Source organism: Eriocheir sinensis, chromosome 18 (genome assembly GCF_024679095.1).
Source record: "Eriocheir sinensis breed Jianghai 21 chromosome 18, ASM2467909v1, whole genome shotgun sequence".
Classification (NCBI taxonomy): domain Eukaryota; kingdom Metazoa; phylum Arthropoda; class Malacostraca; order Decapoda; family Varunidae; genus Eriocheir; species Eriocheir sinensis.
The window spans coordinates 7,290,906-7,400,064 of NC_066526.1; the positions used below are offsets into that span (position 1 = coordinate 7,290,906).

The window sequence follows — 109,159 nt, forward strand, 5'->3', positions numbered from 1 at the left end:
ACATATGTCATCATTTGCTTTTATAACTATAAATAAATTTGGGTGGGATAGATCCCGACAAGTAGTCGGCAAAAGACACAGTACCGTGTCGAAATTCACTTATGTATTCAGGATGGGATGTCTCATGATACCCGGATGGCCGACGACACCACATCGGCACACTAACAACTCAGCCATCATCAGATTTTTGGTCAAGTTTAGAGGGATGACTTTTACATGGATACTGCTTTTTATGGGGCTTTGATGGACCGACATACTTTACTAAGATACAATCCCAACAATCCCTGAATTTCATAATACGTACAGTGAAGTGAAGGTGCATTTACAATCTGAGTGCAGTGAAAGTCCAATTATTCAGACACAATCAAAATAGGCCAAAGTATCTTAAGAGGCTGACAAGAAACCTAAAAATTAAAAATACTAAATACAAATGATGTGCCAAATGTGCCCAGCAGCAGGAGGTTCAGGAGGTATTTGAATTTAGTGTGGGTGTTAAAAGCTGAACATTCATTTGATTTTCGGACAGTGTAGTGCCCTGTACCGCCAGAGAGATGGCTTCAACAGCTTTTACAAGTGACTCCTGAGCCCTTGTTCAAGGATGATGAGTAAAAGTGATGAAGAAACTGAAAAGTACAGTTGGTTTAAGGAAATTTGAACCATACAGTAATTATTTCTATTTCTGCTGTGGTAGACGGTCACTGTTCTTCCCCTAAATCTATTAACAGTGGTGTCCCACAGGGTTCTGTCCTATCTCCCACTCTCTTTCTGTTGTTCATTGATGATCTTTCCAAAACGAACTGTCCTATCCATTCCTACGCCGATGATTCCACTCTGCATTACTCAACTTCTTTTAATAGAAGACCCACCCTACAGGAACTTAACGACTCAAGGCTGGAGGCTGCAGAACGCTTAGCCTCAGACCTTACTATTATTTCCGATTGGGGCAAGAGGAACCTGGTGTCCTTCAATGCCTCAAAAACACAGTTTCTCCACCTATCCACCCGACACAATCTTCCAAACAACTATCCCCTATTCTTTGACAACACCCAGCTATCACCTTCCTCAACACTAAACATCCTCGGCCTATCCTTAACTCAAAATCTCAACTGGAAACTTCATATCTCATCTCTTACTAAATCAGCTTCCTCGAGGCTGGGCGTTCTGTACCGTCTCCGCCAGTTCTTCTCCCCCGCACAGTTGCTGTCCATATACAAGGGCCTTGTCTGCCCTCGTATGGAGTATGCATCTCATGTGTGGGGGGGGGCTCCACTCACACAGCTCTTCTAGACAGAGTGGAGGCTAAGGCTCTTCGTCTCATCAGCTCTCCTCCTCATACTGATAGTCTTCTACCTCTTGAATTCCGCTGCGATGTTGCCTCTCTATCTTCTATCGATATTTCCACGCTGACTGCTCTTCTGAACTTGCTAACTGCATGCCTCCCCCCCTCCCGCGGCCCCGCTGCACACGACTTTCTACTCATGCTCATCCCTATACTGTCCAAACCCCTTATGCAAGAGTTAACCAGCATCTTCACTCTTTCATCCCTCACGCTGGTAAACTCTGGAACAATCTTCCTTCATCTGTATTTCCTCCTGCCTACGACTTGAACTCTTTCAAGAGGAGGGTATCAGGACATCTCTCCTCCCGAATTTGACCTTGCTTTTGGACACCTCTTTTGTTTCTTTTTTAGGAGCAGCGAGTAGCGGGCTATTTTATTATTGTTTTCTTTTTTTGTGCCCTTGAGCTGCCTCCTTTGTTGTAAAAAAAAAAAAAAAATATATATATATATATATATATATATATATATATATATATATATATATATATATATATTATAAATGAGTGAAAGCTGAATAAATTAAGTGGAAATACAGTACTCAAGCAGCTTCGACTCGACTCCATGATTATTGAAGGAGCGTACCTTTCCAAATTTCAGATCTCATCTCTTGCTAGATCAGCTTCCTTGATATTAGGTGTTATACGTCATCTCCACCAGCTCCATTTCTCCTCTCAGGTGCTGTCGTTATCCATGTGCCTTGTCTGCCCTCATATGAAGTATGCATCTCACACAGCCCTTTTGGACAGAGAAGTCAAAGGCTCTTCGTTTCATCAATTCCCCTCCTCTTACTGACAGTCTTCTACCTCTCAAATTCCACCACAGTGTTGCCTCTCTTTCTGTCTTCTATCAATATTTTCATGCTAATTGCTCTTCTGAACTTACTAACTGCATGCCTCCCCCCACCTACCGTGACCCCGCTGCACACGACTTTCTACTCTTGCTCATCCCTATTCTATTCATATCCCTTATGCAAAAGTTAACCAGCATCTTCATTCTTTCATCCCTTCTGCTGGTAAACTCTGGAACAGCCTTCCTCTGCATTTCCTCCTGCCTATGGCTTGAACCCCTTCAAGAGGAGAGTATCAAGACACCTCTCCTTTTAAAATTGACCTCTCTTTTGGCCTCTCATTCATTTTTCTTTTACTGGAGCAAACCCCAGTGGGTCTTTTTGTTATTTTTTGCCTTTGGATGGGCTGCCTTCCTTAAAAAAAAAAAAATAAATAAATAAAATAAAATAAATATATATATATATATATATATATATATATATATATATATATATATATATATATATATATATATATATATATATATATATATATATATATATATATATATATATATATATATATATATATATATATATATATATATATATATATATATATATATATATATATATATATATATATATATATATATATATATATATATATATATATATATATATATATATATATATATATATAGGTTGGTGTTTCTGTGTGCCTTTATTACCTCTGGAACTACTCTCTTTACATGGATTTCATTTCCTAAAACTGCTGTTCAGCACTTATGTATCACTCATGAGTAACAAAACATGTCACCTCCTTTTTCCTGATTAACAAAATATGTTTCATGTTTTCAGGGGTTCCTCCCAATAATCCAAATAATTTGATAATCTGAATGACTTTTGGTCCGCTGCCATTTGCATTATTGGACTTATACTGTAGTGGTTTGGATGATCCAGACAAGTGAAAGCAAGAAAAAATTGTATGCACTTACAAAAATGCTTCCTATGTTATTATCTCACATGCTTCGCCATCATCTGTAAACGACGCTAGACTACCACAGCAGTTGTCATACCACCTGGGCTTCAGCAAATACATTCCTGCCTCTGGGGAAAGACAGTGCTCTGAGAACTAAGAACATATGCTCTATTGTCATAAATTGAATGCTTTCCATGCTGGAATACCAAGGTATGTTATAAAAAAATAATGATGAGGGATAACAACTTTTTCATAAATCATATTCCTTTACATATTCTTTTCAAACATTTTGCTTGTTCTTACTCATACAGGGTGGCAGTGACATTAGACAAAATGAATATTCTTCCTTAACCCTGAAACGACAGCCGTCGTTTATTTAATCAAACACGGCACGGTCCGTACAGTTACTGCCATTGTTTATTTTATCAGACTCTTTTGTGCCACTAATTTGAATGTTTACATCAAATTTGGCAGATTCTGTGACTTGCTGAGTTGTCTGCCAGCATATCTGACCCATGTGGATTTGAAATAAGATCATTAGTCCTCCTTGAGCAGCCCTGGAACTCTAAGATAAGAAAACACAGGGAAACACAGTGATGCATCAGGAGGAAAGGACAGGATAGAGAGTGAAGATTATTCTGAGTACAAGGATAACAGTGATGAAAGCATTGTGAGTAGTGACACAGTAGTGAGAGTGACTTAGATAGTGATGTTATTTCACTATCTGTACTGTACTTTAGGCCAGCAAGTGCTTCCAAGACAACAGTGCAGGGTAAGAAGGCTACGTGTAAGGCATGTGTTCCCTCGACTGAAACAGACAGCTCTGAGGAGGACTGAAGGTAAGTGAGCAGATGATGTCTAAATTATTTCAGTGTAAAGAACAGTTCATATTATTGACATTCAGACTAGCCACCACTGTGGCCAGCCTGTGTTGACACATTGTGCGTCCTTGGCGGGGGCCCTCCACACTGCCCGGAGCACTGTTTTGTGCCGGCAGCTCACACCCTGGCTACATTTCACATGCTCTAGCGTGACTGTTACACAAAGTATCACAATTTGGATTTCACTGCTGTGTTCAGTGAATTAAGACACTTCATACAATGTGAATAAACAACAAAAAAATAGCAGCTGTTTTTACCCGTATCCAAGGACCATTCCGTGAAAACAATACCCATCGTTTAAGGGTTAAGGAGTTCAAAATATCCCTTTATTGTAAGCAATAAATATTCCACACATAATAAACAAGCGAGACCTGGACACAATGAAAGTCAAACAAACAAGATTCAAGCAGTGGATATAATAAACTTGAGAGGCAGCTGGTGTGTCAACAGAGTGTATAGTACAAACATTCAGTAATTCTTTCAAACATCATACATCTTTTTCAGCTTGCCTGCAACAGCTGCACGTAAATTACTTGCGGGTACATACTTGGCCATGTAGAGAGTCATTTGCTCAAATTCCTTCTTCAGGGTGTTTGCATCAATATATGATTGATCAGCAAACCTCTCCTTTTTTGGTGTGGAGCATTTACCTGCTCTCCCATGTGCCTTTCCATCATTTTTTTTCTGTCTTATATGATCAGGGTTTTTCTTTTTTGCCTCCTCTGCAGTTTGAATACTGATGACACTTGTCTGCTTTTCTGAAAATGACTTACTCTCATTCTTATTTGCACACACTTTAGGAGCCTTACTTTCACTGCCTGGCTCTCTGTGCTTTTGGTTTTCCTCAATTTTCTCTCTATGAACAATGATTTTACTTACATACTTTTCTGATAATGACTCAGTCTTGCCCTTATTCACACACTCACTAGTGGCGTTGCCTGTCCCAGTGTGTTCACCATTTACCACCTTAAGATCACCACTGACCATTATCTCTTCCATTGCAGCACACATTCGGGCCAGGACGAGGGTGGGCAGCTCTGGGTTGCAACAAAAGGAAGGGATAATGCGACACCACCACCGAAAAATACCACCAAAGTTTAAGAATTTCTGCCGTAGAATCTGTTTTGGAGTTCTCGTTTCAAGATAGTTCTGGAAGACAAAGGAATCCATCAATATCCAGGCAATAAATGCCTTCGTGTCGTAGTGATTAGCATGCCTAGCTGGAAATCTGTGGGTCGATTAAGTTTCAGCTGGGGCATTTAATGAAGATCCCACTCAGCTGTTCATTCTCCCTTTTGGGCTAGTTAATAAATGGGTACCTGAGGTGATCTGGGAAAGATAAACTGTGATAATCCAAATATCACACTTGCCCTATGTCCCAAGAAAATTGGTTCTTACCTACCATAGGTTCAAGGGCCAAAGAGGTGGAGATGAGCACCGATATACCATGCACTTTGGAGTACAGGTAACTCTCGATTTACGCGAGTATTGTGTCCTTGAAGAGGTCGCGTAAATCAAAAACAATGTAAATCAAACAAGAGGTAGGTTTCTATCGAAAAATAAATATTCACTTCATTCAGTGGAGAGAGAGAGAGAGAGAGAGAGAGAGAGAGAGAATATCCATATCACCGAGATATCCACTCAGGCACTCAGTCTCAGCCTCACTCGTGTGAGGAAGAAATGAGGGACACCATGAGCGACTGGCTAGTATTGGTACTGGTACCGAGCAGTCTGGTACCGGTACCATACCGTATAGCTGGTACCGTTAGTACCGGTATGGTATTGGTACCGGTACCTGCCCACCCCTATTGTCGAGTAGCGTGGGTACTGTACTGAGCTCAGTTGTATGGCCGTGGCACCGTGTGAGTCCAGTTGCGTGAGACATCTGGTGGCCACTCCATAAAATATTGTGTATAAGTGAAAAAAAACGTGTAAATCAAACATTTATTTGGATTTTGGACCCCGTGTTATTTAAAAAACGCGTAAACCAAACTCATGTAAATCGAGTTACCTGTATATTCCCACTACTTTACTAATGTGTGTCTTCAATGACTACTGTTTATATTCATGTAGAAGTTGATCTCACGTAAAAGATGAACCCCCTTAGGCTATGATTATGGCTGAGAAAAGTATTAATAGAAGTAGTTGTAGTGGTGGTGGTAATAGTAGTAGTAGTAGTAGTAATAGTAGTAGTAGCAGTAATCCCATAGGAAAGAAATATCCATGTGGTAGTATCCCAGAAACTTGGCCTTAAAAAAATGAGAGGGAACAACATAAAGGAGTTTACGTCCTGAGAAGGAGAAAATCAGAAGCTTAAATTATATGATAAGGAAGGAGTAAAATCACAAAAAGTAGGAAATACACAAGTTCATGTCACAAAAAAAGAGAAAATAAGAAAATACAGAAGGAAAAGTTTAAGTCATGGGGAAGGAAGGAATACAGAAAACATCTCACCATAACAGCAGAAGAAAAAAATACAAAGAAGTGGTGGAGTGATGCAGGTGGAGAGGGCGTGGGTGTGTCTGGCTCCTCAGGCTGGAGTGGTGTGGGTGTGGGAGCGAGAGATTCACACACCAGATAAGCCACCACCTGGAACACTTCTAGCACTGCAAACACCTGCAAAGGATAACACACATACAAAAGTGCACACACGAAAATAAAATTTCAATAACACACAAGTTGGAAGGAATGCAAGGTGTGGCAACTAAATTATATATCAAGTTTAAGGGAGGCATTTCAAGCAATTTTGGTGAAAATATAATTTTCTGTGATATTGTGTTTTCGGACAACGTAAGGTGTGGGCGATGTCTAGGGGGACTATTTAAACCACGGCGAGAAGTGTAAAGCCCTTTAATTCCGTTAAATGCTCTACCATTTAAATGCCTGAGCTCCTCTTCGCGGTCACTATAACATAACACATTATTTTCATCACTGTTGCGTTACTAATGAAGATAGAATGATGCAGTAAAAAATATTAGGGTAAGACACTCTTTGGCTACTCATGCAGTGACGCCAAGCACGCAGTGACCTTGAAGCTTCAGTCGTACGCTGGCCTTTGCCAGGGTAGGTGCTGATGAATATTACTGCAAATAAAATGTGTTATTTCCCTTATTTGATGCATCATTGTTGTGTTACATCTCTTATTTTCTTACCAATAGATGCCTCCATCAGATAAAAAGTTGAAACAACACCGGAAGGCGAGGAGAGCAGCCTCCATCACTGCCTCCCCTTCTACATCTACATCTCCACCTACACAACCACCACTACCTTTACCACCAGCCACTTCTTCACCACCTCCTCCTTCTCCATTTACCTCTACATAATCACCACTACCTGTATCACCATCCACTTATCCACCACCATCTGATGAGCTACTTTCTGCAAGCTCCATTCCTGACTGGCATTTTGTTTGCCCGGTTTCATTGCCACCTGCACCACCTCCTACTGAGGGTAATCAAAATGTCATTTTGCCTGAATATGGCTTATGGAAACTATTTTCTAAGGCACAATGCAAGGTGTGTCTCACTGATTTCACCGTGGAGGTGGATAACCTGAGAATTGACTGTAAAGTAGAGGTGTCCTGTTCGTGCGAAAACCCAGAAACTTTTACACCACGCACTGCTATGTACGCTCCTGATGTACAAGAAAATGAAAAATTTTATGAGAATAACCTCTACCTTGTACTTCACACCCTCCTCAACAACCAAGGGTTTGCCGAATTTTTCTCTCTAAATGGGAGCTTCAAGAGACCATCCCTGAGCACACGTAGTTATGAGGATCACATGAAGTACATAATGAAGAAAATAGATATTTTCTATAAAAATAACATGAAGGAGGCTCATTAGGCTGTCAAACAACAGGAAGAGGAAAAGTGAAAGTAGTAAAGTCAGTAGGAAAAGAAAGAAAAGGATCACCACTGGTGATGGATATGAGCCTGGAGCTCACTGAATTTTGACACCACCTTGATGACTGAAATTAACAATTGTATATATGATTATGCCTATTTTTTGTGTTGTATTAAGTTAATTTAGTAAATAAAACTTAATTTGTAAGGATATGTTATCAATAAATGGCGGGAGGAGGAAATATAAAATGTTTGAATAAAAGGCCCTGTATCTCAAAACTAGTTTTTTGGGACTTCAAATCGATGTGGAAGGAATTTCATAACTCTGATTGCCAATCTGCTCATATTTTCTAATAGTACATAGTATAATCTACATTTGGATGCATGGATATGAATATATGTCTCAAGAGTTGGTCACAGACAAGGTTTAATAAAAAAAAAAAAAAAAAAAAATAAATATATATATATATATATATATATATATATATATATATATATATATATATATATATATATATATATATATATATATATATATATATATAACTATAATACAAACATATGTAGCAACTTCATGATGCATCCAAATGTAGATTAATACTCAATGTACACGATATATAAAGGAAAAAGATTTGTGAATGATGGTGTCTTCTACGTATTCACTTTAATAATGCCTAAAAATGCTTTTTTCGGGTAATCTTCGGGGTAAAAAATTAATATAAAAAAATATTCGATCATAGAGCAATAATATTCCTCAGGGATGAGTAGCATAATGAGACATATGCGCTGTGATATATTCGCTGAGATAATCCTATAAACAAAAAACCCTGCATCTCCTCCCCTAAGAGAATTGAAATATAATGAGACTGTGCAAACTGGAGCTACCTACATTACAAAAGAGGTCACTTGATCATGGCACTGACTCATTAAGGACCTGGAGCATGTAGACAGAAGACTTGCTGGTAAGGGATAGTGAAACAGCACGGAGACATGAGCACATATTGCAGAAAACAAGAAGCAGAAAGGATGTAAAAGAAAGTTTGATTTCCCAATGGAATCATTGACACTTGGAATAGTCTGGATGTGGATAACTAAGAGCATCCCTGAATTCAAAGAAAGTTAGATAAAAACAGATACGTATAGTAACAGGAAAACACAAGCTTAGCATAAATTCTGTATTCGTACTATAAGCAAACACACACACACACACACACACACACCACACTGTAGCTCAATCAGTTAGAGCTCTGCGCTGCCAAACTTCACGGCCTGACAAGCTGCGGTTCGAGCCGCGCTAGAGCCGGAATCTTTTCACTGACAAGGAGTGGTTTCAGTCACCCCTTGGGCAAGGGGGTGGGATGTGTAGTGTGTGAGGTCCTGGCAGTGCCCAAAGATTGACTATAACGGCGCCACTATAAACAATTGCCTGCACCATGACAGGCTTGGAACGACCTTACTCATGTCGAGAGGGTACTTGCTGGCGATTGTGAGTCCAACTCGTGATCAGGCCGTGGTGAATTACACACACACACATGCACACACTGCTTGAACCCCCTATGAAGTGAGCATGTATAAATCTAATACCATGAATTAAGTGTCAATATTGTCAAGTTATAAAGGAAAACATGGATTGTAACGTATTTCCCGCCATATAAGACGTACCTATAATTTATATATATATATATATATATATATATATATATATATATATATATATATATATATATATATATATATATATATATATATATATATATATATATATATCCCTGAATATGCAGTTTTACATTTGACCATTTTACTTACAGTTATTACTGTATCGTATGTTGCTTTGGTGAGTTACAGTGCTCTTACCCCAAGCAGCTGTGACATTGAAATGGTAAACAAAAGGTTTGGTTTGTAGATTCACTCACTGAGCAGCGTTCAGGTGATAACTTTCACCAAGCTACTGAGGGAACTAATCACCCGGGGATGCTACGTTTGATGGGCAAGCAATTGGCCATGATCTTGACTTTCAGGGACCGTATACCTACTTTCAATTAGAAATAAATGTTGACCGCAAAAGTTTTTCTCGGGAGATCCCCCTTGAACTCAAAAGTCAGTGGAAAACAAACTCTGAAACTGAGAAAACGTCATAAAAGATGTTTTATAGAAAATTTTCTGGCGCACCCTACTGTGAAATTTGTTTCTTTCTAGGTTGTCGCATTTGGCTGGAATTCCATGATTTCCCCAAAATTCCAATTTTTTCTGGTGCGATGTACAGGAAAATTTATTGAAGAAAAGTTGCTCATTTTATCACAATTGAGTCTGAAAAATATAGTTTATGATCTTTTACCCAGAAATTGCTGCCTACAGAGCCAAAGTTGCAATAAAACTAGAAATATTTTTTTGTAAATTTTTGTAGTTTTTTCATTCTGGTATGAATCTCATTGAATATTGAAGAAAATCATCCATATAACTCAATTGTGAAATCAGATTATGATTTAGACAGACCCTTTAGCTGGAATTCCATGATTACCAAAAAAATCCAGCTTTTGCTTCCTACTCCCCTGAACACTCCTGTGAACAAGATATTGGTTCATCTAGATCATCACATATATCAGTGGAGATGTCAAGACTACACAGCACGCACACAACGAACAGAAACTAAAGGAAGACCGCTGAAACAGGACGGCTGAGGGAACATAATCGCTCTGCAGACACCATGATGTGTAGGCAGGAAGTGTAGACTATTTTTAGCCCGGAGTGGTGGTAAGGGACAAAAGAGGTGCCAGTTAGTCACTCAGCATCGATAGAGACCTAGTTACATGCACCCTTCAAATTCCGGATAGCTTCTCGCTCTCCGGTGCTGGCATCATGCTCGTTGCCCACGTCTCATAGAACTATGATGCTAGCGGCATCAACGTCATTAAGGGGTTAATTTCTGTCAATCATATTATGTTTTAATATAGTTATTTTTACAATGTGAAACAAAAATGCGTTTACAATTAACACTTCAGTCATCCACGGATATCAGTTTTTTTGAACATGTATCACAGGAAACGTCAGCTGACCGGGCCACTGCACAGCAGAAATACCCCCAGACTAATCCGCCCAAGTCTGCCCCACGGTCGCCGAGCAGAGTCATGTCAGGCAGCATCCTTCTCCACCAAAATTGTTCCCGTGTAATAGCCGCTTTAACCATCACCACCAAGGTACCCAGAACACTGGTGACTGGCGCACTGCGGCATTGTTGTGTTTTGTGTTTACGTCGCGTCACACGTGGCGTGTCTTCTTCTTGTGACCTGTACAGTTTTATCGCTTCACATATCCTCCTCCTATCTTCTGCTTATTCACACTTTTTTCCTTTTTCATTGCATCACACTTTATTATATAAATCAATCAAAATTTGTACCTTTGGCCTATACCGCGCAAGGGTAACTTTTTTCTGAGTGAAAAAGGTGCACTTTATACCCCGCAAAAAACGATATACAGGGGGGTCGTCTAATATGCGAGAATATGGGCGGTTCAAAGCCTCGCATATCGCAAATTCGCATATTAGGAACCTTAAAAAGCATGTAAATAATGGTATATGGGCGGTCAGCCACATTTTTTTAACTTAGTTTCCAATGTAATAAACTGCTTTTTCGAGTTCCTTGGAGGCGCCATAATAACAACAACAGCAACAACAATAGCCCACAGGCTAGCTTGCACACAGCACAGACACAGCTTGTGAGAGCAATGGCTGCTTTAGACGTACTGATGAAGAGAACACGTGGAGCCGTCTCACAGAGTAGAGTTGCCAGATTGCGCCATTGTTTATTTCCCTTCCTTCGGGAAGTGAGTAACAGCAAGTTCATTATTTGGTAGGAAATGGATGTTAGCGAAGTCGGGAACATGAAATGAATGAAAAAAAAACTTTTCTCTTACTACCGAGTCAAGTCACTGCTCCCACGTGCTCCACCCCCCAAGGGGGGGAGGGAGGGAGGAAGGAGGTCGCATATGAGGTGGTTCGCATATCCCAAGTTCGCATATTAGGCGACCCCCCTGTATTTAATTCCGGGGACATCTGGGAACTATTGTGTCAAACGGAGGTGTTTTGGTTGTTAGTTTCATACCAGTAACAATAACTCCTAGGCCTACCAAAACCTAACCATCGGGGTATAAGATGCAGGGTGATTTTTCAATTTTTTTTATAAAAAGATGGTCTTATATGGCAGGAAAACGGTATATAGTGAACTATATAAACAACTGAGCAAAGCATTAATTATAATATTTATATTTATCAGATTTCATAAACTGTTACTTCATCACTTGGTAACTTACATTAAGTGGAGATCCAAGGGCATGATCAATTAAGAAGAAAGCGACTTTCCATTCACTCTCGCCACAGTGAGGAAGCAACTGTAAGGCAATGATAATGTGATATAATAATAACCTGTAAGCACTGTTATTTCCACAGTTGGTTAATTGAACAATTTATATATTTAAGGGCAGATCATTAAGCACAACAGGGTTACTAATGTAATTATGAAACACAAGTAATCTGTTTCAAATCTTATTCTTTACAAAAACTAACCACTTACAATTTATCAACTCTCCATTATCTCTAAAAGCTCTTCCCCTGTGAGATCCAGGTTCCCCCAGTTACCCATTTAATAAACAACCAAAAGTAAGATGCTGGTGAGCTGTGTGATGACTGCCCTAACTTACATTAAACTTGGGTTCACAGTTTTGAATCTAGGTGCAGTCAACACTACACCAGGGAGGTACAAGTAGTGATACGATGAGCACTGTGTTTGGCAGAGGTGCTGAGATAGGGCATAAATATATTCTACTTTGCTACATAAATGAGACACAGACCTGGAGGAGGCTAATGGTCCACTCTGTTTTTGACATTGTTTGGAGCCTTGTGAGCACTGGTGTAGGAATGCCTGAGGAGCCTTCTTGTAACATGCCAGGGGGCAGCTTCACCAGAGCTTGCAGCACCAGGTCAGGATGTCTGTCACCAGTGAACTTAGCCTCCAATACTCTTGACAAACACACGACACTCATTGGATGCAGGTTGTACCGGCCCATCATTTGTTTGAGTAGATTTATTTCTGAAAAAAAATAATAAAAAAATAATAATAATAATAATAAAAAATAATGCAGTTCAAGTTTCTACCTAAGCTCTGTGCTGTCCAATTTTCTTATGCAAGAATTAACCAGTATTCCAGAGGCAGTGGCTGAGTAGGTAGCCAAAGACAACCTATACACTGTTGAGATGTCCACAATCAATTAAATTTCAATAATTTTGGTCAAAAGGTGACCTGGGGAACATAATGGGCCAAGTGAAGAGTCATTTATCAAACATTATGTACTCTTCAAACATGAAACTCTCCAAGCTGCAAGGGAATGCACTGGAGAATGACCAATGTCAAGGAGAGATGCTGGATTGAGAATATTGAAAAGTCATGCTGTCAGGCTTAATGGGAATCAGGACCAATATAAGACTTCATTTGAAACTTTTATCATACTTCCATTAACTATACATCTGCTCTATTCACTCATCCACTACCCCATTCATAATCCAGTCTTTCCTGATTTCCTCTCTAAACCTGAATTTATCCAATTTGTAAGAAGTGGTGAAGGTAAAGGTAAAGCTGGGAGCATACGCTATAGCTGTGCATGGCAGCAGTGCTCATCTCCGTTCCATTGGCCCTTTCAGCCTGTGGTGGGAGAGAACTCATTATTACCCCGGGACACAGGGCCAGTGTAACATCTGGGTTACCACAGTTTTCCTTCCCCAGGTTTCCCCAGGTATCCATTTATTGACCAGCCCAAAAGGAAGGATGAACAGCTGGGTGGGCTACACGCCAGCTGCCAAGGCTGGGATTCGAACCTAGGCTCACAGATTCATAGTTAGGGATGCTAACCACTGCACCACGGAGGTGCTAGGTACTATATTATCCTTATTTCAGTTTAAGTACTTTATGAACATTACCCTGAGTGATTATTGGCCCCCATAACTCACTCAAATACTTCAGTCAGGTTACCTTGCAGTCTTGCCTTTCTAAAATAATAAAAGCAATCAAATACTACTTCCTCATAACTTAAAGAACTGTTTTCATGTGTCTTTCTATGTAAGTAAATATTGTACCTTTTTCAAATTTCTTGTTGCTGTTCATGAGGGCATCAACAATCCCCACGAGGATGGTGGAGGCCAGGGACCTGAGGGTAAGAAGCACATTGGCTCCCTGGCCCTCGAGACACACAGTGGCATCCAACACATGGGTGAGTGCAAGTGCCAGACTCACAACTGTTGGCCCAGACAGCAAGACAGCATCAACATCTTGAGTCATCACCTCCTGGTATCATAATACAAAAATGACAAGTACTATATCAATGATGAACTTGGTACCAAAACACAAAAATGGTTCCTCATTTTGTTAATGTCAATCTCATGCAAACATAAAACACCCCAAGGCTGTGATATATTCAGTTAAAAATTTGAGACACTTAAGAAGTAGCATTATAGTCCGTTTCATTTCATCTGTCCACCAACAAAGCGGGAATTTTGATGGATGTGGCACCTGCGCATTTCTAGTTCGTGAATACATGAAAATCAATTTTTGTGATTGATATTCATGCTATGTTTATGTATAAAAACAAACAAACAAACAAACAAACAAACAAACTCATCATCATCATCATTTCATCAACGCCTGCTCCTAGGAGCTCCCACCAGGGGATGGCCACGGCAGAAGAGTTTCCAACTTTCTCTATCCAGACACTCCCTCCTTGCCTGCTCAAAGTTTCTCAAAGATCTTTCCCCCCTCTCCCTAACGTACTCTTGCACCCTATCCCTCCATTTCACTGGAGGTCGTCCTCTAGCATTCCCTCCCTCTATCTCACTCACATACACCCTTCTGGTCATCTTACTCTCCTCCATTCGCTCCATGTGGCCAAACCACTTTAAGGTCTGTCGCTTCACTTCTTCCACCACTCCACACTTCTTCCCTTCACCCCTGTGACACATTCCAAAATGCTCGTACACACTTTCATTACTCATTCCATCCATTCTACTCACACCACAAGCACTCCTCAAATAACTCATTTTCACTGCCTGCACTCTAGACCTCTGACTTTCATTCCAGGCCCACGTTTCACTTGCATATGTGAGGGTTGGTACTATTATTGTATTTCTCAAATCCTTCTTTACCTCCATGCTCACACTTCTGTCATTCATGATTCGTCCCAAAGACCCTACCACCCTTCTTCCTTGCAATGCCCTTTCTCTTATATCTCCCTCCATACCACCATGCTTACACATAACTGATCCAAGGTACTTAAACTCATTGACCTCCTCCATTTTTTCACCATTCAAAATTATTTTGCATTCTTTTTCACATTCAATTCCCACTCTATATGGGCATACAAAATCTACAACCTCACTTCTACTTCGCTCACAAACCATCACTTTACTTTTGTTGACATTTACTTTCAGCTTTCTCCTATTACAGACACTATCAAAAACATTGACCAAATTTTGTAGGTCACTTTCATTTTCTGCAATGAGCACCGTGTCATCAGCAAACAGTATCGAATTCAGTACCCATTTCCTTCCCTCATCGAACAGTCTTACTCCAACTTCTCCAACTTTGCCCTTAATTTCTCTAAAAACACCATCCATATAAATATTGAATAACCATGGTGACATGATGCACCCTTATCTTAAGCCCACTTTTATCTCAAAATGTTCACTTGTTTCTCCAGTAATTTTGACACATGCAGATGCATCCTCATAGAAAGACTTTATTGCACTAAGCAGTTTTCCTCCCACACCATAAATCTTTAAAACATCCCACAATGCAATCCAATCGACTCTGTCATAAGCTTTTTCTAAATCCATGAAGGCAGCGTACAGTTTCTTTCCTTTTGCTAATATTTTTTCTACTACCATCCTGAAGGCAAATATCTGATCCACACATCCCCTACCCTTCTTGAAGTCTCCTTGTTCTTCACTGATGTTCTCTTCTTTAAGTCTTTGCACCCTCTCTATTATGACTTTTCCATATACCTTTCCGGGTATACTAAGGAGACTTACACCTCTATAGCTCCCACATTCCTCTCTCCTGCCCTTCCCCTTGTAAACTGGGACAATGATGGCTTTCGTCCAGTCTGCTGGCAGCCCCCCCCCCCTCCCATGCTACTTCACATATCTTGACCATCCATTTAACAACTACATCTCCACACTTCAACATTTCTGCTGTGATTCCATCAATTCCTGCTGCCTTTCCATTTTTTAATCTTTTTATTGCCTGATTTACTTCTTCATATGTTATACTTCTTTCTTTATATACTCCTCCTCTACCTCAACTCAAAACTGCTGCTGTTACAGCTGCTGGACGTCCACCCTCAAAATTCATTAAGTTTTTGAAATATTCTCTCCATCTCTCTTTCACAGCTTCCCCGTCTTTTAACATCTTTCCATTCTCATCCAAAACTTCATTTATTTTACTTGAGGAGATATTTTCTGCATTTCTTTCGTTTTTTACTTCTTTCCAGTATGATTTCCTGTTCCCTTTATATTTTTCACTTAGTCTTTTTCCAAAGTCTTCATCAACTCTCTTCTTACTTTCTTTTATTGCTTGTTTTAATTTAATTTTGCATTCTCTATATTTCTTTTTCCTTTCCCTTTTTACTTGTTCAGCCACATTTCTTTCTTGAGTTTTCTTAAAAAGTTCCCTTTTCTCTTTTACTATCCTCCTTATCTCTTCTGTCCACCATGAATTTCCTTTTCTTTTTCCATCTCTCACCACTTTCATCCCTAACACTTTTTTTTTGTAGTTACCATTATTTCTTTAAATGTTCCAAAACCTTTTTCAATATTTGTATTATCTTTTACACTTTCCCATTTTTCACTTAAGGCCTCTGCCATTTCACGGTTATACTCATCTTTTATTTCTTTTTCCTGTAACTTTTCTATCTTCAGTATTTCCTTTTTTACTTCACCTTTCTTTTCAAACACCCACTTTTCTTTCAGCTTTAACTTTGCCAGCACTGCAAGATGGTCAGATCCATCGAACATTCCTCTTACTACCTTCGCGTCACAAATTTCTCCTCTAAGCCTTTCATCTACTGCCACATAATCAATCAATCCTTTTTGCTCATTATCTTCTCCCCTCCTCCATGTGTATCGGTGGATATTCTTGTGCTGAAAGGTGTTCGCTAGGAACATTCCCCTCTCAGCACAGACATCCACCAGGCAGTCTCCATTTTCATTCTTCCCAGGTATCCCCCATTTTCCCACCACATCCATCACACATTCATCACCCACTTTAGCATTCATATCTCCCATCATAATAAGTTTCCTTTCTTTCTCAAAACTCTTCAGACATGCATTCACTTCCTCCCAAAAAGCTTCCCTTTCTCTCAGTCCTTTTTTACTTTTCACATTTACTGGTGCATAAATACACACCCATGCATACTTTTCTAAACCTACTTTTCCTTTCACCCACACAATTCTTGATCCCTTCCAACCATAATCAGTCACACCATTCTACACTCTTTCAGACATCACAATAGCACATCCTTCCTTACTCCTGCCTCTATACTTCTCATCTATCCCTGTTCATACAACCCCCCCAGGCACACCCTCCCACGCACCCTCTCTACCATCACTCACACCAGTTTCTCGAATATGTGTTTCACTCACTCCCAACACATCCACTCTACCATTTAAAAAATTTCAATCATCACTCTCCTCTTTTCCTCACCACCTATACCATTTACATTAATAGACACCAGTCTCATACATTCCTTTCTCTTCTGCCACCCTCTGGCCATCGCTCCTGCCTCTAAAAACTCGACAAAAGTATTAGAGGCCACCAATGGGTGGCCAGTCCAATGTAGTGTTATGGAGACTTGCTCCTTGTCAAGGCTAAAAGGATTAAAACAAAGCAGCTGATGGTCACTGCCCTCCTCCCCGTTGGTTCTACCCCGCAGGGTATACTAACGGTGCGCACCACGTGAAGGTGAGGATGGGGTAGGCTACCTTCCCAGTCAGAGGGTAGCCGTATTGCTCCTTTCCCAATACCCTAAACAAGGGAGCTCTACGCATAGGCAGCAAAACGCACCTCGGATGAACCTCATTGGTTACGATACTGCCACAAACAAACTCAGTCCTTATAAATCCTAAACATGCCAATCTGCACCGATAATCTACCATACAAGCACACGAAAATACAAGCTTGTATCAAACAGCATAGTCAGATCATACTTTAATGATCTATGGCCTTTCAAGTGCATGTAATTCATCTCATTTCAGGTGCATTAGAAGACATTTGGCTCTGCAAGTGCAAATAAAGGATATTGTAATAACTTACTACATGTAAATTAGGATTAATATTCAAAATAACATGAAATAGTAAATAACAACTATTGAATGTGATACAACAAGGCTATTTCGAATATTACCCGTATTATTTACAAGCAACAGATTATCAAAATTTCTTATGTATGACACTTGCAGAGCCAGATGTCATTTCATGTATCTGGAATGAGATGAATTATAAGTATTTGAAACACTGATCTCTAATATTATAGAAATCAGTGACTTGAAAGGCCATAGATCATTTGAGTATAGTCTGAATATTCTGTTTGATACAAGCTTGCCTTTTCATGTGCTTGTATGGAAGGTTATGGATGCAAATCGGTATGGTTGCAGTTTATATAAGAGGGTTTGAGGGTTCTTTGTAAACATGAACATTCAAATAAAGAACCAAAAATAAAAAGTTGATCTTCACACAATCACAAATTAACAATATGCAGGTGCCACATCTACGTTCGTGAGTGGACAGACGGAATGAAACAGACTATGGTAGTAGTAATTGTCCCCTTAGAAAATTGGCATCAAAATAAGTCACTCCCCTTAATATGACCTTAAAAAAGTAAATTGCCAATACACTGTAAAGCTTATGTATAGGTGTTCTGAAGAGTGTGTGGCCTTACACAATACCTTCAGAATTTCAAGAGGCAGGATCAATTTATCAAGGTTCCTACAGCCTTCTATCACCAGGAACGGCTTCACCATCATTTGCATGACTTCTTGTGTATCTAACACTCCTTCCTCACTCAGCAAATGCTTCACTAGGGAAATAAACTCTTGCTCTTCTCGGTCACAGAGCCCAGAGGTTTGCCACTTCATCAGAGTGGTCACCAACAGTGTGTTGCCTGCAAAGGTAACAGATAAATAATAATCACTTTAAAAGCTTTAATAAAATACTGTACATTCACTTTATATCAAAAGACCAACAACAAAAGAATTAGAAAAGGGTAGTGAAATAAATTTACTAAATATATTCATGAAGAAATCAACCAGCAGAGGCTGACATGTTTGATTGAAAAACCTAGTGAGAATAGTAGTAGTAGTAATACCAAACCCCTTGAAAGGCAATATCCCCTAAACTTTGCCAAAAAAGAATCGTTCAAAAATTCAACTTTTACAACCGTATACCAAACATTATTTGAAGTATACTGACAGGGAACTGGAAGGTGGCAAGGAATAATGGTTGTGAGATCATGTGGAGCAACAGTAAAGAAAAACTGCATCCTCTTGTTACTTGAAGGCTGCTGTCTGACCTCAAGCCTTCTGATGTGAAACAACCCAGTGTGTGTGTGTGTGTATATATAGAATACTGTATATAGTATATTATGGTACAGGAGGCAGTTCAAGTGCAAAATGAAAATACAAAAAATGCCTACAAAACACACCTTTATATATATATATATATATATATATATACTATATATATATATATATATATATATATATATATATATATATATATATATATATATATATATATATATATATAAAAAAGGAAACAGAAGAAATATAGTCGCTGGTCATATTTAGTTTGGGATATATGTATCTTGAAATTTCACCCTCGAAAAAGTAAGTCATAAAAAGGGGGAAATAAAGGAAATTTGTTCCAGAATCTACTAAAGAGATAAAATAACTATAATTATAGGGAGTGGTGGCTGAGTGCTTAGCATGACGGCGCTGCGTCCAGGACGATGCAGGTTCGTGCCCCGTCCGGGGCAACAAGCTGTGATTTTTCAGTCACCGCCGAGAGGCCAAAGACTACCCACATGCTGTCCAGAAGACCACCTATCAACCTAGACTTTAGATTCTCTCTCTAAAAGAGAGGGTCATTGATGAGCTCTGGGGAGCAGCATGAGGCAAGCAAGAGTGCCGAGTGGCCTAAGACTACCCACATGCTGTCCAGAAGACCACCCATCAACCTGGACTCTAAAAGAAACTGTCCAGTGAATCAAGAATGATTTCCGAGGGGCAGCATGAGCCGAGCATAACTGGCGCCAGTATAAAAAATTGCCTGGCCCCTGAAGATAGCCTAACTGAAGATAGGCGGGGATGTAAAAAATAAATAAATAAAAAAAATAAGTGAACTGAAACCACCCCGCGTTTTGCCTGTGCCACAATGGGTTGGGGCTGACCAACAGGCCCCACCAAGACAGCCTACCAGTGCCATAGAAAAAAAAAAAAAAAAATAAATAAAAAAAAAAAAAAAGGTGAAAACTTTTGCATAAGGAAGTCAGACAGAACAAGGATGAGCTTGAGTAAAAATCTTCATGCAGTGAGGCCGTGGGAAGGGTGAGGGCATGCAGTTGATAAGTTCAGAAGAGCAGCCAGCAAGAGCATGGTGATAAATAATAGCGAAGGAAGCAACACTGTGGCAGACTTTAACCTCATTGACCCGTGGTTATGCTTATAGGTGTAGTATGGGATGCCCCCGCAGAGGAGATCTGAATATTGAAACTAATAAAGCTTTCATATTTCTATAAAGATCTCATTCATGAATATTGTATTGTATATCATTTGAAAACTGATCTGTGATAAAATTCAGTCAAGGCAGGTAATCCCTTTGATAATAAGCCAATAACGTGATAAGTCATTTGACTTTAGGATTCATTTCCTTGTTCAAGGCTCCACAACTCCCCGAGACACACAGGTATCCCTGTGCGTGTGTGGTCAAGGTAGCGGAAAAAAAGGTCGGGTGTGGGACAGATTCATAAATAAAAAACAGGTAGGAGAACTACACTTCATCAGGGTAAAGGGAAGCATGCGTTTATCCCCAAACAGTCCGCTGCTGCCAGACCCATGAGAGAGAGAGAGAGAGAGAGAGAGAGAGAGAGAGAGAGAGAGAGAGAGAGAGAGAGAGAGAGAGAGAGAGAGAGAGAGAGAGAGAGAGAGAGAGAGAGAGAGAGAGAGAGAGAGAGAGAGAGAGAGAGAGAGAGAGAGAGAGAGAGAGAGAGAGAGAGAGAGAGAGAGAGAGAGAGGAGAGAGAGAGAGAGAGAGAGAGAGAGAGAGAGAGAGAGAGAGAGAGAGAGAGAGAGAGAGAGAGAGAGAGAGAAGAACATTGGAACATAAGAACGCAGGAGTCTACAAGAGGCCGGTAGGCCTGTACGAGGCAGCTCCTTTGACCCTAAGCTCCCGTGTATCTAACCCCACCTAATATCGCTGTCCATGAATTTATCTAGTCTATTTTTGAATGTGACAATTGTATTGGCACTCACCACATGACTGCTAAGCCTATTCCACTCATCCACCACCCTGTTAGTAAACCAATTTTTGCCTATGTCCCTGTTGAATCTGAATTTATCCAGTTTAAACCCATTACTTCGTGTCCTGCCCGGTTCTCTTACCAACAAAACCTTATGAATGTCTCCCTTATTAAAGCCCTTCATCCATTTATAAACCTTGATCGTGTCTCCACGCACCCTTCGCCTTTCTAGAGAATGCAAGTTTAACTGTTTGAGTCTTTCCTCGTATGGCAAGTTTCTCAACCCCTGAATCATCTTAGTCATCCTCCTCTGCACCGATTCTAACATTTTGATATCCATTCTATAGTAAGGTGGCCAGAACTGAACCGCATAGTCAAGATGAGGTCTAACTAATGCTAAATATAGTTTGAGGAAGACTTCGGGGCTTCTGTTGCTTACGCTCCTTGAAATAAATCCTGGTACCCTATTAGCTCAATTTCTAGCTTGAATGCATTGTGCCCTTGGACGGAGATCAGAACTCACTAAGACCCCTAAATCCCTCTCACACCCAGACCTGCTTATGAGTGTCATTTAAGCAATAGTTATGTGAGGGGTTGTTCCTACCTACACTCAGAATATTGCACTTCCCTACACTGAACTCCATCTGCCATTTATCCGCCCAGTCATACAATCTGTTGAGTTCACCTTGGAGAATACTAGCGTCCCGATCCGACTCAATTACTCTACCGATCTTGGTATCATCTGCAAATTTACTAACATCACTACTAATTCCTGTATCCAAGTCATTGATATAAATAATAAACAAAAGTGGACCTAATACCGAACCTTGTGGGACCCCACTCGTAACACATCCCCAGTCAGATCTTTTACCATTGATTTGCACTCTTTGCTTCCTATTGCTAAGCCACGCCTTGACCCTGTTCAAAACTTTACCCTCTACTCCGTGAGCCTGTAATTTAAGCAACAGTCGTTGGTGAGGAACTTTGTCAAATGCTTTACTAAAATCAAGATAGATTACATCATAATTTTCATCTCTGTCAACTGCCTCAAATACTTTACTGTAGAAGGACAAGAGATTGGTGAGGCATGACCTACCTTTTGTGAACCCATGCTGCGAGTCGTGAATTAAGCTATGTTTCTCTAAATGCTCCCGAATGTTCCTGGCTATTATGGACTCCAGCATCTTGCCTATAACCGATGTTAAGCTAATTGGGCGATAGTTTGAAGCAACTGACCTGTCCCCCTTTTTAAAAATCGGCATCACATTAGCTACTTTCCATAGGCTCGGCACATAGCCAGTATTTACCGACATCTTAAAGATGTCGGTTAGTGGGTCACTGAGTACATCACCTAATTCCTTTAATACCCTCGGAAATATCCCGTCAGGACCAGGCGACTTGTTCTTCTTGAGCTTATCTATCTCATCCTGAACTACTTGCCTGGTAATGATTATATCCCTCAATTTGTCGCCATCCCCGCCCTCTAACTAGCTAACCTGCTAACTAGTGTGTTAGCAAATGTCAGGGGACTCCAAATAAACATAGGAGACGTCACCCACAGCCACATGCTCCCACGTAACCCTGACAATATCGCCACTGTAGAAACATTTCTCAATGCTAGTTCCAGAAAATTACGGCCAAATACAAGAGTACGTACACCAGATGGTACCAGCGAGACAGGACCCGCGGAACCTTTGGTAGTGTTGCCGTATGCTTCCGCAGGATGCTCCAGTTCAAAGCTGTTGATGTCATCATGCCAGATCACCTGGAGCTGATGTTCTTCATGCTGTGGATGCGTGGAAGCGATGCCATCTTGCTGTGTGTGTGCTACCAACCTCAGTGGCAAGGTAGGGAGCAACTTCTCTTCCTACATGCCAACCTAGATGCGCTCATACAACAATACTCCTGTAAACGAGTACAGTCATACCTCGGTTTATGAATTTAATTCGTTCCGGAATTTTGCTCGCACGCCAAAACACTCATAAACCAAAACAAATTTCCCCATTGAAATTAATGTAAATCTCATTAATGCATCCCATATCTCAAAAAAATATTTATATAAAAATCATTTTACATGTTATTTTATCCAGAATTAAAGTAATTTTACTATCTAATAGCAATAATAAATAATATAAGACACAAATCAATGTGTTACGGTTGTTACGGAGACTTCCGCAACTGCTAATTACGCTCAAGGTGTAGTCTCCACACCAGGGTTTAGAAGCTGCAGTTTCCCTATTTCCGAGGCACCGGAACTACATTAGACCACCAACGTGAAGCTCACCCGACATATCGTCTGAGATGGAGGGTGAACGGGAGTCAGTCACGTCCAGGAGGGAATACAAGCCGCCGAGGCTCACACCCCGTTCCTGTTGCAAGTATAGTATCCGCCGTTCCTGTTTTCTTCTTTGCAGCACCATCCCTTTTAAACACCTTTCTCAGGGACATGGTTAAAGTACAAAGAACGCACACTGTAGTGCTGAAAACACTAAGATCGCACACCAAAGCACAAATGCAATCAGACATGAGTGCACAGATATTATCTCTATGAGTTTACAATGCAGACTGAGACGAGGGTTGCCAACATGCCACCCTTTCCCTAAAATACGGCAAGCCATTTGTTCCGTATTTGGCTGTCTGAATGGTTAAGCAGATAAAATTCAGCATTTTAAAACTGCAGTGAGTGCATTTTTTGGTGAACCACAAAACCAGCCCATAAAATTATGTTTGTCAAGTGTCGTCCTGAAATATGTGTAAAATATGCGTCGTAGCATCCCTTCCCCCTTCCTCCTGCCTTCACCAGCAGTGGCTGTCAGTCATGGCAGGCCAGAGAAATTCTAGGGTTGCCACCCGTTCCATAAAATATGGATTCGTTCTGCATTAGAGAATGGGAGATGTTGCTCCGATGGCCTCCATATAGACCGTGTCCCCACCCTTGAGGTGGAAAAAAAAAAAAAAAAAAAAAAAAACTTGTACGTACAAACAGGATGTTCGTATACCAAGTCACCGCTCATAAACCAAGGAATGTTTTGTGATTTTTTTTGCTCGTAAATGAAAACACTCGTTAACTAAGGCATTCATAAACCGAGGTTTGACTAATTATTATTGGCGACGTGAACCAACATCTTGTCGCCAGAACGTTCGATGCGCTGCTGTCTGACTACGGGCTTACAAACCACATAGAGTTTCCCACACACACGTTAGAATCCTCCCTTGACCCCGCCCTAACTGATCTTCCCACGAGTGTCGTCACCTGCCGTCCAACAGGCTCACTCGGCTCCTCGGACCACTTCGCCGTCCTCACGACTGTCAAGTTAGCAGTCGATCGGGACGCGCGGGTCAGCCACACCAACTGGCTCTGGCGACAGGCAGACTGGGATGGGCTCAAGACAGAGCTAGCCACCATTGACTGGACAGGCCTGCTCAGGGGAAGCATTGACAAACAAGTCAAAATTTTCAACGACCTCCTGTTATCCTGCCAGAGGAAATTTGTTTGTTGCCAGTCCTACAAATCCAAGCCAAGAGATCAGCCTTGTTTTGGCTTTCACTGCAGAAATGCAGCTGAAGAGAAGAGTATGGCCTGGCAACGGTACAAATTACACCCTTCACAATGCACACAAGGCAGCTTGTAAAAGTATAAAGCGGGTACAAAAGGAGGCAATCCGTCGATGGAAGAGCACTCTAAAAGACAAGCTGTCCGGCCAGAATGTTGGCAGTAAGGAGTGGTGGAGCAGCGTTAAGCAGCAGCAGGGCTTTGTCTCCGACGACACCATCCCGCCACTCACGGCATTGGACAGAGGACTCGCGATGTGGAACAGTGACAAGGCTCAGCTGTTAGCTGCTCACTTCTCCAGCAAAATGCAGGTGCCTGACCCACACCACACTCCACCAAGGATCCCAGCCAGGATGAGGGCAACTCTTGAATTACTCCCAATACAACAGGCAAAGGTGGAGAAGCAGCTCCTCCGGGTGGATACTAAGAAGGCCCTCGGGCCTGACAACATCAGTCTCCACATGTTGAGGTGTGCAGCAGAGCTATCTGCACCACTCACTCTGTTGTGTAGGAGGTGCCTCTCCTCAAGGGTCTTACCCATCCACAAGAAGAACAGCAGGGCTGATCCCACCAACTACCAGCCAATTTCCCTTCTGTCTGTGGTGGGCAAATTATTTGTCCATCATTGCCTCGAAGATTACTTCCTTCCTGAAGCCCACCACCTTCTGAGCCCAAAACAGTTTGGGTTTAGGGAAGGGAGATCTGCTGCTGACCTCCTGCTCCTGCAGTCATCTGCGTGGAACAAGGTGCTGGATGGTGGTAGTGACGTATACGTCATCGCCCTGGACATCGCCGGAGCCTTTGACAGGGTGAGGCACCGGGGCATTGTGACCAAGCTCAGGAGCCTGAGGGTGTGTGGCAGCCTACTGCAGCTGCTGCAGAGCTACTTCTGTGAGAGAACCTCCAGCACAGTAGAGAGTGGTCACACCTCCAACCAACACCCTGTTGGGGCTGGTGTGCCTCAGGGTAGTGTCCTCAGTCCTGTGCTGTGGAATGTCTACTTCAATGACATCCTGCAGCTCATCCCTGAGGCACACGCCTATGCAGACGACTACACCCTAACCTTCATCTACAACAGGACCGACAGCCAGGCGACCAGTAACAGGATCAACTGGGTGCTAGAAACCATTGTCTCCTGGGGAAGGCGCTGGCAGGTCACCCTCATCCTGGATAAAACGCAGCTCCTCCACATATCCAGGAGACGAGAGTCAGCCAACACGCCTCACCCACAGCCTGCCATCTTCCTTGAGGGCAAAAGACTGACTCCCCAAGACTCCATCAACATCCTGGGTGTGGAGTTCGACGCGGGCCTCACCTTCACCAACTGTACAAGGAAGGTCGCCAGGGACGCAGCATACAAGTTGGGGTGCATCAGGCGTGTAAGGGACGTGCTGGATGCCAGAGGGGGGTCAACGCTATACAAAGCCCAGGTCCGCTCAGTCATGGAGTATGCACCCCTCACATAGTCCTCCTGCCCTCCATCATACCTGACCAACCTGGACAGGGTTCAGGCTAGAGCTGAAAGGATGGTGCGGAACAGGACCCAGGACCTTGAACCGGACACCTTCCAGCCACTGCAGCACAAATGGGATGTGGCGGGCCTTTGCGTTATGCACAAGGCCCCCAAAATGCACAGCCCACATCTCTCCACACTGCGTCTCCCCGGACCAGCGCCTTCAACGCGTGCAACACTTAGTACTGAGCACCAGTACACGGTGACTGTACCGTTCGTTGAACTGAGCATTGTCTACACTCTTTTCTGCCACGGTACAGTCGCCTATGGAACCAGCTGGTGCTCAACACAGACCTACACTAGTCCACCTCACTCCATATACTTTCAAGTGTAGAATAAATGAGTGGCTCTCCCGACAGCAGTAACAAGCCATAAGAAATATGTACAGTGCCATAGATAGCCATAGTTGCTGTGACTAGGGCTTCGGCATTATAGTGTTGAGGTGTTTGAATAAATAAGAGAGAGAGAGAGAGAGAGAGAGAGAGAGAGAGAGAGAGAGAGAGAGAGAGAGAGAGAGAGAGAGAGAGAGAGAGAGAGAGAGAGAGAGAGAGAGAGAGAGAGAGAGAGAGAGAGAGAGATTTTTTTTCTCATATCTGCACCTTCTAGCAGGACATATAGATACATAATCCAGATGGCACACTGGAGCTGGAAATAAGCCATTATAGGTAACCGGATTGAAGAGGTTAAGAAAACGAAGACAGATGATGAGAAAGGCGTTCCAAGACTCACCTGAGGACAGCACAGCATGACACACCTGTGGAATGTCTGCCAGTGCCTTCACCATGACTGGCACCAGACCTGTCATGGTAACCGCCTGCTGCACCGCCTCCTCCACCACACTTCGTCCAGACTGCAGGCACAGCCAAACGTGTCTTCCTGAAGGCTGGGTGACACGATGACATACTAAGTGGCTCAAACATTATAAAAATCTACCATAAACAGAAAGATTAAAACATTTCACTTAATATAATTTGAAGGAATAAAGTGTGTAGTGACCAGAGTGAGATCTTAACATTAACATAAACCCATGATATAGACTTCTCTTGTAATATAGTACTAATCATGAGTATTTTGAATATATATTAATGGATACAAGATGGATAGATTTTCAATATACGTATACTCATGCTATATAGCTGCTGCAGACAAATACAATACCTGAGCAGAACTCTCATCAGCCAGCTGGTTAAGCACAGCTGTCAACTGGTTTCTAAATGAAGGTGTTTTCAGAGTTTCGCTCAGTCCGGCTGACAAGCTGCACTCAATGACGGGATTGAGGTGCTCTGGACTGAGGTCTGTAGCCAAGTCCAAGACAACCTGTGAACATGCATGACTTTAGACTTCTAGTTTTACAGTGTAAGGGGCAGGACAAGGGAAAAATAACAAAAATGCATGCAGCACACTGCTGCTGCCACAAAAAGAAGACAGGAAGTGTTGAAAGAATTATCAACTTTGGTGAACAAGGTGTCTTGATATCTCTCTCTTGAAACAGTTTAAGAAAGGAGGAAATACAGAAAGGAATCTGAAAGCCATTCTTCTCTAGAGGATGAAGTTTACTAAAACAAGCTTTACAAATGAATTTTAAAGTTAATGTGGCAGCAGTGGGCAAGCTTCCAGTAAGTGCAAGACAACCAACAGACACCTGTCTGTTTCTATACTGTTCATATACTCTCAGGTGCATTAAAATGAAAGCCATTCTCCTCTCTAGAATGAAACATACTTGACAAAATTTATGACTGAAATAGAAGTTACCAATTAAGTCCATTTGTCTGTACACTACAGGTTCAGAAGTCCCTGTGCAGAGTACAATTTCATGAAAGGACAAAATTATAAGCTGAGAAATACCAGTCTGAATTCTGGCATGCAGGAAATTAGTGAAAAATAAATAAATTAATTAATTATTACCTAATAGACTAAATTCTGAATAGGCTTGCTTCTATTTGAGCTAAGAAACCATTCGTGCAATATGAAAACAGTGGTTAAACTTACATTTTTTAACTCAGTATTGAAGGCCTTGTCTGCTTTTACCCACTCAATGCAGCGTTCCAAGAGCTGAAGTTTTATTTGGGTGTTGAGTGCAGCTGTGTGCTCCCTCAGGCAGCTGCAGGCATCATCACTGGTGAAGACTCCATCATTCTGAACCAAAATACCCAACAGCTTCTCTTGTCTATCATCCTTAAGATTTATTTCCTCTAGAAGTTGTTCAAGACTTAAATCTTGGTCTGGGTCATGGTCAGGATCTGCTGCCACTTGATGAAAGAATTGAAGCAGCTCTTGGCATGCACTAGTGTCCAGCTCCTCCTTCAACTGTGGATGGGCCTCAAGGACCTTCAGCACATCAGAGGCCACGTTGCAGATCACCAGCTGGATGCTCTTGCTCCGTCCTTTTCCAAACTGATTTGAATTTGCATGGACTTCAATTGTTTGTGGCAGCATTTGTTCGCTCCATTCCATCCACATATGGACAACCACATCCTTGTTGTTCTTCTGACACAACATGAAAATTGACTTTATGGTTTCCCTTATGTCCAAGATGGAAGTTTCTTTGTTGCTCATGTCTTTTTCCCACAACTCAGTCCACATTTTGACACATGAAAATGTTCTTGGTGTCCACATACTACCAACATGAGCACTCAACAGCAAATATAGACACTCAAACATGTACATGCATAAGTATCCACTAAACTTTATCATTGCTGGGGTGTCATCAGAAACATGTTTCAGTGAAAGAAATTTTACTAATAACTCAAGGCACTCCTTGTAACTCATTGAGCTTTGATGACTTGTGTGGCAGTGTTGACTTGTGAACAAAATTGCCTTCAGCAACTCTACAGTGATGGCCAGAGTCACAGGGGTAACTTCATTAGTCTTGTGAAAATACTCTCTGCTTAGTGTTTGAACTACGTGTGCTGGGAGCCATGACAGCAGGGGAGACAAGAGAAAGATCTTTTGTGTACGAACCACTGTGAAGAAAATGGAGTCTGAAAATACTGGTAAGGATGAAGTGAGTGACTGAAACTCTGCACAGTTTTTAACATTTGGAAGCTCACGAATGTCAGGCAAACACAACAATAGGAGCACTGCTGCCTTCACTTGAAAGTCTTGTAATTCTTCTGCCAAATGACTTGCTGACACACTGAGAGCTTTCTTCTCTCTCTTGATTCGCAAGAAGCAACTGCTAATGTTCTTGAGGAGTTTTTCTTTGTTCACTTCACCAGAATCTGCAACAGAAGATCACTCTGTCAAAAGGCAACACAATATAGTCATACCAACTACAGTCATCCCTCAATTTCCAGAGTAGCCTAAAAAGTAAGAAGGGTGGCTGTTCCAATCCCTCAAACTACCGTCCTATGGCTTTACTTTCTTGTCGATCAAAAGCTTTTGAATCAATCCTTAACCATCAGTTTCTTAAGCATCTATCCACTTCTGGCCTTCTTTCTGATCGCCAGTATATGTTCCATGAGGGGCGTTCTACTGATCTTCTTGCTTTCCTAACTCACTCTTGGTCATCCTCTCTAAGCCGTTACGGTGAAACTTTTGCTGTTGCGTTAGACATATCAAAACCCTTTGACAGGGTCTGGCACAACTCTGCTTTCCAAACTATCCTCCTACAGTTTCTATCCTTCTCTCTGTACCTTTATCTCCAGTTTCCTCTCTGACTGATCTATCACTGCTGTATTGGATGGTCACTGTTCTTCTCCTAAACCTATCGACAGTGCTGTCCCTCAGGGTTCTGTCCAATCTCCCACTCTCTTTCTGTTGTTCATTGATGATCTTCTTTCCAAAACGAACTATCTTATCCATTCTTATGCCGATGACTCAACTTCTTTTGATAGAAGGCCAACTCAACAGGAACTAGACGATTCCAGGCAGGAGGCTGTAGAACGCTTAACCTCAGACCTTACTGTCATTTTCGATTGGGGCAAGAACAACCTTGTGTCCTTCAACGCCTCAAAAACTCAATTTCTTCATCTATCAACTTGACACAATCTTTCAAACACCTATCCCCTATTCTTCGACAACACTCAGCTGTCACCTTCTCCTACATTAAACATCCTCGGTCCATCCTTAACCCTTTAGCACACCGTAAGTTTCCAATAAGTTTCTGTTCTACTCATCATACATTTCTCAGGCCTGACCGGCCTTTTTTTGCCGCCGCGATACTCTACATTCCCGGACGTATTTTACCCTCACAGATATATCGTACCCAAATTTGGGTAGGCAGTGGCTGAAGTGATAGCGTACTGGACCCACATTCGCCGCGTGATGGACGACGCAGGTTCGAATCCTCACGCTACCACTCGGATTTTTCAGTCACCGCCGAGTGGCTTAAAACTACCCACATGCTGTCCTGAAGACCACCCATCAACCCGGACTCTAGAGGAAGCCGTCCAAGCGAATCAAGAACGAGTTCCGGAGGGCAGCATGAGCCAGTGCAAGATGGCGCCACTATAAACACTCGCCTGCGCCAGAACGGGCTGGGCCGACCATCAGGCCCCACCTGGAAGAAGCCTTGGGCCGGCGCAATAGGCAACAACGTAAAAAAAAAAAAAAAAAAAAAAAAAAAAAAAACTGGTATCAATGGCTTCATAAAGACTTGTACTAAAATATGCGCAAATAAAAATAGAGGAAAATATATTTATAAACAATACAAACTTGTTTCAAGTCTCCGTATAGAGTATTGTAGACAATAAATCCTATGTACCAACTCTCCCACTCGCTAGCTCGAAATTTTGTGGGCCAACTTTTTTAGACGAATATATGTTTCGAGGCGGAATTTAATGAGGATTCTTATGGTATCCTCAAAATCCTCATATGTCTATTATTTCCCGAGTTACACCGAGAAAACTGTATTTTTTCCTCTCCCGTCAGAGTAGGCTAACGAATAAAAATTGCTCAAAGCTCCTCATCTACGCTCCTTAGAAAGGTTGCCATATGTTACCATTAAGAAACTTATCCCAACAAATGACGCTCCCAAATTTGATGAGCTTTCACCGAAAACTTAATTTTTAATAATTTTTTTAAAGTTTTATGACGCATTTCGCGTCATCGTGCGCCAGGACCTTTTACCCTACGCGTTATCGTGCGCGAGAGGGTTAACACAAAATCTCAACTGGAAACTCCATATCTCCTCTCTCACTAAGTCAGCTTCCTCGAGGTTGGCTGTTCTGTGACGTCTCTGCCAGTTTTTCTCCCCCACACAAATGCTGTCCATAATTCTCTCCTTACCTCCCCCTCTTCCTTCGCCTCCCTGCCCCCCCTCCTCTTCCTCTTCTCTCCCTACCTACCCCTCTTCCTCCACCTCCACCTCCACCTCCTCCTCTATCTCTTCAGCAGCTACAGCCACTGCCCTTCCCCCTACCTACCCTCTTCCCTGTCCAGCATAGTCCTGCCCTGTTGCCCCCCTCCCTCCCTCTCTCCGCCCTTTCCTACTGTTTCACCTTCCCTTCCCTCTCCTGGCGCAGTTTTTATGAGGAAGGTTTTAGTTGTGGGAGACAGTCAAATCAGGCTCATTAACCCGTAAACTGTGCCAGACATCTCAAGATGTTATGAGTTAGACTGCGCCAGACATCTTAAGATGACACATGTTCCAAGGTGAATATTTATATTTCCCGCGATGCCAAAGTATATTCCAATGAACCTCGTGTGGCAACATCATCCCTCTTTTGTACCATGTAGTCACCATCGTCATATTAGTTGCTCTTTAGCAGCCATGGAGAGTAGAATTATGTCATCTACTGATGCCAACCAGTCTCATATAGCTCCTGCGGTCGTGACTGAGGGGGAGGCATGGGAGGGGGTAAAAAGAAACTATTGGTAAAGAGAAAGATTGTAGTAGACAAATTTGAAAGAGACAGTGATTCAGATTGCATTCAACCATCAGATTCAGCTGGTCTGAGGAAGCGTGGCAAGCGTGAGCATGCTTCTGGCGCTCAAGGTCACAGACACGCTGCCTCTCCAACAGTGCGGAAAGTTACTAGCTAGCCTAGTCACTCACTGACACCATCATCACTGTCCGTGGGGTGCCGGCCATGTGTGGTGTTTTGCCAAGGAGGGGGGTAGGTGAGGGATGGCTCTCCAGGGCCTTAGCAGTAAACAGCAGGCTGGCGGCTCACTGCAAGCGTAACGGTTGGCTTTTCATTGATAAGTGGGACCTCTTCTACGATAAAGGCACCTTGTATGCCAAGGATGGTGTGCACCTGTCACTCCAGGAGGTTGAGGTTCTCACTGACTCCCTCGAATGATCATTCAGTACCCTACAGGATTTTTTAGGATAGGTGAGGGGGGAGGGCCTAATGTCCGTGACTGTGCATTGCAGATTGTGACTAGGGAGCTCGGGATAAATTGAAAGGGTGCAACAAGGAATGGTCTAACAGCTTATTACACCAACAGTAGGAGTCTCAGGAGCAAGATAGATCTACTGAGGGGGAAAGCATGTGAAGAGAAATCCGACATTATAGCAATCATGGAAACACGGGTGGCTACTGAAGAAAAAAAAAAAAAAAAAAAAAAAAAAAAAACATGACGGAATTGGAAATAGATGGTTATCAGATGTTTCACAAAGATGGAAGGGGGAGAACGGGAGGAGGGGTAGCAATTTATGGTAAAGACTCACTCAAATGTTCCGCTAACAATTCTGTTCAAACAAATGGCAACTCAGAATCAGTTTGGGTGGACGTCCACAAAGGGGAAGACAAACTTACTCTAGGGGTTCTTTACAGGCCACCCAACCTTGGCAGGCAGGACACGGATATATTACTACAAGAGGTTGGCAGGGCGAGCAGGAGCAAAAATGTCTGCATAATGGGGGACTTTAACTATAGGAATATAGACTGGGAAGGCATGGTGGGTGATCTAGAATCTGAGGATTTTCTGAAAGTAATACAAGGTAATTTTCTCAAGCAGACAGTAACTGAGCCCACCAGAGGTAACAACATTTTAGACTTAGTCTTAACTAACACCGAGAATATGATCAGTGAGCTAGACGTTGGGGAAGAACTAGGTGGAAGTGATCACAAGGAGATTAGGTTTAACTTAGACTGGGCGGTGACTCATGAACTCAACCCTGTGTTGGTGCCAGACTTTAGAAGGGCTGATTACGAGGGGCTCAGAAGACACCTTGAGGAGGTAAATTGGGGAACCTTAGGGCTGGATGAGGGCCAGATCTCAGGGATGGAACCTGAAGGGCAGGGGAACCATGTAGAAATGATCTACAATAATTTAGTTACAGTAATAGCAGAGGGTCAGAGAAAGCATATCCCTTATCAAGCACGTAGAAAGGAAAATAACGACCATAAATGGATGACCCACAGACTCAAGCATGAGATTGGCTTGAAGAGAGGAATTTATAGGAAAATAAAGAATGGGGAAACCCACCTCAGGGGTAGGTATATTGAACTAGCCAGATCGGTGAAGTAAAACACCCGCCTAGCAAAAAGGAATTATGAGATTAGGGTAGCCAACGAGGCCAAAAGTGATCCCAAGGGCTTCTTTAAATTGTACAGAACGAAAACAAGCGAAAGAATTGGGCCGTTGAAAACAAACACAGGTGAGCTCGTCGAGAATGGAGAAGATATGAGTCAAATGTTGAACGACTATTTCCTCTCAGTTTTCACACAGGAAAATCTAACAGCCATTCCGGAGAGAGTTCAGGTATGTGAGGGTGAAGACAACGACAAGTTGAGGGATGTGATCATCACTAGGCAGGTAGTCCAGGATGAGATTTATAGGTTGGAGAAAAACAAATAGCCGGGCCCAGATGAAATATTCCCACAAGTTCTGAAAGGATGCAAGGAGGTCCTCAGTGGCCCGCTTACTGATATCTTTAAGATGTCGGTAAATTTGGGGTATGTGCCCAATCAATGTAAAGTAGCTAATGTGATGCCGATTTTCAAAAAGGGAGACAAGTCAGCCACCTCAAATTATCGCCCAATTAGCTTAACATCAGTTGTAGGCAAGATGTTGGAGTCAATTATAGCCAGGAGCATTCGGGACCATCTAGAGAAGCATAGTTTAATTCATGACTCACAGCATGGGTTCACGAAGGGTAGGTCTTGCCTTACTAACCTGTTGTCCTTCTACACTAAAGTAATCGAAGTGGTTAACAGATGAAAACTATGACATACTATATCAAGATATCAGTAAAGCGTTCGACAAAGTCCCTCATCACCGGCTATTACTAAAACTACAGGCTCACGGTGTAGATGGGAAAGTTTTGAACTGGATTAGGGCTTGGCTTAGTGGTAGGAAGCAGAGAGTGCAAACCAATGGTAAAAAATCTGAATGGGACCGTGTTACGAGTGGAGTCCCGCATGGGCCGGTGCTGGGTCCACTGCTTTTTATCATTTACATCAATGATTTGGACACAGGAATTAGTAGTGATGCCAGTAAGTTCGCAGATGATACCAAGATCAGTAGAGTAATCCAATCAGACAGGGACGTTAGCGTTCCCCAGGATGAGCTTGACAGACTATATGATTGGGCGGGGAAGTGGCAGATGGAATTCAATGTTGGGAAGTGTAGTGTTCTGATTGTAGGTAGGAATAACCCCTCACACAATTACTCCTTAAATAACACTCCTCTAAGCAGGTCTGGGTGTGAGAGAGACTTAGGAGTCTTAGTGAGCGCTGACCTCCGTCCTAGGGCTCAATGCATTCAAGCTAAAAATCGAGCGAACAGAGTATTGGGTTTCATTTCAAGGAGCATAAGCAATAGGAGCGCTGAAGTCATCCTCAAACTTTACTTATCACTAGTTAGACCTCATCTCGATTATGAAGTTCAGTTCTGGTCCCCCTACTATAGAATGGATATCAAGATGTTAGAATCTGTAAAGAGAAGGATGACAAAGATGATTCAAGGGGTGAGAAACTTGCCTTATGAGGATAGACTGAAGCATTTAAATCTGCACTCTCTAGAAAGGCGAAGGTTGCGAGGAGACCTGATCGAAGTTTGTAAATGGATGAAGGGCTTTAATAAAGGGGATGTCAATAGGGTTTTGGTTGTTAAAGAACCAGGTAAGACACGTAGCAATGGATTTAAGTTAGATAAATTCAGATTCAACAAAGATATAGGCAAGAATTGGTTTAAGTTACCAATAGTGATGGGTGAATGGAATAGCCTCGGCAGTCATGTTGTGGATGCCAATACCAAAGATGCATTCAAGAAGAGATTGGATAAATTCATGGATAGTGAGGTAAGGTGGGGTTAGGATTACAGGAGCTGCTTTGTATAGGCCAACTGGCCTCCTGCAGACTCCTTGTTTTTATATTCTTAAGACACCTCTCCACCCGAAACTGACTTCTCTTTTGGCCACTCTTTACTTTTGTCTGTTGTGGGAGCGGGCTTTTTTATCTACACTCTTTTTGTTGCCCTTGAGCCATCTCCTTTGTTGTAAAAAAAAAAGTTTCTACAACAGCTTTGTATTATTTGCAGTGAATAAAGTAGAACATATGCAGACATATGAATTTTACAAACCTTTAATAATGTATATATATAAAACAGGGGTGTGCAGTAGAATATAAAAAATTGCAACTCCAACTCCAGGAAATTTTAAGATTGCGACTGCAAGTCTGACTCCACCGCCCCCTCAAAATACATTACCATGAAAAAATTTAAATTAAATAAATATTTTCACAGACTTTCAACAAACTTCTTGCTTGAAATGTTCTCCCACAAGATCTCCCACATAAGCTAATTTCTCTCACTAATTTGTGGGAATTTTTCACAACGTTGCAACACAATTATGAAGCCAATTTGGACGGGGCCTGAGCCCCTTCACAGTGCTGCTGCATCACCCCAAATACATCACTCTCTCCCTCATAAGTCAACTATGTACTAGTATTTGAAATTGCGTATCATATATACTGCATATATTAACACGTTACCCACATTAAGGCAAGAAGAGTGTTTTGCCTTGTCACGGCACTCTTCACAAAGCTCTCCCGCCAATCACGTTGGAGCCATCAAAGAGAAAAGAGATACATAGCTTCTCTAAGCCCTAATGGCAACTATGCCTTCATAAAAGTGGTGCTGCACTGGTGGCCCAACACGTGGTACCATGATATTTTCTTTTTGTACTGTGTGTTGGGCCACCTGTGCAGCACTGACACAGTGTACCACCAGATCACCTTGCCGTTCTCGAATATTTTACTTTTCTGTTGCATCTTGAGCCACCTGTATACCACTGAGTTTACAGTAAATAAATGACATGAAACACAATATATTACATCTTACTTTTGCAATTATGCATGAAAATACCTCTATACTTATTTATTTTTATGCCTCTACAGATAATGAATGTCTCAACTTTCTACAGCAGTCAGGCCTCTAATTTTGGCTAATTTCTGGGGGGGTGCTAGAGGGCAGCATAGGTTTATGAGGTGTGTGGGGGAAGGTGGCAAGAGAAGCGAGCATATGCAGTTTTGGAATTTTTATTTTATTTTAAATAAGCACTTTTAGGGGCATTTTGAGGCTGACATTGAAAGCACTGGGGAAGGGACTATAGCCCCCCTTGCCCCCCCCAAAAAAATTACGGCCCTGACAATCATGCTGGAGAAGAAAGCTCTGATGAGGATTTTGTTCCGTTCAGTGAGAAGAATGCAAGCAGAAATAAAGTGATGGGTCTGAGTCAGTCGATGAATCACTGCAAAGCACCCTCACAGGGATGGGGGCTGTTTCTTATAAACAGCATTCCTATACCTTTAGTGGTAGAGAAGAGCTGGCTGTTTTGCCTCAAATAAACTCAGTTACAGGCCAACCACATCCCATTGATATGTATTAATTATTTATAACTGATGATCTTTTAGACATTATTTATCACTGACAAATATATTTGCAGAGAAGCACAATGCATCATAAAAAGCTTACAATTAGCTAGACCTTTCTTTTTCTGTCAGGATATTTATTCAATTAAAAGTGAGCATTATTTAACCACAGTATTGTTATTTTTAGTTTTATCATTATTTAGAGTTTCCTTACCATCAAAATAAGTGTGAAATTGTTTAAAGAAAGAGCAAATTGTTCCAATTTCTTCCAATATAAAAATGTAAATTCATAGAAGTTGAATTATGATAAATTTCCTTATGTTTATTATATTAATGAAAGTGGTTTTCTATTTCCAAGCTCTATTTCTACACAACAAGATGTTTATTTTCCATTTCAAATCATTTTTTTCCATGTAAATGAAAAATATTCATCAGGCTTGGAAGTTCATTATAATGGTACAAAATAAACAAGAATTGACTACATTATGTTTCATTATGCTTTTATTTCATAGGATAGGGGGTGGCTGAGTGGTTAGAGTGCGGGTCCCCCATTCATCATGCCATGGACAACGTCAATTCGAATCCTCACGCTACCACCTGGTATTTTTTTTTTTTTTACATCTTCGCCTGTGGCACTGGTAGGCTTGTTTTTGGAGGGGCCTGATGGTATGGCATAGCCCGTTGTGGCACAGGCCAGTGTTTATAGTGGCGCCATCTTGCATTAGCTCATGCTGCCCTCCCGGAGCTCATCTTTAATCCTAGAATCTAGAGTCCAGGTTAATAGGTGGTCTTCTGGATAGCATGTGGGTAGTTTTAAGCCACTCGGTGGCGACTGAAAAATCTCAGCTTGGTGGTACCGGGCGGGGATTGACCTCGCGACGTCCTGAACGCGACACCGTCAAGCTATCCACTCAGTCACCGCCTAAGACTACCCACATGCTGTTCTGCAGACCACCCATCAACCTGGACTCTAGCAGAAACCATCCAAGTGAATCAAAAATGAGTTCCGGGGAGCAGCATGAGCCAAGCATAAATGGCGCCACTATAAAAATTGCCTGAACCATGACGGGCTTGGGCCGACCACCAGGCCCCTGAAGAAAGCCTACCAGTATTACAGACAGCAATGTAAAAAATAATAATAATAATAATAATAAAAAAATGTTTCCTACAAAAATTATCAAAAGTGACAGAATGCTCAGCCAACTTTTATACAGGTGAAACATGACAATGAATGCATACTTTTGTTGAATCATTGTGCCACCAAAGTACCAACTCCCGAGGGAGGAAAGTAATCAATGGTACACATGTGGCCCAAGACTCAGGTAACGTGTTAAATAAGATTTGGCAGCGCTATGGCCAGGGAACACCCCCAAGCAGGACTCGCCCAAACCAACTCCAGAGCTGAGTCAGACTATAGCAGGGCACCCAAGTACTTTATTTATTATTATTATTTTTTTTACAACAGACAGCTCAAGGGCACAAAAAAGGGAAACAATGATAAAAAGCCTGCTACTCGCCGCTCCTAAAAAGAATCCAAAGAGGTGGACAATAGAGGTCAATTTCGGGAGGAGAGGTGTCCAGATACCCTCCTCTTGAAAGAGTTCAAGTCGTAGGCAGAAGGAAATACAGATGAAGAAAGATTGTTCCAGAGTTTACAAGCGTGAGGGATGAAAGAGTGAAGATGCTGGTTAACTCTTGCATAAGGGGTTTGGACAGTATAGGGATGAGCATGAGTAGAAAGTCGCGTGCAGCGGGGCCGCGGGGGGGGGAAGGCATGCAGTTAGTAGTTCAGAAGAGCAGTCAGCATGAAAATATCAATAGAAGATAGAAAGAGAGGCAACATGGCGGTGGAAATTAAGAGGTAGAAGACTATCAGTAAGAGTAGGTGAGCTGATGAGACGAAGAGCCTTAAACTCCACTCTGTCCAAGAGAGCTGTGTGAGTGGAGGCCCCCCCCCCCCCCCATGCCGAATAAATTTAACTAACCTACCTAACATGGGGCTTCGACCTCCTCAACCCTTAATGGGGGGGGGGGGGGGGGGGGTTGCCCCTTTCAACCCCTTAACAGGGGAACTTCATCCCCTTCAACCCTCCAAGCGGGGAGACTTCGCCCCCCTCGACCCCCCTTCTATTTTCCGGAAGTCATTTCTTGCTGTACTGCATTCAGGGACCAAAAAAGAACCCGTTTTGGGTAAAGATTTGTATTAGGTCTGTGCCAGTATCTCATAATCTACTTAATGAAACATCACTTTCTCTTCATATATCTTTTCTACAAACCTTCAACAGTCATGGAAACGCTTTGAAAATCCAATTCAAGGACTTTTTTTTTACTCTTGAAAACAGGGGATAATGTTTACGAAAGTGCGTCGCCTCCTCTGGTGCTGGCCACAGCGGACCTGCAGCTGCCGCAGCTGTATAATAGCTCGCAGAGGGCTTAGGGTCGGGGAGCATATTTAAACTACTCCAACCGAACTTTACGATCTACTACCGGGGGGGCTGCGCCCCCCTCGACTCCCTGGACCCCCCCCCCACATGTATATGTCACTTATTTCAGCGAGGAGGTATTTCTTGAAACACCAGCTGCAGTGTTGCCGCGGCCAGCACCAGAGGAGGCGACGTTTTCGTAAACATTATCCCATGTTTTCAAGAGTAAAAAAAAAGTCCTTGAATTGGATTTTCAAAGCGTTTCCATAACTGTTGAAGGTTTTTAGAAAAAATATATGAAGAGATACTGATGTTTCATAAGGTAGGTAATGAGATACTGGCACGGACCTAAAACGAATCTTAACCCCCGTTTTGTAAGTATAAACTTCGCAGGAGGTGGCTACCCTCTCGTCAATATTATTCCCTATTACCACTATTACGGTACACGCAGAGTCCTAAGGATGTCTGACAACCATGACTATTACACCTATTACAACCTAATACAACTATTAGGGTATGAACGGAGTCTTAAGAATGTCTGGCCACCATGACTATATTACAACCAATAATACTCCACACACACTTACCATTGGCGGCTTTGAGCGCACTGATGAGCCACAGAAGGCGCTCGTCCACCTCCATTGTCAGCAGTGTGTGGCGACGACGATGACTGCCATGTGACGTGCACCGAGAGGTGATTATCGAGGCGCCTCTCCGCTGTGGTGACACTTGACGTTTGGCCGCCCCGCCACGTGGGTTTGTTTACCTCGGGGTTTACATAGATTTACACATATAGCTAGGTTTATACCAAGGAAACTTATATATACTTCTTGGTTTACACAGACAGGTTTACACATATAGGTTTACACAGATAGGGGTATTATTCTAGTGTTTTCCCATACTCACCCCTCGCAACCAAAATTGGCCAGGGGGCCATTAATTGAGACTGCGGGGAATGCGGTGGTAAACTTGAAATGCGTCGCAAATGCAGAGTTTAGTTCAACAGAAATAACGTTATTAATTGAACCAGCTGATTGGATCAACGATATCTGGAATCAATATAAAGCGGCCCTGTGTATGGATACCGTAGAAAGCGTCAATTATTCACCAAATGTGCTAGACTTGCATCTACTCATGTATGTAGGACATTATCTTCTTCTTCCTCTTCTTTTTCTGGAATGTTTTAAGGAACTACTGTCTGTTCTGCATGTTCGTCTCTTTTCACAGCAGCTACCGTTACAAAGGCCTGAGAAAATTTCCAAGCAACTTGTGATATCAAGATCAAGTTTGGGGTCAGGCCAAAAACTGTGTCGCTCCATGATGGAGGCCCCCGGACCAGGCCCGCGCCAGGCCCCCGCGGAGTACCAGTACGTGCACCGCCGCGCCGGGCACGTCATGGTGGCCTACGACAAGCGGCTGTTCGTGTGGGGCGGCTACATGGTGGGTGGGGAGCCTGCCACCAGCGGCCCGTCTCCATTAGTCTTGTTTCTTCCTTTCCTCCTCAGTCCTATTTCTCCTACCCCTTGGATCTGGATCTGGATTAATAATGCGCAAGGCACCTTTCAGGTGCATAACACGCATATTTGTGTTGGCTGTTAGGAGTGTTAGTGTGATATGATTGGTTGTATAGTCTATCCACCTCGAGTTGAACCTAGAAGCCCCGGTAAATGTCCAGAGAGTTGCCCATCTCATTGCGGTACTTCTCACCCTAACCATGGGTTAGATCTCATAATTCTATGCATTTTGAACCCCATATATGTGCCTCGCAAATTGATTGAATCGCTGCTAGCGATTTTTGAAAAGTTAGTGAGTTTTTTGTGGCCGCCTTGGGGTGTCACGGGGGGGACTGGGATATGATATTACGCCTCCATATTGTACTTAAGGGACGAAATACATGTCCCTTAACCATAATATGAAGGCAGAAAAACTTAAAAGTAAACAAAAAGTGGTAAAGGTAGTGAAAAGGCATATTATACATACGCACGATGTGTTTTGATGGTGGCCATATTGGGAAGTGAGCAGTGTTGCCAACGATCCGGTTAGCGATGGTACGCTTAGTTAGCCATTAGCCCACGCATGTGAGACCAGGTCCACCACGCGTGGTTATTTATTTATTTTTAGAACATGCACCTTTCCCTAATACTATACCCGGCCCAAACCTTCACAAAAGCCTTTGGGTAAAGGTGCGTGTTCTAAAAAAAAAATAACCACGCGTGGTGGACCTGGTCTCACATGTGTGGGCTAATGGCTAACTAAGCGTACCATCGCTAACCTAGCGTACCACTGCTAACCGGATCGTTGGCAACGCTGCTCACATCGCAATGGCGTCGCCATGTAAACACAGCACGCGTATGTATAATATGCCTTTCACTACCTTTACCACTTTTTCATTACTTTTAAGTTTTTCCGCCTTCATATTATGGTTAAGGGACATGTATTTCGTCCCTTTAGTACAATATGGAGGCGTAATATCGTATTTTGGAGGTGCGGAGTGAATTTCAATAATTACCAAAACAATAACTTTTCAAAAATCGCTAGCAGCGATTCTATCAATATGCGAGGCATATATATGGGGTTCAAAATGCATAGAATTATGAGATCTAACCCATGGTTAGAGTGAGAAGTACCGCAGTGAGATGGGCAACTCTCTGGACATTTACCGAAGCCCCTCCCCACAGGCGATGTAGGAAGGGCATAGCCGCTCTCTTGTTAGTGATTGGTTGATGGTGATGGGGGCAAAACTTAAGAATAACCACTCCAAACCAATATTCGTAGTAATTTAGCACGTGAAAGAATTATTATTATAATGCATTTTCGTATACGTTTTACCTTGGGGAGGGGCCAGGGGGGCAAGCCTCTTTAATTATAGAGTTAGGTGGCTTGGATTTTCTAAGTCCATTGTTATTGTTTAACAACCGCCTCTATACACAGACTGAGCCTCATACCTGCCTTTCAGTGCACCCTACAAACTAGTTCCTAAGTCAGTGCCCGCAGGTCGTAAAGTTCGGTTGGAGTAGTTTAAATATATTTGACATGTGGTGTGGCCCGTCAAAACTTACGCGCCGCGGGACGGATTGGGAGGGCAACGGTGGGGGAGGTCCAGGGGGGGCTTCGCCCCTCCTGGTTAGAATGGGGGGTCGAGGGGGGTGAAGCCCTCCCGCTAGCAGGTCGTAAAGTTCGGTTGGAGTAGTTTAAATATATTTGACATGCGGAGTGGCCTGTCAAAACGTACGCGCCGCGGAACGGATTGGGAGGGCGGCGGTGGGGGAGGGGAGGGGGGGGGGCAGTATGCTCACCATCTGATGACATGCCTGACACTCGTCTACAGATTGAATGCTAGGTCATATTGGAATAGACTGCAAGAGTATGCGTTAGGGACTTTCCTTACTTTCGAGACTAGGAAATTTTTCCTGATTTAGGGATTTTTCTCGGGAAATTTTGGAAGGCCATTTTTCAGTGATATGGGCTCCCTCCCCCAATACCCCGGTTCCCCACAGGTCCCCAGGCTTGTCTTGGGGGGTAGGGAGGGCTGGGGTGGTGGAGGGGGTGGAGTGGTATTTCTTAAGATTTACCGAAATAACTTTCCAGGCAATGAATAACAAGTGCGTGTGTGTGTGTGTGTGTGTGTGTGTGTGTGTGTGTGCATGTGTGTGTCCGCGTGTGATGGGTTAGGTCAGGAGAGCAGGACAGATGTCAGCACCCAGCCAAGCCCCGGAGAATGGAATTAGCGAGAGAGGTAAAGGGTGCGACGGTACAGCCACTCAATAGTCCTAAAAGAAGGTCGGATTTTGACAGATACTTAATAATAATATTGATAATAACAACAAAAATAATTATCATAATAATGATGACTTTATACGGGGAAAGTGAGGAAGGTGTGACAGTAACAGCGCCATTTTCTTTACTCGCTAATCCCGAGGTTCGAGGGAGAGCCTGCGGCCTTGACCTCCGTGCTGTTGTATATCTACATACCCCCACCCTCGTCACCAAACGAACTTCGACGTAGTGCACTGAACCTCCCACTTCCCTAGCCAGCCAATCTCACATATTTAGGTGGAGTCAGTAGGAGGATAGCGGGCGGAGCTTCTGGGGTCAACTGGAAGCAAATGGACTATAGTAGAGTGTAGGCCACTTGGCTTCCTAAGGTCTTATGTTCTTATTTATGGATGTGTGTTACGAGTATGTTGACTGTGTGTGTTGTGTAAGTATGTGTGTGGATCAATGTCAATGTGAGTGTTTGTGATCTTGTACATAAGTGTAAGTCTACGTATGTGCTTGTCTGTGCATGTAAAGAGGTTCCATGTTTATCTGTTGTTTGATCCGTGTTATGATTTTTTTTTTTACAACAAAGGAGACAGCTCAAGGGCACACAAAAAAGGAAACAATAATAAAAAAAAAAAAGCCTGCTACTCACTGCTCCTAAAAAAAGAATCAAAAGAGGTGGCCGAAAGATAGGTCGATTTCGGGAAGAGAGGTGTCCTGATACCCTCCTCTTGCATAAGGGGTTTGGACAGTATAGGGATGAGCATGAGTAGAAAGTCGTGTGCAGCGGGGCTGCGGGAGGGGGGGAGGCATGCAGTTAGCAAGTTCAGAAGAGCAGTCAGCGTGAAAATAGTGATTGAAGATAGAAAGAGAGGCAACATTGCGACGGAATTTGAGAGGTAGAAGACTATCAGTAGGAGGAGGAGAGTTGATGAGACAAAGAGCCTTAGACTCCACTCAGTCCAGAAGAGCTGTGTGAGTGGAGCCCCCCACACGTGAGATGCATACTCCATACGAGGGCGGACAAGGCCCCTGTATATGCATAGCAACTGTGCGGGGGAGAAGAACTGGCGGAGACGATAAAGAACGCCCAACCTCGAGGAAGCTGATTTAGCGAGAGAGGAGATATAAAGTTTCCAGTTGAGATTTTGAGTTAAGGATAGACAGAGGATATTTAGTGTTGAAGAAGGTGACAGCTGAGTGTTGTCGAAGAATAGGGGATAGGTGTTTGGAAGATTGTGTTTAGTTGATAGGTGGAGAAATTGAGTTTTTGAGGCATTGAAGGACACAAGGTTCCTTCTGCCCCAATCGGAAATGATAGCAAGGTCTGAGGTTAAGCGTTCTGCAGCATCCAGTCTGGAGTCGTGTACTTCCTGTTGAGATGGCCTTCTATTGAAAGAAGTTGCATAATGCAGAGTGGAGTCGTCGGCGTATGAGTGGACAGGACAGTTTGTTATGGAAAGATCATTGATGAATAACAGGAAGAGAGTGGGTGATAGGTCAGACCCTGTAGAACACCACTGTTGATAGGTTTAGGGGAAGAACAGTGACCGTCTACCACCGCAAAGATAGAACGGCCGGAAAGGAAACTGGAGATAAAGGAACAGAGAGGGGGATAGAATCCAAAAGAGCGCAGTTTAGAAAGCAAAGACTTGTGCCAGACTCTATCGAAGGCTTTCTATATGTTTAGCGCAACTGAGAAAGTTTCACTGAAACAGCTAAGAGAGGATGACCAAGAGTCAGTTAAGAGAGCAAGAAGATCGCCAGTAGAACGCCCCTTGCAGAACCCATACTGGCGTTCAGATAGAAGGTTAGAAGTGGAAAAGTGCTTTTGAATCTTCCGGTTAAGGATTGATTCAAAAGCTTTAGATAGATAGGAAAGTAAAGCTATAGGGCAGTAGTTTGAGGGATTGGAACGGTCACCCTTCTTAGGCAAAGGCTTTACAAAGGCATACTTCCAGCAGGAAGGAAAGGTAGATGTTGATAGGCAGAGACGAAAGAGTTTGACCAGGCAGGGTGTCAGCACGGAAGCACAGTTTTAACATGTTAGGTTAGGTTAGGCTAGAGTTAGGTTAGGTTAGTGGTTGTTAGGTTCGTTAGGTTGGGTTAAGGTCCCTCTCTAAGCAAATAAAAGAATCATCTATCACACATCATCAACCATCCAATATATATATATATATCATATATGTTTATGCATGGCAGAATGAAATTTGGCCCATCGCCTGGGGTAATTAAAGCAATTTGGCCGATACGTCTGCTACCGGGTTAAGGACAATAGGAGGCATTCCATCAGGTCCATAAGCCTTCTGAGAGTTGAGGCCAGAGAGGGCATAGAAAACATCATTATGAAGAATCTTAATAACAGGCATAATGGAGTCAGAGGGGGTATGAGTAGGAGGAATATGCCCAGAATCGTCCAAGGTGGAGTTCTTACAGAAAGCTTGAGTGAAGAGTTCAGCCTTAGAGATAGATGAGACGGCAGTGCTACCGTCAGGGTTAAGGAGAGAAGGAAAAGAGGAAAAAGTGAAATTGGTGGAGATATTTTTGGCTAGGTGCCAGAAGTCACAGGTAGAATTAGAAAAAGCAAGGTGTTGACATTTTCTATTGATGAAAGAGGTTTTTCTTAAGTCGGAAAATAGATTTGGCACGATTCTGGGCTGAAATTTAAAGTTCATGGTTAGTAGGAGCGCGAAGGCTCTGGAACCTTTTGTTAGCTGCCTGTCTATCTTTAATAGCACGAGAACAAGCATGATTAAACCAAGGCTTTTTAGCATGAGGAGTAGAGAAAGAACGTGAAATGTATGCCTCCATTCCAGAGACAATCACCTCTGTGATGCGCTGAGCACACACAGAGGGGTCTCTCTCCAGGAAACAGTAATCATTCCACGGGAAATCGGAAAAGTACATCCTCAGGTCGTCCCACCGAGCTGAGGCAAAATGCCAGAAGCATCGCCTCCTCAGTAGGTCCAGAGGATGAACAGGAGCGATAGGACAGGATACAGAAACAAGGTTGTGATTGGAGGAGCCCAACGGAGAGAACAGTTTGACAGAGTAAGCAGAAGGATTAGAGGTAAGGAAGAGGTCTAGAATGCTGGGCCTGTCTCCAAGACGGTCGGGAATACGTGTAGGGTGCTGAACCAACTGCTCTAGGTCGTTGAGGAGAGCAAAGTTGTAGGCTTGTTCACCAGGCTGGTCAGTGACAGAGGATGAAAGCCAATGCTGATGGTGAACATTGAAATCTCCCAAGATAGAGATTTCAGCGAAGGGAGAGTGAGTCAAGATGTGCTCCACTTTAGAGTTCAAATAGTCAAAGAATTTTACATAGTTAGTAGAGTTAGGTGAGAAATAAACAGCACAGATGTATTTAGTAATAGAATGACAATGAAGTCTTTGCCAGATGGCAGAAAATTCAGAAGAGTCAAGGTCGTGGGCACGAGAGCAAGTGATGTCGTTGCGCATGTAGACGCAACATCCATCTTTGGATTGAAATTTAGGATAGAGATAGTAGGAGGGAACAGAGTAGAGATTGCTGTCAGTAGCCTCAGAAACCTGTGTTTTGGTGAGGAAGAGAAATTGAGGTTTAGAGGAGGAGAGATGGTGTTCCACAGAATGGAAATTAGAACTAAGACCGCAAAAGTTGCAGAAATTGACAAGGAGGAGGTTTGAGGAGTTATCAGGACACCTCTCAAGTTGGCAGCCAGAAGGGGAGTCCTCCCTGGGGGAATTTAGGGTCCCCCCCCCCCCAGGCAGGGACTCTGAGGCAATGTTATTGTGCGCCATTTTGAGTTTTGGGAAAAAGTGTGTATGTTGTATGAATGTAGTGTGGTATAGAAAGAGAGAGGATCTGTCTTTAGAGAGCATGCTGAACTACTCTCTGGTGTTGATGAGACACAAGGGAAACGGTTAGTAAGGACATGGGAAGGGTCTTTGGAGGGCTTCAGCACCCTCCTCGCTTCTCATATATCCTCACTGGGAGTAGCTCATGCCCGTTCGGTAGGTGTCTTCCTACCTACTCCTACCACCAGGGGGCACAGCCCCCCTGGTTAGCAGGAGGTCGAGAGGTTAGGTTATGTAAAGTTCGGTTAGAGTAGTTTAAATGTGCTCCCCCACCAAAAAAAAAAAAAAAAATTCCGGTGCATCATACATTTGGGGGGGGGGTCCAGAGGTGGCGCAGACCCCTGTTAGTTGTTAGGTTATAAAGCTAGGGACTTTCCTTACTTTCGAGACTTGGGAATTTTCCTTAATTTCGGGATTTTTCCAGGGAAATTTTGGAAGCCCATTTTTCAGTGATTTTGCCTTCCCCCCCAAAAAACTCCGGTGGCCCACAGGTCCCCAGGCTTGTGTTGGGGGGTAGGGGAGCTGAAGTGGTGGAGGGGGTGGAGCTGCTATTCCTAAGATTTACCTTGATTTGTTTTAACCTATCAATGTTTCTGTGTGTGTAAGGATCCCACACCGTGGAGCAGTATTCTAGTGTTGGTCTCACAAGCGTGTCATACGCTATATATGTGTTTAATGTCAGGTGTGCAGTTAGTTAACTTTGACATCTCATTTCCTGCCTTCTGTTCAGCTGTTGTACTGTTACCGGAAGTACTACTACTTAATTCAGCAAATATCTACTTAGAATAAATACAAGGTATCACCTGGCCCCGACAACATTTCCTGTCTTCATTCTTAAATCCTTTGCCCCCATCCTTGCCCCCATTTTCCAGGCCTTCACCCAATCCTTATCATCCACCTCATCACCTTCTGATTGGCTTTTGGCAAACATCAATCCTTTGTTCAAGACAGGTGACCCAGCCAATTATTGCCCCATCTCACTAACATCCATTCCATGTAAAATTTTCAAACACATAGGTAATACATAAACACATAATGAACCACCTTGCCACAAACAACATCCTTACTGACTCACAACACGGCTTTTGACCTGAGCGCTGATGTGAATCGCAACTCATTACTACTTTTCATGACATTACGAGGCTACTTGACCGATGTGACATCAAACAAGTTGACACTATTGTTCTAGATTTTGCCAAAGCCTTTGACAAAGTCCCGCACAATAGACCGACATTATAATTGAAATACTAGGTATTTCAAGACCTATTCTTCACTGGATCACTGCATTTTTTACTAACAGGACTCAACATATTCTTCTTGACAGCTCTTCATCTGACACTGTCCCTGTTTCTTAAGGTATCCCACAAGGCACCGTTCTAGACCCTTTTCTTTTCCTCTTGTACATTAACGATCTTCCACTCTCAACACCTAACTTCTCCAATAGACTCTTTGCCGATGATAGTCTACTATTTAGAGCAGTAAAGACCAATGACGACTGCATGCTACTACAAAAAGACCTGGACGTCCTCCAGCGGTAGAAGCGCACCTGGCATGCACTTCCTCCCTGACAAATGCAAACTTTTAAGATTCACCAGAGCACACAACCCCATCTATCACACATACACTCTCCACAATACTGATCCTGATTCTGTACACACACACAAATACCTCGGTGTCCACCTCTCTACTAACTTGAAACTCAGCACTCACATGGGCTATATCAGTGCCACAGCCAGCAGAACGCTGGGGTTCCTGAGAATGAATCTACAGAATTTTACACCTGAAATAAAACACATTGCGTATAACACATTTGCGAGACCAAAGCTATAATATTGTTCACGGTGTGGGATCCATACACACGCACACAGAAACATCGATAGGTTAGAGCAAATCAACACCAAGGCGGCTAGGTTCATTACAAACAACTACACTCGAGCACAATGCAAACAGTCAACGTACTCATAACACACACATCCATAAATACCAAACATATCACACTAACACTGACGCATACAAGCACTCATACTTTCCACGTACCATATGCGACTGGAACAGCCACCCTTAACAGACTTTAAACTGTGGTACAATAGACTCATTCAGAAAACAAATACATACTCACTTGTCACCCCAACACAGCAACACTAACAATTACATTTGATTCACTTCCCTCCCCTGCACACTTGGCTTCCCCGTCCCCCCAACAACCAACTCAAAATATGCATGTTATGCACCTGCACAGGTGCCCTGCTCATTATTATCCAGATCCAGCAGGTTTTTGGCCCAACCAACTATTCCTACCATGTATGATGTATCCTTGTCACACTGTCAGGAATGGACAGGCCAGGCAGGCGAGTAATATCAGTCATGGCGCAGCAGCAGGCACACAGATAACTACTTGCATTTCAATAATTTTATTATGAAAAGGAAAGACACTACCAAGAGAAAACAAAGCAAAGCTTCATTCCATCCCTGTCTGCAAGTTTTTATAAAGAATAATTTTCTATAAGTTTGAGTTTAGAAATCAAATCAGCCCAACATAACACCTTGGGCATGTGATATTTTGAGGTAAATGCAGAAAGTAAGGTATTACTCCTGTCTGGAACCAACCTCACTTAGGTGGTCGACACATTTTTGTTGATAGATCTCAATGTGCTCTTCAAAATTCCTTCAGGGGTGTGGAGTCGGAGTTAAAATTTTCCGACTCCGACTCCGGGAAGTTTTAAAGTTGTGACTCCGACTCCAGCCCCCATGCCCCTCCCCCTCTATTGCAATTTTTTTTAATTTTTTTTAATTTTTTTAAGTGCTACCTGTAGTGCCGGTAGACTCTCTTGAGGTCCTTTTTTACATGTATTTACATCCAAATTACATGTACTCTATATAGACAACACCTAAATAATGTAAAAGAAAAAAACTTCACAACTACAATACACGATAAATGATTATGTTAAGGAGTCGGAGACTGGGGTATTTTTACCGACTCCGACTCTGGCCAAAAGTAGCCGACTCCACCAACTCCAACTCTGACTCCACACCCCTGCATTCCTTAGTACTGTTTGTCATAACCTACTCATTTCCACAATATTTTTTGTTCACTAAAATGTAGAGGGGGTTGATAACTTGATAGGGTTGAAGCCCCCCATAGTAGGTGGGGGGTCAAGGGGTGTGAAGTCCTCCCACCCTCCCTGTTAGGAGATATTTTTTATAAAATCAATTTTGATACTTAATTGCAACCCATTTTGTTGTGCGTAGTGGCAATGTGTCACAGTGGTAAATGGCGAGATCTGGCAACTTAGAGCAAAACATGGTTTTGAAGCGTCAGGCAGTGGTAGGATCAAGGGGGGCCTTCAGGCAATTTATGGCTGAAACTTATCGTTTTTCTAAAAACATGCTTAAGAGAAAGTGGTGGCCTAGAGGAATACTCTGACATGATTATAATGATCTGATCATTAAAAACTTCTTAAAATACCAATTTAAAGACCCCCTGCACGCGAATTTAAAGACGTTTCCTTTGCACCCCGCTTACAACTTTCTTACTTACTACAATAGCGAAATAATGAAAATAATCTTGAGATAAGTGCCTTGAAGCGATGAAACACTAACTGATACTTCACAGTGAGTAGGAGTCTCAAGCAGCTCTCTGCCCTGGGGGAGAGTCTTCCTGGTGCTGGGTGAAGCAGGTGGAAGCCAAGGAGGAGGAGCTTGCACCACACAGCGAGAAGCAGCTCTACCTTGCCAAGCTACCACAGAAGCTTGACCTCAAGTTTGCTTATCAAGACCTGGCAAACCCTGACCTCCTTCACAAGTGCCTCAGTGGGAGGACCCAGTATCCTAATGAAAGCCTCCTTGTCAAGGTTTGGAGGAAAGTCTTGAAAGACAAGTTTGCAGGGTTGCACAGAACCATCCTTGTGACTCAAACCACAGTCCTGGAGCACAATTTTGAGCACTGCAACTCTTCCTTCCTCTGCTACCTGGGTTTTCCCAACTCACCACACCTCCTTGATGCAGGCAGCCACACCTAAAGTGACTTGATAAAATGGAAAGACTAGAGTAACCTCTAGCTGCTGAAATAGTAACATGAAGCTATGCAGATAAGTGGCAACCTACTGACTTTAGGTTTATCCAATTTTTACTCTGTGTATCAAAACAACACATGTCAAAAGGATTCTGATTCATTTCCTACTCTCAAAATTGTGAAAAATGACCTCCTGTCGAAAAACTACAAGCTGACCTCAACGAAATAACCAACCTTCTTGCAGCCTACTGGACAAGATTCATTTTCATCCCTATGCTGCCAAACAAAAGTTAACCGATATCATAATTAATTTCACATTCCCTTCACTGCTAAACTCCAGAACAATCTTACTTCTACTTCAGTAATTTCTCCTTCGACCCAACATTGATTGCTCTTTTGGCATCTTCCTTATTTTTGTTAAGGAGCATAGCATTGCTGGCTTTTGTTATTCTATATTGGCATAGGTCAGCCTCCTTTATGTAAAAAGATAATGAGGCTTGGGTTTATAATGCTTGATATTACCAGACCCATCCATACATTCAAGAGTCCTAATTATGTCTTATTTCACTCCCCAGGAACTGCCACATGCACAGCCCTACACTTTGATGACTACCAGTAAATCATCATACCACAGTGCCATTGACGTCTGGATGTTTGACCCTCTTCTCGATAAATGGTACAATTCAGTAATTAGCACTTCTTACTATGAACCTGTGAGTATGGGTTCTATCCTGCCCCAGAGCAGTCAGCGTGCAGCTTACCCAGCTGTTCATCCTCCCTCTCGGGCTGGTCAATAAATGGGTACCTGGGGAAACCTTGTGAAGGTAAACTGTGGTGACCCAGATGTCACACCTGCTCTGTGTCTTGGGGTAATGAGTTCTTACTCTCCACAGGAGGCTCAAGGGCCAGTGTGCTTGAGATAAGCACCGAGGCCACATGCAGCCATAGCGTATGCCCCAAACTTTACCTTTAATGCCTTGTATTTTTTGAACAGCAGTTTTAATGACTGGCACCAATACATACTGTAGCTATATACTCTTGTAAATGTCAGTCTTGTGTAAAAGTTGGCTCCTAAGGCTATGATATCTTAATATAGAAATATAATTAAGTCTCCAGAAAAGTGGCATCCATGTAAAAGTCAGCCCCTACACTTGACATAAAAATATATTGTTAAAAATTGACTTGTACATACTTGTATGTACAGTTACCATCTCCAGTTTAACATGGTAATTATTGGTACAATTTCATCACCATGCAACATTTTTTTCTCTGTCTCCCAAGGACCAGAAAGATGAGTAGAGGTGACATTCCCCAGCAACTCTCAGGCTCCTGTGCAGCTGTCCACGACCAGCACATGTATCTGTTTGGAGGTCAGTAGAACACTTTCATGCAATGTCTGATGGTCATGTAACAATTGGTCGCTCGTAAAAGTTGATTCCTCCCCAACAGAAAGAGTAGCAGCAGTAGTAGTAATTACCCCTAAGGAAAAGAAGTATCCCTGAAAAAGTTAACTCTCGAAGGCTGCCTTTGAATTAGAAATAAATTTAATGGCATAGAAAAGTATTAGCAGTAGTTGTCACTCCCTAAAAAAGTAGTATCCATGTGAAAATTGACCCAATAAACTAGGCTTATATATATATATATATATATATATATATATATATATATATATATATATATATATATATATATATATATATATATATATATATATATATATATATATATATATATATATATATATATATATATTTTTTTTACACGAGTCTAGACCTTGACACTTACAAAGTCCCTTTTCCAGGTTGGGCTAACATTGCGACTGATGATTTAGAAAATAATCTCAACTTCTTGTGGCGGCTCCACCTACCTTCGCTGACGTGGACGCGGCTCTTCCCTAAAGGTGCTCCGCCTTTTCCATGTGACAAGGCTGCATGCTGGGTCCACAATAATAGGTACTGTAAATAAACTGCCATATTTCCAATTTTTATAAGTACTTTTTCCATGAAAACACTTTAAAATCAACATTTGCCATAGTCCATGATGTTTAAAGTTTAGCTACTCCTTGAAGAGATTATTGGTCCTAGACTAATATTAAATACCCAAGTCTGATGCAAAAGTCCCTAGATGACTCCAAAATGAAATATACATAAAGTGTGTGTATACATAAGACAGGAAACTGTCACTACTTGACATTTTGTTCTTTCGACATTCAACCTCCACTGTCTCGACATTCAAACCACATGCTAGACTTCTACCTGGCTGCCAGCTGGTGGTTCAAACTGACTGGCTATGTATCTTATAATATTGAAGTTGACTGTTTTGAAGAAAAAATGATGATTGAGAAATAAATCATTGCATTTTTTCCCTGTTGTTTAGTTTTGAGGTTCTGTTATTTATCAATTTGTAACTTTGTTCATGATTAATATCATGAAAAACTGATGATTTCCTCAAACAGGTTTTTTGTTTTTGGAGGCTTTGGTCCTGCAGGAAACTTGAAAGAAATGCATGACACTGGAGTCAACTTTGTATGCGACGAAGTATATTCTAGTGGCTGGATTGATCAGCTCGTATACTATCACATAGGTAGGTCCTGTCAGTATCATAGTAAATCAGTGAAAGAACAGACAAACCTCATCATGCTTGTTCACTTATTTGTAAGCAGTTTTTTCATGGCAAAAAATCAACAACTTACATCCAGCTTGGATTTGGGGGGACTGGGAGCTTGGAATGTAACTCCTTCACATTGCTATGATTTGTATATTGGCTAACTCTTGTTATTCATGAAATCATTATCTCTAAGTGTTTGAAGGAATGTAAGCTGTACAAAATGTACAAGAATTGTCTGTAACTATACTACACTGTAGAAGATTTACAATCCTCTGGTTATTTTTTATTTATATTGCAGGGATATGATTTTTAGGAAAAAAATGGGATTGCCATAAAACTAATCATAGTGAATATTATAATAAAATAACCATATTACAATAAAAAATGCATGCCTTTGTGTTCTGTAATACTACAGCAACACAATCTTCAGGAAAAAAAAAAGAGTTTGATCTTAAACTAAGCATAGTGAAGCACTGTATAATTTTGTGTAAAGGTTAATCTGGTATACAAGTGCTCTCAAGGCTGTAGTATGCTTAACTGAGGAATAAATTTAAGCCCCTATAGGAGTAGTATACAGGTAAAATTTTATTCCATCACCTGAGCATCAAAAACAGTTTAAGAAATTCAACTTTTGCATGAATATATAGGTGATAAAAAAGCAGTTGTCATAACCCAAGCAACTTTGCAATCTTTCACTTTTTGATTAATTTTCAGGTAAAAATGAATGGGTTTGGCCCAAGACCAAAGGACCCAAACCATCTCCTCGAGCAGCTCACGCTGCAGATGTGTGTGGGGACAATGTGTACATATTTGGTGGTAGGTTTAAGGAAACAAGAATGAATGAATTACACTGCCTAGACCTTGTGGACTGGACTTGGAGTGGAAAGTAAGTCAAGTTGTTGTTTACCCTTTTTTTTGGGGAGGGGGGGGGGGGGGGGTGCACACATGTTTAATGATATGTTACAGTGAACAACTGAGTTTTGTCTTCACATTAACCCATACAGCCCCATGGACGTCTGAGAGACGTCCACTTTCTTTTGCACAAGGGACCGTGAACGTCTCTCAGACGTCGGCATTCTTTTCCTCATAGCTCACAAGATATTTTTCAAATCGAATTGATTATGTGGTTTGGGTGAGTTTAATAAATTTGGCACATGATGCACTAGTTGGCAACTCACCTCTGACTCTCATGTAACTTTTAGGCAGTGTGGGACAAAGCCTAATCACGTCTGTCACTGGTCAGTTACGACACTCTATACGCAGCATTATATCCACTGCAGAAACAGTGGATATACTAATAGATGAAGATAATCTCTCCGACAACTTAGATCTTTCGTCTGGTGAGAAATGTGAGCCATGGGAGGAAGATTATGAAGAACATGAGGAACCAATTCTTCCATCTTGTGTGGCAAGGCACCATTCAGATTTCCGCCCACACTATCCTGCTAATGTTGAGTCCAGTTGTAGGAGGAAGAGGAGAATCTTCATATGCATGCTCCTGCTTTTCTTTTATTTCCACCAGGAAGGAAAATAAAAAAGAGGTCTAGTGGAAGTGATGAAAGGGCCTCCTTATCCTGACCACCATCACCACCACAACAATCACAGCAACTAACTAACATAATTTGCATTAGCCATTAGTTGTGTGATGAGAGTAAGGAAGAGCAGAGGGTTTGTATGCCGTGATAAAGGTTACCAAATTGTCTCCATGGCCACTAGACATTTGCAACCCTCTAGGCTCGATACCAAAGTAAATACAAATGATAAGTTCAAGATGTCATCTACTCTGACATTCATAATCTCCACAACTTATATTATTTACAGTATTTCATGTGCTGTGGTGGCAGTGGTGATTGAGTAGAAGTATAACAACAATCCACTTTGAGTACAACACGGCATCATTGCTTGGCTTCACAGCACGGGCATTTCAAAAACTCATGCAGCAAAACTCGCAGGCCGTCCTTCCATCAATATGACCCATATTTTGAATGCTGTGACCAGTTAGATTATGTTTTTTCTAATAGTATTAGGTACATAGAATATTAATCTATACAAAACCGAAAATACCAAAACCAGCTGGTCCTGGGTGAACACAAACATAATTTAGTCTGGTGCTCTACAGGCTAAGATTTTGGTGTTTTAGCTCTAGTGATGATCCTGTTAACCCACTGAGCCCCACCAATAGTACTTAATGCGGTAACACCCAGACTCGCCAATATTTTCGATAATTATTTTTTCTCGGAATTCTATTGGAATCACGAAGTTATAATACCTGAAGCATATAAAATTGCTCACCATAGCCAAAGAGCACGCAGAACATACCCATACATAGGTGCGACGTTGCCAGGCGTCCGTCAGCATGAAACGTCAGACAGTCATTTACTCATACATTACTTGGGTGTTCAATATTTATATGGATGGTGTTATTAGAGAAATTAAGGGCAAAGTTGGGGAAGTTGGAGTAAAAATGTTCGCTGAGGGAAGGAAGTGGGTACTGAATGTTATAGTAGGATATCAATGTATTACAATTATTTTCCAACCTGTAAAAGTCTTAATCAACACACCTACGCCCCCCGACAAGTCCGTTACATTTGTGCCTCAAACCAACTGAATTCGATACTGTTTGCTGATGACACGGTGCTCATTGCAGAAAATGAAAGTGACTTACAAAATTTGGTCAGTGTTTTTGATAGTGTCTGTAAAAGGAGAAAGCTGAAAGTAAATGTCAACAAAAGTAAAGTGATGGTTTGTGAACGAAGTAGAAGTGAGGTTGTAGATTTTGTATGCCCATATAGAGTGGGAATTGAATGTGAAAAAGAATGCAAAATAATTTTGAATGGTGAAGAAATGGAGGAGGTCAATGAGTTTAAGTACCTTGGATCTGTTATGTGTAAGCATGGTGGTATGGAGGGAGATATAAGAGAAAGGGCATTGCAAGGAAGAAGGGTGGTAGGGTCTTTGGGACGAATCATGAATGGCAGAAGTGTGAGCATGGAGGTAAAGAGGGATTTGAGAAATACAATAATAGTACCAACCCTCACATATGCAAGTGAAACGTGGGCCTGGAATGAAAGTCAGAGGTATAGAGCGTAGGCAGTGAAAATGAGTTATTTGAGGAGTGCTTGTGGTGTGAGTAGAATGGATGGAATGAGTAATGAAAGTGTGTACGAGTGTTTTGAAATGTGTCATGGGGGTGAAGGGAAGAAGTGTGGAGTGGTGGAAGAAGCAAAGCGACAGACTTTAAAGTGGTTTGGCCAAGTGGAGCGAATGGAGGAGAGTAAGATGACCAGAAGGGTGTATGTGAGTGAGATAGAGGGAGGGAATGCTAGAGGACGACCTCCAGTGAAATGGAGGGATAGGGTGCAAGAGTACGTTAGGGAGATGGGGGAAAGATCTTTAACCCATAAACTGCGCAATTAAGATTTGGGAATAGCTCCTGGGTGTGCAATAAATGGCAAAACAATAACCTGTCGGAAAACAATTTTTAGTATTACAACACCCAAGAGAGACATGTTGAGCACCAAATAGTACAAAAAAAAAAAAATAATAATTCTCCTAATGTGGCAATGATGGCGGGATAAAGGTTGCGGATATGAGGCGACCTTGGGAGCGCTGGTAGTGACGGGGTAGATAGGACGGTGGCAGAGGGAAGATGACACACGGCACAGTCACGTCTGAACATTATCTTGCCATTAATTATTCATTCCAGTTACAACAAACAAAATATATCACAGGAAACATCACTTAGTCAGTTTCGATAATCAACCTCTTGCGCATCATTATCAAGAGGCCAGTCATTAGTCACACCAGCAATATTCTTGTCAAAGTTATGAATATCTGGCACAAAATCTGATCCATCAGACCAGACGAATGGAGTACACGTTGTCTCGCGTCTCTGAGGCTCCTGTTCTCCCTCTGCCTCCCCCTCCTCTCCCACACCAGCTGACACCCCTCCCTCACTCAGTTCATTAGCTGAGTCTTCTCTTATACCCCCACTGTCGTTTTCCTCATCTTTCTGCCACTCTGAATCATCGGACAGTGATGATGGTGTCAGTGAGTGACTAGGCTAGCTAGTAACTTTCCGCACTGTTGGAGAGGCAGCGTGTCTGTGACCTTGAGCGCCAGAAGCATGCTCACGCTTGCCACGCTTCCTCAGACCAGCTGAATCTGATGGTTGAATGCAATCTGAATCACTGTCTCTTTCAAATTTGTCTACTACAATCTTTCTCTTTACCAATAGTTTCTTTTTACCCCCTCCCATGCCTCCCCCTCAGTCACGACCGCAGGAGCTATATGAGACTGGTTGGCATCAGTAGATGATATAATTCTACTCTCCATGGCTGCTAAAGAGCAACTAATATGACGATGGTGACTACATGGTACAAAAGAGGGATGATGTTGCCACACAAGGTTCATTGGAATATACTTTGGCATCGCGGGAAATATAAATATTCACCTTGGAACATGTGTCATCTTAAGATGTCTGGTGCAGTCTAACTCATAGCATCTTGAGATGTCTGGCGCAGTTTACGGGTTAAGGACGCATGCCAGGAAAAAATCAAAAAAATATTAAAAATATTGAAAATGATGAAAAAATTCTGGGACACACTATTACCCTTGGTCTCTCATTTCACCAAGTTTGAACATCGTAGCACGAAATTTATTTACTGTATGGGCCATTTAAAACTTAAATGTCACACCGCTGGGCGTTTGTTTAAGTCATGTGCGAGCCACGCAAGTGGACTTTAAATCCTCTTATATCTATTTTTTGCTATTATTTTGCTATTTATCTAGAAATATTGGGATGTTTATGTTCTCGTTGGAAACTCAAGCCTCTAGCCTTGCTCTGAGGTGCTCGTCAAGGTGAGCCAGCCTGGCCTGACCACGTGATGTGTTATTGTAAACATACACACAGCTGGTCGTTGCGGTGCCATCATTTTCAAGAGTTTTTCCTTCTTCTAGTGGACATTAGGCATATTCAAGATGCCTAAAGTGCCTAAGAAGAGCAGGAGATACAAGGAGAAGCCAGAAAAGAACAAGCTTTTGGCTGCAAGGTGGAAAAAGACAAATTTCCCTGCCCATAGCTGACCAGCCACCTCCCTCGCCCACCACCTCTCCGCCGCTTCTAGCTCTCCCACCACCTCCTATGACTACTCCATCCCCTACCACACCTGTTGCCTTACCACATGTGTCTAGTGCAACAAAATGCAAGTGTTTGTTTGGTGACATAGTGAGTGAACAGTGTGAAGACATAAATTACACTCTAGTTGACAGGATGTACATAGAAAAAGTTTTGGAAAACGTATGCTGCAAGTATTGTTATAATACAATGAGTGCAACAATGGACAGCACCAAACTGGATACCTCCATCACTACCAAGTATACAACATGTGATTCACGAGTCACCATGGCCAAAAATGTTAAAACTGATGATAAAAAAACTCAATGACTAGTGTCAACCTTGTGTATAGCCTCATGTGTGAGGGTGTAGGATATAGGGCCATGGAGAGGATATGTGCAGCACTGAGACTCCCAGTGATGAGTGAAGGGGAATTTGGAAGATACAAGAATCATGAGGTTTTATAAAACCAGAAAAGGCCTAACTTATTATTTTATATTCATCAAATAGCTAAAAAAATATTCATATTTAACTTGGCACATCAAAATGCACACAAAATAACCCCAATGAGCAATATTGAGTCTGTAATTATGTGCTCATGACCAAAAGAAAAAAGAAGCCACAGTTTCACATTTACATAGTCATGCTTGATAGCCCATGCATTCACTATTTATTGACCAATGGCAGTGGTTCTGGTCTTAATTTGATCCTCATTACTTACTCTTCAAAATGAAAGTAATAAATTTTGTCATGGTTCTACCTGGTTCGTGCATACCTATGCCTAATCTTTAGGAAGCGTTTTCTCAAAAGTGATTTTTAAAGAAAAACTGTATTTTGAATGCTGTTTTCTCTGTTAATAATGATCAGTTTTTACTGAAATTTTTTGGGGGGCACATAACATCCTAAACCGAATAATGGTTGGAAGACTTTGTCCTATCTTTAATGTAAGCTTGCAAAATATTTCCTGAAACTCAACTTTCCATATCAGAAAGTTAAAAAATATGTCAGAGAGAACAAGTGCTTGTCAAAAATCAGCTAATCAATTTAGAATTAATTCCTCCAAGCATATTGTAGGGACAAGACCACAGAACATGTCCTAGAAAGGTGAAGTCAAATTACATGATAGGTACTGAGAAGATAGGCTTCAAAATATTGCAATTTTTAACATATTTTTAGTATAATACTTTTAATAGTCATCCTTTTTCAATGTAGAAAGCTGAATTTTGGTCAGGAGTATTATATTAATTATTATGCCATTAAGTGGACACAATTCAAGACAATCGGATGATTTTGATTGCACCACTGAGAGTAAATCCTGGCTGAAGTCCTTAAGAAACTTTGAGCAGGCAAGGAGGGAGTGTCTGGATAAAGTTGAAAACTTCTGCAATGGCCATCCCCTGGTAGGGGCTCCCAGGAGCAGGCGTTGATGAAATGATGATGATGATGATTACATAAGAATTGTATGATTCACATAGGAGTCACAACACAATGCCCTTATGATGTTTCTGAGTACAGCCACAGTTCTCATAGTTACATAAAACTTCTTTCTGTGAAGCTTTGGCACAACGGCTGAGCCGTGTGTTGGTTGTCATGGTGATGGGGCAGCCTTGGTATGCTTCCACCACCCAGCTGCGATACTTAGTGTTTGTACCAGCTCCCAAAACGTGAAAAAGGTCATCATCATCATCTGAGGTTAGATGAGGTGGTGATGGTGGTGGAGATGGAGGGTGTGAGCGTGCACTCACGCTGAAACCATGTTGGGACATGAGTAAGATTGGAGGCTCCATTTCCTCCAAATCCTCTGCTGCAGGAACATATTCTTCTCCAGAGAAGTCATCAGAGGCACTGTCGATGTAATCGCCAGACTCTAACACCATTTCTAAAGCCTCGGCTAGGGAGAGAATGACCTATCTCTGGTGGGGGCGTAGAATGCGGCTAGATATCTCTGCTCACTTCCTGCACAAAGCATGGTCTGAACATATTCTACTGCAAGTTACATGGGAGGGGTGGGAGGTAAGTTCCTAAGTAGTGTATACTAGCCTCGCATCCTGACTTAAACGTGAGTGAATATTAAAACCCTATGACCATTATGTTGGGAGATATAGGGTCGAAAACTGGTGACAGCTGAGAGCCGTCAGTGGGGCTGAGCATTACACATGTATGTGATGGCTCAGAGCTGTCAGTGGGACTGTATGGGTTAATGAACCAGATTTTTATATTTTTTATATTCAGTAAATCAAACTAATGACCATTCTTCTTGAAGAGCAAAGTGTACAGTGAGTGTATCCTGCCAGTTCTAACATAGGGCTCAGAAACTTTGTGACTCCAAAATAGACAAATTTTGATATCGTGTTAGTTGTTAAAACTTTATTTTTAAGAAAATTAAACAACATATTTAATATCTTATTTAATAATATTTATCTCTGTAAACATTATCATTTGCTTTTATTTGAGGCAATGCCTTCTACTTGTTGATACTTTTGGATATAACGCCTTATTGTTTTCACCATTTAGTTGAGTAAATAAACAGTTTACTGTGCATAGCTAAATAGTATTTCTGAGGGTGATCTACCAACCATTGATAATTCTCTCAACAGTCTGACAGATCTCAGCGTTCAGGAGGTTCCTGATGGGCGGTCGTGGCACACGTTCAAGTTTGTGTCTGACAATAAAGCTGTTGTTTATGGAGGCTTCAACTCAAGACAGCAAGTTCTAAGTAAGTTTTTTGTATGTAATTTCCATATATACTTGTGTAAAAGTCATTTTCAAGTTGATTTCCTGAAGGCTATGATATGATTGACTTGGGAATAAACTGGACCCCCTTGAAAGTAGGATTTATGATAACTGAACTTCATAAACCTGAGCTTGAAGAAAATTCTTCAAAAGAAAAAAAACTCCATCATTAGCTATATACAGAAGTGTTATCACAGACTGATGACAGCAGTAAGAAAGTAGAAAACTTATACACTATATATGCCATCTTTTATTTTTTTGACTCCATTATCTGCCATAGTAAAGCCTGAGGCCTGCTGTTAGCTTTTAGGGCCCTGCAATATCCCCCTAGAACTTGATACTGCAGCCTTAGCAACATATAAAATTAGTAATCCATCACCACTGAATTAGTAAGCTATCATCAACAGCAGCACAGGGTGTGTGTCAAAGTCTCAGGCAGTGCTGGCACGGGGCAGGGCTAGGCAGTTCTTTACTGTCACCTCACTAACATTATGAGTTGATCTTGAATGTGTGACTGAAGTTTGGCTCATGCACACCCAACAACAGAATAACATGCATAAAACACAAGATGTTAGGTTGTTGTAACTGTATTTTCTCTATACAAGTGAGGAGATGCAATCATGGGGCAAGGTATGGCTGTGTTTACTTACAGTTCCCTTCGCACCTCCAGACTAATCAATGTCTAAAAAAGACAATAGCATGCAGTGTAAAAACTAACCCCTTGGGCAGCTTAGGTGAAGGAAGTGATCTGCCATCACCAAAGACCCCATTTGAGTTTTGCCTTCAGGTGTGTACACTACCTGGCAACAATTGTCAAGAGCTAACAGTCAAACTCATAAACATTCATTTTGGTGTGAACACTCACTTATTAAGAATTGTGAGTACATATCCATTATGCAGAGGACACATGGGTGTGAATATTTCACGTAGGGAGTGGCTCTAATAACTACTGTATATACTCATGTGGGTCACTCATGTAAAAATTGACCCTGCAATAAATTAAAATTTATGCCACCCAAAGTGATATTTATGTAAGTCATCCTCATGAAGTGACCTAAAGAAAACAAAAAAAAATTGACCACTGACACGAGTCTATATACAGTAACTTTGTTTAGTTGTTTGTATGAACTATTATAACACCCTTAGTTGTTTGTATGGCTGTGAACTATTATAACACCCTTAGTTGTTTGTATGGCTGTGAACTATTATAACACCCTTAGTTGTTTGTATGGCTGTGAACTATTATAACACCCTTACGCAGAGGACATCTGGGTTCTGGATGTCTCGAGTAGGAAGTGGTGCCCCTCCCTGAACTCCCACGCAGGCCGAAGACTTTGGCACACAGCAGCAGTGGCCCACCCGGGGGAAGTCACATTTTATGGAGGAATAAAAAATAACCTCTTGGATCACACAAGGCCGAAGGTATGTTGCTGGTTCATCCATGTATATCAAGTAGGCAGCTTTAACTAAACTTGTATTTGTTTTACTTGTTAAAGTCTTGATTTTTTAATGCCCAGGTTTAGAGGGTCTTCTACTTTTCAATGAATTTATTATTTATTACTGTTACTACTGCTGCTGCTTCTTCTACTACTACTACTACTACTACTACTACTTCCATTACCACTACTACTTCTACCACTACTACAGAGGGGTATGCTAAAATGAATGTATTTAATCCTAGAGAATTATTCATCATAGCATTCTGTTGTTTTAGCAAATATTGAAATACCTGCATTGGGTAATCTGTTCCAAGCCCTCAACCAAGACCAAGGTTACCACCCAACACTATAAAGATTGGTTTAATTAGTGCTCCCACATCTTGTTTCTTATTTTATTAACTACTCCTCTGTTGTCATGTTTTCTACTCTCCTTGAAACCTCTTGGAAAACCTTAGGAAACAAGTGTGAAAATAACAATGAAATGTGCAAACCTACAAGCCCCTTAGTTCACCACAGCTAAAATCCTAAAGTGGTGTTCAGGCTCTTTTTAAGCTAAATTTAAAGGATTGACTTTTCACGGGTAGTAATTTTCTAGAGGGTTAAATTTATTCCTCAAAGGAGCGTATCATAGCCTTGTGGGTCCACTCATACTGGAGATCAACTTTAACAAGAGTACGTACAGTATACTTACATATTAAGCTCACAGAAAGCTTCATCCTAATTTCCAGCATTATTGTACAGATGATTGCTGGCTGTTGGAGATAAAGGGAGGGGGGAGCAGGGCCATGCCATGGGTGAGCTGGGAGGAGGTGGCTCTTGCCTATGACCATGGTCTGCCTCGCTGCTGGCATGCTGCGGCAGTGGTGCCACCTGGGGAGCTGTATCTGCTGTCAGGCCTCACTCAGCCTTACTACATCACTATGGCCATACTCATAGTAATGCCATTATTGTTTATGTCTCAAATACACACTGTTTGCATTTTACACAAATTTAATTTTTGTGAATTTGTAACAATGCATATCATCCATAACCTAACTATCACTATTAACCCTATCACTCCGGCGACGCTGACGTCGGCGTCCGACGGGTGTCCGGCGGCGTCACCATATGGAAAGAGTTAGTCCTCTTCTAAACCTCTTAATCCTCTTTCATTTCCTCTTAACCCTCTCGTGCACGATGATGCGTTTAGCGTCATCAAAGGGTAAAAGGTCCTGGCGCATGATGATGCGAAACGAGTCATAAAAGTTAAAAAAATTGATTAAAAATTAAGTTTTCGGTGAAAGTGCGTCAAATTTGGGAGCTTCATTTGTTGGGATAAGTTTCTTAATGGTAATATATGGCAACCTTTCTAAGGAGTGTAGATGAAGAGCTTTGAGTGATTTTTATTTGTTAGCCTACTCTGACGGGAGAGGAAAAAAATACAGTTTTCTTGGTGTAACTTGGGAACTAATAGGCGTATGAAGATTTTGAGGATACCATAATAATCCTCACTAAATTCCACTTCGAAACATATATTCAGCTAAAAAAGTTGGCCCACAAAATTTCGAGCTAGCGAGTGGGGAAGAGTTGGTACTTTGGATTTATTGTCTACAATACTCTATACAGAGACTTGAAACAAGTTTGTATTGTTTATATATATATTTTCCTCTCTTTTTAGCTGCGCATGTTCTAGTACAAGTCTTTATGAAGCCATTGATATCAAATTTATTGTGGTACGATATATCAGTGAGGGTAAAATACGTCCGGGAATATAGAGTATCGCTGTGGCAAAAAAAGGCCGGTCGGGCCTGAGTAATGCATGATGAGTGGAACAGAAACTTATTGGAAACTTACGGTGTGCGAGAGGGTTAACCCTCTTCTAAACCTCTTACGGCCGTATTCTCAGTGAATCTCTTCCCCCTTCACGCGAGGAAACGAGGCTTCGTGGACCAAACGGTATTCTCAGTGATGAGGAGTGTCTTTGATGCAGCCGGAAAAAAATGAACTAATTTCCTCTCTTGACGAAGAGGAGGTGAAGGCCCGCTCTTCGCTAATATCTTCGCACATTTAATGCTTTATTACAACATTTTTCCATGTTGCTGTATTATTAATTGAGTATAAGAACAATTTAAGTTTTCTAGGCCTTATATAAAAATTAATACAATGCGAGAAACAATATTTTTCTGTTTATTCAAGACTTCACGGTTCCTATGATAATTTAAGCCAACACTGGAACACACCTCTCAACCAGCACGCCCCGCCCTTTAGTCTCAACTATTCACAACAGTTATCTTTTTTGAGCGTTTGTAGGGCGGGCACTTCGAACCATAAGCATGCATTAAGATTGCTGGGATGAATTTTAAAGTGACGGACTAACAGGCTTTCTCCGGGCGCTTGTTTCACAAGTCTGTATGAATATGTGGTGGTATTTGGTACTCCGTGCTGGGCTTAACACAGCCAATCTCCAAACTCGTGACGTCACCTGTGGGTGGAGCTTAGCAAAGCTCAGCAATATAGATGCTACCATTTTCCACCCACTGATAGGAGCTCTAAAGCTAGTTAAAATATATTTACAAGTGAGAAATAACGAAGGGAAAAAGAGATGTCTCATGGAACAGGAGGAAAATAAAGAAAATAAAAGCAGTTTATTCTAACGAGGTCTCCTAAGCTCCGCCCACAGGTAACGGGATGATATGAAAGTGAAGCAAACATAGCCACAGGTACCAACCAATTAAATGCATCAATGTAAAATTTCTGCTATATATAATGTATGTCACTGTATCAAGCACTGTTTACATAAATATTAGTCACACTATATAATCCATTATATAAATGTACCTAAATTGCATTAAGGTTTCGGTTTTCAACGTTTGTTTGATTTGCAGTAGTACCAACACTACACGGAAAGATTGTTTCGAAGGTTAGGAACTGGGCATACCCTTCAACGGAAACACACTCTCTAAGAGGCAGCTTGACGAAGAGGAAGAGCTTCACTGAGAATATGGCGTTAACCCCTTCACTACAGCCGAGCAAACGGCGCCCGCCCGTATCCGGGCTGGCCTTGTATCAAATTTCAAACGTCGCTTCAGATTATAACAAGTTTTCAGCCATAATCTCAACATAATCATCATCTATTATATATATAAAAACATGAAAAATTAAATGGTGCACATAGAGAAACAAATTATTTAATAATTTTGAGATGTAAACAAATTATTTGATAATTTTGAGATGTAAGCATAAATATACAAAGTAATTTGCAAGAGATTAGCATCTCTCTCTGTCTCTCTCTCTCTCTCTCTCTCTCTCTCTCTCTCTCTCTCTCTCTCTCTCTCTCTCTCTCTCTCTCTCTCTCTCTCTCTCTCTCTCTCTCTCACACACACCCACACACACACACACACATAGATTAGATGGTTAGAAAGGAAGGGAAGGGTCGAGGAACAGCAAGTTGAAACTTGATGAGGTGCCTCCCCCCCCCATCTCTCTCTCTCTCTCTCTCTCTCTCTCTCTCTCTCTCTCTCTCTCTCTCTCTCTCTCTCTCTCTCTCTCTCTCTCTCTCTCTCACACACACACACACACACACACACACACACACACAGAGAGAGAGAGAGAGAGAGAGAGAGAGAGAAAGAGAAAGCACGCATCTCTCTCTCTCTCTCTCTCTCTCTCTCTCTCTCTCTCTCTCTCTCTCACACACACACACACACACACACACACACACACACACTGGAGGAAGGAGATATAAGGAAAGAAGGAAGGAAGGAAGGAAGAATGAAAGAGAACAGAGACAGAGAGGGGAGAGGCAGGGAGGGGAGGCTGCGTCCTTGAGCCGAGGGGGTGGTGAGATAAGCACTCACTACCCAGCCACTTGACAACTCAAAGGCTCAAAGGAAGAGGAACTCAACAACTCCACACATCCCAAATGAACACCACTGAGTGCCAGGATTCGAACCTGGGCCTTCTGACTAGAAGTCCAGGCAGCATACTGACCAGACCACCGATGGGCTAAAAGGTTACCGCGCCAGAGGCCACTTCTGTGGCCATTAACTGACGCCCCAGCCTCGCACTGTGGACATGAAGGTGAAGGTAACCCTGCCCACACCCGTGACCTTCACCTTCACCTGTGTTAATACAGTTTCTCTAACTCCACACATACACATATATCAATTCTTTCTCATTATTTTTGTTATTTTCTGTTAGAATTGATTGTTACTGTCAAGTACAAATGCATGTAAGACACACTTATGTCATTACACTATAATAACATTGAAAGTCAAATAAGACACCGTACAGGCAACTCTCAATTTACGCGAGTTTGCTTTACGCGTTTTTGAAATAACGCGGGGTCCAAAATCCAAATAAATGTTTCATTTACACGTTTTTTCACTTATATGCGACATTTTATGGAGTGGCCACCATATGTCTCACGCAACTGAACTCACACAGCGCCGCGGCCACACAGCTGAGCTCAGTTCTTCCCGCGCGCCACTTGAACAACAATACAGAACCCACGCTGCCACGCTACTCAACAATAGGGGTGGGCAGGTACCGGTACTAACGGTACCAGACTGCTCAGTACTGGTACCAATACTAGCCAGTCACTCATGGTGTCCCTCATTTCTTCCTCACACGAGTGAGGCTGAGACTGAGTGCCTGAGTGGATATCTTGGTGACATGGATACTCTCTCTCTCTCTCTCTCTCTCTCTCTCTCTCTCTCTCTCTCTCTCTCTCTCTCTCTCTCTCTCTCTCTCCACTGAATGAAGTGAATATTTATTTTTTGATAGATACCTTCCTCTTGTTTGATTTTCAATGTTTTTGATTTACGTGACCTTCCAGGACACAATACTCGCGTAAATCGAGAGTTACCTGTATCATATACAGAGTCTCTAGGTAGAGTCAGAACAGAATACGGGATCACTCAGCACCAACTAAAACTAAATGTAATAAAGACGCGGCGCCAACATAGGTGTCACTGTTAGGACGCCGATGTCGCCGTCGCCGTATATTGCACTGGGCGCTTCAGGACGCCGCCGTCGCCGTCGCCGTATATTGCACTGGGCACTTCAGGACGCCGACATCGGCGTCGCTGTTTAGAAAGGGTTAAAAGGAAATGGAAAAGGATTAAGAGGAATTTAGAGGAGGGTTGAGAGGTTTAGAAGAGGATTAATCCTCTTCCATTTCCTCTTGACCCTTTCCATACTGTGACGCCGACGTCTGCGTCATGGATGGAAAGGGTTAACATAGATTAGTCTCCACTGTTTTAGTGACACGGTGCTGCTATTTCACCATGACATGTGGCACGCACACTTTGCTGCCAGTAGCAGCAAATTTAAAAGTTAATGAAACAGAAATAAACTATTACAAAGGCAAACCTTTTTATCTGTCAGCATTATCATGTATGGGGCATAATGTGCTCCCACAAAGCTGGCTTAAATATTTATTTATGATGCCTTTTGTCACCCCACTTGAAACACATCAACATTTCAAGCTTTTGCCTTGAAGGTTATTGGCTTACCCTTACTGAGTTCACTCTCCTTTGCTAAATATTAACTTTCCATGGTGCATGCACTGTTTACTTTAAGAATAGTAGAATAACAAGCATGATTTAACCCCTTTGTTGCCGGATCTGAAATGTTGTACTTGCATACAACATGACAATGTCTGCTGTGGAACCGATATTGTAAATGCGTACATGATTATAATAGGGTGTATGGAGCCTTTCTGAAAGTTGGTTCAGTATGTATTGGTGAGCACTCATATTGTAGCTTATGTTATCCGTGCAGTGGCGTCGTGCCACCCTTAATTCACTGTACGAAGGCATGAATATATTCTAAATACTTATATTCGTTTCATATGGCTATTATAACTCGTATATTATTTTTCTATATACATGCTTTCATCTATATCATATAAAATATAATTTGTAGAAAATTATTGCTGCTGGCACTTTAGCCATGTGTCCTTGAATGTCAGTGCTGCCACCCAGGAAGACAGCAAGTATAGAGGTATGCAGGAAGAAAGCTTGGCAGGATGATGTGCACAGACTGGTATCAGTACTTGCTACTGAGACCAGGAAGAGACTGCAAAAACGGTGCAGTAAGTCACAGCGAGGGCAAAGTGAAGTGGTCGAGGAAATATTTACCCTCATGCCCTGGTGCACCTGGTTTGTGTTTTGAGGAACACTTCCAGGCCTAGCACACCCAGTAGTACCCTAGTGTGCACTGGTGCACCTGCCTCAGAATGTACCTCCCATGGATTTACACCGCACAAATAAATAAAACTTTTTTTTTATTGTAAAATGTTTAGGTTTCTTTTCTTACTATTACCTTTACACGTATAATGAACATTAAATAAAGTATTTGATTATGTAAACAAAATGGCTTCAAATGTTGTTATTTCATATCAGTCTCATCTTCTGGCCAATATGCATTTTGTGAAATACAAAACCGTAATATATACCGAAAAGTAATGATGTAATCATGAATTATAAACCCCCTTATTTTCAAATGGGGCGGGTAGTGAAAGTCGGTTCGGCGGGAAGGGGTTAGTGCAGTGATGAGGGGGAGTGTTGGTAATGAAGGGGTTAAGGGGTTACCTCTGCAAAATTGGAGGTAAACCATTAATATGCATTGTAGCCAAGTGATTTTACTTTATTGAAAGATTGCAAGTATGTACTGTTAAAAGAGGTCATTCTGAAGATTTACTGCCAGTTATCTGAAAAAAAAAAAAAAAAAATTGATTAAAACCTATAAAATAAATGGTCTTACTAATAACATAACTCATTAACAATTCAACTTAGAAAACTTTTCTTTAGGTTTCTATGTAAAAGTTGAGTTGTTCTAACTCTGTGACAGTCTACTTTTGAAGGAATCTTCTTTAAACAGGTTAGTATTATGCTAATAAAAACACTAACTTTTTTTGGTAACAAAACAATTTTTATTAAATTGTCGTGTTAATTTTTCAAAAAAGTGCTCACTCACAGTTGTAGACAATTTATCTAGGAACAGAATGCAAAAAAGAGTATGAAAATCCATCAATAAATAAAAAAGATATGTGAGCTAGAACGTACATACCTGTGTTTTGAGAAAACGGTGTCTGAAGTTTGACGACATTCAGCGGCGCGCACTCAGTGACGTTTGTTGCGAATCTTCCTTTTGATTGGTTTCTTCATTTGGTTATCAGCTCTTTGCAGGTACTTCATAGTCCCTTCTGTTAGAGGTATCCCAAGGTCTCTGTGTATACATTGCTTTCCACATACCCGGCATTGTAATTTGATACTGCCTGTGCCACAGCAAAGTCCACCATAGGTTTGGTTGCACGTTTACTCTTTGGGCACAGCATCCAAATTCTCTGATGAAGGGATTCGTTGGGATTTTGGGTTTTGCCTCTGATGCATCTCATCATCATTTCATTGGTTGTGAGCCTGTCATACACTCCCTTCATTAGCTCAAACAGATGAGGTTCAAGCGTGAAATGAATTTTCATGGTTGAGTGACTTGGTGGTGACTGTCCTTTTGCCTTTGCCTTTTGATAGAAGCACCATGAGTCTTCTGATTTTGGGCAGAGATGATGTTTTGGCTCTTCTTCTGTAGATGTGCAATGATATAGAGAAGACAATATATCATCACGCATCTGTGCAGGATTGGTATTCGCCTGACATCTCACATTGATGCCAAAATAATACGATAGTCTGGTGATGATAGTGTTGGTGAGCTTTGATCGTCCTCCCAAACTCAGTTTCCTTCTCTTCTTTCCCTCCTCTTGCACAACAGTAGTTTCCTTCAGTTTTCTTAGAGAAGTGCCAAGTCTCTTAGCAACGTGGTTCACGCATTCCTCTTTCTTTACTTGATGCTTCTCACTGTAAGGACCTGCCCCCTCATTTAGGTCAGTGATGGCTTTGTAAGTGGCACTGTCACCATCAGATGCAAGACTCATGTATCTCATATTGTAAGATAGTGATCTCTCAAAAAGACGAGTTGCAGCCACAACCTCCATCAAACCTGAAGACCCTTCGTGGTTGATGTGGCAGTCAGGTGAATGTTTCTTCTTCCATGCATCATGTTCTTGACTTGAGATAGCTTCTTCTTGTTATTCTGGATTGCACACTTGCTGCAATACTTGCTCATCACTTCAAAGTCAACAATCAATCCAGTTTCCAATTCAATCACCGCTCCAACACCAAACTGCGACATAAACCCTCTTTTATGCCATGTGCCATCGTACGAGACAGAAACGTCCAGAATTCCATTATCGTCAGGTGTTTTCATTAGCACATCCTTGTAGTGGGTAAAAACTGCTTTTCTACTTTGTTTTAGGAGTTTAGAAACATTGTGGCATGCCTGGGAACACAGAAGTTGTGTGTATCCAAAGTATACAGTTTGCGTTATGTGGCGGAGACTCAACATGCCACATAATTTCTCAAAACCACTAGGAGAAAGCTGAAAGTAAATGTTAACAAAAGTAAAGTGATGGTTTGTGAGCGATGTAGAAGTGAGGTTGTAGATTTTGTATGCCCATATAGAGTGGGAATTGAATGTGAAAAAGAATGCAAAATAATTTTGAATGGTGAAGAAATGGAGGAGGTCAATGAGTTTAAGTACCTTGGATCAGTTATGTGTAAGCATGGTGGTATGGAGGGAGAGACAAGAGAAAGGGCATTGCAAGGAAGGAGGGTGGTAGGGTCTTTGGGACGAATCATGAATGACAGAAGTGTGAGCATGGAAGTAAAGAGGGATTTGAGAAATACAATAATAGTACCAACCCTCACATATGCAAGTGAAACGTGGGCCTGGAATGAAAGTCAGAGGTCTAGAGTGCAGGCAGTGGAAATGAGTTATTTGAGGAGTGCTTGTGGTGTGAGTAGAATGGATGGAATGAGTAATGAAAGTGTGTATGAGCATTTTGGAATGTGTCACAGGGGTGAAGGGAAGAAGTGTGGAGTGGTGGAAGAAGTGAAGCGACAGACCTTAAAGTGGTTTGGCCACATTGAGCGAATGGAGGAGAGTGAGATAGAGGGAGGGAATGCTAGAGGACGACCTCCAGTGAAATGGAGGGATAGGGCGCAAAAGTACGTTAAGGAGAGGGGGGGGAAAGATCTTTGAGAAACTTTGAGCAGGCAAGGAGGGAGTGTCTGGATAGAGAAAGTTGGAAGCTCTTCTGCCGTGGCCATCCCCTGGTGGGAGCTCCTAGGAGCAGGCGTCAATGAAATGATGATGATGATGACCACTATATCTCCATCCAAGCAGCATCACTGCATACACAATCATTGATGTCACAACGAAAATACCTTTCTTTGCACTTTTACTCTCCTTACTTGTATTCAAAGCCACATAACTACACTTCTTACACTGCACCACTACACCGTCATCGACTTGATGCGTTGTAAATTTGCATGTCAAGCACTTGTAACACTGAGGACAGCTGACATTCCTTGCAAGTTCTGTCCACCAGCTCTTCTTTGCTAACATATATTCTTCATCACATGCTTCTTACTCTGCACCCAAGGCCATTATCTTCTGTCTCTTCTGTGCGCTTGAAGACTTGACAGGTGATCTGGTGCGCTCCTGCGTGGGTGGTGTAGAACTTGTCGCTGGGCCAGCAGCTGAGGTGGCCGTTTCTTCCTCTGTTTGATGGGATGCCATGCTTCTCTTTTCTTGTAAGACTTTTCTTGCCTTTTCAAGGTATTTCTTCTTCATCAAAACCTTCTTCTTTACTCCACCCATCTTGTAAATGTAGAAGTTGTGGAGGAAATGATGGCAACACTGGTAACTTGAGATGTCAAAGTCAGCTGACCACGCGCCACCACCTCCCCTCGGGACAGAAGGCGGGACGCCACTGACTCACACACTCGCCTCATCCCAACATGCTTCTACCTCTCCCCAAGGGTTGCCAGATATAGAATGTTGATTTACATGAAAAAATAAATGAAAACATATGGAAACTTTGAATGTTATACATCCATGGGTGAGTTTTTTTAGTGCTTTAGACATAGGTATACATAAAAAGCAAAAAAGTGAACTTAAAGTAGACATAGAGCCATGAAACTTACACACAGTGTTGCCGAATGATGGGTGATCATTTTCCAGTAATAATCTCAACTTGCAAAAAATCATCAATTTTCGCGATTTTTGGGTGTGTTACTAGCAGCCTGTTATTTTAGTGTCTCATTCAGTGAGACGTGCAACTTTCTGCTTTTCCTGTTTCATTTAAGGTAGTCTTAAGTGTTTCAGTTTCTTTGATAATATTCAATACACATTAGTGTAAGTTATCAGTTAACTGTTGATTTATTCCTGATGTTCTCCTGAGATCAGTTTGTCATGTTGACGTTGGTGCATAGGCCTCAAGTATTCTAAATTTGTCAGTAGTTCAACCTGATGATGATTATTGTTATTATTTCATTGATGCTGAAGAATTCTAAGTTTCCAACTAGATTCTTGTTAATTTGATAGATTTGATGTGATTTATTGCCCTCAGTATAATACAGAATTTGTTACAATATAATTTTATTTACATTTATCACAATGGCTTAGTCTGCAGAGCTATAATTGCTCATTAACCCTTGGGCTTCGGCAATGGGAAAGCCGAGAAGTGGCCGAGAAACGACAAAATTACACTGCATTTTGAGACAAAGAGCATGAAACATACATCAGAGTACTCCTCTCATAACCATAAAGCCGTTAAAAATATTTACTTTTACTGAAACTCCATACTTTTTGGGTGGTGTTTGCCACAAAATAAACAGTCTTATGACGCGTGGCATCTAGCCAAGTCGCTTGTTGTCTACTATAGAGAATTTGACAAGTGAGTACTGTATGGATAGCTAATTGAGTATGCCATGACCTTACAGCACCATCTATGACAAAAAAAGCCCACCTCAAGATCACTCACCCACCACAATGACCTTGGGCATTCATGGTGGGTTGCACTATGCCACCACTGCCTACAATTAGCTCAAATTAGGTGTTTTATGGCGAGCCCTTTTTAGGGTTCACTGTACCACAGCCAGAACTCATGAAAGCCCTAAAAAGGGTCTGTTGACATTCTCGGGTTAACAGACATCAGTGGAATCTTGGTTCACAAACGCCTCTCATCACGAACAAATCAGTTTACGAACTAATTTTTCCGAACAAAAAACGTCTCGGATGACGAACGGTGTCTCGAGCTATGAACACACAAGCTGGCAACATTGTGGGGCGATAAGCCGGGAGTATTGGCATGATGCGGGAGCAGTGTTACCAGATTAACTATGTACCGGCTAGATTTTAGACGAATTTAGTTGAATCTAGCCAGAAAATATTGCTTTTTAGCCTATAGCTGGAAAAGGCAGCTGGAAGCCCACAATATTTAGCCAATTTGTAGCTGATTGGCAATAAAACATGGGGAGGAGGTGGCTGAGTGGTTAGTGTGCCAGTGTGGTATCGAGTCTCGTCCCCTTGATTTAGTCCGTCCGCTTTGTTTACATACACACAGGGTTGGATGAACTTCGGCACAGTACCATGTCTATTGTCGATTGCTTGTCATACAAGGGGTGTAGGTTGTCTCATTTATCACATTTACCAACATACAAAGGGTGTAGGCACAGAGTTATATACCTAGAGCGCGCGCTCCCGTGTTGTGGGGTTGGTGGCGGGTGAGGCAAGCTACCCAGGCGCGGCAGCCATCTTGGGGAGCCCACGTTCCCTCACTCGGTGGTGGTGGTGATGGTGGTGGTGGTGGTGATAATGGTGGTGGTGATGGTGGTGGTGGTGATGGTGATGATGATGATGGTGGTGGTGGTGATAGTGGTGGTGATGGTGGTGGGGTTGGTGGTGATGATGGTGGTGATGGTGGTGGTGGTGGTGGTGGTGGTGATGATGGTGGTGGGGTTGGTGGTGATGATGGTGGTGATGGTGGTGGTGGTGGTGGTGGTGGTGATGATGGTGGTGGGGTTGGTGGTGGTGGTGATGATGGTGGTGATGGTGGTGGTGGTGATGGTGGTGGTGATGGAGGAGGTGGTGATGATCGATGATGATGTAGGTGGTACGTGATAGTGGTGGTGGTGGTGGTGGTACGTGATAGTGGTGGTGGTAGTGGTGGTACGTGATAGTGGTGGTGGTGGTGGTGGTACGTGATAGTGGTGGTGGTGGTGGTGGTACGTGATAGTGGTGGTGGTGGTGGTATGTGATAGTGGTGGTGGTGGTGGTTGTTCTTGGTGGTGGTGGTGGTGGTGGTACGTGATAGTGGTGGTGGTGGTGGTGGTACGTGATAGTGGTGGTGGTGGTGGTGGTGGTACGTGATAGTGGTGGCGGTGGTGGTGGTACGTGATAGTGGTGGTGGTGATGATCGATGATGATGGCGGTGATACGTGATAGTGGTGGTGGTGGTGGTGCTGGTGGTACGTGATAGTGGTGGTGGTGGTGGTGGTGGTCGGTGATCGTGGTCGTGGTGGTGGTGGGTGTTCGTGATGGTGGTGGTGGTGGTGATAGTGGTGGTGGTGGTGGTGGTGGTGGTACGTGATAGTGGTGGTGGTGGTGGTGGTGGTACGTGATAGTGGTGGTGGTGGTGGTGGTACGTGATAGTGGTGGTGGTGGTGGTGGTGGTACGTGATAGTGGTGGTGGTGGTGGTGGTGGTTGATTGTGGTGGTGGTGGTAGTTGTTAGTGGTGGTGGTGGTGTTGGTGGTCCGTGTTCGTGGTGGTGGTGGTGGTGGTGGTGCGTGATGGTGGTGGTGGTGGTGGTGGTGCGTGATAGTGGTGGTTGTGGTGGTGGTGCTGGTGGTACGTGATGGTGGTGGTGGTGCTGGTGGTGCGTGATAGTGGTGATGGTGGTGGTGGTGGTGGTGCGTGATAGTGGTGGTGATGGTGGTGGTGCTGGTGGTGCGTGATGGTGGTGGTGGTGGTGGTGGTACGTGATATTGGTGTTGGTGGTGGTGGTGGTGGTTCGTGATAGTGGTGTTGGTGGTGGTGGTGGTTGTAGTTGATGGTGGTGGTGTGGGTGGTGATGGAGGTGGTGATGATCGATGATGATGGCGGTGATACGTGATAGTGGTGGTGGTGGTGCTGGTGGTACGTGATAGTGGTGGTGGTGGTGGTGGTACGTGATAGTGGTGGTTGTGGTGGTGGTGCTGGTGGTACGTGATGGTGGTGGTGGTGCTGGTGGTACGTGATAGTGGTGATGGTGGTGGTGGTGGTGGTACGTGATAGTGGTGGTGATGGTGGTGATAGAGGTGGTGGTGATGATCGATGATGATGGTGGTGGTGGTGCTGGTGGTACGTGATAGTGGTGGTGATGGTGGTGATGGAGGTGGTGGTGATGATCGATGATGATGGTGGTGATACGTGATAGTGGTGGTGGTGGTGCTGGTGGTACGTGATAGTGGTGGTGGTGGTGGTGGTGGTCTTGGTGATCATGGTTTTCATAAACAGAGAGAGAGAGAGAGAGAGAGAGAGTATAAAACCTGAGTTATGTCATATGTCACGTCAGTCTCTCTCTCTCTCTCTCTCTCCGAAACATTTATCGACACCACAAATATTGATTTAAGTTCCGAATACAACATAGATGGCTACAGACTCTTCAACAAAGATCGTGTAAACCGTAGAGGCGGTGGCGTCGCCCTTTATGTCAAAAGCTATTTGCAACCCACTGACAAAACACCGGGAAACAGTAACGTTGAACATTTGTGCGTGCGAGTAAACATTGCAAAAGTCAACTTAAATATATCTGTCACCTACAGACCTCCCGGGCAATCACTCGATTACGACCTTGAAATGTACAGCGTCTTAAGGCAGTCACTTAATAACAGCGACTCACTGATATTAGGAGACTTTAACCTCCCCCATATCGACTGGGCGACACTGTCAGGTACAGAAGGCGAGTCACATAGAATGATCGAATTTCTAGAAGAAAATTATCTAAGCCAAATGGTTTCTGAGCCAACTCGACAAAATAATATACTCGACCTTGTTATAACGACCCAAGATAACCTAATCAGTAGTGTCACGGTAGGAGAACACCTCGGTTCTTGTGATCATAAATTAGTGCGCGTCGACATTAAAGCTCAATCATCAGTGACTGAAAATAAAGTAAAGGTGCCCAATTTCAAAAGAGCTAACTTCGTAGAAATCCGACAAAAACTAACAGAAATACAACTATCAGATGACGGCAACGTAGAGGAAGCCTGGCTAAGCCTTAAAAATCACTTACTCACTCAGCAGAACACATTCGTCCCCTTGTGCGAGAAGCGAATTAACACTAATAAAAGCCCACCGTGGTTTAATAACGAAATTAAACAATCAGTCAATGAGAGAAAATTGTTTTACAGGTTAAAGAAAGAACAAAGCACGCCCGAAAACATTAGACTTTATAATGATGCCAGGCGAGTAAAAAGACTAGTAGGTCAGGCAAAGCGTAGATATGAAGAAAATATTGCAGCCAACTGTAAAAATAATCCGAAATCTTTCTTCAGTTACATAAACAACAGAAAGGCGATCAAAAGTGGTATTGGACCTTTAACAAACAGCGACGGTGCACTAGTGACTGACAGCCAACACATTGCAAACCTCTTAAACAATTACTTTTCCTCGGTGTTTAATACTTACAGTCTTCCTCTCGCTACCACCAACACCAGTACTATTGTAAATCTCGAGCATGCATTGCCTAATTTTGAAATAACAACCGATGAAGTCCTTAAAGCTCTCCATTCACTTAAAACAAATAAAAGTCCTGGACCTGACAAAGTATATCCAACTCTGCTGAAAGAAACAAAAAGCGAAATACTCCTCCCCTCACAACCGTATTCAATATGTCCTTGCGACAAGGCATCGTCCCTTCAGATTGGAAAAAGGCTAACGTGACACCGATTTTCAAGAAAGGAGACAAAAAGTACCAGTTAATTACAGGCCCATTAGTCTAACTTCTGTTGTAGGTAAGCTACTTGAGGGCATAATTAGAGACAAAATTGTGAATTACCTTGAAAGCCACTCATTGATTGGGGACTCACAACATGGCTTCCAAAACAAAAGATCCTGCCTATCAAACCTATTAACCTTTTATAACGACCTCTTCACTGTTTATGACGTAACCAAATCACTGGACGTAGTCTATCTTGATTTCCAGAAAGCGTTTGATAAAGTCCCGCATCATAAATTACTTTACAAATTAAAGCAAATAGGTATTGACGGTCAAGTAAACCAATGGATCGCGAATTGGTTGAGCAACAGACAACAAAGAGTAGTGATTGACGGATTTAACTCAGAGTGGGCGCCTGTCACTAGTGGCGTCCCTCCGGGCTCGGTCCTTGGCCCAGTGCTCTTCATTATTTACATCAACGACGTGGATGTTGGACTCAATAACCGCAATAGTAAATTTGCAGACGACACAAAGATTGGCAACTCGGTTCTCACTGACGAAGACAGGCAAAGCCTCCAAGAGGATTTGCACAAAATTTCAGCTTGGTCGGATAGATGGGAGATGCCCTTTAACGTAGACAAGTGCCAGGTCCTTCAAGTTGGAACGAGGAATAAGAAGTTCAATACGAAATGCGGCGTTAAACTCAAAAGCGTTCAATGCGTCAAAGACTTGGGGGTCAAAATCGCGTCAAACCTCAAATTCTCACAGCAATGCATCGATGCAGCAAATAAAGCGAACAGAATGTTGGGCTTCATTAAAAGAAACTTTGTATTCAAGAATAAAGATGTAATACTCCGCTCTACAACAGTTTAGTCAGACCCCACTTGGAATATGCGGTACAGTTTGGTCTCCCCACCATGCAAAGGATGTTGCTAAATTAGAAGGTGTTCAGCGTCAGCAACGAAAATGATCCCTTCCTTGCGCAACAAATCCTACGAAGAAAGGCTTTCTACCCTTAACATGTTCTCTCTTGAGAAACGTCGCCTCCGAGGAAAACTGATCGAATGTTTTAAAATACTTAATGGTTTCACGAATGTAGACAGATCAACATTGTTTATGATCGATGACACTTTGCGCACGAGGAACAATGGCGTAAAACTCAGATGTAGACAAGTAAATTCAGACTGCACCAAATTTTTCTTCACCAACGTTGTAGTGCGAGAATGGAATAAGCTTCCACCGTCAGTGGTCCAGTGTAACACGATTGACTCCTTCAAAAATAAGCTCGACCGTCACTTCCTTCAACTTAATATCAACTAGAGTAGAAATGCAACGTTTTGGAGTCTTCTGATTAATGTAAAATCACTTAGGTTTAAGGACAGACCACCAAGTCTCGACCATGGGGTCTGTGTGGTCTGATTTTCTATGTAAATCTATGTAAATCTCTCTCTCTCTCTCTCTCTCTCTCTCTCTCTCTCTCTCTCTCTCTCTCTCTCTCTCTCTCTCTCTCTCTCTCTCTCTCTCTCTCTCTCTCTCTCTCTCTCTCTCTCTCTCTCTCTCTCTCTCTCTCTCTCTATAGCACCACCACCACCACCATCATCACCACCACCACCAACAACAACAACATCACCACCACCACCATCACCACCTACCACTTACCTCCACTTTGAAGTTGCCGGCTGAAGCACAGAGTTGGCTGGACTGGGCTCCCAAAGATGGCGGCCGAGGTACTTCCGGTTGCCGCACCTGAGTGTCTGGCTCGCGCGCTCTAGGTATATAACTCTGTGGGTGTAGGTTATCTCATTTATCACATTTACCTGCATACAAGAGGTGCAGGAACAAACTTTCATATTTCAAGCATTTTTCAAATTCAAAACATGCCATAATTTATTTTTATATAAGAAAAAAGGTCTTGGGTGGGACAATGTAGGTAACTGTGATAAGTAAAACTGCACCCCTTGTATGTTAGTAAATGTGATAGATGAGATGACCTGCACCTCTTGTATGACAAGCAGTCGACAATAGACATGGTGCTGTGCCGAAATTCATTCACCCCTGCGTGTATTTAAACAATATATATATATATATATATATATATATATATATATATATATATATATATATATATATATATATATATATATATGTATATGTATATATATATACACAGTGCTGAAAAAAATGTTACATTTTGAGCAAAAAAAATGTTACACGAATCAACGTAACATTTTTACTCACGTTCCGCCATAAGAGAAGTGGGCGGAGCTTGTGCTGGCGTAGTGCTTGGTACCCCTTACTCCTTCCCACCCCACGCCTCGCTCCTCAGTGAGCTCCTGAGCTCGACGAAAGAGGGGCAATGTGTGCCGCTCGGCGCACCATTTTCTACCGACCCCACCTTTCCCGCCCTGTATCTCCACTTCTACCAGTCACAATGGCAAAAAGTCACCTGTCTTTGGTGCAGAAGAGTCGGGCCCTGACTCTATTAGAACAAGGAATGTGTGTGATACGCGTGGCGGCTGAGCTGCAGGTCGCAAGAATGACGATTTACCGCCTCAAGAGAGCAAGTAGCGCACTGCCCCTGGGTACCACTCCACGACGGAAGAAGGGCTCTGGCCGGCCAAGGAAGACTTCGCCACGCACAGACCAACTTCTGAAGAGAGAAGTGATGTCAAACCCTAGTATAACGGCGTTAGAACTAAAAGAAAACCATTCAGAGCTGCTCAAGAAGGTCACAGTCAGAACGATACAGCATCGACTTCAGAAAGACTTGAAATTGCCAACACGTCGAGCCGCCAAGAAACCTCTTCTGACTGAGAACATGAAAAAGAAAAGGCTGCAGTTTTGCAAGAAATATCAACACTGGACATCAGAGGAGTGGAAGAAGGTCATGTTCAGTGATGAGAGTGCGTTCCGGCTCATCAGGGTACTTCAAGATCGTCAGACGCCCGAGAGATGCCTCCGCCACGACCCGAAGTACACAGTCAAAACCGTGAAACATCCCGACAGCGTGATGGTGTGGGGTGCCTTCAGCGGGAATAAGGGCAGAGGTGGCTTATTCTTCCTACCCAAGAACGTCACTATGAAGTCAGACAACTACATCGATGTTCTGCGTGACCACATGGTGAAGTTCTGGGAGATACACGACTGCAACTTTTTTATGCACGACGGCGCACCAGCACACAGATCAAAAGCGGTGAAGAAATTCCTCGAGGACAACCATATTAACGTTCTGGAGTGGCCTGGTAACTCCCCTGATCTCAATCCAATCGAAAATGCATGGAACAAAGTGAAGAACACCCTGCAGAAGGAACGACCCAGCAGCATACCAGACCTGAAGGAGGCCCTGAAGAAGCAGTGGATTTCGATGGACTTGGAGTATTTCGCCACTCTCGCCACTTCCATGCCCAGGAGGATCGAGAGGGTCATCAAGATGAAAGGAAATATGACAAAATACTAAAATGTAAACAATTTTGTATAAATATTGTAATCATGCAAAGGTGAATAAAACCCATTTAGCTTGTATTTTTGTGTTTACGTAACCAAAAAATCATGATGTAACATTTTTTTTTGCGGCGACTGTATATATATATATATATGAGGGCAACTACCAACTTAGCAGGTGAACGACCGGGGCACTCCTGCCGCCCGCCTACATCTTGCCATTCGAAGCTGTTCAACTACCGAGGCGCAGCGAACCAGCAAACGCGCAAAGGCGACTTAACAAGCCAACCCTTCCGATTAGCAGTTGACCCAATCCTGGCGAGGTTGCCACATGTCAAGGTTCCTGTTTTGGGGTTTTCTACTTTATTGAAAGTAAACTGGTGTCTAACCATTTATCTTGTTGTTTGTTATCCCTTCCGATTACAGCACCCAATACTGGAACCTTGACATGTGGCGACCTCGCCAGGATTGGGTCAACTGCTAATCGGAAGGGTTGGCTTGTTAAGTCGCCTTGCGCGCCACTTGCTGTCTGCGGCCCAGAAGTGAGTGTTTAATCCTTCACTGTTCTTTTGGGCTGTTGTATGCCCACGGTGGGAATTGCTGGTGCTGCCATAGCACTTTTTCAGCCCTTGTGCTGCCCCTAACATCCAATCACTCGTTTGAGTATTGGGTGGGCTTCTACGCCCCTTAGTACCCTTTTTGCAGGTTTTTTTGCTAATTTTTCTTCCTTGTTTCCTTTCATCACGTTCATCACGTTTGTTTTGGTTTCTTGTTGCATTTATTGTTTTTCTTTATTGGGTTGTTTACTTGTGTCATTGTCTGTTGGGTTTATACTTTTTTCTGTGTTGTCCATATTAAGCATGTCCTGTTTCGAGGTGTTTAAGGCTCAGGCTGTAGCCTTGGGGCTGGAGGGTGAGGATCTCGGCCACTACGTTTTCCAGCAGCAAGCCATCGAGAGGGACGAGCGAGCTGCTGAGAGAGAAGCAAAGCGCCTCCTGGCTGAGAGGGAGAAAGAAGAGCGGGCTGCAGAGAGAGAAGAAAAGCATCTCCTTGCCGAGAGAGAGTTCTAACTGGCAAAGATGCAAGTGGAAAAAGAAATAGAACTCGTCCGTGTCGTTGCCCAGGGGAAAACGGCTTCTCCTTCCTGCGAGAACGTGAGAGGACCAAAATTACCCACCTACCAAGAGGGAGAGGACATAAACAACTACCTCGTCTGCTTTGAAAGGGTGGCTGAACTTCTGCGGATTGACAAGGAAAGCTACGCTGCGAGGTTGGGTTGTCTCCTCACGGGTAAGGCCACTGAATTGTATACTTCATTGTCAGCTGAAATAACTGAAGATTACGCTCTTTTGAAGAAAACTCTCCTCACGGGGTTTAGTAAAACGGCGGACAATTACTGTCAAGACTTCCGTCACGCAAGGATAAGAGTTGGGGAAAACTACCAGCAGTTCTCCATCCACTTGACTCGGTTGTTCTAGGCATGGTTGGAAGCCTCCGACGTCCCCTGCACTTATGAAGAGCTCCGGGAGTTTATGCTCCTGGATCAGTTTCTCACTAATCTTACCCCATATTTGAGGATCTTCATCAAGGAGCGCCGGCCGAAACATCTTCCCAACGAAGTGAGACTTGCCAACGACTGGTCGTCTGCCCGCAACGCCTACCCGAAAGCTTCCTCTCCTAGTTCCCGAGACTCTTCTAAGGCTGGTTCGGCCACAAAATCTTCAGAGTCCTCTCCGGGAGCCTCTGCCAAGACCTTTGCCAAGCCCAGTACAGCAACCCTGAGGTGTCACCAATGTGGGGAGGAAGGCCATCTACGTCCGCGCTGCCCGAAGAATCCCCGCGCCTTCAAAGATGTCGAACCTGCTAAACCATCATATCAGGTAGGCTTTTGCCATAGTGACAAAAGTGTCCCGAAGTTTTCTGTTTCGGGCACTATCAACGGGTCTTGGAGCTCGAACATCATCAGGGATACTGGCTGTTCCTGTGTGATCGTCTCTGAAGACTTACTACCTGATATAGATGTTGAGAGTTGTCCAAAGGTCTCCCTTGCTGACTACCTAGGACGAGTGGACAAATTTCCCGTGGTGAGGTGCCACTTAAGCTGTCCCTACTTCACCGGTTGGACTGAGGTGGTACGAGCTCCTATTAAGTTTGTTGGGGCCCTCATCGGAAACGTCCCTTGGGTAAGGGATCCCCATGACCCTGACTCTTCTCAATCTCCATCTGATTCTTCCAGAACATCCTCATCTTCAAAGTTGCCGCGAGGGACTTCTACTCCTCTTGTTCCGTCGTCCCCTGCAGCCATCCAGGTACACACCATTACCACTCGTGCTGGTAGGTTGAAGAGGCTTCATCCGCTCGTCCTGCCGGAACTTCAACCTCTCTCAGTTACCCCTCAGGGGTTCGCGCAGCTTCAAGCCTCCTGTGCCTCCTTAGCAGCGATACGGCAGAAAGCCTCATCTGGACACGTCGACAAAGCAAGGAACGGATCCTCCTTCCAGTACCTGTATTGCAACGGACTTCTCTACAGGAAGTGCCTCACTTCCCCGCTTTCCAATAAAGTAGGCCAACACTGTCTAGTTGTGCCATGGGTTTCCCGTCAAATCATCCTCTCCACAGCCCATGAGAGTCCCTTGGGCGGACATTTCTCTCGTCATTAGATGGAGATAAAGATCTTTCAACATTTCTTCTGGCCAGGTATAGGAACCGACATCCGTGCTTACTGTCGTTCCTGTGATAAGTGCCAACGGATGTCGGGGAGAGGTCGTGTACGTCCTGTCTCCCTCCAACCCTTACCTGTCGTTACAGAACTACTTCCCCAAGTTGCCATCGACCTCGTTGGACCCTTGTCTCCACCAGCTATGGAAGGACCTCTTATCAGCCCCGTTCCCATAGTGGAGGAGCCATCACCTGACGCCAGCTCCACAGAACTTCCCATCGATGAACCACTTATGGACGACCGGGATGTATTCTCCACCCCGCCTGGCTGTACTTCAACGATTCAGCAGGACATTGTCCGGGTGTTGAGATGGGCCTTGGGTCTACCAGCCTACAGGTACCGTGTCGTCCATATGGCCGGGAAGGATAATGTGGGGGCCGATTTATTCAGTAGACTTCCTGCATAAGTCACTCCTCCTGTTTCCTCGTCAGTCTCCTCCCTGTTTTAGTTTATTGGCTTATGTTCTTTTTTCTTTCCACTTGGTAGTTGTTTGTGGAATCTACCTGGATTAGATTCTTGTATGGAGGCCTGTGTGAGGGCAACTACCAACTTAGCAGGCGAATGACTGCGGCACTCCTGCCGCCTGCCCGCATCTTGCCGTTCGAAGCTGTTCAACTACCGAGGCACAGCGAACCACCTGCTTCACTCCCGCTGCTCGTTCGCCTGACGCTGTTCGACGCCTCGGTCGACTGAACCACCAAGGCTTCTCAACCCACTAGGGAAGCGACTTGGTGACCGTCAGCGCCATCCTCGTCAGACAGCAGCTGAGCCTCGCTCTGAACACTTGATTCGGCTCCAGCCAGCTCTGCTCTCATTCGGATTTACTCAGAACCGTGGGCTTGTTCTGGGTGCCTTACCTCTCCCCTCTCCACGCCCTGGACTCCCGTTACTGGTGTGAACCTAACGCCCCTTCACCTCCTTTGCCTCCCTCGTCCATCACGTCTACACCACTTCAAGGACGAAGCTGTGCTGCCTCGTCATTGCCACATAAAGGACAAGACACCCCGAAGAGGAAGAAGCCATGCAACGGGTCGTTGCTGAGTCCGGCGTGCTGAAGCCTTCGTGTTGGAGACTTCAGATTGTGAGCCTGTTTTAGGGGTATTCTACTTTATTTAAAGTAAACTGGTGTTTAACCATTTATCCTGTTGTTTTTTATCCCTTCCGATTACAGCACCCAACACTGGAACCTTGACAATATACAGTAAAACCCCGATTATCCAAAATGGAAGTGGGGAAGCCTCTTTCGGATCAGCCGATTTTTCGGATAATCCGGATTTATGGCCGCCATTTTGATTTTTGAAAGAAGTGAGGTCGAAGCACAGGTAGAACGCGATGCGACTGCCCAGTGTGAAGTGTGTGACGCGACTGCCGCCGACTGACGATGTAAACAATGAAACCAAACAAACACACGCTACGCTAAACAAAGTAGTACACTTAAAACATGTGATGTAAATGTTTTATTGTATGTTTGTCTGTGTGTCTCCTTGTCTGGACCAGTGTATGTTGATACTTGTGAGCGTTGCAGATCTGAATTGTGAATGTTGCAGAGTGCGATTGTGAATGGTTGTGCAAGCTTGCAAGTGTGACCTTGATGCATCGTGCAGGTGGAGACACAGTATGATGACTCATATTATCGCGCAACTCGTATGTTGGAAGGGGAATGTGGCATGGAGTGGAGAGGGGAGTCGTGTTTGTGTCGTTGTCTTGAGAGTACGGTGTGAGAGTAGTCGTGAAGTATTGTGTTAGGTCGGGGCACCTACGTCCTTGCTGGGGCGAAGGTGCGGACGTGGTGTCCAGATCAATTTTGGATAATCCGGTTTTTCGGATAATCCGCTTTCGGATAATCGGGGTTTTACTGTATATATATATATATATATATATATATATATATATATATATATATATATATATATATATATATATATATATATATATATATCTATATATATATATATATATATATATATATATATATATATATATATATATATATATATATATATAAATTAAAGCCCCATTTAGCACGAGAATTAGGTGGATGAACGTGCGCATCATGGCGGCTTGTGTCGCGCATCATGGCGGCTTGTGTCGCGCATCATGGCGGCTTGTGTCGCGCATCATGGCGGCTTGTGCCGCGCATCATGGTGGCTTGGCGCAATTTTCAAAATTCAGTCGTGGTGGCTGCTCGCGCTAACTGAGACTTTCGCGCTAATTAATTTTTTTCTTGGTAGATGGCTCGCGCTAATTGCGGTTCGTGCTAATTGATCTCGCGCTAAGTGGGGCTCTACTGTGTGTATATATATATATATATATATATATATATATATATATATATATATATATATATATATATATATATATATATACATACATACATACATACAGTCATCCCCCGCTGTCAAGGTATTTCGTTCGGACTTGCGCGATCTGCGCGAAACCGCGAACGGCGGGACTATAACCCTATGGGAAAATATGCATTTGGGGAAGTCACCTCTGATACGTCATATAAAACATGTTTTTTTCGTTCTTTTTAATGACTGAAATGAGACAAGACCTTGTTAGACAACAATATGTAATCAACACTCACCCTGGGGTCGGACCTGCTGGACTTAGGTGGCTGGGTGGTGACAACACAGTATGGCACTGTGCTGTCAACAAGACAGTGGGTCGACATCCTCCTCCTCCTCCTCCTCGATCACAAGGGGCTCTGCACGAGGCTCAGCGATGACAGACACAGAAGCAGACTTAGGCCGAAAGAATGTGGTGATTGTGGACTGCTTGGCAGTAACCTGTAGGTGACGATATGCCTCCCTGTATGGCAGAAGGAGTGCTTCTAATCCACGCTTAAATTTTGCTGCCCGATCCATCACTGGGTCCATCTCCATGGCCTGCTGACCTAACAATTCAGTGTGGTGAAAAAGTCGTAGACCTTTTAATGTCAAGGGCGTTGCTTTGCTCCTCCTCCTCATCGTCCTCGTCTGCGTCGTCACCTTGTGCACTGGGCTGCATCATGTCAACCAGGTCGAGGAGTTCTTCGTCGTTAGGCTCCTCGCTGTGTGAATCAAGGAGCTCGTGAACATCCTCCTCGGTCATGTCTGTGAAACCCTCGCCTCCGATCCTCTGGGCCAACGTCACGATAGCCCTCACCTCCTTCTCGATGCCGAACCCCCGGAAGTCATTCACTACATCCGGCCACAGCTGGTGCCAACAGGCGTTCATTGTCTGCGTGTCCACACAGTCCCAGGCTTCTTTGATAACCTCTAGCCCATCCCGGATGTTGTAGCTTTTCCAGAAGTCGAGCATAGTAACCGTTGTAGATGAGTCGATGGCTTTGATGGCGCGGTCATACACAATATGGGTGTAATGGGCTTTGAAAGCTCGAATGACTCCACGGTCCATTGGCTGTAATATTGATGTCGTGTTCGGTGGCAAAAACATCACTTTCACTGCCGGATGGTCAAAGGTTAGGTTACGGGCACTGTGTCCTGGAGCGTTGTCAAGCAGCAGGAGGGCTTTAAAGTGCAGGTTTTTCTTGGCAAGATACGTTTCCACCGCCCCAACAAAGCAGTTATTAAACCAGTCTTCAAAGATACTTGCAGTCATCCAAGACTTCTTATTAGACCGCCAGAATACAGGCAGATGTGCTTTATTCTTCCCTTTTAAAGCACGTGGATTCTGTGACCTATAGATTAGCAGCGGTTTGCACTTGAAATCACCGGCAGCATTACCGGAGAATAACAGGGTAACTCGGTCCTTTGCCAACTTGAACCCAGGAAGCTTCTTGATTTCTGTGCTGACATAAGTCTTTCTGCCAACCTTCTTGTAAAACAGGCCGGTTTCATCGGCGTTAAACACCTGCTCCAGCACGTACCCCTCCTCTGAGATGTATTTCAAGAAGTCTTCTTTAAATGTAGCTGCTCCCTCCGTGTCTGCTGACCCACTCTCACCATGACGAAATACGCCATGCAGACACTGCCGTTTCTTAAATCTCTCGAACCAACCTTTGCTGGCACTAAATGATGACTCAGTAGGTGGCGGGGTGGTACTGGTGCTAGGCTTGTGCTGCTCTTCCCGCTACAGCGTCGCGTACAGGCTAAGAGCCTTTGCTCTTACGGTTCCATACGACACATCTGAATGTTTTTGCAAAGCCTGAACCTCCATCCACTGTGCCAAGGCTGACTCCATCCTCTCTATCAAGGGATCTCGGCGACTCACACATGACACTTTGTTACTTACATCCGTAGCTGACCGAACACTACTCCTTATTTTGTCGGCAATGGCACGTATCCCACGAATAGTTGATTCATTACACTTGTGCCGACGACCGACTTCAGCAACTCCCAGGCCACTGTCTAGTTCATCCAGCACCTCAAGTTTCTCCATCAACGTCATTACATACCGTGCTTTCTTAAGGACACTTTCAGGTGTAGATGTAGTACAGGTAACTCTCGATTTACGCGAGTATTGCGTTCTTGGAGAGGTCGCGTAAATCAAAAACAATGTAAATCAAACAAGAGGTAGGTTTCTGTCGAAAAATAAAAACCGTATTTTTCAGCGTATAGCGCGCACCTTTTTCACATAAAAAATGCCTGAAAGTTTAGCCCTGCGCCTTGTACGCCGAATGTACAAATTTTTAATGATTTTTTTCTTCTTTGGGGTGTTTTTAAGGGTCTTTTTTGTCTTATCCAATAACGGCAAACTTTCCTTTATCACTGTATATAATCCTTCATAGTCCGTAGCTGTCTCATAATATGTTACCATAGAATACAGGGTGATCTAATAACTACTATACAAAATTGAAATCGGTGGAGGATTGCCCATGCCTTGTTGTTATCCCGTTTTTCCGTCGGGCGCCATTTGTATGATCTTGATCTTGATGTCACAGGTGGCTTGATTGTATGACTAAGGAGCAGTACAAGCTACATAAAAAATCATATTGGAAAAAAATATCCATGTGTTCATTATTAATTATTAATATTAGTGAGAATAATGGGGTAAATATGATATCAGAAACTGTACATCATGAGTCTTGTACGAGGAGATATTTCGCGCAATACCAGCCAGGCCGCCATTTGCATTGTTTACAAACCACACAACCACACCCATACAACAAACAGCTGCATGGCGCGTGTCACCAGAAACGTGTGAATTGTGTCTTGCCTAGTTCTCTGTCATAATCTACGAGTGATGGTGGGAATAATATGCTTATTTACTTCATTCAGTGGAGAGAGAGAATAGCCATATCACCGAGATATCCACTCAGGCACTCAGTCTCAGCCTCACTCGTGTGAGGAAGAAATGAGGGACACCATGAGTGGCTAGCTAGTATTGGTACCGGTACTGTACCATATAGCTAGTACCGTTAGTACCGGTACCTGCCCACCCCTATTGTTAAGTAGCGTGGCAGCGTGGGTACTGTATTGTTGTTAAGTGGCGGGCGGGAAGAACTGAGCTCTGCTGTGTGGCCGCGGCGCTATGTGAGTCCAGTTGCGTGAGACATCTGGTGGCCACTCCATAAAATATCGCGTATAAGTGGAAAAAACGTGTAAATAAATTTTTTGGGGGGATTTTGGACCCCGCGTTATTTAAAAAACGCGTAAACCAAACTCGCGTAAATCGAGAGTTACCTATACGAGGACGCTTAGGGCCCATGATACAGTCTTGAGAATGGCCTACACAATACGTAACTCAAGCACCAACAACAGTGCAACCACACCAGCCTCGGTAACGCGCCACACTAATCCAAAAATTCAAATGTTGCTATGAGAAAATCTCGACCAATAGCAGTCGTCCCTGAGTGAGCTGCTGGCCAATAGGAAAGCATGACGTCACAGTCTAACCGTGACGTCACTCAGGAGCAACCTAACGTCCATTGCCCCGCCTCCCTCCTCTCTCCCTTCCCTCCTCCTCTCTGCCTCCCTCCCTCCCTCCTCTCTGCCTTACTCCCTCCTCTCTCCCTTCCCCCCTCCTCTCTGCCTCCCTCCCTCCCTCCTCTCTGCCTTCCTCCCTCCTCTCTGCCTCCCTCCCTCCTCTCTGCCTTCCTATTTAGCGTCAATGCATCCGCGTATACGCGAAACTGGGGCCGCGTATAAGCGGGGGGGGGTCACAATTAGTTGACCGCGAATACGCGAAACCGCGATGGGTGAGACCGCGAACGGCGGGGGCTGACAATATATATATATATATATATATATATATATATATATATATATATATATATATATAAAACGAGCTTGTACAAAGTATTCTGAACTGCCACAGGGCTCCCCTGTGAGATTGTTTTTCTTTATTAGGTTACTTTATTCTAATTCATTGGAAATAAAATAGCGTCGCTTCTCGTGCTTAGCCTACGTAATTGATCCATATAAAAGAAAATGCCTCTCATGCTTAGCCTACGAAATTGATCCATATCAAAGGTAATTATTTCTTCTTTCTTGATTTGCCTACGTAATTGATCCATATAAGAACATATAAGAACGTAAGGAGTCTGCAGGAGACTGGTTTGCCTATACAAGGCAGCTTTTATTTCTTTCCTTTCCTTTCCTCTTTCATGCTTAGCCTACGACATTGATCTATATAAAAAAATATGCTTTCTTCTTTCATGCTTAGCCTATGTAATTAATCCATATCAAAGAAAATGCTTTCCTCTTTCATGCATAGCCTACGGAATCGGACCATATCAAAGAAAATGCTTTCCTCTTTCATGATTAGCCTATGACACTAATCCATATCAAAGAAATATACTTTCTTTTTTTTATGCTTAGCCTACGACATTTATCCATATCAAAGAAAATACTTTCCTTTTCCATGCTTAGCCTACGACATTTATCCATATCAAAGAAATATACTTTCTTCTTTCATGCTTAGCCTATGTAATTGATTCATATCAAAGAAAATGCTTTCTTCTTTCATGCTTAGTCTATGACATTAATCCATATAAAAGAAAATGCTTTCTTCTATCATGCTTAGTCTATGACATTAATCCATATAAAAGAAAATGCTTTCTTGATAAGCTAATATAATTTTCATCCATATGAAATAGATTAAGTGATAAAAAATAACTATAAAAAAGCTACTTTCTGGCAGGGAGGGGGGCCATTCATCATTCATGTCATTAGAAAGGGATGCAGTGCACTGTCTCCCATAACTGGCGGTGAGAGACTGCGGTTAGCTGGGTTGAGCGGCGCGTGTGACTCATTGTGTGTGAGAGGCAGTGTTACCAATGTACAAAACACCTTCCTTCTGAATTCCTAACAAATTGTTATTTTTCCTCATCTTCTGCTTCTTTTTATGAATGAACTTTGATGTCATTGTGTTTATAACTATATTTACAGTGTAACAGAGAAGAGACAGTGAGTAGAATCGTGAATTCAGTGACTCTATAGGCTTCCCATACAAATGTCTTTATCACTCTTGACAGACGACAAACTTATGACAAAATATGTATGACTAAGATGAAAACTGAAACATGGGACGCTATGGTAATTAGTAAAAAAGATTCAAGGGTGTACAAGGCTCAGCAGTTTTGTAGAAGCAATGTAAAAATTGCACTTCCAAGAGGTGTACAGCAAGAAGCTGCCTGAGAGGCGTACAGCAGTTTACGGGTTAAGGAGTGCGACTACGGGGGTCCTCCTGCGCATATGGTGTGGCCAATAGCTTTGAAATTTTAGTATGTTGTATGTAGGTGCAAAGGTATGATACTCTGAGAATTTCATTAAATTTAGGTGAAGTTTAGGAGAGACTCAAACAAAGTGTTTTTTTTTTTTTTTTTTCACACTTTATTTTTCAGTTAATCGCTTCAAGAAAACTACCATAGAAACTTTGTTTATCTATCTACATTTTGCATTGACAAAATTTTGTAATTTTTGTTTTGTCTTGGAAAAAAAAAATATCAATTTTTTGTCACTTATAATTTTTTTCCACTCACATTTTCTTTTGACATTTTTTGAAATTTTATCAATAGCAAAAATTGTCCTGTAGTTTTAATACTTAACAAAAGTCGGTCAGACTTTTTACTGATTTTGTGAAATTTTTTGAAGTGTAAAAAACTACTCGAGATTTTGGCTCGTAAAGATTTTTTTCCATTTCATTCATGTCTTGCCAATTGTATTTATTTGATTGGCATGAATTTTCACTATGACTGTGTATACCTTGTTGACTTACTGGAGAATGATAAGGCATCTGGTCCCCCTATATAAAGTGTTAATTAATCAAAGGTGAGGGTGTCAGAAGGTCAAGGTGTTCCTGCATGACCGTACTGGGCAATTCTGTCTCTCGAACAGTGTTTCTGTGAATAATCTGTTGTCAGAGCTGCAGTGATGTTTCATGAGGCAATGTAGCTGATTCTGCAGTTGGTGGTGATGTAAGTGGTGACGAAGCAGGTGGTGGTGGATAAAGGTGTGATGAAGTACAAGGTTTATGTAGGGAGTTGTGAAACAGATGTGGTGATGGGTGGCCCTTGTGTGGCCCGGCGCGAGCTGGGTGCGTAGCGTGAATGCTAGCATACCCAGCACCCCGCTCGCTTCTACCTCTAAATACCTCGCTTCTACGTTACTCTCTTGCTTGTTTTCTGAGTCTTGGCCACTCCATAAGCCCTCTTGATGTTGATGACTCTCTGGTTGCCTTGTGCTTGTACATCATTCGTAAGGATGTTTTTTGGCTGGAGTGGAGAGAAAAATACGACGCACTCTCCCCTTCTATGTCTCACTTGCTACTGGCATCTCTCCTCTTGGTCTCGGAGCTCCCTTGCCTCACCGCACGGAGAGGATGACAGATGACATGACAAAATTTACGGAGAAAAAAAATTCTAATGCAAATTTTACATATATACAAGCATTGAATGATACGGCATATGTTGACGCATATGTCCGGCTATGACGCAACAGTGCGGGACATTTAAAAATGGCCTCTAGGGAGGAGGGGTTTTAATTTTATGAAAATAAACCACACCACCTGGCAATTTAGGCTTTCCCAGGTATGATGAGCGAAAAACATGTACAGTACTCATCCGATTTTAAATATATTCGTCGAAAAATACCCCATAGGCGCCCACCTTAATATGGCACCTAACTCCTGGCATGATAAATTGTGCATTAAAATTGAGACTTTTTTTCAACCAAAAGGTTGGTATCATCAGCAAACAGAACAGTTTTTATTTTATTTTTCTATTGAAGAATCCAACAAATCCAACCCCACTCTCCTTCCCATCTACTGACCTTTGTAGCATAAGATATGTCAGTCAGGGGATACTGTGAATCCCTCACCTGTTCTTAGTTTTAGCCTCAGAGAGATATATGACAGCCCACTTGATACCTTTCAGTTCTATCAGTACAGCCAAGCTGCTTACATTTGCCAAAGTCCTAATTGTACATTGCCAGGATCAGATACCAAAGGCAGAGTAATTGTCACCAGAAATTCTAACTACCCCTGCTCTGGAGCAGGTCAGGCCGCTGCCTTGTCTGGTTGCTCCACCGTCGCTGGGGACTGGAGGCCATTCAGGCACTTATCTTTGTTGGGAAGGGTTGGCTTTAAAATAGCAGGAAAGCCATGTCTTATTCATTAATTCTTTCCTATCCATTCACAGGATCATGCTGAGGAAATGCTGGTGCTGAAATTCAGTCCTTCAAGTTTACAAAGGTATTAAGACTAGAGATATCATAAACCAAACTCAGGAAAAGATGGAATTGTGAATTATATCTTGTCCAGTGGAGTTCTCTACCACTTATATTTTGAAGTCTTCAATATTCATGTAATGAATACTCATCAGGGGCTTGTATTTCTGTCAGTGCAGTTTTATCAATACCATGTGCATCAAAAAGTACTATAATTTACCTTGTGGTTATTTGCAAACAGATCATCAATTTAGTCATACCATACTCAGCACTTGGACTTGCTACACTCTCACCACTTTTGTGCTTGGGAATTATTAATTTATTAATTTTTATGGTCATCAGCTTTCCCACTATTTTGCCAGCTCATGGCTGAAGAGAAGCAGAAAGTGCTGGGAAAGGCCTTTGTCCTGCAGTGGAATAATAATGACCAGTAGCAATGATTATAATTATTCAAATGTTACCTTTTCCTTTCCAGACTGACCATTGAGGCCATCTGTAAGATTGGTGAGAAGCTGAGGCCCCAATGGAAGGTCCTGCCACACACTCTGCAGCACATCCTGGCTGTGCGCCTCTCACCAGACAACTTCAGTTAGCACACGCTGGTGCAGGACGACCACGCTGCTAACACCACTCATATCACTCTGCAGATTGGCTCAAAATCATTGGAAGCACAGAAGTATCTATTGCCACCTCTTTCAGTTAATTTTCCAGATGTGTATTACTGTATTCCTGTGTTAATAATCATGATAATTACTTTAAATTTAATGATAGTAATCCTCTCTCAGCTGGGTTGCCTTTAAATTTTGGGGATTGTTTTGGTTGAAGTTTTCTATTTGTTTTTTTACTGACATTAACATTGAGCTTTGAGTGCCTTCAGATTTTCCAACTCCTAGATAAATAATGTAGCATCACAATCTTTGCACATTTTGTCTGCTTTTGGTTTATCTTCAAGGTTCCACAAGCCACAGCCTCGACACATTACCTACTGTGTTCCTGTGTGAAACTTAGTCATGTAAAAATTGATCCTCCAAGGCTATGATGGGCTCATTTAAGGAAAATTTTTTACACCCTTGAAAAGTAGCATATGTACGAAAGTCAACCCCCAAAACATGTGCTTAACCCTAGATTACCAGCGATGTCTGGAATTCCGGACAAACTTTGCAGGCTTGAAAACACATATAAGAATGGTACAAAGTTTAATTACAAAATTTTTACTTAAACTAGAATACATTCTTAATTCTTTGACCTATAAACTTAACATATTACCCAAAAATAACATTAGGAAAAAAAAAAAAAATGTGTGAAACTTTAAAAAATCGCTACTTTTCACTATTTACTTAATGAAGGTACCACTGCCAGGCAGTGGTGGCTGATTGTGTTGAATGTGCCACACGTGGAGTTCACACATCCCCCGAAATGTTCCGGCCTCGGAAGCCCTTATGCCTGCATTATACTTGACATGTCATAATTACTATCGTTGTCCGGAATTCCGGACAATTGGAAATAGTTCAGGAATTAAGCACGGGAAAAACACAAACTTACCTCATACACCAAGGGCAGAATGCTAACTGAGATGTCATGGCTGCAGAGCACCGTAGGTCTAACAGATTTCCTTCCGTGATGCTAATTAACATGCCGGGATTCCGGACAACGCTGGTAATCTAGTGTTCAATTTTTCTATGTAACAAAATTTAACTTTTGTCTTGTCCTTGCCCACAAACCATAATTTTCCAGTTATTTCCATCTAAACAAAATAGAAAAAAAGTTATTTTGATGCTAAAACTTTGCTTTTGTGGTTAGAACAATGAATTTACATTTTTGCCTTATTTCATTATAGTGATGTGCTTAAAGCTTCCTCCGGAGTCTTCCAGAGGCCCATAGACCCCGGGGGAAGCTTCCAGGCCAACAATAGTATGGGTTACTATTGGTTTTCATGTCAGGTAAAGACCTTTGCAAAATCTCAATTGCTTATCTAATTGCTTTTGAAATGTTGCAAATAAGTTAAAACAATGAAAGAAAGAATATAAAGTGTTCTAAAGATTTTTAATTTTAATAAGATCATTCTTGAACTGACCAGATCTAGCAAGAAATTTCTCATATTTAGAAGAATTTGCTTACATTTCAGAAATCTCAAATCTTCCAGAATGTTCTACCAGACACTTTTAGAAGTTTCTAGAACATTTTAGAACATTCTATTCACTGTAAACACAGTGCTGATCTTCCTGTACCAGCTCCTCCAGAAAGAAGTCAACTATCAGAAGAAAGCAGCAAGTCAGAAGATGAGCTAAACAGAGAGGAAGACTGTGACATCACAGATACAGTTGTAGTTGGGAGGAATCCTTACTACCCAAACCAAAGAGACCTCAATGACCTCATCAGAGATCTTGGTTTGACAAAGTCAAATGGTGAGCTTTTCATTTCAAGGCTGAAGGAATGGGATTTACTTGATGACAGTGTGCAAGGGACCAGCCAAAGAAAATGTCACAAACATTTCTCCAGCTTCTTTGCAAAGGAGGACAGGCTATTCTACTGCAATGATATATCAGGCTTGTTTGATGCTATTGGAATTGCTTGCAATACAGATGAATGGAGACTTCATTGACAGCTCCTCCAGAAGCCTGAAAGCTGTACTTCTGCACAATGGAAACAAGTATCCATCTCTGCCTCTTGCTCATTCTGTGCATCTTAAGGAGGACTACAGCAGTGTAAAGCTTCTACTGGAAACTTTCAACTACAACAAGTAGTTATTGGAGAGTTCAAGATGGTGGTTTTCTTGATGGGACTGCATGGAGGTTTTACCAAGAATCCCTGTTTTCTTTGCCTTTGGGACAGTAGAAACAGAGCAGCACATTACCAGAGAAAGCACTGGCCTCCAAGGACTGACACTGCAGTGGGAGCACACAATGTCAAACATGAGCCATTGGTGAATCCTCAAAAGATTTTGTTTCCTCCACTATACATCAAACTGGGTCTCATGAAACAGTTTGTTACAGCTCTTGACAAGGAGTCTGCTGCCTTCAAATATCTTCAAGATTTCTTTCCTAAGCTTTCAGAGGCAAAGGTGAAAGCTGGTATCTTCAATGGACCACTAGTAAGGAAAATTATGGAGTACTCAGAATTTCTACAGAAGCTCACAGAAAAGGAGAAAAAAGCTTGGGAGTGTGTCATTGCTGTAGTACAGGGCTTTCTTGGCAACAACAAGGCTGATAACTATATGGAACTGGTTGAAGCTTTAGTGAAAAACTATGGTGAGATGGGCTGTAGAATGTCCTTGAAGGTCCATATCCTAGATGCTCACCTCGACAACAAGGAGAATATGGGAGCATATTCAGAGGAACAAGGGGAGCGCTTTCACCAAGATATAATGAACTTTGAACAGAGATATCAGGGATCTCTCAATGAAAACATGATGGGAGACTACATTTGGGGGCTCATATGTGAAAGTGATTTTTTGTATTCACGCAAATCAAGAAAAACTGTTCATTTTTAATCCTAGAAATTAGTTTCAGAAGTTTTAAAATAAATTTTTCTCATTCGATTTATTTATTTATTTATTTATTTTTTGTCCAAAAATGGTGAAAATGGTGTTTTTTGGGGGCAAAAAAATCATTCTAAAAGCCACAAAAGCAAAGTTTGACAAGAATAATGGACATTTTCTATTGTTTTACAATGAAAAAAGTTGGAAAATAACACTTGCTTGTCAAAAACAAAAATTGTGTTACATAGTGAATTATTAGTTCAGATAATAAGGCTTGTGCATGAGTATATACGCTACTTTTTGTTCTGTGGATTCCATCATGATTGTTGTTTGTCATCATTATGTCAAAAAAACTGTTTGCCATGCTATGATCTTCCCACTAAGTTTTGAGGTTTTCCATTTGGCAGCACTTCGGGATATTTCATTTTGTGACTGCAGTTTTTTTCTGATGGTTTTTCATAGTGTATGTAAATCATCATTATTAGGATTCACTCTAATCAACCACTGCTTCTTAAATGCAATAAATTACTCCATCAATGAATCATTTTTTTATTTTTTTATTTTGGTATTTTCCTCTTTTTAGTGTAATGAGAGCAGTGTATTGTGGGCATTTTTTTTTTGCCATAAATAATAATAAATACACACACTAAATGGGTACTTTGATTTAGACAGCATTTTTTTACCATAAATAGTATATATACACAAAAAAGGTTCAGTAATTTGGATAACTTGTGTGAAAAACTTGAAGATTGATGTGTGACATGTCAGGGTTAGCTTCAGTCTCACCTTGAATCATGTGTCATATGCAGAGACTCATGAATCCTTCCCTCCCTGTGAATCAGTAATACTTACCTCCACTCTAAAGGCCTGTACATAGTATCAGGCAATGCCTGCTGAGCATATTTCTCTCACTTCTCAAGCATTGTTACAAGATGGTGCAGTTACTTGAAGGCTCCACACCATCTAGTAGTTCCCATATGTTGTACACTTGGATACCAGACTCTCCAGCCCACCTTAGTTAATAAACAAATATGTGTTATTTACACAGGTGAAATATGATTACATAGCATAATACAGTAAGACAGTTATACACGACAGAGAGAGGGCAAGCCTGTACTGGTTCAAAAACCGTGTGTTCATACGTGTGTGGCCTCGTAAAACTTTGGGCCGTATTACAAGTCAAACCCGAGAAGTTTTGGGTCCCTACAAAAGTTGGTTTAGGGGCCATACTACAAATCCAATCTGAGAAGTTTCGGGTCCCTACAGAGCTCGGGATGAATAACTCTGTAGGGACCTGAAACTTCTCAGATTGAACTTGTAATATGGCCCCTAAACCGACCTTTGTAAGGACCCAAAACTTCTCGGGTTTGACTTGTAATACGGCCCTTTAAGTTGGCTGCCATCCACAAAATGGGCTTTTCCAAAATCTCTTGAGTTCTGACCTAGGCAGGGTTGATTCAGGTGATGAGTGTACAACACACAGAGTTTGTCTAGGAAATGGGTAAAGCCTGCCGGGTACTGCTCAATAGTGTGGAAAGGCCTTCAATATACAGGATAGATGTGTTATTCCACCATTAAATCAGTATATAAGGGTATTTTGATGGTTTGTCCATTTTTGCCTGCTTATTGCATCATCTCTGGTTGTGCCCGCTACCAAATGTGTACTGTATATTGGAATGGGATTTGTAACGGTGCATGCTCCTCAGGCACTGCCCGATAGTGTGGACAAGACTTAAGGCCGCATCCAACCCTCCCTCCCCCCCTCCCACCTTAGATATGGGTCTCTTTAACCAGCTACTCCCACCCTCTCATCAACACTGCCTTTCTTACATCAACATATATGTCTGTATTATTACTACAATGTCTTAGTGAAATGAAAGGTAAATTATGGATTTAAGGGTTCAGACAAAACATGACCTTGCGTGAAATAAAGATCCTCCTTTCATACTGTCTTTGTCTGTAGTAGTTTTACAATAAACCCTTGCCTTAGTAAACCAATTGGGGGATGGGGGTGACATTATATCTGAAAACTGTTATATTTGAGGGATCCAAACTTTTTGTACATAACGAACTCTGTTATTATGAGCTGAAAGTTCACCATTTCTGACAATTTCCATCTATAACAAAGTTTTTTCATTATATTGAATGGAAGGTGAGGCACAGAAGGACAAGAATAAAGGTGTTAACCCTCTCGTGCACCGTAAGTTTCCAATAAGTTTCTATTCCATTCACCATGCATTTCTCAGGCCCGACCAGCCTTTTTTTGCCGCCAGGATACTCTACATTCCCAGTCGTATTTTACCCTCACAGATATATCGTACCCCAATAAATTTGGTATCAATGGCTTCATAAAGACTTGTACTAGAACATGCACAAATAAAAATAGAGGAAAATATAATATATAAACAATACAGACTTGTTTCAAGTCTCTGTATAGAGTATTGTAGACAACAAATCCTAAGTACCAACTCCTCCCCACTCGCCAGCTCAAAATTTTGTGGGCCAACTTTTTTAGCTGAATAAATGTTTCGAAGTGGAATTTCGTGAGAATTCTTATGGTATTCTCAAAATCCTCATACATCTATTAGTTCCTGAGTTACACCAAAAAAACTGTATTTTTTCCTCTCCTGTTAGAGTAGGCTAAAAACTAAAAATCGCTCAAAGCTCCTCATCTACGCTCCCTAGAAAGGTTGCCATATGTTACCATTAAGAAACTTATCCCAACAAATAATGCTCCCATATTTGACACATTTTCACCGAAAACTTAATTTTTAATCAGTTTTTTAAAGTTCATTATCATCACCATTTCATCAACGCCTGCTCCTAGGAGCTCCCACCAGGGGATGGCCATGGCAGAAGAGCTTCCAACTTTCCCTATCCAGACACTCCCTCCTTGCCTGGTCAAAGTTTCTCAAAGATCTTTCCCCCCTCTCCCTAACGTACTCTTGCACCCTATCCCTCCATTTCACTGGAGGTCGTCCTCTAGCATTTCCTCCCTCTATCTCACTCACATACACCCTTCTGGTCATCTTACTCTCCTCCATACGCTCCATGTGGCCAAACCACTTTAAGGTCTGTCACTCCACTTCTTCCACCACACCACACTTCTTCCCTTCACCCCTGTGACACATTCCAAAATGCTCGTACACACTTTCATTACTCATTCCATCCATTCTACTCACACCACAAGCACTCCTCAAATAACTCATTTCCACTGCCTGCACTCTAGACCTCTGACTTTCATTCCAGACCCACGTTTCACTTGCATATGTGAGGGTTGGTACTATTATTGTATTTCTCAAATCCCTCTTTACCTCCATGCTCACACTTCTCACGCTTAAAGTTTATGACGCATTTTGTGTCATCGTGCGCCAGGACCTTTTACCCTTGATGACGCAAAATACGTCATCATGCACGAGAAGGTTAATAGTTAGGTGGACAAAGCTAGACTGACTAGATGCATGCTGCTGGTGACTGCCCAGTCGGCCTTGTTTCCACCGCCTCCGACTGATATGCTTGGCCGTGCCCACCACCAAACCAAACCCCACACTTACCAAACTTGTTTAGTAAATCCTTGCATACACTAGACAGGCTCCAAAAGTTCATTAAAGCTGAAATTCATTACATTGAGGCCGGTAAAAGCGAGGGTTTACTGTATGAGTGCAAAGACTGCAATCGTGCTGTACTTCTGAGCTGAAGTATAAGTTTCTACCTGCCTAACAGAATGTAACAGGCATCACTTTCAGGGCAATTGCATAATGACTGCCACAAATATGGGACAATAATGAAGAATTCAGTTGCTTAATCAGTACATTTCTTGAGGAGTCTGCAGTGTTCCATATGGCCATGATCATAACCTAGCACCATTAGGTCATTGATTAGAGTGCTTTTTTGCAAGAAGTTAGAAGGTGTATTGTTGTTGCCAGGCCCATTGTCAAATTTAGTCCAATTCTATTTGAAGTAGCACAGCAATGACCGATTCAACCAATCCTCCTCCCCACCTCCTATAGTGATGGTGGTAAAATTTCCCTAGAAAAATAGTGTCTTGTAAAAGATGACATGTAACTGAAGAACTTATAGCATGTGTGTGTGTGTGTGTGTGTTAGTCAACATTATTGCTTTCTGTACATGCAATCATTTCTTTTTCAATATAAAGTCAGGACTCCCTGAACAGATTCATTTTATGAAGTTATTTTTACAACACTATGAAAATGGGATTATCTAGGTTGACAGTCATATATAAAACTGACTAGTAAACATTGTAATGTTATTGACCTTTTAAAAGTCATTATCATACCGCTGTTGTAAAATAAAGCTTTGTAAAGACCTTTGCTCGTTATCCAAATCATACACACTCTTCATGGCAGTAACTGATGATTATGACTTTTTCATTTTATTATTTTTTTTACGTTTCTGCCTATGGCGCTGGTAGGCTGTCTTGGTAGGGCCTGATGGTCGGCCCCGACCCGTTGTGGTGCAGGCAAGTGTTTATAGTGGAAGCGTTTTGCTTGGCTCATGCTGCCCCCCAGAGCTCATTGATGACTCTCTTTTAGAGAGAGAATCTAGAGTCCAGGTTGATGGGTGGTCTTCTGGACAGCATGTAGGTAGTCTTAGGCCACTCGTTGGTGACTGAAAAATCTCCGCTTGTGGCACTGGGCGGGGCGCAAAACTGCATCATCCTGGACACCCGCCATTACACTAACCATTCAGCCACCGCCTCCCCTGATAATTGTTATTATAATCATTTGTCTCCTTTTTTTTCTTTTTTTCTTTTTCTTCTTATTATCTATTATTATTGTCATTATTATTACTATTATTATAATTATTATTATTATTATTATTATTATTATTATTATTATTATTATTATTAGTGGTAGTAGTAGTAGTAGTAGTAGTAGTAGTAGTAGTAGTAGTGCAAGTATTATTATTATTATTATTATTATTATTATTATTATTATTATTATTATTATTAGTAGTAGTAGTAGTAGTAGTAGTAGTACAAGTAGTAGTAATAGTAATACAAGTAGTTGTGGCAGTAGAGGCGGTGGCCAAGTGGTCAGTGTGCGGACGTGGTGGGCCCGTGGACCTAGGCTCGAGTCCCACCATAACATGCTGATTTTTCAGGACATAGCTGAGTGGCAGAATATTACCCACATGCTGCCCAGATCTTCAGTCAACCCTAACTTCAGCGATTTCATGCAAGTGGAGCACCGGGGGAGCAGCATAAGCCAAGCAAGAGTCATATATCATGGCAGCCACTATAAATAAAATTCGCCTGTGCCTAACGGGCTGGGGGTCATCATAGAGACCCCTCGAGAATGCCTACCAGCGCTACAGGCAGCACCTAAATAAAAGTAGTTATAAAAGTAGTAGTAGTAGTAGTGGTATAGTCCGCTCGTTTCGAGTTGACCCCAGGAGCTTCGCCTGCTACCCTCCTACTGACTCCACCTAACTATGTGGGATTGGCTGGCTGGGGAAGTGGGAGGTGCAGAGCACCACGTCAAAGTTCATTGATGACTAGTGTGGGGGTAGATGGAAACGGCATGGAGGTGAAGGCCGCAACCTCTCCCTCTAACCTAGGGATTAGCGGCTAAAGAAATCTGTCAAAACCCAACCTTCTTTTAGGACTACGGAGTGACTGTACTGCCGCACCCTTTTCCTCACTCGTTAATCCCATTCTTCCGGGTCTGGCTGACTGTTGACATACGTATGTGCTGCTATCCTGACCCAACCCATCACACACACACACACGATAGAGAGAGAGAGAGAGAGAGAATCCTGACGTGTCCTGTCCATGGCCTTGACACAGGAAAAGGGCAGGAGGGGGAGGGGGATTAAAGTTCCAGTGGTGACGGTGGGTGCTTGATGGCGACCTATTATGCTCCGGCTCTGACACAGGTTGTTTTGAAATGTCCATTCCCTCAACCAATATCTGCTTTACGATTACGGATACCCATTACTTTTTATATGTTAAGTGACAGCAAATGTATTCACGATTCTTGTTAGTTGATGTATTTCACATATTACACAGAATTAATATGAAGAAACTTTAGTAAATCAAGGAAGTCCTGTTGAGTGCCCGCTCTCCAACAGGTTTTGCCCAACCCAAGTCGGCTTAGCTGTCAATTACCATCAACCAATCACCAGCAACAGAGTTTTGAACATCACTCCCTAGGTAACTATCTGTCTGTAGCATACTGTCTTGTAGTCACTCGAAATTTGGTGATAATCTGGTGAAAATTTTGCCAAAGATATTCTGATCAGTCTGTTGGTGCTAAATCTGGCAGATTTCCCGGGGTTTTGTGTTGTTGAACTGTTCTACATGATTACGTTTTGTGTAGGTAACAGAGTTTGTTACGTGGGTTTCTGAAAGATACTGAAAACTTTGCATGGCAAACTTCTGTGTTGTTTTATTACTATTACAAATACTTGGAGGAAGGGTGAGTGTGCTTCTATTGTCTTCACTTCTACTACTGCTTGTATTACAATACTACTACTACGTATTACTACTACTACTACTATTACTACCAGTAGTAGTAGTACTACTACTATATACCAGTAGTAGTAGTCAGGGTTGGCAAAAACCAAAGTTTAAAAAAAAAAAATTTTTTTTTTTGGTTTAAACCATGTTTTTTTTTTTTGGTTGAACCCGCAAATTTTTTTTTTTTCGCCTTTCAGTATTTTTATTCCAATAATTCTATCCGTATATACATATATGAGTTTGAAAAGGAATTATAGATAGATTTAGAGATGGATTTAGCAATATATTCATTTGATCTTCATACAATCTGTAAAAGAGGCAAAATGCAGCTTCTCTAACATGCTTTTTAATTGCAATGTTAAAGAGTAGTAAAACATGAAAGACCTCTTCTAATTTTCCAGTTGCATGCTACAAAAACAGTTGTAAGAGAGAGAGAGAGAGGGGGGTGGGTGGGGGCGCTTTCCTGGCTATCTCCCGTACCGTATACTGCCGCTGCATCGCGCTCCCTGGAGTTACGGGCGCTGTTATGATGACTCAGAACAACAATGGCCGCCTGAGCATACACATATGTACAATTTACAGTCCACAGATGCCAGTGTCACCATGCAACATGGACAGCATGCATCTAATATCTACTGTGCTAGAACCTAAGTAATACTTATTCTGAGTTATTAATGAGAATAGTCACTAGGACTGAAAATCATTAGAATAGTGGTCCTGGCAATTATTCAGGCGACGATTACCATTGCAGCTTCCAGGACAGCGCCCCCCCTTCGGTGATGACTGCATTCACGATGCCCCCCTACAATACCTAGTTACACTATACCTCACTGCTACAGTAATACACTACCGGTACACAACACTATCACTTTACACCTTGCTCCCAACCGCAGCTCGCACCTCTGAATGACTAGAATAGTGAGTCACTCTTTCCCTTCCCTCCAGGATTGCCAGGTTTGGCATAATTATGCCAATTTGGTATATTCCAGGCCTGGTTGGCGTACTGGAACTTTAGTTTTATGCCTAATTAATCATTTTGCATAATTTTTGGTATATTTAGGGGTATTTTTAATATTATTTCATTTATATTCATAATAAGGTGCTGGAAGTCAAAGACGTTGACCAGATTCTATAACATGTCTAGTGACTAAAACATCAGAAAAAAGCATTATACACATCAGATGAGGGTACCGTTCCTCTTGGTACCGTTTCAGGACCTAAAGTTCCTGATCACCGCAGAACGCGTATTGTTCATGTTTGGTTACTAGTCTGCGGGTCTGTGTGGGAAAGGAGAAAGTGGCCTCTGCTGCCCAGCAGTGCCCAGGATTGTACGCTACTTTACGAGGACTTACGCTATCCCAGCTGTGTTATTGTGTCTTACAAGTGGACTTACGTATCAGAGTGTGCTAGGATCTGTTCCTGACCCGCAGTAAAGGCTATGAGTCGCAAAAACTTGGAAGTATTTGTGGCATGTTCCTCGGAGGCATCGGCGAATATATCAGAAACGCTGCGGCATCACATTTTTATGCGCTTATAAAGACCCTGAGAAGCCATTTTAACGTGATTTTAGGAGTAAATAAAGCCGTTCGTATCGTATTCTCCCCTCACAGTGTGGCATCAAAGAAAGGAAGCCAGAAATCTTTAAAATGTGCTGATAGGCGTCGGTTTCTGAGTCAAAGAACTCCTCTGCATCCTTGTAATCTACTGCTGCACACATTAGTTACAGGGGTGTCGGTGATGCGATGGTGTGGAATGTGGAGGGAGTGGACAGTGCTTGATTGGATACAAGATATGAAAGACCAAAATTGTGTTTTAACTAAGCTAGAGTGAGGGAGGCCGCTGTGAGGGACGGCAAGTTTGGCGCGAAAACGGGTCCTATGTAAGGGGTCTTGGCTTGTAACTCCCAAGAAAAGGCTAAGATAATACGCATTTGAAAGATATGCAAGTCTTAAAAGTGTTGAAATAATGCAACGTGTGCGTGTGTCTACCATTCCAGTGCTTGAACAGTGCCATACAGCGAAGGTGATGTGAGGGTGAGTGGGAGGATAAGATGACGCGCTAAATCCTTCTCGTGTCAGACCTTATAACGCCGAAAATATATAGATATGCATACGCTGAACTACCATGTAATTTAAATTGATACATACTGTATACTGAACATACTTAATTACAGAAACAGAGCAAATAGTGTATAGAAAAGTGAGTATGATTGTGTTTTAATCTTTATCTTGAACTAAGAAAAAATATTACAAATTTTACTGATTATATTCTATTCAAACAGGCACAGAGATATTATAATGCAGTGATCAAACCATGAACTATCAAGACTCAAGTTATTAAAAACAAAGTTGAAACTGTTGGTGATTAACCTAGTGCTGAACTATTCATCAATATGACAGGCAGAAAACCAGACTATATTTGGAATTTTTTTGAAAAAAAGGTTGTTGAAGGCAGAAAAGGCTGCCGAGCAATTTGTAAAAATTGCCGTAAAGAAATGGAAGGACAAATAGTACAAATGAAGAGTTATTACAGCAAGTTGTTTTCAGTTACTTTGAAGTTACAGCATTTGAATAGAGATTTGAGTTTACCAACTGACGTTTTCATCCTGGTGTTAGTAAAATGACTGTGCATAATAAAAATTTTAAAACCACATATAATTAAAACCACAATACCTGATGAAACTAAAAAAGATTAACAAAAAACACTGGTTTTATTGATGGGTTTTTGGTTTAAACCAGGGGTGTCAAACTCATGGCCTGCGGGATAGTCATAAATGGCCCCTCGGTATCATGGTAACTTCAATCTTGTCAATGTATTTTCTACCCTTGTTGGCCCCCATGACGGCACTTCAGAGTATGAATTGGCCCTCAAAGGGTTTTGAGTTTGACACCCCTGGTTTAAACTGCCAACCCTGCTGTACATAATTAAAATCTTACATATAGTTCAAACCACAATACTGATGAAACTAACAAAGATACACACAAAAGAAGAAAAAAATGGTTTTATTAGTTGGTTTAAACCACTGTTTTTTTATTGGTTTAAACCATTTGGTTTAAACCACCAACCCTGGTAGTAGTAGTAGTAGTAATATGTAGTAGTAGTATTGTAATACAAGCAATAGTAGAAGTGAGGACAATAGAAGCACACTCACACTTCCTCCAAATATTTGTAATAGTAATAAAACAACACTGAAGTTTGCCATGCAAAGTTTTCAGTATCTTTCAGAAACCCACGTAACAAACTCTGTTACCTACACAAAACGTAATCATTTAGAACAGTTCAACAACACAAAACCCCGGGAAATCTGCCAGATTTAGCACCAACAGACTGATCAGAATATCTTTGGCAAAATTTTCACCAGATTATCACCAAATTTCGAGTGACTACAAGACAGTATGCTACAGACAGAGAGTTACCTATGGAGTGACGTTCAAAACTCTACGGACATATCCAACCACGTTTCTATAACGATGTTCCCCGCGATAGGTAAGTTGGAAGCATACGCTATAGTTGTTTGTGGCGGCGGTGCTCATCTCTGTCCCGTTGGCCCTTTGAGCCCATTATGACGAAGAACCCGACTCAGGGCCAGTGTGACGCCCGGGTTACCACAGTGCAGTACCTTACTCAGGTGTCCCCAGGTATCACATCTATTAACCGAGAGGAAGAATGAGCAGCTGGGTGGGATGGACGCCGACTGCCCAGGCTGGGATTCGTTTTACAATGCAAATAGCTCGGGGCGTCAGGTGGAGAGAAGAACAAAGGGGGGGGGACAGAGGATCAGGTGGAGAGATGGGATACGCGCATTAACATTCTTCACACAAGACATGGATTCAGTGCGGTTTTTAGCCAGTAAGAGGTAATGTATTTATTGTGTTTCGTAAAGAATACTTCAATCCAAGAAGTTATTAATAATTTTACTATTTTTTTCTTGTGCAAAACTTTGAAAAAGAACAATCAGAATGTGACAATATGTTCATATTTTATACGACAACTGTGGCCAGATGAGCTCCCAAGGGGGCAGGACGAGCCGAGTAAGATGGCGCCACTATAAACACTTACCTGCACCATAACAGATTGGGACCGACCACCGGGCCCCACCACGAAAGTCTACCGGCGCCATAGGCAGAACTTAAAAAAAAAAAAAAAAAAAAAATCCAATGGTCACACACGAGTTTCGCTTCGAATGAACAACAATATAATTCGTCCATCAGGTCACGAATAAAGTACAAGTTATATCTAGTTCTTTTTCCGCTGCTGCACCTACTACATATTTACTCTGCATTAGCCAGATGTTTACATGAGTAATGAGCAAGCTGTCCATTCTTCATATCATATTGAGCTTTTTTATTATTTCCTTCACAGCTATCCATTCTTCTCCGCTCTCCTGTTATATATCTGACCCTGCCTTTATCACATAATATTCGTTGGTTCTTGAGTAATAACAATGAGAAAAGATTAAAGAAACTATCTGAGGTAAATAAGTATTTTTTAATGAACTATCAATCATTCAATCATGAAATCACGAGCGTATGGTGCCACACTCACGCCAGCACGAAAAGGCAGCAGTCACATTTAGGCGCGCCGCTCTGAAAGGGCTGCGACGTGTTCTTAAGGTGACCTTTTTTTTATATTTATTTAAAAATTTTTTTTTTGCTGTATAGCATTTTATCCATAATATGGTTATACCATAGTATGGTTATGGTTCAAGGCATCTCTATAGTGTGCATTTTTTTTTTTTTAGGTCATGCCTATAGCACAGGTAGGCTCTCTTGAAGACCTCTGGGACGACCCGCAGGCGCACTTTGTTTATAGAGGCTGCCGTGATGTATGATTTGCTAGGCCAATGCTGCCCCTGTTGCTCCACTTGAACGAAGTCGCTGCTCACTGAAGATCTGGGCAGCATGTGGGTAGTCTTCCCCCACTTGGCGATGGTTTCAAAAGTGTCAGCGTCTTTCGGTGGGACTCGAATCTAGGTCCTCGGGGTCACCACGCCCGCCCGCTGACCACTCGGCCACCGCAGTTTATTTCAGCACTGATTCAAGCGCTGATGACCATCTATCAATGCGGATCTTAGATTTTCTCCAAAATAGGATCAAAAGTAAGCTCCGGGGGACAGCATGAGCCAAGCAAGATGACGAAACTATAAACACGTACCTGCGCCATAACGGGCTGGGGCAGACCACCAGGCCCCGCCAAGAAAGCCTACCGGTGCCATTGGCGTAACGTAAACAAAAGTTAATATGTAAAAATGTGGTATAAACATTTTGAAGCTGCTCTTTTACGTATAGTAATTTTTAATTACAAACAAGTGAATTTTATAATTACTCCTCAGTCTAATAGTGTCAACCAAAACAGTATCTTGTATGAGCTGAGCCAAGGCAAATGATATATAAATACGTAACATGAAAGCATGTGTGACTGACGGGCAATCTTCATGAGAATAAGACGGAACTCTCCCTGACAAGCACCAACAAGTCGCCGGAGGAACATTTGGTTTAAATAGA

General features: G+C 42.3%; 2 protein-coding genes and 1 long non-coding RNA gene across 7 annotated transcripts; 1 reads left to right on the forward strand and 2 right to left on the reverse strand.

Moving 5' to 3' along the window:
* Positions 1-3,319: 3,319 nt before the first annotated feature.
* Positions 3,320-40,631, reverse strand: LOC127000267 (uncharacterized). Its single transcript, XM_050863720.1, has 11 exons — positions 40,521-40,631; positions 40,202-40,380; positions 28,418-29,649; positions 27,587-27,745; positions 27,158-27,311; positions 18,794-19,008; positions 13,934-14,141; positions 12,655-12,893; positions 12,118-12,195; positions 6,423-6,584; positions 3,320-5,117 (listed from the first exon to the last, which is right to left on the reverse strand). Exons 2-11 carry the CDS (start codon positions 40,254-40,256, stop codon positions 4,449-4,451), a joined length of 3,171 nt encoding a protein of 1,056 aa, XP_050719677.1. The 5' UTR covers positions 40,257-40,380; positions 40,521-40,631; the 3' UTR covers positions 3,320-4,448.
* A 60-nt stretch (positions 40,632-40,691) lies between these two features.
* LOC127000268 (kelch domain-containing protein 2-like) lies at positions 40,692-97,825 on the forward strand. Of its 5 annotated transcripts, none has more exons than XR_007753853.1 (11): positions 40,692-41,054; positions 51,801-51,901; positions 52,507-52,595; positions 53,027-53,177; positions 53,681-53,808; positions 54,547-54,718; positions 61,546-61,664; positions 62,943-63,103; positions 93,669-93,721; positions 94,172-94,372; positions 95,822-97,825. XR_007753853.1 is itself a non-coding variant. In XM_050863722.1 (10 exons), exons 1-10 carry the CDS (start codon positions 40,692-40,694, stop codon positions 94,287-94,289), a joined length of 1,455 nt encoding a protein of 484 aa, XP_050719679.1. In that variant the 3' UTR covers positions 94,290-97,825. The 5 variants fall into 5 exon arrangements, 3 of the variants coding, with proteins under 3 accessions (XP_050719679.1, XP_050719681.1, XP_050719680.1); XR_007753854.1 differs by lacking the exon at positions 95,822-97,825 and adding an exon at positions 63,862-64,055 and having other exon boundaries at positions 94,172-94,265; XM_050863722.1 differs by having other exon boundaries at positions 94,172-97,825.
* LOC127000269 (uncharacterized) lies at positions 67,790-74,790 on the reverse strand. The gene is made up of 2 exons (XR_007753855.1): positions 70,174-74,790; positions 67,790-69,814 (listed from the first exon to the last, which is right to left on the reverse strand). It is a non-coding gene; the product is annotated as an uncharacterized LOC127000269 (long non-coding RNA).
* Positions 97,826-109,159: the final 11,334 nt, after the last annotated feature.

Excerpts from the sequence above, each read along its gene's own strand:
- LOC127000267 (XM_050863720.1), bottom strand. The coding sequence starts at position 40,256 with ATGGAGGTGGACGAGCGCCTTCTGTGGCTCATCAGTGCGCTCAAAGCC. Across the intron at positions 27,746-28,417 it reads TCAATACTGAGTTAAAAAAT|GTTGTCTTGGACTTGGCTAC; the intron begins GTAAGTTTAACC and ends GCATGTTCACAG. Across the intron at positions 12,196-12,654 it reads GGACCATTAGCCTCCTCCAG|TTGCTTCCTCACTGTGGCGA; the intron begins GTCTGTGTCTCA and ends ATTGCCTTACAG.
- LOC127000268 (XM_050863722.1), top strand. The coding sequence starts at position 40,692 with ATGGATACCGTAGAAAGCGTCAATTATTCACCAAATGTGCTAGACTTG. Across the intron at positions 52,596-53,026 it reads GCACATGTATCTGTTTGGAG|GTTGGGCTAACATTGCGACT; the intron begins GTCAGTAGAACA and ends TCCCTTTTCCAG. Across the intron at positions 53,178-53,680 it reads TGCTGGGTCCACAATAATAG|GTTTTTTGTTTTTGGAGGCT; the intron begins GTACTGTAAATA and ends TTCCTCAAACAG.